Below are 136,345 nucleotides of genomic sequence, written 5' to 3'. Positions count from 1 at the left end.
GTCTACAAAAGTAACCTTCATATTATTCATTTGGTTAAACATTCGCCATTGTCATCTACAATATCATGAACATCATTGATTAACCTTATGTCTTTCGTGTACCAAGATCTGTAAAAATGAATACTCGTTCTGTCAATTTTGATAAAAGGATTAAACAAAATAAATTGTTCTCTCACATGAAATGTATCTTGATAACGGATTTACAATACAATTGTGGTGACATAATCAAGTGAAAACTTACAATTGGTGCTTAATGACTTTTTTTTTATTATTGTAAACAAATAAAAATGAAAATAAATGTGCTGAAAACAAAAGTATTGATATTTTCAAAAGGTGGAATGTCAAGGAATTTGAAATTTTATATTGAAAAATTTGAAATCGAGATAGTTATTAAATATCTTGGGATAAGAAGAAAAATGCTACAAAAAATGTATTGGTGTTTACAAAAATGTAGAAAAAAAAGTTTCATTTATTGAATGTCTGTAATATATTTTCCGACAAAACCCTTTTACCAATAGTCTTGTATGAATGTGAACTTTTGGGTTTTTAAAACTTGGAGTTTCTCAAAAGATTTCATTTGCTTTGAAGTCTGGCTACATTTATCAATTTGTCCCTCAGTTTTGTCATTTACGTAGAGCTGAGTAGATACTCCATTTCAATTCATGCAAGAGTTCATGTGGTAAAATTTCGGTGTAACATATCACTTGAAAAATAAGAGAAATTCTCCTCTCTTTAATATAAGTTATTATTTATGGATTCGAAAAATTGTGGTTTAGAGAGTAAAATGGCTGTGTTTTATAAAAATCACAATAGCTAGACAATTGTGGAATGTCAAATATTTGGAATCAACATGGAACGTTTACTGCCTTGTGGATTTCTAAATTTGTAGAACAAAATCTGACAGACAAATTTATACAGAAATTGGATAAAAGTAATAATTGTAACAGCGGAAAACCATATCAAACAAAATTATTTGGCAATCGTTATAAAAACACGTTTTATGTATACAAAGAACATAAAGAAGTAATAATAAGAAGTTAAAACATTCACTGAGGATCGACAGTAGATGCATAGAAGTAATCTTTGATGTAGCTATTTTCTTGTCAACTATTATTGGGGACAGTCACTTTTGCAACATTGTAAATAACAGTCTTGCAAACGAAAACATTTACTTTTATGGAAAGGATTTGACATGTTTAGTTTGAAGTATTAGCCTAGTATGTATAACGCACGTATTTTCGGAGACCTTCTAGGAATAGCATTCGTAACAAAAAAAAAATTTTACTAGTATGATTTGTCAGTGATGCCTTTTTAATTTTCCGAAAAATGTTTTGAAGAAGATCAATTGCATATTAAGAAGTCAGCAATATTCTAACAGGAAACCGATTAGTCGAGTATTGTTTTGTAATTCGATACTCGGTACTACCGAGCGATACTCGAATAATCGCGTACTTTTTTATATTCATAATATAAATATATGTTGTTATTACATTGGTTGCAATGAATTACATTGATTTCCCAGTTAAATAAAAACCGATAATTTCACATGTGAAATAAACGTGGTTATTTCACTCTCTGACGTCATACAACAATAGGCGTTGTCAAGACGTTGATAACGGCGGATCAGAAAAAAAGATATAGTTCCTTACATGTTTTACATTAATTTCTTTTAAAAAGCCATTTGCCAATGTAATTAAAAAGAATAACTAATTAAAGAATTCAAATATCGAAAGATATTCAACTCGTGACCGAACAACACTGATAATTAACTCATGCGCTAGGCGCATTCGTAAATGAATGTGTTGTTCGGTCACTCATTAAATATTTTTCTCTATTTTAATTCTGCGATTAGTTATTCTATAATTCTCCTCGAGTAACCTAGATATATTAGATAAAACAAAAAAACAAAAAAATGCTTGTAGCATTTCTTAGATTTGTGATCTATCTTTAGGCTTAAAATAGTCTTTAAACAACATTTACCATACCGTCATAGCTCGGATTATGCTTGTTAACACCTAGCATAGTCTTCGTTTATTTTTTGTCTTCTATTAGGCATATTTAACCATCGATGGGCTAAATACACAAGAATGTACCTTTGACTCTTAATTTCGCCTTGAAGCGAAGGCTATTTTGAATATCAAACTCAATCGTATCTGTTGATATTAGCTGTTATAAACAGATATGAACTGGTCAGAATGGGTATTAGTTTGTTAAAAAAAAATATTCTCCTAAGGAAACTTTCTTCACCTAACGGCTCAAATTTTGATATCTGGGGTTGTTTTTTTTTATCATATCTCGCTGTTTCATTTAAATTAGTTGATTTAATACACATTGGGATATACTAATTCAACAATAAAAGCTGTCACTGAATTATTATATAGCATGTAGCACAACGACAACACAATAGGAGAGACGAAAACGTCATCAAAGAGCTGCTTGGTACATCAGTCGCTTTTTCAAAGAATAAAGTTTCACAAGTCCTCAATGTCAATTCAAAAATTCATTGAGAAAAAGCTTAAGGGATGTAGTTTTAACACATATAAACCAGTCACCAAAATTTCAAGAAACTGCTCAAAGCACATTTGAGTTATTGTACGAAAACTGGGAAGTCCCCCTTTTTTATTAATTAAACCCCATTTATTGTAACTCCGAAATGTTATATCTTACATTTATAAAGATTGAAAGGAGGTGCACGTCAATAGATAAAAAAACAATTCACAAAAGTTTCATTAAAAATGCTCAAAGCATGTTGGAGGTATTGTCTAAAAACTGGAAAATCCACATTTTGTTATAAATGAAACCTCATAACTCGAATACGTAAAAACTAAAATTTATAAAATTTCAAAAGAAGCTTATATCAATAGATATAAACAATTCACCATATTTTAATGAAAACTGCTCAAAGCAGTTTTAAGTTTTTGTCTGAAAAGTTTGCATTTTGAATTATCAAAACAAACGACGCTTGGAAATGTAAAAACTAGAATTTATAAAACTTGGAAAGGAGCTTAAGTCTATAGATAAAAACAATTCACTACAGTTTCATGCAAATTGGAAAAGGCGTTTTTGAAACATCTGGATATTGTACGACATGTCGACGACAGACAAACGGACAGACGGACAGACAGACGAAGGGACAGACAGATGAAATGACGAACAACGGTTTACAATATTACGTCCCGTAAACAGACGTAAAGTATCTGTATATAAGAAATTGAGTTGTCAGGTCTTTCATTTTGTGTATACAAATTGTAAACGCTGTCGCTTATGTTGTTGGCACCTCAACTATTTCATGCATCATTTTAATGTATGCTATAAGTCTTTAATCAATGTTTTCACGATAATGCATGCCAGTTCTTACCTTTTGAAAGGGGTGAATTTAGTGATGCCATTAAAGCACCCCACCTTCTACTAATTTTCTTGGGAAGTGTTATCTCTATGATAGATGGAGTTAACTTGTACCTGCATTTTTCTGGTACAATATCGTGCCTACAAAAAATATGTAAATAACATGGCATTATACAATCTGTTAATTACACTGTATTAGGTAACGTCTAACAAATAAATGAAACGAAAGGTGTTACTTTCATAAATCAATAAAATATTCAAAAATAACCTTGTAGGTTTAGAGAAGATTTTTGGAATTAGACAATTCGAACTTAAAAGATATCATCTTGCGACCATGTGCTCAATTCGATTTCAATCACCTCTCAAGGTCTATTAGAGTACCCTGTCATTTGTAATGTCAAGGAAAATTGATCTGCCTTTAACGATATGAAAATTTACTTCTTTCTTTGAAAGCAAAACAGCGTATCACTACAGAAATGGAAATATTTTGTAAAGATATTAAATCTATGTTTGTTAATTATAGTAGAATATATATAATTAACAATTCAGAGTTTCAGAGTAGAAGCATGAAATTTTTAACGTGTTGTTTTCATTTTTTTATGTACAGATTATTGAAAGTGAGCAGCAAAACATTATATTAAGAATATTTAAATGATTAGCTAGGTGGACTTCGTAGCCCAAAACTACTGTAACCCCTTCATATCTAGATAAACTCAAATAAAGACAACGCAAAACAAAAAAATGAAATTTTATCACAAATAAGAATACTCATATGTATGATTGATGAATCTAAATCAAGTTCACAGTTTTCAAAAAATGTAAAAAGGAATGATACGAAGGGTTGTGGCATGAACATACGTCATTCCAAACAAAAAGAAAATTCTATTAAGCCTTTTAGATTTCTTGATGTGGCGGTTCAGAATATATATGATTTAGAAGTTGGGATTTGGACAGGGCCAATAATAAAATATTGTTTGTTTCCCCTCCCACCACCGACCCGGTAAAATCGCCGCGACTCGAAAAATTGTATTGGCCATTCTTGTCCAAAATTTTTTTTGTTGCTATGTTGGGTTTTGGTGATATCTATCTGATGCTGTAGTAAACGTGCGTTGGTTTTTTGTCATACCTTTCCGATGCTGTAGTCAATAAGCGTTTTAAATCAAGGCATTTTTGTATTGAAGCGTCTATATGATACGGAATCAAGGAAAACAAACATGCATTGGCACACATGATTTGTGTTGTGTGCAAGGGTGATTATTTGAAAATAAAAAATCTGAACAATCTTTCAACCCACTGAGTGCACCTTGATTGGCTTTGTCTTTTACCTCTGTTCCTGTTTAAGGGATAAAATCTCTGAGTAAAAATGGTCTGAATCATGATTTGAAAATCAAATCAATCTACTTTGTCTTCACTTCGAGCAGGTTGGGCACAAGACAGAAAATGTTGGATACGTCCTGCTTTCATGAACCTCCCTGATTTCTGGTGTAAACAAGACCAGTTTAAATGTGTTTTTATTTTTCAATTTATGGCATGAAATTTACAAAAGGGCACGTTTTACGTTAGAACTGCATCAGTTGAATTTGTCAATACTCAACAAATATGAATAAGTGAAGCCTTGTTTTTTTTCTAGAACTCGAAAAAGATACAAATCTTTTGTTTAGGAATTAATTGACAAAGCTGCATGATCCAGGTGTAACTGAACGTAACTGAATTATGTTCACTTCTATTGAAAAATTTTATTCATTGAATTTTAATTCTCAAGTCATTAACATATCTTTTTGTCATCTCATAATTGATGATCAAGGTATGAATTGGTGAACACATGAATTGTTTTGTTGTGAGTTATGCATCAAATTAGACTTGAAAAAAGCTTGATTTTTAACTAATTAAACACTTGCTTTCATTAAACATTGGGCATATGTATGTAATCAGAATCTTCCATAGATTTTATATCCAGTATATAAAATGGTAAAATATAATTTCTTTTTGGTGTATCCATGGCAACAATCTGCATTTATTTGTTATAAAATATTGCAAAAGGGGGGGGGGGGGAAGATGTCACATATTTCCCCAAAATTTGGCTAAAAGTAGAATTTCAATCGCTTGAAGTAATACCTTTTCTGAAACTGTGTACATATATCATTCAGCAAATCCAATGAAAATCATATGTCTTTCATCTCATTTTTTTGTAAAATTGCGTCAAAAACTTCGTGTAGAAAAAGAGTGTTTGTAAACAGTACATTAATTTCTGGACCGATGCCCAGTCTAGCTATGAAAATACGGATTGTCAAACAGAAAACAGCCCACAAAACATATAAAAAATAATCTTGATGCACTTATAAACCATCTTTGAAGGCTAAATTAGCACTCATCTGTCTAAAAATGAATTTTATTACACAATAACTTTCCTATTTGAAAAATCCACAGGGGCCAAAATGCGAAACTAAACTCCTAACTGTGTATTGCTACCTTATGTGATAAAAAATCCGGTAAATAGTCTAATTCGGTAGGTCACATTCATGAAAGGTAAGGGGTTGTAGTAACGACGTTAGGAACATACCCGATATCATTTGTGAAACGGTTATTCAATAACGGTCAACCAACTCGTGATGACGTCCGTAAAATTTACGAAGGGATGATTTCAACTTCACCATTTGAAACTCGTGGTTTAATAGCTTCCTTGTGCGCAGCAACCATCTATCAAGAAAATCATTATAGGAAATGCAAGCATGGGAATATCGTATCAGTTGGGGGATATATACCCCGTATGCAGGTGCTGCTGGAATGTGGCTACTTAGAAATGCAAGTTCACAATTAGAAAGCTGAAATGATCTCTTTTGTCGTAAAGTTTTGTTTTCAACCGACCCTCATTATCAATTTCTATATGTAAGTCAAGATATGAGGCCGACTTAACTGTATCTGTAGTATCTTTATCTCTAGTTCGATGGGATAGATGCGTTCCACATAGTCACCAAATTTTGAATTATTCAGTGAAAGAACATCATCTATATAGCGGAAAGTAGAGTTAAAGGATATCGCTAACTTCTTATCTTTCTTCCTAAGAAGTTCCTGCATGAAGTCAGCCTCATAATGATAAAGAAACAAGTCGGCAAGTAGAGGGGCACAATTTGTTCCCATTGGAATGCCAACAGTCTGTTGAAAAACACGTTCTCCGAACGTAACAAAGATGTTGTCAATCAAGAAATCAAGCATCTTGATAATATCAGTTTCAGAGAATTTTTTGTTTGAATCAGGGTGATCCTTTACAAAGTAGGATTTATCCCTCCCTAAGACAAGATTGGCCATTCTTTTTTATGAAGCAAAGCAATACCACCTCTTTCAATTTGTCTTTTAGTTTGAAATGTGGGATACTTGTATAAAGAGTAGAAAAGTCAAATGTTTTAATACTGTTACAAGATGAAAGAGAGTTAGATTGTATGAACTCTAAAAGATCTTTGGAATTTTTAAGTTTAATTTTTAAATTAATATCACATAGACAATAAATTGATAAAACAATCATTATTTACGGACAATAACTCGTAAGAATAGTTACAATGTCAGTTATTCTGATTTCAATTGATTTTAAAAGGGAAGGGAGGGACTACGAAATTTTAATTACAATACAGCCTTAAAAAGTTTGTCGCACTAAAAATGAATAATCTTACACAATACAGAATGAAAATGAACATTTTGAATCACTGAATGCAGAAATTACATTATACCACTGTATACTGCCTAGAACAATTCGTAAGGATTCCGCGGACTCCATTTTCTCGCTTACTTTTGCTGTTGTCTATGTTTTCAATGTTTTCAACTTTTGCTGTTGTCTATGTTTTCAATGATTTTCAATTCAGTGGAATGCATATTGACACTTAACAAAATTTGGGAGAAAATTATTTAAAAAAATCCTCTATAAACTATCTTTGGATTGTACGAAGCTTCTGTCCAGGTTTGGTAAAAATCCAGGATGGTTTAAAATAAGTATTTAAAAAACTGCGGACTGTATGTAAGGGTAACTGGAAGAACAAGAGTGCACACACTGAAATGTCTCGCCTTCTATACTAATCATTGATATTATGCTGATAGTCCTAAGTATAAAGCTTAGTTTTATTTCAACTGTCTCATAAACTTAACATTAACCAAGATAACTAAACAAAGACCAATGAACCTTGAAAATGAGATCAAGGTCAGATGAACCATGCCAGGCAGACATGTACAGCTAAAAATGCTTCTATACAACATATATAGTTGATCCATTACTTAAAGTTTAAGAAACATAGACCAAAACACAAAAACCTAACACTGTGCAATGAACTGTGAAAATGAGGTCACCGTCAAATAAAACCTGCGCGACTGACATAAAGATCATAAAATATTTCCATACACCAAATATAGTTGACCTATGGCATACAGTATTAGATTAAAAAGACCAAAACTCAAAAACTTAACTTTGACCACTGAACCATGAAAATGAGGTCAATGTCACATGACATCTGCCCGCTAGACATGTACACCTTACCATCATTCCATACAACAAATATAGTAGACCTATTGCATATAGTATGAGAAAAACAGACCAAAACACAAAAATTTAACTATAACCACTGAACCATGAAAATGAGGTCAAGGTCAGATGACACCTGCCAATTGGTCATGTACACCTTACAGTCCTTCCATACACCGAATATACTAGCCCTATTGCTTATAGTATCTGAGATATGGACTTGACCACCAAAACTTAACCTTGATCACTGATCCATGTAATGAGGTCGAGGTCAAGTGAAAACTGTCTGACAGACATGAGGACCTTGCAAGGTACGCACTTACCAAATATAGTTATCCCATTACTTATAATAAGAGAGAATTCAACATTACAAAAAATTTGAACTTTTTTTTCAAGTGGTCACTGAACCATGAAAATGAGGTCAAAGACATTGGACATAGGACTGACGGAAACTTCGTAACATTAAGCATCTATATACAAATTATGAAGCATCCAGGTCCTTCACCTTCTGAAATATAAAGCTTTTAAGAAGTGAGCTAACACCGCCGCCGCCGCCGTAGCCGCCGCCGGATCACTATCCCTTGTCGAGCTTTCTGCAACAAAAGTTGCAGGCTCGACAAAAACTATGTCCATTTATAAGTAATATACGGAAACTGGAAATATTTCTTTTTACAAAATTTCCTTCTAGATACTAGCACTTGATCCTAAATAAGGCAACAGTAGTATACCGCTGTTCAAACAAATGCAGGAAGTTTAAGAAATTTAAGTTATTAAAATTTTAAAACTTCAACCACAGAGGCAGAAAAACTAAGTCGATTTATAAGTAAAATAAGGATAAGCATATTTTTTTTTATATAAAATTAACTTCTGTATACCATTTAACATGTCTTGCGATCACAAACAAGCTTCTGTCCAAGGGTGGTAGAAATCCAGTATATTTGACGACAGTTATTCAAAAATTTTAAAAACTTTCACCACGGAGTGTTATGTTAACTGGTAGAAAAACTAAGTGACTAGTCTATTTATAAGTAAAATACGGATAAACAGGATTTTTTTACAAAATTTAATTCTGGACACTATCTTGTAATCATAAACAAGCTTCTGACCAAGATTGGTAGAAATCCAGGATAGTTTACGAAAGTTATTAAAATTTCAAAAACTTTAACGACAGAGTGAATATTTGTGGAAGCCGCCACCGACGACGACAAAGGAATGTAGGATCGATTTGTCTCCCTTTTGCTATTCCGTCAGAGAATAAATCTTACGCTCACCCCCAGAAGTTCAAAAGTCGTCTCTTTATTATTTGATAGATACTTGGCGAAACTACAATTATTTATTATTTTTGTCATCATTTATTGGCAACAATTTTTTTACGGTGTTGACTGATAATTTTGGTAGAAATAGAAAGTATAAAGTAAATCTAAACTTGATTTTTATATCCATTTTGTCATGTTTTTTATACAATGTAAAATTAAAGATACTAAAAATTGGTACCCTAGAGAACTAACTGTTCACTATGTGTATACTTTGATTGAACTTTCTGGCAGAAACTATCAACGAAGTCCCATAACATTTGAAAAATTAATGAAACCCACGATACAAGTTAATCATGTAAATTACATATTTAATTACATAATATTTTTTTTTAAACACTATGCAACCGAGTCACATTATCGGCAAAACTTTGAAAGCAGTAAAAGCGCTAGTAAATGTGATGAATTGAAACCGTTATTGTCTTTTATTAATATCTCATACAGATATATATACATGCTTCATACATGAAAGTTATTGAAAATAAACTTACATTAGATTCACCTTCCAACTAAATAATGTATCACTGGTGGAATTCTGATGTGAGTCCAAAAACTGAGCATTCCTGCAAAAAATCATTTATTGCAGATATTCAATTAAATGCTTCACTGATCGCAGATCGATACAACCGCAGAGGTCAAACCCCGAACAGTTGGGGCAAAAAAGGACACAATATTCACGCTAGATACATGTCTGAATTTGGATTGTAATTGAATATTTGACACACAATAGGTTTTAGACACATTATTACTGTAGTCAAAGAACTTAAAACTGGCTATATGATTTGATATATATTCATTTGTTTTGCTTTTGTGCGATACACTATGCTGTTGCGTATTGACCCTCCCCCTCCCAAATTTTTTTTGCCCCCCTCTTTTTTTGGCCAAAAAAAATAATATTTGAAGAAATTTTCTTTTTAATTTCTGAAATCTGAAATGAGAAAAAAATTTGCCCCCCTCCCCCCCCCCCCCCCCCCCCATCCACGTTTCTTTTTAACCTCCACCTCCAGCCCCAAAAAATACACCTCTCCTTTTTCCAAAAAAAATTCTTTTCCTCAAGATATGGTCATAACTTTTATTCAAATTTCCAATGTAGTGTGCAACCCTAATTACCAATTTAGATACATCATAAAAGTATTGAAATAGAAAATGATATACATTATCATGGCTATAATAAATATTCCTTAAATAGTAACTTACAAAAATAAATTGATAGCTAATCACCTCAAGACAATACAACATTTCTTTATACATAATTTAAAAGCAGTGTTAGGGAGGTAAATCCAAACATACTCAACATTGTACTTTAAATGTGTTTGGATTACCTCCCTTACACTGCTTCTTAATTGTCAATTAACCAGGAAACCCTTGTTTTTCCCCTTTTTTGCCCTAAATTCCTAAACGGTTTGAACCATATCCCCAAAGTCAATCCTAACCATCTCTTTGTGGTATTGAAACTTGTGGCATAATTTCAGAGAGATTCATACACCGATCCCCAAGTTATAGTCTGGAAACTAGAAAAATGCTTATTTGGGCCCTTTTTCTTTTTGCTCCTATTCCTAAACTATTAGGACCATAACCCCCAAAATCAATCCCAACCTTCCTTTTGTGATTATAAATTGTTTATTAAATTTCATTGATTTCTATGTACTTAAACTAAAGTTATTGTCCGGAAACCAAATGTCTGCGGACGCAGCAGACGACGACGACCAGATACCAATATACGACCGCAAAACAGTCAAATGTTTTGCGGTCGTATAAAAACAATTCTCAGATAACACATTATCAATAGAAGATTGATATACAATTGAAAGTGTTGAGAACTAGAGAACCTCAAATGAACAAGCTCACATAACTCTCCCCCAAGAAAAATATGTTTTATACATTGTCCCTTTTTAATGATTTCTTTCTTTTCCGTATCATGTTTCTGGTGTTAATTCTAATTTTGTTGAGTTAAAAAAGGTACCAACTGTTATCATGGTTATTGCGTTCGGCTGATACTTTTCACTTATTAATTTTTTTTAAAGTTACCTTTCTAATTTTTTTTTTTTTGTTTTTTTGTTATTTTCTTTTCCCGGTGTTCTTTTTTTTCTTTTTTGTTTTGGGAGGGGGGGTGGCTCGTATATCTCTGTCTTCGAACTAGCCTTTTACTTTTTTGCATTACAATTTCAAAAATTAAATAAGGAACGAACTAGTATATATCAGGGTATCAGTAGATTGCACCAACTGGTACATTTGCGCTAAGATGAATATTTCTGCTCCAAGAACCCAAAACTAACACAAGAGACACGAAAAAAATAATTAAAAGGGACAACTTATAATAAGCAAATAAGGAACGAATAATTAAGTGACGGGGTATCAATCGAGCGCGGGGACCAGGACATATGAGCCAACTATGAAATTCAACCTCACAGAACCTGAACATAACATTAGAAACAAGAAAATAAAACTAGATTTGCAATTGCTAGCAATATCGGATGTCATCTTTCCCAAATTGCCACTAAGCAATTTCAAAACAAAAAATGCACATGCATGGCTATACATCTTTCTGTATATTTTCAGATCATTTCGACCATTTTGAAACCAATATGGTTCAATTTTGTCATATTTAAATTTATGCTTATGTTTATATCGGGTATATGACATTCGGCAGTCTCTGGTGGTCATCTCGAAAATTGATTAGATGGCGTCAAGACTAAAATACACACAAAATTCTTATAGATACTATCGAGTAAATGCAGTGTTAACTGAAATATTGTAATTTGAATATACGTTTTAGTGTGTTATGTATCAAATATGAGAATTTGAGTCAAATCGGTTAACACGAATTTGACATCTAGTGTCCCTTTGAAAGAAGAAATGCGAAGTTGTTTTTGTTTTGCATTTTGACCTTTTTTGCATTGTTTGCATAGTTACGGTAGCCATTGTGGAAATTCAAGGCCAAATTCCATATCTGCACATGCCAGTCAACAATACTATGAGGTTTCATCAAGTTTTGAACATCTGTAAATTTTAGAAATGTTTGTTCCAGATTTCATGGCAACATAGTAGTTATATAGTCTATAGCTTTGTCGAAGCATTCATCATCAATCAATCTATATTTTTGTATTAGTTGTTAAGGTAGCACTACAGTTTGATGATGATTTTTAGTAAATTTGTTGTTATCACATTATTTTAAAGTATTTATCCCTTTGAACATTTTGTAAAATGTAAAACAAATCAAAGTCATGATGATGTCATTACCGGGAGTCAATTAATAATAAGGCCACACCAATTTGATTCCTTGTTCGCGGGACCCGCCCGCATCTATTTTTTTCAAAACAGATTTTTTTTTTTTTTTTTATATTCCCGCTTTCCGCATCCGGAAATGTAATCATGTCTATTTCCCGTACCGTTTTTTTTGTAAATATTATAAAAAGATATCAACATTTGTTTTTAAAATCACAGTCTATCCTGTATATAACGATTTTAAACATAAAAGCACCCCACCACACTTTGTAAATATCTGTGAGAATATTTGTTTCAACATGAAACCTATTTATCCAAAGCGGGAGTGCTTCGATATAAATTTATAACAGCGGGAATACATGTAAAGAACAAAAAATTGGCTACTTCCCCCTTACTTATATTCCCTATCAAAAAATGTTCGTTGTTAGAATAAAGTACAAAGAACTTCTGAATGATTTGCCTTCAACTGCAATTATATTGTTTGCTGGCGAAACAAAACTATCCATAGCCGCTGCATGTTTATGCACCTGTCCTGATTGATTGAGGGGCCTGTCGTTCAGCAGTTATCGTTTGTTGATGTTGTTCATTGGTATTTTCCCGTTTGGATATACATGATATATACATTAGATCGTTGGTTTTCCTGTTCGAATTGTGCACGCTAATAATTTTGGGGTCCTTTATAGCCTGCTGTTTGGTCTGTATCAAAGCCCTGTGTAAAAGGCCGTACTTTGACCTGTGTTTGTCATTATCAGGTTGAGAACAACCCTCCACGGGGGGGTTACTTCCTATTATTGGGTATACGGGGATGTGCCAAAAATATGGGTCATAATTTTGCGAGATTTTATATAAAAATGACCCTCCTTTTTAATGACATCCTATATTAAAATGCCTTTATGTTTGATAACTGTATATTGATTTGGGGTATGATCTACATATCATATATAAATATGCACCAAACGATGTCAATTCATATATAAAAACTTAAGGGTGGCTGGTATATTTATGGGTCATATTTTAAATATTGTATATAAGTATAGGTCATTCTTTCTTAAATATTTATATAACTATAGGTACTGAATTTCAGTGAATGTTATATTAATATGGGTACGTTTTTTAAGGAAAAAATGGCACACCCCTATCAAAAAAATATCGAAGTTACCCCCCCCCCCCCCCCCCGTGCAACCCTCCCTCAGACAAGGGGTCATTTTACTGATGTAGAAAAGAAAATAGAAATACTAAAGATTTGTATAGTTCTTCTATACAAAACCTTTGAAACAGTTACCTTAGAATTTTGTACTCAAAATGAGGAGAGTTACATCATATTTTAAACAACTTTTTCTAAAAGAGGGGTCCACTTATTTTGAATAATATTAAAAATGTGTTAACATGGTTAAAGTCCAGGAATATTACAAAATTCTTGGACATGTTTTGACCATTTAATACCAGATAGATATATAGTTCTTTGAGAAAATATGAGCCCTTTTGTACAAACAAATATATTATAACTTATATTGATCCCTCATAAAACATGTAAAAGGGATATTTATAACATTAAGGGGTTGTCCCCAAACTGATTATGACTTGGATGGAGAATTGTCTCGTTGTCAGTCACACATACATAGACCAGATTTAATTATTTCTTGGTGAACAGGGAAAAAATACTTCAGAAATTAAAGAAATGTCAAAGTACACGTGATTAATCAAGCTTTAATGTTGTCAAAACCTACTATTTTATGTTTACAAAAAAAATTATAATCGCTCACCTTTACTTTTCAAGCTTCGCCTCAAAAATTTGCAAATTAAATATTTTTTTTATTAAAATTTTCAAATCGCTCGCTCGCCCCAACATTTTGGAGTCCAAAAATTCGTAGAACAAGAAATTAAATTGGTGTGGCCTAACATTATGTAGATAAAAGCTCATGGTAGATATTTTTATAAATAAGAGCATACGGGAGGAGCTAACCTTTCAGTCATCTTTTAATGTCCAGCTGTCCAAAAAAACAATAATGGTCTTATCTTATGTTACAATTAAACTTAATAATGGAGGAGAACAAATGGGGTGTAAAAGAGAAAAAATGTAGAGGGAATACAATCTGAAGTGAAGACAAATATAGATAGATATAAATGTGTAACAATAGCTAACACAAAACTTTGAAAGCCTTTGACACATGTTCTTACAAAGGCAAAATAATCTGTATCTGAATCTGACATCAGCCACAATCCTTATTCTAAAAAAATCACCAGGATTAAAATATTTTTTTAACTTGTTTTATAAGAAGTTTCAGTTCTATTATCAACAGGACAGTAGGTAGAATGAATATATTTGTATTTTATAGTTTTAAGATTCTAGTTTATTTCACAGTGTAATGTATTTCTTTTTAAATATGAATAATAATAATTATTTCATAGTGAGAATTATGTTAAATATGCATCTGGTCAGTATAAAATATTATCACATACAGTCTAGACAGGGGAGGAGCTTTGACCATATATTTAATTACTACATTACAGATGTTGTTCAAATCTGTGACGTCAAACTCCTGCATATGCTTAATTGTTGCTGAGGAATGGACAGTGCACAACTAATGCAAAATTTACAGTCTAGGTATATAAAAGACACAAACTGTGTGGTTCTTATGATAAAATATTGGCGTCAGAACACTCCTGTGGGTTCCCAGAGGAATATTTATATTTATGTTGCATTTATAGGGATTAAAAGGGGGATATTCAGTTTTAGGTTGATTTTTTCATGGGAATTCCCATCAAAAAATGTAAAGAGAATCTCTATGGGTGTCCCATATGATATGGCTTTGATATATGTGATTAAATTGAGTCCCAGTTTTTGGATAATTTGTTTCTCCAAAGATGAAAAGTGAAATGAGGTTTGGCACCCAGCAGTTTAATCTTCTTATATATAGGCTTATAGCAAAAATCTGAGACACGGTTTTATAACTTTTGCATAGTCAATCAAAAGTATGAAAACGAATTTTTACCACAATTTGAAATGAATGTGCAATTTTCATCCAAGTTTGGAGAGAACTTTGTTTGACAGTTTAATGAGCTATATATCTTAATTGATCATAACCACAAAACTATATCATCAAAATGAATGATACTTAAGCTTGAAATTGAGTTAAAGATTATAAAAATCCTTTGAGTGGTTTTGGAGAAATTAATCTTTATAGACTGTTTGTTGGAGTCAGAAAAGTCTATAAACGATATCCAGAAAAAAAATGAAAAAGAAATATTAAACGAGCTTCTACTTCACTTGCACTCTGGTGGATATTTGTCTAATTGAGGATCATACCCTTTCTTTTTTCTTTTTACATTTTATTGATCAGAACTCCGTTTCAATATGTTAAACATAAAAAAGAATAATCGTTTAAAAAGAAATTGTTCTGACATACATTGTTGAAAAGATTATAGATATGGACTGCTCTGTTAAATTGATTTCAGTTGAAGCTTTATTAATTTCCTCCACATACAGCTGTACGGTCATGGTATGATCCTGAAAATATAAACATAATATGCTATAATTTAAACTGGGCTTCTTCGGTTTAACTCAAAGTAAGCATGACATATATTCGCGAAAGAAGCATAAGATAAAGTGTGGTCAGGATTATCTTAGGTGAACAAAAACATTATATACAATTGTAGTATTCTGTCTGTGTTTATGTATTTGATATCACTGGAGAGTTATTATCAGCTCATATGTTTTTGTTTTACATAAATTTACAAAACGCTCCACAGCCTTGGCTTTACACTTTAACAATTTTAATAACAAAATGTCCAAGAGAAACAAAGAAAATAAAGTTAAACGTATATAATATAAATCAAAACGGTTCAAATATATGAGAAATACCTCAAGTACTGAGTTATTGATACACTTTCTATTATATTTGTATTTTCACAGTGAGGAAAAAACTCTAACCTAATCGCAAGTTAAGAACTAAGCTCGTCTTACAGTATGTATTTTACCAAAATAGAAGCTTCACTGCTACCATGACTACAGGACACAAATAGAGTGATTTGCACATAATTAAAAAATTCCAAACGATAATACATTCAGTGGTCTATGTATATGCTGCATAAGTATCATACTAAGCTTATGGCCTTTAAGTATTTCTAGAACTTATCATTATAACTTTTGTCATAATACTATGACGACCTAGTTCAAAACTGTTATTAAAATGCTATCGATTTGCCTTAGTCGCAAGTGTCAATCATAACTTAAATCTTCACAGAAATATCAGTCATATTTACTTTCAGGCAATTAGTTCAAGCTTTGACATGTTTCTTCAATGAGTCTCAGTATTGAATATTATGTATTGTAATACATATTTATTAGCACGGTCTAATTAAGCTACCGTTACCTTTTCTAAAAAGCTGTGTCTTATATGATCTAGTTTGTAAAATTCCTCTGGAAAAAAAGAAATGCCAGTTGTATTTTAAGTTAAACAATTGCTTCAATCCAAACTCTCAAAAAGTAGGCTTCAAAAGTTTAATCACATCTTTTTTTAATCACTTACATTACTTCATATATATATAACAGCTTCAAACAGATCACATGACACGCTTGTCCGTCCAAAAATTTATATCATGTATTGTGTGTTGATTTTACATGTTAGTGAACGATTATGACTGTATGGTAAGTTTATTAAAATTCCCGAAAGCATGTATACATTAATCGTGCGACGAAGGTAACATGGATTTATTTATTGTTGTTGTATGATAAAAGACCAGTATCTCTTGAACAATACAAAACATCTGAAAATGTAGGGAATTGAAAGTGATTTGATCTCTATCAGTTTTGACATTGTCAAATTTGCTTGTGATTCGGCGATAAGAAGTTATACAAAAAGTACTACAATTTACTATGTTCTAAAAATTAAACAATTAATGTAACTTATCTCTTGAGTGGGATCCTCACAATCGATAGGCAGTTACACGTCCTTATGAAACATTGATTGCTTGGTGTAAATAATTTATATGAAAGCAGACTTGGGTTATAATACGAAATATTATCATGTAGAATGAGTAAGTCTTAATTCACATGTATTAGTTATGTCAAATGTATTCGTAAACAATGTTCATGATGAGGTCATGGAGGTGATGAATGCGGTTTTGATCGGACTTCATGATTACAAGCATTAGAAAACATTCATACAACGCATAACATCTATGCTTTTGTCGACAGTGGTAGATATGACGAAATCAAATCAACCAAATGTGCATAAAATGTAAACTGGTCGAGCAGATAAACAATATTACATTTTTATCTTTCCTTTCTTAAGAACTGTAAATAAGAAAAAGCAAGTTAAAAAATTCAAGATATTTATTTAAACAGTTAAAAACATCTGTCAAAAGATAAAAAAAAAAAACACTTGTACTGGAACCGATGCTCAACGAGGCTGGGAAAACAAAACCATCTGAAAGTGACAATCTTAATTATCTTCTTATTTGACTTCCCCAACATAAACAGTGCTTAAATCAAACGATCAACATAAATCATCAATGGAAAGCATCTAATAATAATAGATAAATAAATGGTTTAAATCTTGACTCGGTGATCCTAATTCACAAGCGCTTGGGTATATATTTTTCATTATTTGTGTACAACTTACTTACCGCCACTATGTTTGTCCAAATAAATTTTGGTGAATTTATCAAATCTGATATAATCCTGTATTTTTCTATCAAAAATATAAAAAAGACGGCATTTATTGGCTCGTTCCTAAGCAAAACGGATTTATTGAACTTCATTCGTGCGTAAGTTGGCATCGTCGTCATTTTTGTCCCTATGATGAGCATGTTGAGCGAATGGTTAAAAAAGAAATGGTGCTATATTGCACGAAATATTCGTCAATATTTTTTAAGGTTCATCATTATCTTTTGGCTTATATGACCGCATTAACACCACAAATTTTACTCTGAGTACAGACAAACCTGTGCTCCTGCAAAAGATTTAAGGCATGGCAGGACCTAAATAATTAAATTTTAAATGTATTTTATGATTCAGAAAATTATTGACTTTTCTGGATTTGCTTTTTTTTTATTCCCGCAGAAAGTGCAAAAATAAACTTTTTCTTTTATTTTTTCATGTAAATAAGGACATTAGTTTTCTCGTTTGAATTGTTTTACATTGTCTTAACGGGGCCTATTTATAGCTGACTATGCGGTATGGGCTTTGCTCATTGTTGAAGGCCGTACGGTGACCTATAGTTGTTAATGTCTGTGTCATTTTGGTCTTTTGTGGATAGTTGTCTCATTGGCAATCATATCACATCTTCTTTTTTATAATTTGGAAAAACGTTTGAGAAGCTCTCCTCTTATAATAAATGTTGTGAGTAGTATTTATTTGAATTAACAATAGATGGACAATAGACACCTGTAATCAATAGGGTGTCTTCAACCTATGCCAACATTTGATAAAAATATATTCAACCTATGCCTACAAACAAAATACAATAGGTGGTGTTATAACAATTTCTAATTAATGAAAGGTAAAATACAGTCAGTATATTTAAGCATTAAATATTACTCTTTAGAAATTCAGAAACAAAAATGAAGTATTTGCAAAATTGAGTTGAAGTAAAAATTGAATTATTAAAAAATTCTAAAAAGCCAAAAAAATAGAACCCTGAATACTACATGTAGCAAAATTAAGTTGAAATAAATATTGAATTATTAGAAGAAAAAAAAATAAGACTAAATTTCGAAAAAATTAAAGACATAAATATAACAATACTTGAGAAAAAAAGAAACAAAATGCTATTTCAAATATAAAAAAAAAAAAATTTGGTTCATTTATAGGCAGTAACTCCAGTGGGATAGTGCACCAATTTTATGCCCCATTTATGGGCATTATGTTTTCTAGTCTGTGCATCCTTTCGTTCATTCGTCCGTCCGTTCTTTCCGCTTCAGGTTAAAGCTTTTGGTCGAGGTAGTTGTTGATGAAGTTAAAGTCCAATTGTCTTAGAACTTAGTACACATGTTCCCTATGATATGATCTTTTGAATTGTAATGCCAAATTAGAGATTTCCCCCCATTTTCACGGTCCACTAATCATAGAAAATGATAGTGCGGATGGGGCATCCGTGTACTGGGGACACATTCTTGTTTAATTTTGTTTTAGTTTAGAAAATTCGAGCACTCCATGTTTGTTTTTATTCATTATATTGACTTGAAAGATTAATGGTTAAATTTTGTGTCTCTAATTTAGAACTCCATCATTCGAATTGATAATTAGATAAAAATAAGATAATTTGCAAAATTGATATAAAAAATCAGTGAAATTTTATTTATATAAACAAACTGTTGTGTAGTCATTTCTTTGTGACCATCTTTAAAAAATGTTCAAATTTAGGACCACTTTGTGAAACCCATTAAGGACAACAATATGCCGTTAAACCGTCCTAAGTAAAGACATGTCTTACTCCTGATATATTTTTGTGAAACCTGCCCCAGAGACTCAAGGATAACAACATGACACCATTTGATTATGCAGATGCAGCACCATATCTTATAGTATGACTTCTGAGACAGACATATCATATATAGTGAAAATAATGAGATCATATAATGTCTCTGATTATATTAATTTAAATAAATTCTAAACTTATTCCTTTATGAAATACAGATCCTCAACACACACAAGAATACATTTCACAAGTACTTATAAAAGAAATTGTATATTTAGTATACTCCAAAGCTAGGTTTAAACTGGTTGTATATTGATTAGGCCCTAATTGATTTATGTTTGTATAACATTTAATCTGTAACAAATAATTCAACATATGCCAACATTTTTTTCACACAATTTCATACCTAAATATCAAAATGTTGGCATAGGTTGAATGAACCATCAATAGGTGATTTAAATTGTGTAACTGAGTGGACCGTATCAAATTAAAGTCGTGTGTTTGTTTATTTTGCTTTCTTCTGCAGACTGGGGAAAAATGCATACAAAATCCAGGTATGTCATTTATTTTCTGAAAAGCAGACTTTATACAACTTTTATAAACTTTCCTAGATGCATTACTTTGTCTGTACTTATAGTTCATTTTTGGTTGTAAATAGCCATATTTTCAGAATGAACCTTAATCAGCACTGCAGTCGTAACGGAATTTTGAATACGTACTTTCGGGAAAAAAAGTATATTTAGATTATCCTGCATGTCTGCGATCCCCAAGTTGATAAATTTATGAATTTTGATATTGCAGAAAAATAGGAAAGGTATACTTCTTAATCTGACGTTATAAAGGTTAGCATAATTCACGACTTTTTCCAGTGATGGAAATCATCAGAAAGATCCTTTATCATTTATATGCCTCAAACATTTCAAGTCATACGTTGCCTTCCGTAGAAATCGAATTTGTCATGTTTGAAAATAACCTTGGAGAAATCCAAACATTTAAAGTATAGTTCGTATTGTTTAGCATTGATTTTATCTGTGATATATAATATCTATCTTTATACTGCACTCGTTCTATTTGAGCAGTCAAAATGCGTTAACCGTATATTTCTATGTCATATACAGTCACTGACCTGATATCACTTTTCCTCATGAATATTTAAATAGAAGTTGTCAAAATTATATTTAATTATTCATACGACCTTTTCAACCTGTTCTTGTTTCCAATGTAAACAACGATGCGTTTAACGACTCAAACTTGTTTCTTTTACAAATTTTGGGAAAACATATTTCACTTAATAATATTTTTTGTTTGCAACCTATAAATCGTTATGTTTTATGTTTATTGTTGATATTTTAGTCTGTAAACAAACGAATTCGTTCACCATTGATTGCGGTTTTCAAAAGGTAAAGATGTACATTTCATCGTGTTGTATATTTCTCCGCCTGTGTGATATGAGGCCTTTTTAAAGGGGGATTTCCCCCAATATTTAAATCAAATAAATACCATGAACACACTAAACAACAATTGAAAATGTTTTTTTTAGATTGCAGTATAAAGACAATAATAGTGCATTGACTTGACATATTGACATTGAAGACCTGTTGGTGACCCTCTGCTGTTGTTTTTTATTTGGTCGGGTTGTTGTCTCTATGACACATTCCCCATTTCCATTCTCAATTTTATATCAACGATATTAGGATTCGGCCCGAAACGGGGAAAATGCTCGGCATAGCCTCGCATTTCCCCGTTTCTAAGCCTCATCCTTATATCGTTGATATGTCAAGTCAATGCACTATTATTGTCTATGTATAAAAATGTACCTTCAACTGGTTTTTGTCCTTCGCCTAATTTGAAGTCAGCCATTTTAACTCCGTCTATCATCCTATTTACAATTTTTACCTGTATGTAATCACCTAATTATATACAATAACTACGGCATGCCAATTGTGAAACAAAATTTAAAAATCAACTGCACAATTACCTTTAAAATAAAGCAAAGTGCTCTCAACCATAAAAAAAAATGTAGGATTTGATATCTCTTAATTGTGAAGAATTACTGTAAATCATGTTTTTAGTTAGAGATTCTCCTAGTGTTTGGGTCTAATTTCAGTTTAAAACAAAGAGAAACTGACAATACGAAAAATGCTAGACTTGGACAACTACGTGAACATCTAGTTGTTCGGGGATACAATAACAACATCATTGATTGCGCTTTCGAAAGAGCAAACAGAACTAGTCACCAAGAACTTCTAGAGTACAAAGATAAGAATAAAGCAGCTAACAGAACACCCCTTGTACTCACTAACCATCCTGATTTTAAAAATGTGTCATCCATTGTTCAGAAGCATTGGAAAATTATAGAAAATGATTCAAATCTACAAAAAAAGTATTTTCATCACCATAGGCTACAGTACATGATATATCAGCCATGGAGATGTTTTTTTTTTACAGTTCAGCTAAATTATCTATAGCAAATGATCCTACAAATTAATGTAAGATAATAAAGGGATAATTCCTAACTGTATTAAATATTGCATGATTTATGTTCATACTGTCTTCGTATGTAAATAGTTATCAAAGGTACCAGGATTATAATTTAGTACGCCAGACGCGCGTTTCGTCTACATAAGACTCATCAGTGACGCTCATATCAAAATATTTATAAAGCCAAAGAATAACAAAGTTGAAGAGCATTGAGGATCCAAAATTCCAAAAAGTTGTGCCAAATACGGCTAAGGAAATCTATGCCTGGAATAAGAAAATCCTTAGTTTTTCGAAAAATTTAAACTTTTTTTAACAGGAAGTTTATAAAAAAATGACCACATTATTGATATTCATGTCAACACCGAAGTGTTGACTACTGGGTTGGTGATACCCTCGGGGACGAAACGTCCACCAGCAGTGGCATCGACTCAGTGGTGTAAATAGTTATCAAAGGTACCAGGATTATAATTTAGTACGCCAGACGCGCGTTTCGTCTACATAAGACTCATCAGTGACGCTCATGTCAAAATATTTATAAAGCCAAAGAATAACAAAGTTAAAGAGCATTGAGGATCCAAAATTCTAAAAAGTTGTGCCAAATACGGCTAAGGAAATCTATGCCTGGAATAAGAAAATCCTTAGTTTTTCGAAAAATTTAAACTTTTTTTAACAGGAAGTTTATAAAAAAAATGACCACATTATTGATATTCATGTCAACACTGAAGTGTTGACTACTGGGCTGGTGATACCCTCGGGGACGAAACGTCCACCAGCAGTGGCATCGACCCAGTGGTGTAAATAGTTATCAAAGGTACCAGGATTATAATTTAGTACGCCAGACGCGCGTTTCGTCTACATAAGACTCATCGGTGTCGCTCATATCAAAATATTTATAAAGCCAAAGAATAACAAAGTTGAAGAGCATTGAGGATCCAAAATTCTAAAAAGTTGTGCCAAATACGGTTAAGGAAATCTATGCCTGGAATAAGAAAATCCTTAGTTTTTCGAAAAATGTAAACTTTTTTTAAACAGGAAGTTTATAAAAAAAATGACCACATTATTGATATTCATGTCAACACCGAAGTGTTGACTACTGGGCTGGTGATACCCTCGGGGACGAAACGTCCACCAGCAGTGGCATGGACCCAGTGGTGTAAATAAAAACATTGATTTGCAATGTCTCACAAAAGAGCTTGGAATAAGCAACACAACTGGTAATCCAATGTATTCTTTAACAGCATTTACCATGTTTACAAAGGATGAAATTTTACCAAATCACAAATCTGTCCTTTCTTTTTTTAATTTGTTTAAATGTTTTAGATAAATTGAGATATATTCAATCATTGGTGCTAAACAGATGTGGATTCTCAAAATTTCTAAAGATTTACTGTTAAATCTTAAATCACAATCTCTGCAATTTTGCAGCAAAGGAGTAGGTTCAGTAAGACCCCTTTTTGGCCCCAAAATATAGCAGTTTTACAAAATTGTTAAAATGTAAACCTTTAGTTATTTATTGGACAGTAGAATGCTTCTGCTACATAAATATGGGCTGTTTTTGACAATACAATGCACATATATCCGGTACTAGCACCATTAAGTCATGCTAAATTACTGAAATCCTCATAATTCTAGCATTTTAGTTAAATTTTAGACGGTTTTCGTGTAAAACGAAAGTGGCCGCATTCGTGTTCATCCTTAATATTGAATTGTAAGTTGTATTTTATGATAATATATAAAGGTTGAGGATGAACACGGATGCGGCCACTTTCATTTTTACCGAAAACCATCTGAAAAGTGACATTTTTCGGCATATTAGGTCGATTTTTCATATTTGAGCTTGAATTGGATCGTTTTTAATGACTAAATCTGTTAAAATCTTTCACATAAACGAATTAATTCAAATAAAATAGACACTTAAGTGTTTAAAAAGTGGTCAAAATCTTTCGTCAGATGAACCTGAAATTTGAGGCCAAAATCGGTCCTTACCGGACCTACTCCTTTAAGACAATATATTTTTCTATGCTCAATTGAGAGATCGACTTCACAATCTCACTAAACAGAGCTTTTTTCTATCAACATGGAAATCGTAGATATAAATTTCTTGTTTTGGGTTATAATAATTCTTATTTAGCGAAGAACCACACTGATTCTACCAGAAAATATATTGAAGATGATATTATCAAAATGCTGGACTTATCACGTGACAATATATTTGTTGAGTTTGGAGGATTGATATTTCAACAGACAGTCAGTTTTCCAATGGGTACTAATTTATCACCCTTAATGGCATAAATTTTGTGTGTACTCGTATGAAGCAGAATTCATTCAGAACCTTCTAAAAGACAAATAGAAAAGGCACCCTGCGAAATTCTTTAATTTTATTTTCAGATATATTCCCAGCCGGCATTTCAACGTTGAAACAACGTTGAACCAACATTGATCTGTAAAGTTGAAAAGACGTTGAATTATGTTCCGGTTGAAAGGCGAAACAACGTTGAATATCTGACGTTTAAACAAAGTTATTTTTTCAACACTGTATCAACATTGATTTTTAATTGAACATAGGTTGAAACTTAACATTGAAACAACGGTCACCCAAATATTGCAACAACATTGTACCGTGTTTAAAATAAGCAATTCGTTGCTTGTAGTTGGTTCATCTGTTTTATGTGTTTGTCCTTACTAATCTAGACTGGTATATCTCGTTATAATTGTTTATACAAATTGTGTCCGGGTCTTCTATCACGGACTTCATGGTGTGGTATTTGCTTATTTTTGTAGGCCGTTAAGGGATATCTGCGTCAATTGGACTCTGTTGGATACTTGTCTCATTGGCAATCATACCACATCTCCTTATATCTCTAATCGTTAGTAACCACAACATATATTGAAGCAACATGACTCTACAGAGGATATCAGCAAGATATGAAACAAAACAGTACAACGGATGTCAAGTTATCAATAAAGCTCATATAGCCAAAAGGTGATCTGGAAAATGAATACAAATTATCTCTTAATCATTTTGATATTTTCGTGAATATGAATAGTAGTCTTCGAACTCCTCCAACCAAGTCTGGTTCATAGTCCTTCTTCAATTCAGCGGGTTTTTTTTTGTAGGCATCCATTACTCTTCCTGAAAAAAAAAAAAAACATAAATATTATTCTGTAAACATAATTACGTAGAACGTCAAAGGCAGGGAATAAAATGTAAAAGAAGGACGTTTTTTTTTATTAATACACCATGGTCTATTGTAACAATGCCACCCATCTCGAGCACCAGGATCTATTGTAACAATGCCACCTATCTCAAATACCTGAATCTATTGTACAACTGCCACCTATTTTGAGCACCATGCAGGATCTATTGTAACAATGTCAACCGTCTCGAGGATCTAGATCTATTGTAACAATGATCCATTGTTAAATTGACATCCATATCGAGCACCAGGATCTATTGTAAAAATGCCTTCCGTCTTATTGATTGCAGACGGTTATGTTAAAAATTTGAAAAGCATTAAAAAATTATAAATACAAATCCAATGCCTTTATTCCTAATTAAAGGGCCCATATAGAGCACATGCAATCTAACATGTACATACAGATAATTGATAATAAAAAAATGTAAACACAACATTAAAAAATATTTGACAGGTTTCACTTCTATCAGTAAATCTTTTTTCCTTAAAATCTAAGTTACTGTTCTGTCCCTAATACCTGTGCAAAAAATAAGAATAACATCGACCATCATCGCCAAGCAATATTTTGAATTTATAAAATTCGTTTGAACCGTAAAAAGAAGTCATCAATAATTTTAGAGCATAGTAGACGATAGCTAAAAAATGTGATTATGGATGACGGGTTAACATTTTAGATAAAAAAAAAATGGCGGAGATGATAATCTTATTTCGAAAAAGTTGCATTTCTTTAACAAATCAGCAGTAAAGAAATTAAATAAACTGTATGTAGACTGAGTATATATACTGTTATATTATAATATATTGCATATTTATATAGAAGAGCAGGCATTACATTCTTGTAATTGTTATAAAATACAACAAATAACACCATTACAAACTTAGTCCTGATTTTATATTCAATTTTTAGAAATTTACCTGTGGTGTCGATTTTTGTGGCGTTGATACATTTGTATGACGCACAGTTCATAATTCTGTTTTGCTGTATTTGTGTACTGTCGTAAATTAATTTTAGGTGTTCGTTGTCATTCTGTGGTTTACATGTCGAAATGTACTATTTTACTTTTTATTTATGTATATCTCTGTCCCTGAGTGTTCTTGCATTTGTTTGTATTGTATTCCTGTCAAGTAATGTTGTAATTTTAACGGTATTTTTAACATTGTCATATAAGCGGGAGGTTCGACTAGCTTTAAAACCAGGTTCAACCCACCATTTTTTCTGAAGATTAATAACACCATGTACTTCCCCCTATTAATCTTTGTTAAATTTGCACTTTTCGAAAAATTGTGCTGAATTTATCTTGGTTTCAACAAAAGACATACCTGGCATGAGTTCAGTTTTATCCTGTCCAGTACTATACACAAAATTTCACCGAATTTTTTAATGCATATAAGAAAACAACCATCACCGGAATTTAACCAATAAGATGTTCACCCTTTTTCTTCCTGTGTACAAGTTTTAGTAACCATTTAACCTGAGGTTTCCAAGATATTCTATAGAAACAACAAATAAAACAAAATAATGGTGCTTTGAAACACCCAAGATATATGTTTATGACACAGAAATTTTTTACTGCAATAAAATATATGATTAATTTCCTACAACTGTCAAATTCAAGGGAATATATTTCTCCGACCCCTTTTCGTATGCAACCTAATGTGACGTACTGAGATTTGATGGTATTAAACCTTAAATTTGTCCTGTACTAAGTCAGGAATATGGCAGTTGTTTTCAAATAGCCCGTTTCTATGTATGTTTGGTGGGTTTTTTTTGTTGCACTTCAGTGTTTTCTCTCAATCGATTTATGACTTTAAAACAGCGGTATACTACTGTTGCCCTAATTTTATGAAACAGTCTAGTAGTCCGAAATATATTTCATCATGAAACCTTTGACACCCTTCCGATGTTACAATGTAATAGTCGTATTGAATAGACTTTTTACTTGTTTAATTAAATTCAATACATGGAACACAACTGCATGTGCTAGGATCTTTTATGATTTTTTTAATTTAAAAAAATAAAATTTACAAATGTAATGTGTAATTCAATACATTACTGTGCAAAAGTAATCGTAATTTAATGCACTACTTTGATAAATGCATTCATTTATAATTTTAATTTAATGCATGTTTTTGTCAAAGTAATTGTATTTAATGCATTACATAGCAATGTTATTCGCTCAATGCCTGGTCTTAATAGACTGATATGATAATAACCATCAAATTGAATGACAACGGATATGGTATTACTTAATTTCTTGTCGCATTAAAGAGTGTAGTGATGCCCTTTCAGGCAAAGAAAGTGTAAATTTTATCGTCATACACCACAAATTACCTTTAACGTCATTTAGCAAGAACTTTTACCGTTATTCGTAATGAAGGTACCCCCATTACGACCCTCATTAAATATGAATCTGAAAGGAATATATATCTCAATCGCTTGCTCTTTTTACAAGTATGCGGTTAAATCACAATCTTCATAGGTAGTAAAAAAACACAAGTAACCAATCTACCTTTTATCGCTAAAATCAACCAGTGGAAGTTTTATCATTGAATCGGAAAAGTAAATATTCCTTTATAAGTACATGTAGTATGTAACTGCAGTCTGGTGCTGAACTGTTAAAACAGGGTATGTACATGTATGTACATCAGAAACATGTAGTCCGGCCGATTGGTGCAGATATAGAACAGAATTGCTCACTTGATGAGGAAAAGCATGAAACTTTGCATAGTAGTTCTTGGTTATATACCCTTTGATTTCAGCTATGGACCCACTTTGAAAAATCCAATATGGCTGCTATTTTCAAGATGGCGGAGAAAAAGTATCAATATCAAGATTGTCCTAAAGGTATTCTATATAATTTCGGAAATTAAAGTAATGATTCTTTAAAAATGGACTTCATGTTCTTGAATTTTTTATCAATTAATTTTAAAATATAAATAAAATAATTTGGATATTTCCATAACACATACATTTCCAAATATAGCTGCATATACAAAAACAAATAGTGAAATTAAAAATGTTAATCAATATGTTACATGTGACTGTGATTGTTCTTTAAACGCTTTCAGTTTTAATGGTTATAAAGAAATAGGTTGAAACGAGTCGATTGAACGTTAATATAGGTCGGTTAAATGTGGTGGAATAGAAGGTAACTCATCTGAACTTTGAGGCAGTGCCGAGGGCACCTTGTCTCGTGTCTCTTCAATGCCACGACTTACGTCACTTATCTGTTTGTCTTTTTCATTTTTAGCCATGGCGTTGTCAGTTTATTTTCGATTTATGAGTTTTACTGTCCCTCTGGGTTCTTTCGTCCCTCTTTTATCGTGTTTTTATCTGCCGTACCCACTACATCGTCAAATTCTTCTATGTAATCAATAGGTGTACCTTTCTTCGGTCGGATTAGACGATTGCCATCATTTAAAATGGTATGGGGCAACTATTTCCCTTTCCAACTACGTGCGAAACCAATTCACAACTATTCAGCGAGAATTGTCCTAAAATGCACTCCTGGTCAGCACTTTTATTAGTTTTAATGGTAACAGTCATTTTTGAGTTTAGCGGGACTGTGATAGTTCGTTTTATGCAAACTTGCTGAATTGAAATCTCGTTTCCACTGTTAACAAATGCCGCATTTATCCCTTTATTGTTGATGGTAATTGTGGGAGTACTCAGGTTTATCACTGCGCTCGGTGTGTCCAAAATATCTAGCCTAAGTATAACATCGTCTGTTAACGGCTCTTTGCACACGTCCCATTGTATGTTTATTCTATTAATATCGAGAGTAGTTCTTTATAATCTTCCCAATAACAAGCTGTTAACCCAAACCACATAGCGTAACGTTCTCTAAATCTCCATTTTCTGCCGGCATCAATTTCTCATTTACTAAATAAATGTTATTATAGCAGCAGTGTCCACAATCATGCTCACATTCTGGTCATGTATAGTACCTCGTACTGCTGAGCTCTTTCAAATGGTTCGTCTGATGACAATATCGGACGAGGCCGTGGGCCTCTGTTCGATTTTATAATGAGGTCATGTTTCATGGCCATTAGACTTTGGAATCGTGCGTTGGCCTACTGGCCCGACCCTTTGCTGTTTAAAAAATCCATTGTTGGGGTTGCACTTTGATTTGCTCCGTATTTGGTGAAGGTGACCGTTGTCTGAAATAACCGGAATTTCTGGAGTTTGTCCGTGGAGATGCTAACCGTTTAGGGTTAATCTTTAGGGACTATATGATCTTTAACTTAGTGGGGGTGTTGCTGATCGATAGGCATTAAGCTTGGCGATCTACCGCGATTGTATTGCTCAGGAGATCTTCCACGTGTATATTAATCAGGTGATCTTCCATTGAATTGGAGATCTTCCATGATTATTTAATCGAAAGAACCGAGGTTATATTGATCGGCCAATCCACGGTTATGCTGATTAGTTGAAAGCATAACATCAGCTAGTTTTGTGACACTTTGTGTGAGGTTAATATGCACCTCATTATCTAAAGGACTGCTAATATTTCCTTTATCGATCGGTGATACTGCGCCATCAGCTAAGTAGACTTGTAAATGGTCATAATTTGCACTTTTTGATCCATATATCGCGATCTGGTTTTCTATTGAGGGTTTCGATTGTTTTAACGCCTTGTTGAATGTTTCAGAGTTCCTCTCTATTACATGCCTTGAAGAATCTTTGTCTTTACATCCTCGGCGGAATGCTTCGGTTCCAATCTGGTTTGCTCGTCTTTCTTGCTGAAGCGCTGCTCCACATGAATGTTATTTTAAGGCCTTTGAATCATCATCTGTATTTACCTTGCGATCGTACTCAAAGCCAACATCGGGCTGGCAAGCTGGGGCCTACACACATTTTTTCCTGTTTTCCCATTGTCATCTACTGGCAGTTAGTTCAAATTGGTAAATGAACGCCTCCCAAGTCAAAGATCCTCTTCAATTGAGTTTTTGCATTTTTGGGAGTTGTGGGCTTCGGCTCCGGTCCCTTGCACCAAGATTTTCTTGCCATCGGGTATATTCTCTCTCCACAGAGGAGTCTGAAGAAGAGGTTTTGCCACACTTTTTTGGTTTTCCTCTGACCTTTCCTGGATCGGTCAGTGGAGTTAGCTTGCTGTTAGAGCTCCAGTAGCTGACTAGGTTGTCATAATTGGAGTGATAAATGTGGGATTTGACATTGACTCGACGGGAATGATACTGTAAGTAGGCACTGCATTCAGCATTGGAGAAACTTGATAGAATCCACTTGCAGCCAATTGTTTCTGTAATGGTGTGCTCTAAACCAAATATTATTGACTCATAGTAGATGATAAGTGTGTGTAGCAGACACATAAGCCTTTTGCTGGTATCCTTGATTAGTACTAGAGGTTTATATTATGTTCTTAAATGGAGATTGTTGTTGAATAATTTGAACTGTCTCATGCAGGGCCAAGGGCCCTGACATAGGACTTTTGACTTAAGATGAAGACACCTTCAACAGAGTTGGTCTGGTTGATGGTTCATGCGAAGTACAATTGGGGAAAGACCCAAGGCATGGATTGTGATGTGTACTTTTGGTAAACTTGTGTTTTACTGGCTAAGGTCGAATTTTGGCTTAAATGATGTGTCCATAGCAGGAATTTTAACTTCTTTATTTCGATTGTCCAGTAATTCATTTACAACAGATGCCAGATGTTGGAAGGTACCCTGCTGATCAAATGCACTTTTAAATTGAACTGTGTCTCCTTCCTCAGTTTTTGTCAGCTTGTCCATTCGTCTCACCACAACATTGAAAGTCTTATTGGTCTGACCATCAATTCTGCCAAGCAATTATTACTAGCCTTGTGGTCTATCCTGTCTTCAGACTGCAGAAGTTGCTGAGATATTGCTCTCATCTGTTCGTTATTATATATTGCCTCTTTCTGTTCAGCTTGAAAGGTAATGAGACCAACACATATTTTATCAATTCGCGCTTCGCTCTGTTTTATATTGCGGTAAATCTCAGCTGTTCTTTGAGCATTATATTTTCTATCTTAGTACAATTGTTTAATAGTCATTTTTGAGCTGCCCTCTATTAAAGCGTCTTCAGCTGTGGGTTTCTCCATATCCCCAAGTGATTCAGTTTCTGCTACAATGTTCTTGTCCTTGTTGTCCTCAATTCCTGCCATTTCACTGATATGTGTTTAAATGATTCTCAATTCACAGTTTAATATCTCAAATGGCAAAATATTGCGACCCAAGAAATATGATCGTCACTGAATTATATCTTAAGGCAGATAAATCCCAAATCACAGCTTTTATGTGTGACCCAAGACAACAAATAGTGCAGCTTTTAATGAAAGCTATTACTGCAGCTTTTTATGAAAGCTACTACTTTGTGTCTGAAATGACAAGCAAGGCAAAATCAACTAGTATCTCAATTGTTTGTAAAACAATTGAAAGGTCTTTCCTGTAAAAGTGATGTTTTCGTAATGTACTTTATACGACCTTTCGTTTGATATACGATAAGCATACCTTCTGAAACTTTTCGCTTTTAACACTTAATTAGTGGCGGATCCAGATTTTTTCATAAGTGGGGGCCCACTGACTGACCTAAGAGGTGGCCCGCGCCCGTCACGCTTCAGTGATTTCCTATATAACCAACCAAATTTTTTCCCAAAAAGGGAGGCCCGGGCCCCCTGCCCCCCCCCCCTAAATCCGCCTCTGTTAATGACCTCATCCGCCTACATTTTTAGGATCGGAATTATGATATATGTAACATAGAGTATATGAACTTTCATTTGATATGCGACAACGCCATGTTCTAGAAAGTTTATGGTAGGTTGATATCTGTTACCTTCAAAAAGATATACACACAATACTATACTTTTAAGAATCATCCCGTTGTAACTTTTAAACAGACGGTTGGACATTTTTGGGCTTATTGTATAAAATGTAGAGCTCGTCCAGAGGCACAATTTATACGCTGTATGTATGCAGCAAAGTCTTATCGTTTTCCTAATATGTAAGGTTGAAATTGCAGCGTAATTTCTTTTGCACTCGGTGACCTTTGACCTTGGGTGCATATCAAAGGTCACATGAATTAAAGATTATTGGTGAAGGTTCCAAGTCTCTTTGACTTCTGGTTCTGGAAATAGAACTTTTTAAAAATTATTTATATTTTTTAAAGGGAAATAACTCCTTATAAGGCTTAGTAACAAAGTAATTGTTTATGTTTATAAACATTGCCATCTGTTCTTGTACATGCTGCCATTTTCAAATCGATTCTATCTCTAATACTTTTAAAGAAAAATGCAAATAAAGGAAATTGCTTCAAGGGGGACACAACTCTCAATGATATCTACCGATGGTCCATATTTGATCTTGATAACTCCAATAGAAACACGGGGTGGCCATGTCAAAAAAATGCTGGAATTAAAAAAAAAGAAAAAAAAAAGAAACAAACAAAAATTAAAAAGGACAGAACTGGGACAGATATTGAATGACACTATACATCAATAAAATGCTTATATTTAGGTCAATTCTCAATAATGAATACTTGCTTATTTTTCAAGGCGGCCATTTTGTAAAAATTGCCACCATTTTGTATTTCATATTAGATAGATTAAAACAAAATCTTGCTAAGAACACCACGTCATTCAAATATGTTTTTTTAAATTTTTATTATTTTTAACTTCCAATTTACAACATAATATACACAAATATAATAGCAATATATAATATATAAATCTATAGATATTATCTAATCAATACATCTTTCTATTAGGAAGCAATTTTTTTTTTTTTTTAAATATACAAATATAAGATAAAGAGTAAAAAAATTTGAACACCGGAGAGAGAGAGATAGAAAGAGAAAGAGAGTGAGAGAGAATAGTGTGGTTGGTTTTCAATATAATTCATCTAGAAATTGAATTCTATTTTAGTATAGTAAATACAGCATTTTCATTTATAACATGTATAATATTAAATGTAAAGTATATACATTTTTGTACTTAACTAAGTAATACATCAAAAGCATTCCATTCTTTAAGAAACTGATGTTCACATTTGTTTTTCATAGCAATATTTTTGTCCATTGCGTACACATATTTCATCTTTTCTTTTACTGAGTTTATTGTCAGTTTTTTTTTAAAAACATCTGTAATTATAAATATATTGCTTTATGGTAAGAAAAAGAGTATTTTCTGCATTGCCTTTTGATATTTTTGCAGTGTTACCAAACAAAAAAACTTCTTTTGTAAAAAGTACACTAATTCCATTGGTTAGAAACCAATTTTCAATCTGTTCTAATAATAACTGTGTATGTTCACATTCCCAAAATAAATGTTCTAATGTTTCAATTTCTCTATTACAAAATGTACAATTTGGATTATCATAAATCTTAATTTTATGAAGAAATTTGTTTGTAGCTAAGATTGGATGATTGAATCTATACTGTAGCCACTGTAACTTAGTATTATTTGTGACAACAAATGGCAGTTTATAAAAAAAATTCCAATGATTTTGATCAAAGCCAAAAATTTCAGTCCATCTTAACTGACTAGTGGGAACACTTCCATTTTTATTCCAAACAATATACATATCTTTAGATCCTTTTGAACTTTTAACAAGTCTTTTAATAGCAGATGGAATTAAAGGTAGTTCTAATTTGTGCTTTTTTTTCCCACAAATGATTTTGATGCTTGATGTATAGCAGATATAATACTATTATATCTCATGAAATTCACATTTATCTGATACATTTCTTCTTTCTTTTGATGGGAGAAAAAGGTCCCATCTTCATTTACAATATCATTTATAAATCTTATACCATTTTCAAACCAATCTTTATAAAAAATAGGTTTATTTGCTACCTTTATATTATTGTTAAGCCAGATTGGACTAGCAAGAAAGCATTCCCAACTGTCATATTCATCTTTTTCTCTAAGAAGTTGCCATGCTTTCAGAACATCTTGCCAAAATTTATTTTTGATATGTTGTTGTAATTTTTGGATATAAACACTTCCACAACCATAAAATTTTTCAAGTTCTACATGAACATTTGACAAAAAACATTCTGCCATTTGTTGTCTGTTTTAAATAATCTCCTTATCCATGTACCCTTCAGTGCTAAAATAAATGCACTAAGATTTATCATTTTGAGTCCACCATCTTCAATATCATTTTGTAAAACATCTCTCTTAATTCTATCAATTGGTGAACTCCATATAAAATTGTACATAAGTTGAATAACATTTTTTAAAATATCATCACTTGGATTTGGTAAGGATATAAACAAATGATTTAAAATAGGCAATATCAATGTCTTCACTACAGTAATTCTACCAATAACAGTAAGATTTCGTTTTGACCATTGTCTAATTACACATTTTATTTGTACAATTTTTTCATCATAATTAATTTTTACAATTCTATCAAGATTAACATCAAAGCTTATACCTAATACCTTAAAACATGTTTCTCCCCATGTAAGGTTTCTATTTTGGCATAATACCTCATTACTATACTTTTTATTTCCTATCCAAATAACTTGTGTTTTAGAAAAATTAATATTTAAACCAGATATATTTCCAAACCAATCTAATTCATTTAATGCTTCATTCAAAGATTCTTCTTTACCATCTAAAATAAGAGATGTGTCATCAGCAAATTGTGAAAGTTTGTGCTCAACTTGCGTAATTGTAATACCATTTATTTTATCATTATTTCGTATTTTTCGTGCTAATATCTCAGCACAGAGAATAAAAATATAAGGCGACAAGGGATCACCTTGTCTACAGCCTCGTTCTATAGAAAAAAAATTCTGATAGATGTCCTCCCTGGTTTACAGCTGATTTGATATTGTTATAAAAAACTTTAACCCAATTAATTATTGATTCTCCAAAATTGAACAACTTCAAGACACTAGTTAAAAATTCCCAAGAAATCGAATCAAATGCCTTTTCAAAATCTATGAGCAGCAAAAGTCCTGGAATATCTTTTTCCTCAGTAAATTGCATAATATCATAAATTAAACGAAGAGTTTCTCCAATATATCTCCCACTAATAAATCCAGTTTGATCGAAATCTATCAGTTTATCTAAAACTGTTTAAAAGCGTTTTGCTATAACTCCAGAGCCAATTTTATATACTGTATTTAATAAAGATATAGGTCGCCAATTTTTTAAGAAATGTCTAGGCTTATTTCCTTTCGGCAGACATGTAATGATTCCTTGTTTTTGCGTAACAGATAGTTCACCAATCTCAGTACTGTAGTTCAAGGAGTTTACAACAAAAATTTTCAAATCTTTCCAAAAAAATTTAAAGAACTCTGTTGAGAAACCATCAGATCCTGGTGTTTTATAATTTTTCATATTTTTCAATATCAAACCAGCTTCTTCAATTGTTATTTCACCTTCAAGATTTTTTTTCTCATCATCAGTTAGTTTTTTAAATTTTATATCTTTCAATCCTTCTTTAAGTTTACTGAATTTATCTCCCTTTGACTTGTCTTTATTCTTGTACAAATTTTCATAAAAAGATTTTACTTCTTTTAAAATATCTTTTTGTTTTGAAATTACATCTCCATTTTCTTTTTCTACTTTTGGTATTATCTTATTTGTAAAATTTTTTGATTCTAGCCCGCAAAAATAGCTAGTAGGTTTTTCACCCTCTTCTACCCATTGTATTCTTGATCGAATTATCTTCCCTTTAATTTTTTTTTTCTTATATTTACTAATTCACATTTTTTATTTTCCAAAATCTGTATTGAACCTTCATCTACCTTTTCTTCCAAAATAAGAATTTCATTTCTAAGATCTTTCTCTTGTTTTTCTTTTACCTTTTTCTTATAACTTGAATAAGATATAGTTTTACCTCTAATTTCCATCAACATTGTCTCAAGAAATAAGTGACTGTTAATATTAAAATGGAGATCTTCATTATTCATGTCTTCAATTCTATCTATATATCATAAACAGGTGTTACATATTGTTTTTTAATTTCTACTATTTTTTCTTTAACAATCTTTATATATTCTGGATCATACAATAATGAATTATTAAATTTCCACAATCCTCTACCTCGATCAAAAGGATTAAATTCTAGATTTAATACAACCATAGAATGATCAGAGCGATAGCTAGGCTCAATATTACAATTTTTCAAACAGCATAGTAAATCTTCAGATAAAAGAAAAAAATCTAGCCTTGCTTGTTTAAAGGGGGTTCTTTTTCTCCATGTGAAACGCTTCAAATCTGGGTAAAATTCACGGAAAGGGTCAATGAGACACCTTTCCTGAATGATTTCTAAAACTTTCTACCGAGCATTTGGGTTATTTACATGTAAATAGTTAAAATAGTCTATATCAGGGTTGAGAACAAGATTAAAATCACCACATATCATATAGCTATCATTACCAAAATCATCTATAATTGACATAATTTGATCATAAAAAATTGGAGTATCTATATTTGGTCCATAAATAGTTACAAATGTAAAATGTAAAGTATCAACAACTAAGTCTAATACTAAATAATTGCCAAAAACATCTTTTTTTTCTTTTAGGACCTTAAACTCAAAGTTGTTATTAAACATGACTGCTACACCTCTTGAATTTGAGCTATAAGATGAAAAATAACTGTCATATCCCCACATAGCTCTTATATTATTTTCATTTTCATATAAGAAATGAGTATCTTGTAAACAGTAAATATTGTAATTCTTTGTTCTTAAATAGTTAAAAACATCTCTTCTTTTAACACTATCTCCTAAACCTTGGCAGTTAACAGTTAATACCTTCAGGGCACACATGATATGATGTCAGTAAATACACTATCACATAACATGACCTTAAAAAAATCTAACAGTAATATCTGGTTATTCTCCATGTGTGTAAAAATACTAGAGAAAAACATTTCACCAACATAAAGATGCATAAAAATGATAAACAGGATAACTCACCATAAACTAGACCAAAACAAAATGTAATGGAATGATATTGCAGAAATGCAATAATTAATAAAAAGAATAAAGGACTGGAAAGAAAAAGAAAGAGATAAAAACAAAAATTAAGAATCAAAATGGCAGACATTTTTGATTGAATTAATGTAAAAAAAAACTAAATTATAGTTTTTTGCAGTATAACTGTTCTTTCAATTTTATATATCCTGTATATGATTTATCAGTTATGAAATAGTCAACTATTTTAAAAAGTGGAGACAACTTTTATAGTATTAAGATTTGTCCCAAGAAAATAAGAATAGCACTTTTAACAAGTTTAAAAAAAATAAATCAAAGTTCATCAAGACATAATGTACATGTAACAATGAAAGTCTAGTTCTAAGTTAACTATTTATTTCCTTTGTCTCAATCTAAAAAAAATGTCATCAAATATATTGAATTTCAGCTGTAGACCATCAGATATCCTTCCATGTACACCACAGTTGAAGTACCATACATCGCTGAACCATTCAGTCTCATTTAGTCTTTTCATCAGTTCAAGGTTTCTTTTGGAAATGTCATCATAAAATCTTACATGGTCTTGTAAATTCTTTTTTTCTCGCATCACTCTCCGTTTGACATCACTACTAAAAAATCTCACAATAAGAGGTTTTGGTCCTAATTTGTCAGATGGAATTCTATGAATGGCGACAACATCTCTTTCCTCAAGTTCTACATTCATGTCCCTTTTCACTTTACTAATAAAGTCCGCACGCAGATCTTGTCGCTCTCGCCATGAAAAGTTTATAACTCTTATGTTATTTTTACGAGAATATTGTTCATTGAAGTTGCTGCTGGTAATAGCTTCTCTTGTCAGTCATTCATTTTGGTGTAGTTCTTTCTTTGTTGCAGATAGGCTTTTCATAGCTACCTTTGCTTTCTCCCTCAAGTTCTCATTTTCTATTGATAATGCATCTATTTCTCTTGCATTTCCTCTATTACTTCTGATACTTTTTTATCAATTTTTGTCTCTATGGATGAAGTAAATTCTTTAAATAAATTCTTCACTATAGTAGTTACAATGACTTCCAGATCACTTGACTTAACAAGGTCTTTTGTTGCATTTTCAAGGTCTATCTTTTTTAATCCACCCTCCAGGTTTTGTTTAATTTCTTCTATGTCCCTTTGTATACTAATTATACCAGTCAGATCAACACTTGTATTTGATTCATTTGACACTTCAGAGTGAGTCCTTTTTGGTTGTTTATTAGGTTTTTCAGTTTTTTCTTTGTCAACTTTATCTAATTTGGCAGCTAGTAAAGTCTGAACAGTGTTTCCACATTTTACACTTTTATTCACAGATTTGTTACTTGTAAGGCTGTTGCCTCCAGGCATGTTGTATTAAATCCTTTGTGATCAAGTAAATATAATCGATAATAGGTGAACACTTAAATCCAAAAAATGTTTTTCTGTAAATATTACATAAGTTCCACCAAATTTTTCTCATAAGTTGGCATCCAATGATTCAGCAAAATGTTATCTATCAGTCTATCAACTTTTCATCATGCAACAATTCATATAAAACACAAAAAACTGCAAAAAACTGGGAGCTGACTTTTTACAGTGTTTTCAGCTCGGCGGCCATCTTGATGTATCATTCAAATATGTTGATTTTTGTGCTTCCAGCATCAAATCCACTGTGGTTTGTGCACTACTGGAAAATATTTAAGAACGGACGGCAGCCACCTTGAAATAAGCCGCCATATTCAATTTTGAGGGTGGGTCCATAGCTAATATTGCTCAGTACACAAAAATGTACCATCATGCAAAAATTGGTGCTTTCCTCATTATTTGAGCAATTTTTTCACCGATCGGCCGGACTAATGGAAAATATGCGAAAAGAGTAAAAAGAAGCGTAATTAGACCGAGAAAAAATATCGGGGGAAATCCATAATTATAAAATTTCCTTGTTTGATACATAAAATTAAAGTACTGTCACACTGTTCACTCGGATGGACATAAGTCGAGATCTGATAGTTGACGAATTAAGGGTAGAGATTTTCATTTCACCGTAGAGGTGGATTTTTTTCCTTATGTATAATTCCAAATGCTCAGTGCATATTTAGTCGATAAAAAAACATTTGTTCAATCGATAAGTTCTTTTGTCAGGGAGTTGAAAGGACTACTTAAATTCGCAATTGTTTTCTAAATGCATATCAAATGTAATGAAAAATAAGGTGTACATATTTAATTTGTTTAACATACTTTCTTTTATAAATCACACTTAATATTCGTTTTACAATTCGAAAGGTTTGAAAGAGAATAAAACAATATCCCCATGTTTGTAACATCAAGCCTATTTCACATACCGGTTTTAATTTTACACTAATGTATGCGTCCTACATTATACACTGACCTCGTTGCATTGCTGTTTAATGACACTGATATATGTGGTTACTAACCTTGACCTTTTGGTGCATGCTGTGTTTAATTTGCAGCATTTTGTTTTGTCAGCAACTTCATAAACATCTAATTTAGCAGAGAAAATTCAAGGCTTTTGGGTGTTGATAAATTTGATTTTCAAGATATTTTACATCCAATGGAGGAAGTTTAAAGACTTCATTAACAATCAGACAAAAATATAACCTTCTAACAATTCTATCTTTACCAAACTTATAACCATATTAGATATATTACCCTGAAAAGGCTATTATCTATTTCTGCATTTAAAGAGATGCGTAAGATACCTAAGGGATATTTAAACTCATACGATGTACACACAAAAGTGCACACGCTGAAATGTCTCGCCTTCTTTTCTAATCATTGATATTATGTTGATAGTCCCAAATGTAAAGTTTTATTACAACTGTTACATAAACTTAACATTAACCAAGAAAACTAAACAATGACCAATGAACCATGAAAATGAGGTCAAGGTACGATGAACCATGCTAGGCAGACATGTACAGCTAACAATTTGTCCATACATAAAATTAATTTAGTTGACCTATTGCTTATAGTTTAAGAAAAACAGACCAAAACACAAAAACTTAACACTGAGCAATGAATCGTGAAAATGAGTTCAAGGTCAAATAAAACCTAAGCAACTTACATATAGATCATAAAATATTTCTATACACTAAATATTGTTGACCTATTGCATATAGTATTAGAAAAAAAGACCAAAACTCAAATAATTAACTTTGACCACTGAACGATGAAAATGAGGTCAAGGTATTATGACACCTGCCAGTTGGACATGTACACCTTACAATCATTCCATACACCAAATAAAGTAGACCTATTGCATACAGTATAAGAAAAACAGACCAAAACACAAAAACTTAACTATAGCCACTGAACCCTGAAAATGAGGTCAAGGTCAGATGACACCTGCCAGTTGGACATGTACATCTTAAAGAGTCCTTCCATACACAGAATATACTAGACCTAATGCTTAAAGTATCTGAGATATGGACTTGACCACCAAAACTTAACCTTGTTCACTGATCCATGAAATGAGGTCGAGGTCAAGTGAAAACTGTCTGACGGGCATGAGGACCTTGCAAGGTATGCACATACCAAATATATAGTTATCATATTACTTATAATAAGAGAGAATTTAACATTACAAAAAATCTTAACATTTTTTTCAAGTAGTCACTGAACCATGAAAATGAGGTCAAGGACATTGGACATGTGACTGACGGAAACTTCGTAACATGAGGCATCTATATACAAAGTATGGAGCATCCAGGTCTTTCACCTTCTAAAATATAAAGCTTTTAAGAAGTTAGCTAACGCCGCCGCAGCCGCCAGATCACTTTCCCTATGTCGAGCTTTCTGTGACAAAAAGTCGCAGGCTCGACAAAATTGACATAGTCATGGAAAAAAACAACAAAAGACAAAAATCAGGAGCCTGCAGTTCGATGGTTTGAATAATGTGTTTTTCGTAAATTGTTTTGTCATACATTAGACCGTTAGTTTTTTCTATTGAAATGTTTCACATTCTTTATGTTGGGGCTATTTGTAGCCAAAAACACAGTTTGGGTTTTCTCAGTGTAGAAGGCTGTACGGTTGCCAATAATTGCTCACATTTATAGATAAAGGTGGATTAACTTCAACCGCCTTTGGATTGATTTTGTACTAATAATCATATCATCATTCACTTGATTCAGCAGAGATTTTTAAATTGTTCAGTTAATCTTAATATGCTTGGCTGTGAGAAAGCCTTTACAAGTATATATTGATGGAGAGTTGTTTCATTGTCACTCATACCATATCTTGTTGTAACTTATTTTAAAAAGAGAATGTAAAGAAAAGTAGCAAAAAATATTGCCCAATCATAAACTACAAGAAAAAACAGATAAAAATGCAAGTTTGTACAACACCTGTTTCATAAATAACCTTCATGTTAGCTCGATATAAAACATAAATGACTCAGAATATGTGATAGATAAATATGATTTATTATGGTGATATTGATTATAATGAAGGGTTTAATGGACATGATCATCAAACGTCTCACTCATTCGCAAACTGAAATTAAAAGTCTATTGCACTCAATTATGTGATGACGAGACAGAGCCTTTATTACGTATAGTTCAAAATCAAGTTCACATATCCAGAGATAAAAGATTTCATCAACACTAATTAAACTTTTCACCTGTGTGGGAATTCATACTTACAAAGTCGTAAAACAGATGTATATATGTATAACATGTTGGTAACCCAACACTTTTCAATGAAATAACCATATCAAACAACATTCAAATTATCAAAAATTAATCACATTTTTATACAACATATTTTAATATCCTTCATAACAATATCATGATAATAATTAAAAAATCAAAGCAGGTATAAAAACATGTGCAAATATCAGCATCCTCCAATATCTTTCTGTTTTTTCCTGAAGAATCTGGTCTCCACAGGATCAAAGCCTTGTTCCTTTGCTCCAAACACAGCCCATGGTGGAGTCTTAGCCATGTAATCTTCAGCAGACAATGTCTTTTGTGATTCATTAAAGCCCTAAATTAACTGATGAAATTTGGGGTAGTCTATCCACGTCCACCATTCACCATCCACTTTAAACTGTAATGAAAGAAAAAAATATATTTCTTACAGATGTAAAGATTTTAATTGGACATTAACAATCAATTTTGATGCAAACTTTGAAATTTCTTTTGAATTATATTAACAACTAGAAAAAACCAGCTCAAGGATCTCTTTACAAATGCTTTAAGACTAATTGAAATGTTTATGGTGATACACATCTGGTTTGTGTTTCTCAAACTGTTTTTATTCACTGATGCATTATGTTGATAGTTTTGATTATTTTGTCAGTTGTTTTTGCATAGGAGTTTGAATGTCCAATCAGTAGTTTCTGTCTCAGTGTTACACAGGTACTCCTGGAACTTAAGAAATAACTCAGAAAGGAGGACAACCTAGAACACTGATGATCGAAACATTTATCAGCGGTGATAGTTTGTAGTATTATCTTTTTTTTAAAGGTGTGAGTCAAGTTCTGTCTCTGAGATATATGGGTGCTCCAAGAATGGAGTAAATAACTAAATGTGATATTACTCTCTGCTGATTTAAACATTTCTTTAGCGGTGCGAGTTTTTTGAACTTTTTAAAGTGGTGATATGTTCTGTCTCTGTGTGACACAGGTGCTCTTGTAAAGGAGGGATTTACTTAGAGAAGAGTAAAGGAGGGATTAACTTAGAGAAGAGTAAAGGAGGGATTAACTTAGAGAAGAAGAAAACAATCTAATGATGAAACACATTTCTTCAAGTATGTTATATTTCTTTTTTTTGTCAGAGTGAAGTGAGTTAGATAAAGAGAAGCATGTTGTAATAATTAGTGAGAGTGTTTGAGTGATGTGAAGAAACCAGCCACATAACTTTATATGGGGTTAAATCAAGTAAGCTACGCTAATAAAAGCAAATGCTATATGAAGTTATACAGAACATTAAATGCATGACCTATTTATTAATATATAATACTTCAGACAATCATCAGCTTGGAGGCAAACCGCCTAAACATTGAAAAACCATCACTTTTATTTCAAATATTTTCTATTGTGACATGTGTGATGCAAACAATTTCACATGAAAATAAAGAATTAATTTTAAGTTGGAAAAACTTGAAATTTAGGATTCCTAAAATAAAACTCACCTTAGTATTAGCAATAAGTATACAGTTAGAATGTTCATGCTCAGAAGCTATCTCATATTCATCCAATCTATCAGTCAGTTGTTTGACGAAGTGTACTACTTCCTCATGCCATGGGACATTCTGCATGGTTAAGCTAGAGGCTTTGGATTCTCCACAGTAAGTTACACCCTATGAAAAAACAAAATCGTTTTTGGTTTAAATGTGGTGGTTCATGAAGCATCTTTTAACAGCTATTAACATTTAAAACAGTCTTTTTTATATTCTATATGAAAATATTTTTGTGCATATTCTATTGTACTGCATGAATAGATTTTTACCTCCTTTTATTCTAAATCTACCTGCAATCAGACTTATTATCAAAATAAAACTGGATAATCTGTACATGCAATCAAAACTAATCATATGTTTAGAGTAAATCATGAAAAGAATTCTTTTTTTAAAATGATTTACAAGGTTACAGGTTCAACCCAAAACCCATGTGACCCTTCTCATTTTTCTTGACATCTTATTTTTCGGTATCAATGATTGCTACTACTTTTTTACTACTTTATCATCTTTACTTGTCAGTTACCAATAATATCAAATTTTATTAAGTTAAAATTATTTTGAGAATTTTTGACATTTTTGCAGTTTCCATGGCAACCGTGGCCATTTTGGAAATTCCAACTTCAAAAGTCATATGTAGACACGACAGTTAACAATCATATCAAGTTTCATCAATTTTGAAGCATTCTGAAATTTTTGCTCCTGTATCCATGGTAACATAGTAGTTCCAATGATTGTCAAAATCATACAAAACCTGTATATAGTAGACAACTATATTGTATAAAAATTTGATGATTTTAAGTTCAAGCATATCAAAGTTATTCACCAAACCCGGAAGTTTTTAGAGCATTTTGACCTTTTTGCATTGTTTCCATGGAAACGGCAGACATTTTGGAAATTCTAACGCCAAATTCCACATCTAACAATGTTGCTCATCGTAACTGTGAAATTTTATGAAATTTGGAGCATTTTCATATTTTGGAAATTTTTGGTGTAGTATCCATGGCAACAAAGCAGTTCCAATGATTGCCAAAATCATCCCAAAGCAATATATAGTGGGCACCTACATTGTATCAAAATCTAAAGATTTTAAGCTTAATCATTCTCAAACAATTCACCTAACTCCAAAATTATATTTTTTTACCATTTTTCTGTTTCCATGGTGATGGCAGCCATTTTTTAGTTCCAAAGTCAAAAAGTCAAAAGGAAATTGAGGGTTCCTTTGTTAAAGTGCACCATCATTCAGATTGGTTCCTTTAGCTCTGAGAAAGCGGGCGGAGAAAATTAGGTGGAAGAAAAATAATAATAATAATAATAATACGGAAAAAGAAACAGAGGAAAAGCAATATGTCACCCGACATTGTCGATCGGGTGACATAATAATAAAATATAACTTTTCAAAAGTGATTTCACTAATATTATTGTAGTATTTTTCAGTTTAAAAACCAAACATCGTACAGAAATGGGGAAGACAGTGCGTATGTCACAAAGGCCCTCTAAAAGTCCGTACGCAGCGAAGAAAAGGTAACGGTCCTCAGCACAGCAGTCCGACGAGGTTAAATACCAAAGAGTACAGCCTAGGCATGTACCAGCACAGTTGGGAAATGGATCTAGTAATGTCACTGGATAGCATACTTCCACGCAAGTTTCAGCTCAGATGACTCCAGAACTTAGGAATCAAGTTATTCAGACTGTCAATGCCCTTATTCACTCACCAGCTACTGTTACATCTCCTGATTCAATCAATGAAGGTCAACAATCGAACACAGGTATAACACCTAATATTTTAACAGTATATAGTGTAAATGATAATCTACGTTTAAATGTTTCACAACAAATTTAGGACAAAATAATTAATGGTGAATATGTAGATTTAAGTATTTTGCTTACAAATTCAAGCACAGAGCAATCAAATTCGTTAACTTTAGATACAAATGGACAGCTGGTTATCCAAGCTTAACCAAGTAAAAAGATTACTGATATTAACACATGTATAGAATGGTGCTTTCCTAATTTACACAAGTATTTATGTTATTGTGCATTTAGAAAATACACAAAATATTTTAAAATATATGTATTCGGTTAAGTTGGGTGCAAGTCGTTCAATTGGGCTAGGTTGGAAGGACTATGATCAACAGTTTCGTCTAAAGAAAGCTAGAAATCCAGCTATGTCATGGGCTACAGCTGACCAAGAACTTTGGCTGTTATATATTCATACAGGGCAGTCATCAACTGCACCTAGTTCTGGGGTTAATATGGTTAACATCTACAGGAAGTGTTACGAGTTCAATAACAAATGTGCATGTATGTTACCACAATGTCGATACATTCACAAATGTTTGAAATGCAATGGTTCCCATCCTGCCATCAATTGTAGGGTCCCTCAAAATGGGACTGGTTCAAGAAGGGGTAATTTTCGTCCCTTCAGTAGAACAAATTTCAGACAAACCGGAAGTGGAACAGATACAGGTAGACATATACCCTTTATCCGAAATATATAGGCTGTCAAAAACTCCAATTAAGGTCGAAGTTCTATCAAAATTGGTTACAAATTATCCTAATCAGGTGGACAAACAGATTTTATCTGATGGTTTTTATATGGTTTTAAAGTGGGTTATGAAGGACCAAGGATGCCTACATATTGTCATAATTTAATTTCAGCATATCAAAACAAAAAAGAACTTGAAATTGAACTTTTTAAGGAGTTAGAGTCGGACCGAATTGCGGATCCATTGTCATGCAGGCCATTCAAAAATCTACGTTTATCTCCAGTAGATCTTGTTCCTAAAAAACCGTCTGGATGGCGTCTCATTCATCACTTGTCATATCCATTTGGTAAAAGTGTAAATTCTTTTATTGACCCTCAGAACTGTTCGGAACAATACACTTCTTTTGACAAGGTTCTTAATACTATAAGTGAAATAGGACCAAAATCGCTGATGGGAAGAATGGACGTGTCCTCGGCATTTAGATTTATACCATTACATCCCGATGATTTTGATTTATTTGGTTTTAAATTTGATGATAATTACTTTTTCCCAAAAGCGTTGCCAATGGGGTTAGCGGCTGCTTGTAATTTGTTTGAAAAAATTGCCACTTTTGTTGAATGGTTGGTAAGGTTAAGATCGAGACAGGAATCTGTGAAGCATTATCTGGATGATTTTTTCTTTGTCGGGAAAAATAGATTCAAACAATTGTTTAATACTTATGAACACTTTTCATGATGTTTGTACCGAAATGGGCATTCCCCTAGCGGAAGATAAAACTACTGGTCCTTCAAGTAAAATAGCTTTTCTGGGTTTAGAAATTGACAATATAAACACGGTTGTAAGAATTCCGCTTGATAAGTTGAGAGAAACAAAGAAAAAGTAAAAAGGTTACACTAAAAGCGTTACAATTACTAGTTGATGTATTGAATTTCTGCGCAAGAGCAATTCCTGCAGTGAGAGCTTTCAATAGACGCTTTTGTGACGCAATGTGGGGAGTAGTTAAACCAGAACATTTTATTCGAGTTTCTGTTAGCATGAAAGAGGATATGTGGTTAACATTTCTAGATTTATTCGATGGAAGTTGTAAATTTGGTAAAAAATATCTGGCTGACAAAGGAACAGTTAAATTTGTACACTGATAGTACAGGAAATTCAAAACTTGGATGTGGAGTATATTGTTTTGGAAAATGGGCATACTTTGATTGGCCCGTTAAACATGTCAAATGGAACGAATCAGAAATAATGAAAAATATGACATTTTTAGAACTTGTACCAATACTATTGGCCATATATCTATTTACGTTCGAATTGAGGGACAAACAAATTAGGTTTCACACAGATAACTGTTCTTTGGTTACTATTTTGAATAAAAAAATCATCAAAATCGAAACGAGTTATGCAGTTGCTTCGACCGCTCGTATTGCAAACAATGGTGTATAGTATGCAATTTAAAGCATGCTTTCTCGAAGGACGGCTCAACTGCATAGCAGATGCAATTTCTCGTAAACAGGTGGAAAAATTCTGAAGCATAGATCCAGCGGCAGATCCATTACCAACACCAATACCACGAGATTTTCTGAGGCTGATATCGATGTTGAAATTAACAGACTAGTGGATTCTTCAGTATCAGTGAACACTAAAGAGACATATCGTACAGGTTTAGTGGTTTTCGAAGCGTTCCGTAAATTGTATAATTATGATATTATTTGGTCACCACTTTTATCGCATGTAACTACATTTATTGCTTATATGTCACTCAACAAAAGGGCTTATAGGACAGTTAATTGTTATCTGTCTGCAATAAATTTTGGTGTAAGTCAATGAAACATTCTGGGTTTTCAAAAAATTTCCTGGTTCAAAAAATGCTTGAGGGTTGAAAACGTATAAACAAATCTACAGATACAAGATTGCCAATTACAAAGGAACTATTAATACGTATCATTGATAAATTACCAAATGTTTGTTCTTCAAAATTTGAAGCAAGCTTGTTTTCATCTGCGTTTCCTTTGGCTTATCTTGGTTTTTTTTTAGGATAGGTGAAATAGTAAGCAATAAAAAGTGGCAGGCGCACCAAGTAATAGCAATTGAGAACGTTACACTGTCAAAGAAAGATTACATTGAAATTGCTGAAATTGTTATCCCATTCTCAAAAACTGATCAATATGGTCATGGTACAGTTATAGAAATAACAGAAACTAAACTAAAAGATTGTCCAATGTATTGGTTGAAGAATTATTAATGCAAAGACCAAAGGTTAAAGGCCCCTTATTTTGTCAATTCGGAGGATGTCCAGTGACAAGGTACCAGTTTTCATGTGTTCTAAGTAAGTTTTTATTACATGTAGGGATAACCGATTCGGTTTCATTTCTAACAAATTATTTCCGTATCGGTGCTGCTTCAAGCTACTTTGAAAAGGGAACCTTTGAAGAAGAGATAAAGAGACTAGGTCGCTGGAAGTCAAATGCATTTAAGGGGTACATTCTTTAACTAGTTGCAAAGTATGATAACAGCTGATATTCATTTTCTTTCAAAAAAACTTTCAAATTGAATTAATACAAAATTTATGTACACCAGCTTGTTAAATATCCAATTAACAAATTAACAATTCATACTTTTTTATTAGATGAATCTTCAAGTCAACAAGATTACAATTCAATTTGGGTTGTTGGGTCTTCAATTGTAAAACATGCGTTTATAGAAGCTAAAAGATCATTTGATGGCTGTAGCTTAGGACTACATAGAAAAAGTTACAGGGTATGGTGGCAAGGTAAAGGTGGCATGAAATGGGGGGAGCTTGTACCAAGAATAAAATTTCTTCTATAAATTGAATCCCCTCCTACAATTTTGGTTATCCATTTTGGTGGTAACAGTATAGGGGCTATATCACTCTTTGATTTTAGAGAAACCTTGAGGTCTGATATTTTGAAATTACACGAAATGCTTCCACAAGCAAAAATTGTGTGGTCACAAATTCTCCCGCGTTTTAATTGGAGATATGGTAAAAACCAACAAGCAATGAATATAGCAGCTACAAGAATTGGCTATGTATACAATTGGGAGGGTGTTACATAAAATACCCGGAAATATCATATAACAATCCCGGAATGTTCACATCTGACGGCGTTCATTTATCTGATTTGGGTAATTGTTTTTTTTTTTCTTATTTCATTTACAGGCTTGTTTATTGAATATGGTCAATTAAAAGTACGGTCACGGCGGTTGTGTTATGTCGCTACCGCATAGCCACTGAATTCGACCATATGGCGAAAATTGCGACACAACATCTACAAATATATCAGGCTTCTTATAATGGAATTATATATCCGCTGAGCTTCTGTTTCCCAGGGCCAGCATCCGATATATTTTGGATAATGTTAATAAGGATATTATGTTAATATATAAGGAAATGACATTATAAGGAATAACAATAAGGTGGAAATAGGCAATAAGGAATGGACAATAATGTGGAAATAAGGAATAAGGAATGGACAATAAGGTTTAAATATATCATATACATGTACTAGGGACTTGCCAATTATGTTTCTCGGCAGTCCCATTCTTTGTCAAGCCGTGGCCGTACAATTTTGTACTTTTGCCAAATAAAATATTTCTTACTTTATATTGATTTTTGTATGTCATTTGGTCCAACGTTGTCTCAGATAACATGCTTAATAAACACGATAATGGTGAGCATATTCGACGAACTTTTCCGGTGAAAGAAATAATTCAGAAATCCTAATTTGCAAAAATGCGCATCAAATGTTACAAGTCAGAAGTTGATTTCCGTAAAATTCGAACTTTTATCGTTTTAAAAACACCTTGGCGAAATGGAAATATATAACCTGAACAGGTCTTACTTTTATGTATTATTTGAACTTTTCTTGTATTATTTGTATACAAATATACCTTCTTCTAAAGTTTGTCCTGTGTCTAATTTAAACTCTACGGTTTTTTTTCTGGACAATCTATTTTTTTCGCGACAAGTCGAAAACAATTTTTTTCTTTCATGTTTAGCATTACATATAGTGGCAGATGGGGGTGAAACAAACAATTTTTTTTCTTAGAATCAAAAACAAATTATTTTTTTCTTCAAAAACTGGAAACAAACTTTTTTTCCAAAAAAAAACATAGCCCCCCCCCCCCCCCCCCCCGAAAATCAAATGGTTGCTGCCTAACTATAACTGTTTATTTGAGATAAACATGATAAAGAAGTCTCTGAGAAAGAATTACTTAAAGCTGTGAGATAGATGTAAAGATAATATATTAGTAGTTTACTTACAATCTACAATAAACTTGAAGCAGTTTATATTTATAAAGAAATGTCAATTATAACTCAATGTATAGAACTACTTTATAAATTAGAGATGCAACCTATTTACGTGTGTATAGGACGGACGACTAAGGTAGATGATCTATATCAACAGCTTTAGAAAGACCAACTTTAACTATTAGAGATACTATCTATTTCGGTGTGTGTATTGGGGACGGACGGACGCCAAAAGAAATAGATATCTTTATTCTCACAAACAAAATTATCAAGATATATATATATATATATATGATTAAACAAATTGTGTACGAAATTAAAAACTGGCATTTACTATTGGTCATCCAGAAAAGTTCCATTTGTTATTGATCTCCTTAATACGTTCATTCAGTTCTGTAAATGTTTTAGATTCATTAAGTCATGAAACTTCGACTTGTTAGGTCTATTCCTATTATGAAATGCAATACATTGTTTATTGCAGTTATCAAAAAAGGTATTCTGTTCCACATTCTATGTTTATTTCTTGTTTTCATTTTATCCGGAACAAATTGAACTGGACCGATTTCTTAAATCACCGTATTTATCGACCACTTTTAATTTCTGTGACACCGTCCGCATCAATATTTCAACACATGGAAAATGGACGACATTTCTACTTTCTGAGGAAATCGTGACATACCACTGTCAAGTACGTTTGATTCATTCATAAACTGTGATAATTAATCTGTTTAACTCCTATATTTTTTGATAAGTGATTTATAAATACATACGAACTGTAAGTTATTTATTTCCGAGAAATGAACTGTAAATTCTACTTTCGTTTTTGACTCGATTAATACTCTTGTATTTAACTTTCATATTTAATTCATACACATTGTAAAATATTGTATTTTTATTTCTTTCAGTTTACCAATCTACTGACTATTATGTAACCCTTTCTGGTGGAAGTTATAATTACAATTTCAAACAAGTTGTGTTCGTTATATCTTCATCGAGATTGCGATTGCAGTCACCTGGTTAAGCTAGTTGAGTCCGGCTCAGCATAGTAAATTGACAACAACTTGTCTACACATCTCCTGATCAGGAAATACAACGGAGCATCGTTCGTAGCTGTTACATAGGCACTACGCAACACAGCTTGTGCGTCCTAGGCAGCAAACCAACAACGTTGAACAAACATTGCCGATTTACATCATGGATCCCAGTCACGCGGAACAGCAAGAAGAGGTTCAGCCCCCAGAGGGAGATGTCACTGAAGAACCTATAGAGAATCCGTCTATAACCACACATGTAGATGAAAATCCCGAGACGAGGCGAGTACGCGACCTCACAGAAAAAGGTAAAGGCGTTTACACAGAAAAACGTAACAAGTTCTGTGAGGAACTAGAGGCCCTTTGGTCAGATATAACAACCCAGTTATTGGAAATCACCACACCTCCCAATGAACTTCAGCAAGTCTTAACAACTCAGGACAATCTTGTAAAAGCCTGTACAAATTATCGTAGGCTCACAGACGAGTATCTGGACTTCCTTAAAAGGACCAGAACGTTGGACAGTCAAAAAGACATTGACGCATGTAACCTCACATTGGATCTTCGTCTGTCCAAAGTGGAACTGGCCATGGAATCTCTACACGAGCATCGCCTTGCCCTCACTAAGGCTAAATCAACTAAAACAAGGACCTCAGGCTCAAAGGGTAAGAAAACCTCACACAGTGGTAGCTCTAACGTATCGGATATGTCAAGCCTAGCACGGAGGAAGCGTGCCAAAGCAGAGGCCGCTAAATCAAAAATAGCCTTTGTTGAACAACATTCACTTATCCTACAACAAGAGGCAATGTTAGAGGAACAAGCCCTGTTCAGACAATCTGAAATGGAACAGGAAGCAGCGCGCAAAAAGGCTGAAATGGAACAGGAAGCCACACTTAAAAAGGCTGAAATGGAACAGGAAGCCACACTTAAAAAGGCTGAAATGGAACGGGAAGCCACACTTAAAAAGGCCAATATGGAACATGAGGCAGAACAAGAGGCCATACGCAGAAAAGCGCAAATCAAACAAGAGGCTGCACGTGTTAGCCGAGAAAAAGCCGAGCTGAAGGCCCAGTTAAACCTTCTAGAAGCACGCAGAGAGGCTGCAGCCGCAGAAGCCGAGGCTCGTATCCTGGAATACGACGACAGCCAAGCGTTTAGCGATCTCCCTAACGAAAAGGAAGACCCGCTCCAGCGTGTGCAAGATTTCGTAAATAAACTTCCTGTATCAACTGCTGTAAAGGAAGTAACAGGATCTCAAAAGAAAAAACAAATTCCTGTTCATATCGAGCTGAGTCACGAAGCACCAGCGTTCGTGCCATCCGTGGCACCGAACTTACTGTCACAGACATCTGCTGTCTTGCCTTCCGATACTAATTCACCGGAAGTTACCTCTATCCCAGATCTGGGATTAGTAACTGGCATGCAAAAACTAGGCCTTTCAGATGAGATCCCTGCTGAACACCAAAAACAGGGTGTTAAAGAAGCGATCCCTGTCTTACGCACAAAACAAGACGTTATAGAAGAGATCCCTGTTTCACACCAAAAACAAGGCGTAATAGAAGAGATCCCTGTTGCACACCAGCAACAAATCAACCCAACATCGGAGATTACTAGATTTCTCTTGCGTAAGGACCTGCTTTTCTCCCGATTAACAAGCTTTAACGATCGGGCAGAATCCTTCCATACATGGAAAGCAAGCTTTAAAAACGTGACAGACGAGTTACAAGTATCTGACTCGGAACAGATTGATTTATTGATCAAGTGGCTCGGTCCTGAGTCTGCTAAACATGCCATAAGCATAAGAGCGTCGAACGCCAATAATCCTACAATAGGTATACAAAGATTATGGAAGAGGCTTGACGAGCGGTATGGTGCTCCAGAAATGTTGGAAGCCTCTCTCAGGAGTAAACTTGACAAATTCCCAACCTTGACGAATAAGGACAACGCACGTCTTTATGAACTGTCTGACATTCTATCAGAAATAGAATACCACAAGGAAAATCCCAAGCTGGGATGTCTGCTAGCTTATTTTGATTCACCGACCGGAATAAACCCTGTCATTGAAAAACTACCATATGGACTTCAGGAAAAGTGGATTACAAGGGCGTCTAGATACAAATCTAACCATGGCGCTGCCTTTCCTCCTTTTACAGAGTTATCTGCATTTATCAGTGAAATCAGTAGAATTAAAAACGATCCTGGATTCATCTTTGGTTCAAAGGTCACATCAAATACAAAAGGTGCTGCGCCAAGGTTCACGTCTTACCCCAAGACTAAAGTTGGTACTCATAAAACAGCGGTTGAGCAGCAATCCGGAGACGCCAGCAAACAAGGTCTTTGTATTCTGCACAATACAAAGCATTCCTTAAATGAATGTCGAGCGTTCCGAGCCAAATCAATAGAGGAACGCAAAGGTCTTTTGAAAGAAAACAATGTCTGTTACAAGTGTTGCGATTCTACCAAACACAGAAGCCGGGAGTGCAATGCACGCATAAGTTGTAAAGAATGTGGAAGTAAACAACACACTACCGCACTACACATCACTAGACCACAGCAACCTGTAAGTTCTCAGTCTAGCTCACCTAAGCAAGCCTACGGCGGGGAGCCTACAGAATCGGCTGAAACTAAGTCAACCTCAGTTAACTCTATCTGTACTGAGATCTGCAAAGATACATATAGCGGGAAATCGTGTGCTAAAATACTTCCTGTGAATGTTTATCACAAAGATAACCAGTACAAAGTTATTCGAATGTACGCCATCATTGATGACCAAAGCAACCGGTCACTAGCATCGCCCGAATTCTTTAATCTTTTCGACGTCAAAGATAAACCGGAGAACTATACTCTATCAACATGCTCCGGCAAAGTAGTCACTTCCGGGAAAAGAGGAAGAGGTTTCGTCATGGAATCAATCAACGGTAATGACAAGTTTGATCTTCCTGTACTGATTGAATGTGATCATGTTCCCAATAATAGGGACGAAATACCTACTCCTGAAGTTACAATGCATCACCCTCATTTGAGAGAACTTAGGGCTAGCATTCCACCAATAGAGGAAAATTGCCAAATTCTTCTCTTAATTGGCAGAGACCTTATAGAGGCACACCATGTCCTTGACCAGCGCATAGGACCACCCAGAACTCCATATGCACAACAATTGAAACTGGGTTGGGTAGTGATAGGAGAAACTTGCAATAACAAGCAGCATGTGCCTCTTGAGTTAAATGTCAAAATAACTAACATTTTACCTACGGGACAACCTTCAACATTTCAACCATGCACAAGCAAATTTGACATTCGGGAAAACTACACAGACCCCGTTAAGAAAGATTTACAATCACCACTCTTTGAAAAAACAAAGGACGATGATAAGCCTGGAATGTCATATGAAGACAAAATGTTCATGAAACAGATGGACAACGAATTTGTCAGAGACTCGGAAGGAAGTTGGGTAGCACCGTTACCGTTCCGAGTGCCGAGACAGCCATTGCCAAGCAACAAACCACAGGCTCTTCATCGTGCTAACATGTTAGACGCCAGTCTGAATAGAAACCCAGTAAAGCGGGAACATTTTCTTACATTTATGAGTAAAATCTTAGATAATAATCATGCAGAGCTCGCACCACCGTTGGGCGAACATGAAGAGTGCTGGTATTTACCATTGTTTGGTGTTTATCACCCGAAGAAACCCGATCAGATTAGGGGTGTGTTTGATTCTTCCGCCAAATGTAATGGAGTTTCACTCAACAGCGTTCTGCTAACAGGTCCAGACTTGACCAATGATCTCTTGGGAGTACTGCTGCGTTTCCGGAAAGAAATGGTCGCAGTAACTGCAGACGTTCAACACATGTTTCACTGCTTTGTAGTGAGAAAAGACCACCGAAATTATCTGAGATTTTTATGGCAGAAAAACAACGACCTACAAGAGAACCTTGTCGAATTCCGCATGAGAGTTCATGTTTTTGGAAATAGTCCGTCACCTGCCGTTGCTACGCTTGGACTCAGAAAAGCAGCTCAGGCATCAGAACAAGAGTTCGGCAGTCACGTGACTAGCTTTGTTACAAGAGACTTCTACGTTGACGACGGTCTTACGTCATGTCCTACCAAAGAGGAAGCTGTTAAGCTCATGAAGGACACACAGCAAGCATTAGCAAAATATGGAAACTTACGCCTTCACAAGTTTGCCTCTAATTGTGCGGAAGTTATGTCTGCATTTCATGCCAGTGATTTGGCTTCAAATCTGAAAGATCTAGACTTAGAATGCGACAGCAAACCCTTACAACGTAGCCTTGGACTCAGTTGGGATGTAAACACTGACAATTTCTTATTTCAATTATCATCTGAAAACAAACCAATAACTCGGAGAGGAATTTTATCGACGATAAACAGTCTCTACGATCCTCTTGGATTTTTGGCTCCTGTGATTATAAAAGGGAAACTACTATTAAGGAAAATAGTATCAGAAACCGTCGACTGGGACCAACCTCTCTCTGATGACACAGCAGCTGAGTGGAAATCTTGGAGAGATACTTTAAATGCTATCGAAACATTGCGCATTCCACGTACTTACGTGCCGTATCTCAGCAAAACAGCCACAAAGGAGTTGCATGTCTTCTCTGATGCATCAGAAAAAGCCATAGCAGCTGTTGCATATCTACGCACGACCGACAGTAGTGGTGAACCTAACATAGGGTTCATTCTTGGGAAAGCTAAAGTTGCACCAACGAGTGGTCACACTATTCCACGACTTGAATTATCTGCTGCTGTATTAGCAGTTGAGAGTACACAAACCATTGTGGATAATTTAGATTTACATATAGACACCGTGAAATTCTACACAGACAGTAAAGTTGTCTTAGGTTACATCAGTAATGAGACAAGAAGGTTCTTTATCTACGTCGCCAATAGAGTAGAGAAAATAAGGAAATTTAGCTCTCCAAGTCAATGGAATTACGTACCAACTAACCGTAATCCCGCAGATTCGGGAACAAGGTCCGTACCAGCCAACGAAATTCATAGCAGTGAATGGTTATTGGGACCAAGACAACTTCTTTCCTCAGAACAGAAGAATTCTGAGAACATATATCAGCTAATAGATCCAGAGGAAGATGGAGAAATTCGTGCAACTGTTAATGTTGCAAAAACATTTGCCACACTTGAACATAAAGGTATCGGAACTGAAAGATTCAACAGATTCTCAAACTGGACATCACTTGTGCGAGCGATTGCCTTTTTAGAGCGTTTCTCCCGTTTACACGGGTCAAAACAGGCAGCACCAGTGACCTCTCTGGAAGGCTTTTCGAATGCCGAAAATTTCATCTTAATATCTGCTCAATATGAAGTTTACAGCGATGAAATAGATTGCATTAAACGTCGGGAACAAATTCATAAGCGGAGCCCGATAGCTAACCTCAATCCGTTTGTGGACGAACGAGGACTATTACGAGTAGGAGGCCGTATTGCCAAATCTGACTTAAACCTCCGTGAAAAGAAACCATTGATCGTCCCTGGACGCCATCATATAGCGACATTATTAGTTCGACACTACCACGACACGATAAAACATCAAGGTCGCCATTTTACAGATGGAGCGATTCGTTCTGCAGGATTCTGGATCGTCGGAGCTAAACGCTTGATCTCTTCTATCATTCACAAATGTGTGACATGCCGCAAACTAAGAGGAAAAACTGAGTTTCAAATCATGTCTGATTTGCCAGAGGACCGTCTTGAACCGTCACCTCCGTTTACCAACGTTGGAATAGACACATTTGGACCCTGGACAATTGTTTCACGTAAAACACGCGGTGGATACGCAAACTCAAAACGTTGGGCAATTCTTTTCACATGCTTAGTGACTAGAGCTGTTCACATCGAACTAATCGAGGAAATGAGCTCTTCAGCCTTCATAAACGCCGTCAGAAGATTCGCCGCTATAAGAGGTCAAGTTAAGATTTTCCGATCCGACCGTGGAACAAACTTTATTGGCGCAATCGACGATTTAAAGATTGACTCAATCAACGTTGAAGATGGACCCTTCAAGAACTTTCTGTACAATTCTGGTACAACTTGGATCTTCAATTCGCCGCATTCGTCCCACATGGGTGGAGCCTGGGAGAGAATGATTGGTATCACCAGGAGAATTCTTGATTCTATGCTTCTAAATGCAGCCGGAAGAAGCCTTACGCATGACGTGCTCAACACACTAATGGCAGAAGTTTCAGCAATAGTGAACTCTAGACCTCTGGTACCGGTTTCAACAGATCCAGAGAATCCGTTAATATTAACTCCAGCTATGTTATTGACACAGAAAACCGACTACATATTCACCTCAGATCATCTTGGAGAATTCGATAAACGAGATCTATGTCTTGCCGAATGGAGACGAGTACAGGCTCTTGCCAGTGTTTTCTGGTCCCGTTGGAGGAAAGAGTACCTGCCGTTACTACAACAAAGACGAAAATGGACCGAAGATCGCCGTGATCTCATCGAAGGAGACGTCATTCTTCTAAAGGACAAAAACCTTTGCCGTACCCAATGGCCCGTTGGAATTATAGTGAACTCATTTAAAAGTTCAGACGAACATGTCCGAAAAGCAGAAGTGCGAGTAATCGTTAATGGAAAAGCCACAACCTACACACGCCCTATCGTGGACATGATTCTTCTCATCGAGAATGACTGTGTATAATTAATATTATAGTGATACTTTGGATTTATATAATCAGATATTTTAGTGTGTGACATATTTGAAATAGTGATATCAGTTAGACATCAGACGGGGAGTATTCTGTTCCACATTCTATGTTTATTTCTTGTTTTCATTTTATCCGGAACAAATTGAACTGGACCGATTTCTTAAATCACCGTATTTATCGACCACTTTTAATTTCTGTGACACCGTCCGCATCAATATTTCAACACATGGAAAATGGACGACATTTCTACTTTCTGAGGAAATCGTGACATACCACTGTCAAGTACGTTTGATTCATTCATAAACTGTGATAATTAATCTGTTTAACTCCTATATTTTTTGATAAGTGATTTATAAATACATACGAACTGTAAGTTATTTATTTCCGAGAAATGAACTGTAAATTCTACTTTCGTTTTTGACTCGATTAATACTCTTGTATTTAACTTTCATATTTAATTCATACACATTGTAAAATATTGTATTTTTATTTCTTTCAGTTTACCAATCTACTGACTATTATGTAACCCTTTCTGGTGGAAGTTATAATTACAATTTCAAACAAGTTGTGTTCGTTATATCTTCATCGAGATTGCGATTGCAGTCACCTGGTTAAGCTAGTTGAGTCCGGCTCAGCATAAAAGGAGTATCCATATAATACGACTTTAGAAATAAATTAAATTTGCGATAAATATTTTTTGTCAATCTTTATCTGATTTTTTTTATGTACTCTTTGGGATCATTATTACGCTTAAAAAATATCACCGATAAGGTATATGAATAGCACTCGAGCTATATCAACTACCTAATTATGGCTTGACCTAGTAGATTTATTGTACCGTACTCATGTATTAAAAATCTCATCCTATATAATCAAAAGAATTCATCCAAAGAGCTATAATAAACTTGCCAAAACCTCTTTGTCATATCAATTAAGCGGCATTCGTTATCACTTTTTATAAAACTTGCACAAATTTGTTTAACCGAGACTATCAAGGATCTAGTCTACCTACATGTATCTCCGCAAAAATCGTCTGAAAGCAAAATAACATTCAGATATAACTAAAGACAGCCACTGAAGAGATTCTTGTTTTGTCAAAGGTATAGCATGTTGAACAGGATCTGCTGACCTTTCAAGAGTACCTTAGAACGACCCTTGTTTTTAGTTGGTTTGTGTTGCTCAATCTTTATTTTGTTCTTTGCTGTGTATATTGTAAACTGTTGTTGTCTTTTTGACGGTTTGTTCGTGTTTTGTAAAGGCATTGTCACTTTGACTGAAGAGTTTGATTATCACGTGGGGATTTTTAGCTCCTCTATTGTTACGAAGAGTGTTTATTTTGGCACATTTTTTTAAAAATTTTAGGTCATTAATGCTCTTCAACTTTGTTCTATTTGGCTTTCTAGCTATTGTTATCTAAGCGTCGCTGAAAAGTCTTATGTAGACGAAACGCGCGTCTTGCGTATTAATTTATAAGCTTGGTACCATTGATAACTATTTAAGATATTTTCAGATTATGGTTGAATTTCTGTTTAGTGTAACCCTGTAACATTTGCACGTGTGTGAATCAGGTCAGTGAACCAAGCTAGTAATTGCTTTATGTATTGTCTCAACGTTCTTTTGTCTTTTCAGGAAACTAATGTTGCTTTCATTAACCTAAACTCAAAGCTTGACATATTTCTTAAACTATTATTGAGTGTTGTTAAAGATCCCTTGTTAGCTTATAAATGTCTGGTAATTTTTATTTGGTTTTGAGTATTTCGTGCATTGATGTACATGTACGTCATCTTATTTCTTCAATCAATTAAAATTCAAAATTGTTGGATGACATTCATTATCAACTTACGTAATATTTAAATAAGCAGAGAATCTTATGCATGCCACACATATGATGGTGTAGTATGTTCTCTTATTATATTATTACGAGATGTGCAACAGATGTGTTAATTATATTAGATGAAAATGTAAAAAGACTTGGAATGATTAAACATCTATGTTAATATAACTTTGTTGATAATCAAACGTGTTGATTGATCTTACTTAATCTCCTTAAATGTTGATATGGTATATTTAAAACTCCTAATGTGCAACAGATGTGTCAATCATATCAAGTTGAATTGTTATGAAAAGAACAAGCGATCAACTATAACATATCAGTGTGAAAAAGAGGTCAACTAAAAAGTCAAGCTTAACCAGCAACGAATCAGTATGAACAAGTAAACGAAGGGTATTGGATTATGACGGAATAATTTGTTAAAAATAGTTCACATCAGCTACTTTTATACAAGATCTTGATAAACGGGTTTTGATTACAACTTAGCAATGACCACTGATAGAAAAAATATTGACAAACAAACATGTACGCCAAACAATGATTATTTTAGTCAAATATGTTTGATGTCTTGCATTTAACGTATTAGAAACTCTCCTTGTTTATGGTGATGACATATGGTTAGACAAGAGTCAAATGCTTATATGTTATTATGTGATCGCTGATGTAAATTACATCTAACAATATATAGTAGCAGTATAAGAGAAACGGTATCACTACTGGAGCATGAACTGCTTACTCTTTTTGAACAACTCACTAAAGTAATGTTAAACATATCAGACGTAACCACAAAATACTTGAAACTGGAGCCTACCACCATCTACTAAATTTTTTCGCTGTGTTGAAGACCAATTGCTGGCCTTTGGCGGGTTTATTGCTCTTCTGTTGAGTTGTTTCTTTGACACATTTCCCATTTCCATTCTCATTTTTATGACATATTACATACAGTGCTTTCCTAATAAACCGAAATTGTTTTAACCGCTTAACTATGCAAATTAAATACAGGTGAGATGGAGTCGAACTGATTGAACTCGGAATTGATCTGAACCTGTCAATCAGATATTTGGTAAATAAAACATATGTATGAGAATGATGTCAAGGGTATTTAAACTTTATCCACTAAAATTTAAAAAAAAATAAGTTCAAGCAAATTGTATTTGAAGATCTTGCATACCTTATGATTACTCTATAAACCGAATACAATTTGAATATATTTTGTAGCAAACTGAACATGGTCGACTGTACAATAAGGTCGTACGGTGACTTATAATTGCTTATACCTACCTGTCGTCTGTCTTTTATTTTCCTTTTATTATTTCAAGGGAAAAGACATAAAATTCAGGTTGATCATGAACTATGAAATATAAGTGATCATGAATTAGTCCTGGTTGCATTTTATTTTTCGTATCGAAACAGTGAAACATTTTGAAAAAAACAGTTGTTGACAAGGGTCATTTGTTTATACAATTATTTTGTATGTTGGTGAAATGCAGTACTTAATCTGGGACAAGATACTTCTGTTTCAATTTGTTTCAAACTGGATAATTGAAATCAAATGACTTGGTAAATGTGATTGTTAATGGAAATATCAAATAAGAATTAAAAGGAAGAAATTGATATTCAATTTATTATTATTTTAATCTCGGAAGTCTGTAGTTGTATGTTATATTTCTTCAATTTGTTCTTCAGATCCATCATCACACTATTTATCACAACAACCTGAAGAATATCAAACAGTTTAAATAAGCACTATAGTACTGAAAACATGCTAAGAAGTAGGGCTATGTAAGTTTCTTCTCCCTTGTTGAATATACAACTCAAAATATTTTATTTACCCAAGTTGCTACTATCAAGTGAATATAAAAGGATTTGACATAAAAACAAAGTTTGAACATTTACAATTTATGGTTTGGCAGTACGGTTAACATAGTTTCGAGAATAATAGGTTTCACAAGGCATTCAATAATTGTAATCAGAAATTTATTTTTTATTCACCCATCATCTTAGTTTCTTGCACAGATTTCGTATTAATTTTGAGATATTTAAGAAAATCAAGAAATTGTATTACTATTTATCTTTTGTATACCGTTTTCGACATTTCTATTTGTTAAGTAACTTTGATCTCAGGTCATCTGTAAAGTACTTTCAAGATAAGCCAACGTCTTATGAGTTTTGATCATTTCCCTTTTTGTTATGTTATAACTGTTTCCATAATTTATAGCTACGGACAAGTTTAAAAAACATATACTATTTTTAACATCTTGCTAGGTATTGTACTCTTGTTATCTTATTGTTGTCTCATTTACTACGATGTTAAAAGTTTTCCTCTTGTACTTTAACTCCTTGTGAATGATGGAAATATTTGGGAATTGTTTTAAATGGTTAAGAATTCTATACTAACCCTTTACAGGATTGAAACATGTATGTCCACATCCGTTAAAACATAGTAGTTGTCCATTCGGACAACCACCAAGTTCTACACATGAACCAATGCCGGGTGGAGGACAAACATCACAATCCATTGCGCCTGAAAAATGTCAAGTGAGTTACATTTGCATCCATAGCATAAAGTATATGTTCTGTGTGATATCTGTGTGATAATGGTTCTGTACATTGTGAAAAGATAAGTATGAAAAGTAAGTAAGATGATAAGTGGAAATATCTGTAAAGTAATACATGTAGAGTATATATCAACACAACAACAGCAAAGAAGTATTTAACAATACACATGGAGCTATATAGTATATCAACATCGAAATAATCCCGAGTTTTCGATGTTTAAATTTAACAGACACAAACCAAGATCTTCCAACAGCTCACAATTCTCAAAATAGAAAATGAAAATGTAAGGTATTGGACGCGCAACATCCTGAACATCCTACACCATATACACTTAGACAAACGAGGCGTTTAATAAAAGACAATGACAGTCTTTTCTAAATACCTCCAGAAAAATATTTTGAGAATTGTGAGCTGTTGGCAGATCTTTGTTTGTGTCTGTTAAATTTAAACATCGAAAACTCGGGATTATTTTGGGGTTAATATACTATATAGCTCAATGTGTATTGTTAAATACTTCTTTGCTGTTGTTGTGTTGATGTATACTCTACATGTATTACTTCATTTTTCCTTGCATATACAGAACAACAGAAATTTGAAAAAAGGTTAGAAAATCATACATATGTGATTCTTCAATTGTTAAATTGAATACAAAATTACATGAACAAATTGTTCGCATGCGCACATCTTGACAAAATATCTGCAAAAAAAATGAACCAGGATATCTTAATACTTCGTTTCACATCAAAAAGTTTCGTGACAGATATACAAAAAAAAAATAACAGTCATATTTCTATATTGATTGTTTACATAGATATTCTACATGTTCAAAAATATATCTCAATTATAAAAATTCTTTATATTTGTTTTTACGGTGTGTGTATTAATATGGATCGAAAATACAATGACAAAATTGGATTTTTGATTTTCGTCGAGATCAATTATCAATACTTATTAGTTTGAAACAGGCTTTCTGAAAATAATGTACTCACTTAACAAAAATAGGATTTTTAAAGTCATAATAAACGAGTGACCGGTGAAAAATAATGTTATCCAATTCTTGAACCAATGCATACAAACATCATAAACTTAGTCTTCTTTGCACGATTTTATAATTTTTTTCGCATAAATTACGTATAATCGTCAACTTTTTTTTCAATCGGTCAGTGTTGTTGTGAAAATATGGCAGGTAAAGTTCGTGTTTTGAAGCCGAAGTTTAACGATTGTCATCTGTTTGTCAACAATTAACAAAAAGCATGGCTATTGAGTACGTGTTTAACATGCATGTACAATCAGTTAATAGTTTATTTTAAGGACATTCATGCGTATTGCGATAACCGGATTTTTACGAGATGGGTCATGCTGAGGTCACTTTGCATACGTAAAAAAATTTAGGAAGATTGCTTCCTGGAAGGAAGGAAGCAATCAAAATAAATTAAACGTCTTCTAAATATGAACAAACAAAAGAATTTTCTTCAGAAAAAAGTATATGTAAATAAGTTTTATAATGAAAACTATCCATTGTGTCATAAAAAACATATACATTATTTTTTTTAATTTGAGGTTTCTTATGATTAACAATCGAGAAAAATGAAAATTGTTAACATAGGGTTTTAATTGACTTTAAAGTACTTTAATGAGATAAAAAGGGGGGCGAAAGATACCAGAATTACATTCAAACTCACGTATCGAAATAAACCGCCATGGCTTAAAAAAAGACAAAACAAATGATAGTACACACAACATAAAAAACTAAGGACTAAGCGACACGAACCCCGCTAAACTATACCAACTAGACACAAACTAGTTAACTAAAAGTTTCCTCTGAGTCAAGCTCGTTGCGGTTTTTTTTAAATTAAATTCAGAAGACCGATTTTTTTAATTAATGTACCAGGATAATTCTATATTTTGTTAAATATCAAAAGGTTTAAAAAATAAACTCATCAGATATACCAGGATTGAAGTTTTATATTTTCGCCAGACACGCGGTTCGTATACAACAGACTCATCAGTCAGGCTTGAATGAAAAAATGCTAAATAGCCAAACAAAATATGAAGTTGAAGGGCATTGAGGATTAAAATTTTCTAAAAGTTTTCACAAAAACAGCTGATTTAATCTATTCCCGGGGTACACAAGCCTTAGTATTTCAAAAATTCAAAGTGTTGTTAACAGTTAATTTATAATTATGAACATATCAATGATAACTCAAGTCAACACAGAATTGCTTATGATAGGAATTTAAATGTCATATTGCTATAGTGATCGTTTTAGGTATAATTCCCGTCGATCAATTTATTTTAAGATGTAACAAATACAAAACTTGGCTGTATTATATTTTGGACTTATCCTGTGTATTATACATATTGACTTTTAACAAGGATGCAACGAAATAGTTGGACTTGATATTTAATGACATAGCGGTATTTATTCTAAAATTTGATTTATTTAGAAAAAATAAAAAACTATCTTTCTGTCACATAAGGCATGAAGGATTTATCGTTCTTGGGAAAAGTTCCAAATCATTGTCCGTCTTTGGCTATAATTTTGTCCCTTTTTGTTCATAATTAGCTTTTCATGATAAGAATGAGAAGAATTGTGTTTTTTTGGGTTTTTTTTCTTTACATTTTGGCCTTGAGCATCACTGACATATTGTCAAAATGCACAACTGGAGTTGTAAATTGTTATTGTTGAATGAATGTTATTATTTTTACTGGGTCGAAAGTCTTTACTGGTTGACAGTTAGTCCTCGAGATTATCACCATTAAAGTATCCTGTGCTTTGAAATTGGCATGATATGAATATATTGGTATATCATCAGTAATATCCCGCTAATGTAAAGCTCAGACAGCTTGACCAAATGTGTTAACCGTTCTACTCTTTGGTTTAAAATAAGCTTTTGTTTTTCACATATTTTTGCCCAGAACATCACTGAATAAACAATATCCGCGTATGGTTCAATTGTTCCGTCAATTTTATTACTAACATCGGGTCGGGACACAGTGAATTTATCAATTCATTAATGTTATACATTGATAATCTAACAATTAAGACACGCAAGCAAATTTGTCAATACAAGAGGATTTCGCGTGAACTTTCTTAATCAATGTGCGCAATTCAATGAAAAGTCGGTCAACAAGAAAAAATCTCATTATCTTACAATGATGTATTGAAATCAGCTCCAGATCATCAAGCATAAGATAAAGTTCACTAAAAGTACAAAGTTAAAAGAGTTGATACCATTAATTCATTATTTTGCTTAAAATTTTTTTTTTTTTTAACTGCGATAATTCTTGAGGGCCATAATTCTGCATAGGAATCAGAATTCGATGAGAAAGCATAAGTCATACTTTAAATCTTTGACGTATGTTTATGTACCAAAATAAGACTCATTTCTGTAGGCATAACGATGAAGTTCGAAGATCACCTTTATTGTGGATGGAAATACAGATTGACGGGACTAGGATAATTTTTTACATCTCTATGCTTCGGTCATTTCGTGACCTTGGTAATGGTATCTGTCGGAATCTGGTAGGTAGAGATATGTTAATCATAAATGAGAAAAAACGCCAATGCACAATGCTTAATAAAACGTGTAAAACTTTCTTTGTTGAATTATTATGTGGTTTCTGCTATTTCAATTTAAAACTTAAACAATGATGTTGGTAAGTATTAAAACCAATTTTTGTCATGCAATTTTAAACTAATGAAATAACAGATGTTAAAAAATGATCCTACCTTTGCATTTCACAGGCCATCCAATATTGGCACTGTGTGATTGTTGTATTGAATACAAAATCAGAACAGCGATTATTTTGCATGTGTTCATCTTGACAAAATTCTTGTTAATAAATTTACAAGGAAGACTTTATACTTCGTTGCATGTCAAAAGCAACAGATGTGGAAAAAACTAAACGTCAAATTGCTTTATTGATTGCTTCAGCAAGTGATTTTACAGTACAATCTCTATCACAAATACTAGGTCAATTATTCTTATTCTATTTTAGATTTTAAAAGAATGTTTGAGTTAGTGACATTGTTATAAAATCCAATAGAAAATGTCTACTTCGTTCAACATTTAATATGTTTTAATTCATTGTTATCTCTTTATACCCATTAAATATTTATCAAAGGTACCAGGCTTATAATTTAATACGCCAGACCGGCTTTTCGTCTACATAAGACTCATCAGTGACGCTTTGATAAAAAAAAAAGTCTGAAATGCAAGACAAGTACAAAGTTTAAGAGCATGGAGGACCAAACGCAATCTCCATACAGCGCTCGTTTACTTTCCGTATACTTAGTACACTACAATACATATTTAGTGTAGTGATACGAAGTAAGTACTGCGCCGGAGATTGGACCAAACATTCCAAAAATTTGTGCCAATTACGGTTAAGGTAATTTATGCATAGGATTAGAAAATCTTTAGTATTTCGGATAATTTATATTTTTTCAAACAGTAAATGTATAAAAGTGACCATATAATTGATATTCATTTGTACACCGAAGTGCTGACTACTGAGCTTGTGATACCCTCGGGGTCGAAATGTCCGCCAGCAGTGGCATCAACCCAGTGATGTAAATAAAGCAACGACAATTAGTGTCAATAAATGTACCAGGTAGACTTTACACTTCGTTTAACGTCAAAAGAAAAAGTAACAGATGTAGAAAAAACTAAAAGTCATATTGCTTTAGCTATTGATTTTACACTTCAATCTCTATGACAAATTCCGATCAAATAACCAAATTATCCTTATTCTATTCTAATGTTTTTGAAGAGATATTGGCAATGGAGTTCATGATATTCGCAAAGTTTATTAAAACCTTATAGAAAAATTCTACTTCGTTTAACTGTTACCACGACAGGAATCAAAATATGTAACGATGAAATCACAGTACAGTCAATTAAGAAATTATTTCGTTTATTTATTTATATGTTTGAAGAAATAGACATCAATATGATCAAGCGCCCCCGGATTCTGTGGTACTGTGGATTCATTTATTTTCGTGGGTATCAATTTTTGTGGAATGCTGAAAACTTGCATATTCGTGGATATTTGATTTCGTGGTTTTGGCAATCTCTGTATAAAAGGCGCATTGGAAATATGTTATTCGTTGAGCCTTTGAATTCACCGGAACCCACGAAAATTGATATCTAACGAATAATGATGAATCCACAGTATTATGTATTTTGTGTATTGATTGTATTAATGAATGACACAGCAACTAACTTCCTAACACTAGGAAAGGGTTGAATGGTTGATTGTTTGTGTCAGGTTAAATGTTCACTTGAATATATTTATAAGTTCTATGTTTTCTTTAAACAAGAACAAAAAGACAATTGAAAATTGTTTAAGCCAACAAAATAGAAAATCTTCTCTCTTTGTTTGATGGTGTGTTGATTTTTAAATGATTTGTATGTTAGGCTATTGATATCAGAAGTTTAATCAATGTTAGCTTATTAATCCGTATTCGATCAGCATTATTAAACTAGAGGCTCAAAAGAGCCTGTGTTGCTCACTTTGGTCTATTTACATGTCAACCAAGGACACAAATAGATTCATGACAAAATTGTGTTTCGGTGATGGTGATGTGTATGTAGATCTTTCTTTACTGAACATTCTTGCTGCCTACAATTATATCCATCTTAAATGAACATAGCCAAGTAGTTACAGTGGAAAATATTTTGTGAAAATTTACAATAATTCACAAAATTTATGTAAATTGTTAACAATTGACTATAAGGGACTATTACTCCTTAAGGGGTCAATTGGCCATCTTGATCATTTGACTTATTTGCAGTTCTTACTTTGCTGAACATTATTGCTGTTTACAGTTTATCTTTATCTATAATACTATTCAAGATAATAACCAAAAGCTGCAAAATGTTCTTAAAATTACCAATTCAGGGGCAGCAATCCAACAACAGGTTGCCTGATTGGTCTGAAAATTTCAGGGCAGATAGATCTTGAAGTAATGAACAATTTAATTCTGTCAGATTTGCTCTTAATGCTTTAGTCACAGAGATATGAGCAATTATACTTTAAATTAAATTATATTTTACCCTATTTCCTATTTTTAGCCATGTCGGCCATCTTGGTTCCCAAGCAGGGTCATATAACACATATTTTAAACTAAATACCCTAATGATGATTATGGACAAGTTTGGTTAGATTTGTCTTAGTAGTTTCAGAATAGAAGATTTTTGTAAAAGATTACAAACATTTATGAAAAATTGTTAAAAAATAATCATAAAGGGCAATAATTCCTTAATGAGTCAACTGAACATTTTGGTCATGTTGACTTATTTGTAGATCTTACTTCGTTAAACATTATAAATGTTCACAGTTTATCTCTATCTATAAGAATATTCAAGATAATAACAAAAAACGGCAACATTACCTTAGAATTACCAATTCAGAAGCTAACAACGGGCTGTCAGACTCATCTGAAAATTTAAGGACAGATAGATCTTCACCTGAAAAACAATTTTACCCCATGTCAGATTTGCTCGAAAGGCTTTGATTTCAGAGATATAAGCAACAACTTACATTTTACCCCCTATGTTCTATTTAAGACATGGTAGCAATCTTTGTTGGTCATCGAACAACTTTTTTAAACTAGACACCCCAATGATGATTGTGGAAAATTTCGGTTGAATTTGGCTCAGTAGTTTCAGAGTAGAAGATTTTTTTAATAGTTTACAGACTACAGACGACGGACGACGGACGCCAAGTAATGAGAAAAGTTCACCTGGTCCTTCGCCCTTCTGGCCAGGTGAGCTTAAAATCAATATCTGAATCACAATTCAGTCAATTGCGATAAGAACAAATATACAACTAGTCTTCCGAAAGTTTCATCTGTGTTTTCTGCAAAATTTCTTAACCAAAAATGTCATGTGCGTAATTTTATGGCATGCAAAAATTGTTAACCAAAAATGTCCTGTTGTTTCTTTTTCTTTTAAATTCATCATTGAGAGGGAAGGGTTTGATGCATCATCTGCCAAAACCTTGTTGATATTCATCATTTTGTGTCTGTAGTATATAGATAATTACCAATTTTTGAGTACCAAAAAAACGTCAAAAACACTAATATACATGTATGCATATAGTATTGTGTGTATATAAGACTTGTTCCCATTCGGAATATTTATGAATGTCAACATTTGAAGTATAAACATACATGTCTAAAAAGTAAATTTGAAATGTCATGCTAATATTTGTAGTCTGAAGGTATATAAATGGTTGAAAGTATCGTGTAATTCCTGCAGAAAAACTGCCAAAGCTATTATAGTTTATTGACCATGAAAATAACAAACGTTGTCGAATTTGAACATGTTGAACATCTGAATTTAACATGATTAACGAAATTTTCAAATATTTTGGTTTTCTGACACAAGAATATCAAAAGAAAATATGTCGAAAAAAATCAGTTTTTTATACCAAACTTTCTACCGTAAATTTGGTTTTAATGAAAGCTATTAAAAAAAATGTTTGTCTTGTAAAAACCATAGCAACTACTGTCCCTTTTCCCCCGCCCCCTTCACGCATACCCCCTTCCAAAATAAACTTATATATGTTAATAACCACCTCATTGAATGACAACAATGTGGTATTGCTTAATTTCTAATTGCAATAAATATGAATCTGAAAGGAATACATATTACCATCGTTTAATCTTTTTTAAAATAATAATGCGGTTAAATGTAGTAAACAAACACAAGTTATCTACCTTTTATCGTTCGACTCATGTCCAAGTCAACCAGTGGAAGTTTTGTTATTGCATCGGAAAGGTAAATATTCCTTTAAAATTATATAAATGTATAACTGCAGTATGGTGTGAAAATTAGTAAAGGTAAGCATAAATATCAGAAACATAGACAAATGAGGCGTAAATGACAATATAAAAAATCAGGTAAATACATTATAAATCATACTTCCTTGTATAGTACGATAAAATCAAGGTACTGTAATACGGTCAACTCCGATAATCTAATTACTATCTGATTGTTTACGAATTAAAGATAGAGATGTTCATCTCACCGTAGACAAATAATAGAACTGGTATTATTTCAACTTTCAGTGAATGTTTCGCCTATAAAAGTATAAGATTTGTTCAATTCGATAAGTTCTGTTGTCTTGTCTTGTCTTCGGAATCAATAGAGACTGTTTCATAATTACATACTATTATAATTTTTTATAAATCACGCTTAATATTCGTAGCACAATTGAGAAGGTTTTAAAAAGAATTAAACAATATCCAAATATTTCACACAGTCAAATGATAGTACACATACATATAATTTTATTGTTTGTCCTATATTACACCAAATGCATTGTATTGTTGATTAATGAAACTGATAGGTGGTAACTAACCTTTACTTTTTGTTTGCAGTATTTTGTTCTGTCAACAACTTCGTAAAAATCCAAATTTTTAAGATCGATTTAAAGGCTTTTAAGTTAAAATATCAAACATTTCCAAGATTTCTTCATCTTTTTGAATTACAAAAATATATAGCTGCGGAACCGTAGCGCGTAGATACTGATGTTATTTTTGTTACTATTTGCGAACCATACAAATAAGATAAGGACCTAAGAGCTACGGTTCTGTAGCTAAAAAAGTTTATGAAAACTTGGAAAATATGAAATGATCAGAATTTAATACACTATCAATAAATACGTCAGATAATCGACATCATTCATAAACTGACCCCTTTAAAGTAAATATTTCCAAGTATATCACATTGAAACTATGGTTTTGAAAATTTTATACCACGGACTAAAAGATGATAGAATCAATTATGTACTACTTGTGTATGAACCCTCATAAACCATGAAATTCGAATAAATTTACACCGTATAAATACCTTTAAATATGTTCCATTATCATGATTATAGATCACTAAATTAAATGATATTTTAAGATATTTATAACAATGCTAGCTAAGACGTTTGCCAAATACACAAATGTGAAATTATTTTTTTAATACTAATTACAAATCTATTACCAGGGAATCCATGTCAACAAAACAAAAACAAAACAAATGCTATGAATAAACAAAACATGACATGGAAAAACATACAGTCACATCCTGGCTTATTAAGGTGGGATGACACATTAGCAGTCTAGAGCAGCAACTATTGTAGACAGACTAATAAGAACAAATCATGGGTAACTAATCAATTTACATAAATCGCCTTTAGTGACAGTTTATATATGTAAGTTTCCAAATATTCAGTTTCAAATATAAGTCTGAAGGCAAACAGATATTCCAAATCAAATATATTCAGTTTCACATATAGGTCTATACACAGAATAATTTATCAAATTTAATGACACCACAAAAAAAATAATAAGTGTTTCCTTTTATTTTCAGGAAATGGCGTCAAAATCCCCAAACATGTTCTGTGGAACCTGTGGCAGACGAAGTAAATCCACCAAAGCTGTAAAATATTGTACAGACTGCAAGGACGGACTATGTTCAGACTGCGTAGATTTTCACGGAAGCATTAAAATATGTGCATCCCATCATGTTATAGATGTCAACGTGATTGACGGAAATCCAGTCATTGTCAATAAATCATGCGATGTTCATCCGGATATGGTTTTAGAATACTTTTGCTCTGACCATGATACATTGTGTTGTCGGTTATGCATTGCCAGTGATCATCGCTCTTGTGACAAACTACTGCCAATTGAAGTAGCTGCCAAAGGAGTCAAAAGTTCAACCATGTATGAAGAAATTAACACAGATGTCCGTATTCTCATTAATGCTGTTAACGAACTCGAAGATAAAAAGAGAAAGGGCATGGTCAGTCTTAATAATAGTAAGGCGTATGTTCAGCAAGAAGTTAAAACCTTGAAGAAACAATTGCAGAAGCGCATTCAAGAAATGGAAGAAGCTGTCATGTCTGAAATTGACGAAATGCATACAAACGTGTCAAAAGAATCAAGTGACGACCTTGAAAAAATATGCGATCGACGAAAAAAGATACAAAATATTTCTGAACAGTTTGAATCCTTCACAACACAAGGATCAGACAGTCAAATATTCATGTTCATTTATGATATAAAAAAAGAACTGAACTGTAATGCAAATGATTTTCAAGAACTGCTATCGTCCCAAAATGATGTTTCTCTTTCGCTTAAAGAGTCTGATTTGTTGTCCGTTATGAAGTCATTTGGTTCCATTGAAATAAAGAAGTCTTGTCTTGATATCAAATACCAACCGTTTAATGTCAAGCAAGCACAATACCTGCATCTGCAGAGAAAGATGCTTACACAATTCAAAGTTGATGTTAAATTCAAAGTATCTGGTGCAGGTATTGCCGGCATAGGTGTGACAAAAGAAAATAGATTGTTTCTGTGTAATCAATCTGGTATCGACCTATTTGTTATGTCAGACAAAGGTCAACAGTTGGCAATCATTCAAATGGACGGAGTACAGTGGGGGATAGCTATGGAAGAAGATAAAAATTTAGCAGGGATTACACTACCAGGAATAAACTCTATTCAACCAGTAGATATAGTTACAATGAAGAAAGGACAACTGATCAAAGTACCCGAACGATGTAATGGTATTGCTCTTATTGACGATCAAATTGCTGTTGGTTGTACCAGCAAAATATATATTATAAGTAAAACAGGTGAAATAAAGAAGACACTTGATGTTGGAATCAACAGTATATACTCAATATCAGTTGGACTCAAACATCAACTTTACTATGCTCAGGCTTATACAGGAAAGTCTACATTGAAAAGTGTAGGATTAGATGGAACAGTTACGTCTGTTTCTTCTGAAAATACTTACCACGTAATTGATGTTAAAACCGACAGAACAGGGAATACATATTTACTGGAATACAAAGCAGCAAATTTTAAATTGTTTTCATTTGAAGATAAATCTATTAAAACTATTTTGACACAAAAGGATGGACTGAATATGCCATATGGCTTTGCTTTCAGTAATGATTTTTCTAAACTGTTTATTTCAAATTTCGCTACCAAAGAGATATTGGTATTTCTGTGCACATAAAAAAAAAACAAAGAATAATCGGTTCAAAAGTAAATCAACATGTATTTTTGCATCTGTTTGAATAAAGAAGTTAGTTTTTATTTTTTTTTTATAACTATAGCATTTTAAAAAAGTAGTTTGGTTTTAATATAAAGACATTTGTATGGGAGGAAACTATACGAATCTTATTACTGGTGATTTCCAATGAAATACTATGAATTATTGTAAAACAATTCTTGCGAACAGTGCTTTCTTATTTCTTGTTGTAATCACTTAAGTTGTTACATGGGTTCATCGAGTAACATTGATAACTGGCTGACATAATATTGTCTTTGTGTATATATTTACCGAATCAAAAACGATCAACAGGTGAGTTTTGTATTGACTATTTAGCTCGTATGGCATTACTATATGTCCTAAGGCTCATACAGATGAGAACAGTAAAACGTGATAAGTTTGACTTTTAAGAAATAAAGCCACTAATTCATCCTGCTCATAGCCACATTCCATGTGTTTAATTCTGCAACTTCAAGCATGAATAGCTACTCTTTCTTAGGTTAAGACACAATACTATATCATGACTAGTACTGAAAAATTTATAAAATTGAGAATAGAAATGGGGAATGTGTCAAAGAGACAACAATCCGACCAATGAGCAAACAACAGCCAAAGGCCACCAATGGGTCTTCTATACAGCGAGAAACTCCCACACCTGAAGGCGTGCTTTAGCTGTCCCCATAACAAAAATATATACTAGTGATAATATACATCATACTTAACTCCGAAATATACACATAAAACTACAATTTAAAATCATACAAGACTAACAAAGGCCAGATGCTACTGCTTTGGAACAGGCGCAATAATGCAACAGGGTTAAACATGTTTTCGGAGATCTCAATATTTTAACGATGGCGGTGTCAGCAATACTCGAACCTAAACAATTGAAACCGAAGTATGCATAAGCACTTGAAAAGGTGAAAGATACATGTATAAAGCCCTGATGGGACTTTTGTCAAATCCATGCATCTTCAAACAGCATGTTTTGAATTCGAAGCATTTGAAGCACTTACTTTTAGTTTTCCTTCATCAAGAAATCTTAAAAAACATAAATACAAATAGGAATTATCATAAATAGGGAACATTCTTCACAATATTCTAGAGGACACAGTTTACAAAATCTGTATTCTAAAACTACAATCATAATTACATAAAACTCTTAAAGTCTAGCTGCGGTATAAATTGTTGAGTGTCTACGGGTCTAATTTCAGCTGTTCGTCGGAAGATGTGAAAAGGACGCAACAAATTCTTCTTTAGCGGTGCTTAGGGAATAACATATTATTTAAACAGTCTAGTCTTTTTGTACTTTATACTGGCACGAAAGTTTAAATTTTTTTTTTATCTTCTTTGTTGTTTTCTAAATCTAAGAAAATTATTTTCGGTGAACGAAAAGTTCCCTCCTCATGCTTAGCTCTGAATCCTTGTCCGCATGATTGAATATATTGACTGCCAGTGGTCATTTGCGATAATATTGATCTTGCAAATTTAGATTAGATCCCGTATTTTTAATACATTCATATCAAGCATCATTGATATACTCATCTTATAGATAAAATAGAGGCGCGAAAAAATATCGAAACGTTGAACTTTTATGGTTTTAATCTTTATTCGATTGTCTAAAGTACACATATGTTTCACTGACAATCATACTATATCTTCTGGTAGTAATATTGAAATTTATTGCTAAAAGGTGCAAATTAAAAAATCATTTATTAAATTAACATATATGTCGATTATTAAGCAGTAAAAGATCAAATACACATCCTTGTTTTGTCTGTCTTGTGTTTGTCTATTTGTGTTTCTTTTTGAAGAGGTCCTATATGTTGTTCTTAATTATCATTATCTGTTTTTACAATTTGATTGCATTGAAACTATTCATTAGATTTCAAAGCATTAATAACAGACAGTTTGTAAACAAGGATACATAATTTTTTGAGACAAACTGTACAAAAGAATCGTATACCTAAGCTTATGTTGATCTATTATGTATTACATTTTCAAGTTGAATCGAGCATGTCCTAGTTTAGTACGTATAATGCGTCGCTTATTGATTGTATTAATGAATGACACAACAACTAACTTCCTTAGAGATATTGGAGCAAACTTGAAAAGTGTCAGGTAAAATATTCACATGAATATATCCGTTCTATGTTTTCTCTCAACTAAAACAAAAAGAAGAAATTGTTTAAGCCAGCAAAATAATAAATTTTCTCTCTAATTGCTTGACTACGGTGTGTTGATTTTCAAATGATTTGTATGGAAGGCTATTAATATCAGAAATTAAACAATGTTAGCTTATATCATCATCGACATGTTAAAAAAAACAATATCTGAATCACACTTTAGCCACTTGCGACAACAACAAATACAACCAGTCGTCTGAAAGTTTCCACTGTGTTTGTCGTATGAGGGTGTTTATTTTTAAGACATACAATAAAATGTTTACCGAAAATGTTCTCTCGTTTATTTATTTTTTTAAAATTCATCTTGAAAGTGAAGGGGTTGATGCACCATCCGTCGAAATTCTGTTGAAATTCACCATTTTATGTCTACAAAAGTAAATTTAAAATGTCATGCTTATATTTGTAATCGTGGTTGAAAGTATCTTAAAATTGCCATAGCTATTATTATTTGTTGACAATGAAACTTTGCCGAATTTCACCATTCGAAATTTACGATTTTTTTAAAACAATTTGGCGAATTGTTCTTTAATGAACAAGAAAACAAAATATATCGAAAAATTTCTACCTTCTTCATGTTCTACTGTTAAATTCGTTTTGATGAAAGCTAGAACAAAACAAAATGCTTGTCTTGTAAAAATCATAGCAGCTAACGTCCCTCTTCCCCGCCCCGTTCACGCATACCCCCATACAAAGTAAATGGCGAAATAAACTTATATGTTAATATCCACCTCATTTAATTTAAATATAAATCTGAAAAATACATATCTCCATCGTTAAATGATTTACAATATTAATACGGTTAAACACAGGTAGTAAACAAACACAAGTTATCTACCTTTTATCGGTCGACTCAAGTCCAAGTCAACAAGTGGAAGTTTTACTATTGCATCGGAAAGGTAAATATTCCTTTGAAATTATATAAATATATAACTGTAGTATGGCGTTGAAGTGTAAAAATTAGTAAAGGTAAATATTCCTTATAAATATAAATTCAAGTAAATCCATACTTCCTTGAATAGTTCGATAAAATAAAAGTACTGTCGACGGGTTTACTCCGATGATCTTAATACCTGATTGTTTACGAATTAAAGAAAGAGATATTCATCTCACCGTAGACAACTGGTAGAATTAGTGTTTACATTTTTAGTGCATGTTTGGCATATAAAAATAAAGCATTTGTTTAATTCGATAAGTTCCTTTGTCTTGTCTTGTCCTGTATTCGGGGCAAACAGGGACATATTCACAATTATATATATAAATGCATATCAAATGTTAAGACAAATACAGGAACATAATGAAAGGTGTGAATATTTAATTTGTTATCGTAGCACAATTGGGAAGGTTTTAAAGAGAATCTAACAATATCCGAATTTTTAAAGATATTCCACATAGTACACATACAAGCTTATAAATTTTACATTATTTTGTTCGTCCTATATTACATGTATTATTCACTTCATTGAAATGCTGATTGATGAAACTGATAGGTGGTTACTTACATAACATTTTTATTCATGCTGTTTTATTTGCAGTATTTTGTTATGTCAACTTTATGAAAATAAAAATTTAAAAGAACAATTTCAAAGCTCTTTATTTTAATATCAAACTTTTTCAAGATTGCTCTATCTTTTTGAATTAATATGTTTGTGTTTAATATAATATAACTATCTATACTTAAGTACCTCTATATCAATAACTTGACGCTTCCTCGAGTAAATGTAATGTTAAAACTACCATAAGCATATTTCAGTTTAATATGATTACACCAAATTCTGAATTGTGTCCAAGAAAAAAAGCACACAATTTTGCATTTTATGTTTGATCACATCTGGTCCAGATTTTTTGTTAAAATCTAAAAGTATATATATGACTAAGTATTAGGGGTCTTCTCATCTCCTGTTCTTATATGTAATTTCAATGTCTATGTAATCATATTTTGGGTAAACCAATATAATCTGGTAGCCATGGTGTAGCAAGAATCACTCAAAGTGGCATTCCACACCACTAAAAAAGAAAGAAACGTTGTAGGGTATAAATTAGCAATGTTATAACACTTACATACCAGAATTATTTTTTTTTTGGCATTTTTATCTTGAGATGAAATCTCTGTTCTGTACTGTTTTACGTTTTCATTTTCGTGTCTATTTCTGTGTGTTATCCAGAATTATAATGCCATCGATCTGAATTTCTATTTTTGTTTACATACAGATGACGAGTTTATATCTACATATATAAGAGTTAATCCTTGTAATGATAATGTTTTATGAATTATAACAATGTTTCCTTTTATCTTGAGGTCTGCAAAAGATATAGCTGCAGTACCGTAGCTCTTAGGTCCTGATGTTATTGTCTTACTATTTGCGGACCATAATAAAAATAAAATAAGGATCTTAGAGCTACGATTCTGCAACTATAAAAAGTGTATAAAAACTTCACATATCTGAAATGATCAGAATTAAATACACTAGCAATAAATACGTCAAATAATTGACATCATTCATAAACTGACCCCTTTAAAGTAAATGTGTCCAAAAATATCAAATTGAAACTAGTATGTTTTTGAAATCTTGATACCACTGACTTAAAGATAATACAGTAAGTTATGTATTACTAGTATATTAACCCTCATAAACCATAAAATTCGCTTGAATTTACATCGTATAATTATCTATAAATATTTTTTTCTCCAATTATAGATTACTTAATTCAGTGATATTTTAAGATAATTATCACAATGTTAGCTAAGATACAAATACAAATGTGAACTATTTTTTTTAATAATAATTACAAATCTATTACGTGGAAATCCGTGTCAACAAAACAAAAACAAAACAAATACTATTAAAAACAAAATATGGCATGGGAAAACATACACTCACATATTTAGGTGTGATGACACATAGGCAGTCTTGAGCAGCAGCTATGGTAGACAGACTAAGAGTAAGAAATAATAGGTAACTGATCAATTTACATACATCGCAACTTGTTTGTGTAAGTTTTCGAATATTCAGTTTCAAATATAAGTTTACAGGCAGACAGATATTCCGCATCAAATATATTCAGTTTCAAATATATGTTTGAACGCAGACAAATTGATCAATTTAATAACACCAAACTGATAAAAAATAAAAGTGTTATATTTTATTTTAAGGAAATGGCGTCAAAATCCCCAAACATGTTTTGTGGAACCTGTTCAAGACGAAGTAAATCCACCAAAGCTATAAAGTACTGTACAGACTGTGAGGATGCACTGTGTTCAGAATGTTTAGATGTCCACGGAACAATTAAAGCATGTGCGTCCCATCATGTTATAGATGTCAACGTGATTGACGGAAATCCAGTCATTGTCAATAAATTATGCGATGCTCATCCGGGTATGGTTTTAGAATACTTTTGCTCTGACCATGATACATTGTGCTGTCGGTCATGCATGGCTAGTGACCATCGGTCATGTGACAAACTGCTGCCAATTGAAGTAGCTGCAAAAGGAGTCAAACGTTCAACCATGTATGAAGAAATTAACAATGATGTCCGTATTCTCAATACTGCTGTAAACGAGCTGGAGGATAAAAAGAGAAAATCCATGCTCAGTCTTAATGACAGTAAGGAGATTGTTCAGCAAGAAGTTACAAACTTGAAGAAACAATTGCAGAAGCGCATTCAAGAATTGGAAGCAGATCTCATGTCTGTAATTGACAAAATGCATACAAACCTGTCAAAAGAATCAGGTGACGACCTTGAAAAAATATGCGATTGACAAAAAAAGATGCAAAATATTTCAGAACAATTTAAATCCGTCACAACACATGGATCAGAAAGTCAAATATTTATGTTCATTCATAATATGAAAAATGAATTGAACTGTCAGGCCAATGATTTCGAAGATCTGTTATTGTCACAAAAAGGTGTATCTCTTTCGTTTATAGAATCCGATTCGTTGTCTTTTATCAAATCATTTGGTTCAGTGGAAATGAAAGAGGCTTCCTTTGATATCAAATACAAGCCGTTTAAGGGTCAGCAAGCACAAAACCTGCAGCAGAAGAGAAAGATACCAACACAATTTAAACTTGATGTCAAATTCAAAGCAGCTGGTGCAATTATTGCCGGTATAGGTGTGACAAAAGATAATAGATTGTTCCTATGTAATACTGCCAGTAGCAATTTATATGTTATGTCAGACAAAGGTCAACAGTTGGCAACGATACAAATGGACGGACCTCAGTGGGGGATAGCTATGGAAGAAGAAGCGAATTCAGCATGGGTCACACTACTAGATAAACATTCCGTCCAGGCAGTAGATGTCGTTACAATGAGGAAGAAAGGACAACTGATTAAATCACCCGGACGATGTCATGGTATTGCACTTATTGACGATCAAATTGCTGTAGGTAGTTACGGTAGAATATACATTATGTGCAAAACCGGTGAGATAAAGAAGACACTTGATGTTGGAGGCAGCGAGGTACACTCCATATCAGTTGGACAAAAAAATCAACTTTATTATGCTCAGGGTAATATAGGAAAATCCACACTGAAAAGCGTAGGATTAGATGGATTAGTTACTTCTATCTCTGCTGAAAATGTAAACTACCTGATTGGTGTTAAACTCGACAGAATAGGAAATGCATATTTACTAGAATGCGCAGCAGCACATTTTAAAATTTATTCATTTGAAGATAAATCTATTAAAACTTTTTTGACAAAAAATGAAGGACTGAATAATCCATATGGCTTTGCTTTCAGTAATGATTTTTCTAAACTGTGTATTTCAAATTGCAATACCAAAGAGATATTGGTATTTCAGTGCACATAAAAAACAAAGAATAATCGGTAGAAAAGTAAATGAACATGTTCATTTGCATGTTTGAATAAAGACGTTACTTTTCAATTTTTTATGACTATATCATTGAGTTTTTTTCTTTTATTAGAAAGACATTTCGTATGAAAGAAAATAATACGAATTTCCCATGCAATACTACGAAATATCTTAAAACAATTCATGCGAACAGTGCTTTCTTATTACTTGTCGTCATCACTTAAATTGTTACATTGGGTTCATCACGTAACATTGATAACTGACCCAAAAAAGTATTGTCTCTGCGTAGATATGTACATAATCTAAAACGATAAACATGTGAGTTTTGTATAGAATATTTAGCTTGTAAGGCATTACTATCTGTCCAAAGGGTCATATAGATGAGGACAGTAAAAAGTGATACGTACCCTATTAAGAAATAAAGCCGATCATTCATCCTGTTCATAGCCCCATTGCTTCTGTTTTTAATTCTGCATTTTCAAGCATTAATAGCTACTTTGTTTTGAGTTAAGAAAGAGCACTGGCTATGGTTACATGGAAATGTAACAATAATTAAAAAAAATATTGTTACATTGGAGACTAATTACCGGAATATAGCGTGGGGTAAGGAACCGATTAATTACTGATGCGACAATAATATTTGTGTCTACAGTTACATTATGTTATTGTTACATTAAGTACTGCTAGTAGGCTAGATTTTTTAAACTTAAACCTTCTATAGTTTTGTTGCTTAATTCTTTGGTATGTAGTGAATAATTTGAGTAATAATGATAATAATAATAATAATACTATTTAACAAATAGTGTTCAAATTGTTTTAAGTGTAAATTGTTTTGATGTTCATAAAGATACTAAACTGATTGAGAATGGCAATATGGAGTGTGTCAAAGAAACATCAATCTGACCAAAGAGCAGTTGAGTAGTGTCAAAGGCAAAACAAACAGTTCAATGGTTCGTTGTTAAGAACTTAATCTGAGAAAAGTGTTAATTTCAATGTATTTATTGGTTTGTGATGGCTGTTTGGAGTTGTTTCACATAAAATGCGTCGGACTATAACATGCTCAAAAACAACATACTGTGGATATGTGGAAAATGTCTTTGTCAATAAAAAAAATTAAAAAAAATGTATGCAATATTGCGCGTTTCGTCTACATAAGACTCATCAGTGACGCTCAGATTAAAATAATTATAAATCCAAACAGAGCATATAATTAATATTAATGTTAACACACATGTGCTGACTACTGGGCTGGTAATACCCTCTGGGACGAAACGTCCACCAGCAGTGGTATCGACCGTATGGTAAATATTTGTCAAAGGTACCAGGCTTATAAATTAATACGCCAGACGCGCGTTTTATCTTTATAAGACTCAGTGACGCTCAGATCAAAATGGTTAGAAACCCACACAAGTATAAAGTTGAAGAGCATTGAGAACCAAAACAAATACAAAAAGTTGTGCCAAATACCGCTGTGGAAAATCCATAGTTTTTCGAATAATTCATACTTTTGCAGTAAACAGTAAATTTTCAAAAAATGACCATATAATTGATATTCATGTCAATACTGAAGTGCTGACTACTTGGCTGGTGATACGAAATGTCCACCAGCAGTGGCATTGACCCAGTGGTGTAAATAGTTATCAAAAGTTCCAGGCTGATTATTTCAATAGCCAGACACACGTTTCGTCTACATAAGACTCATCAGTGTTTCGTCTTCTAACTATAGAAGGTCTAAGTAACGCTTTTATCGAAACGGTTAGAAACCTTTAGAAGTATAAAGTTAAAGAGCATAGAGGACCCAAAATTCCAAAAAGTTCTGCAAAATACGGCTATGGTAATATATGCCTGGTTTAAGAAAACCCGTAGTATTCCGAATAATTCATACTTTTGCAAACAGTAAATTTAAATAAAATGGCCATATAATTGATATTCATGTAAACAGAGAAGTGCTTACTACTGGTCTGTTGATACCCTCGGGAACGAAACGTTCACTAGCAGTGGCATCGACCCAGTGCTGTAAATTATTATCAAGACTTATAATTTTTATACGTTAGACGTGTGTTTCGTCTACATAAGACTCATCAGTGAGCCACAGATCAAAATGGTTAAAAACCTAAACAATTATAAAGTTGAAGAGCATTGAGAACCCAGAATTCGAAAAAAAAATGTGCCAAATACTGCTATGGTACTCTATAGTCAAAACTATACCATATCCCGACTAGTGCTGAAAAAATTAAAATACTTTTAATTACATACTCAAGCCCACTGGTTGTCGGAAGATTGGTAGTACAGAACCAGGTAATTTTGATCTGAACAAAAAAAACGAAATGTGCAAACCTATTTTACATTTTATTTATGTATATATTATTCCAATCAAGTCGAATTAGTTTTTTTTAACCTTAAATGCATTATCTACAGTATTTTTTTTCATCATTTTCAACTCTTTTAATTTGAAACCTCAAATCTAATGCTGTTTATGATTCTTGGAACTTGCTATGAGAACATTATGCCACAACAATCTGTTGCGTTTTACATCTTCAAAGTTTTTTTAACTTACAATGTATCTGGATTGCAGTTATTGGTTATTAACTGCAACCCTTAAATGGTAACCATGAAAATTAGGTCAAGGTCAAATGACACCTGTTGGTTGGACATGTAAACCATACAATCATTTGATACACCAAACATAGTAAACCTATAACCTATAGTACTTTAGACATGGACTTGACCACGGAAATTTCATCTGGTTCACTGATGCATGAAATAAGGTTGAGCTTAAGTGAAAACAAGTATTATGACCTTGAAAGGTAACTACATACCAAATATGGTTATCCTATACCTCATAATACGAACCGTGCATGAAAACGAGGTCAAGGACAATCAACATATGACAGACAGAAAGTTTGTAACATAAGGCATCTAAATACAAAGTATGAAGGATCTAGGTCTTTTATCTTATGAAATATAAAGCGTCTAAGAAGTTTGTTAATGTTACCGCCGGATCACTATCCCCATGTTGAGCTTTTTGCAACAGAAGTTGCAGGCTTGACAAAAATGTAAAAATGCAATGAGAAATTAACAATACAATGAACAAATAGAAAAGACATCTTTGTATTGAATCTGTACAAATTCTATCATATTCATTAAACAGAGCTTTTTTATAATTCAGTTTACCGTAATATGCTTATAAAGAAAATAGGATAAATGAAGCAAAAATATTGCCCAACCATAAAACGAGTAGAAAAACATAAAAATGGAACTTTGTAGAACACCTGTTTCATAAATAACCTTCGTGTTAGCTCGATATAAAACATAAATGACTAAGAATATGTGATGGATAAATATGATTTATTATGGTGATATAGGTTATAATGAACATGATGAAGGGGTTAATGGACATGTTCATCAAACTTCTCACTCATTCGCAAACTGAAATTAAAAGTCTATTGCACACAATTATGTGATAACGAGACAGAGTCTTTATAACATATTATTCAAAATCAAGTTCACATATCCAGAGATAAAAGATTTTAACAACACTTAAAAAAACATCTCACCTGATAACAATTCGTACTTTTGAGTTCATAAAACACATGTAAACATGTTTTAATCTTTTGGTTACCCAACACTCTCCAATTAAATAACCATAACAAACAACATTAGAATTATCAAGAATTCTTGACATGTTTATGCTACATATTTTAATATCCTTCATAACAATATCATGACAACAATTAAAAATTCACAGCAGGTATAAAACATATGCAAATATTAGCATCCTCCAATATCTTTCTGTTTTTTTCCTGAAGAATCTGGTCTCCACAGGGTCAAAGCCTTGTTCCTTTGCTCCAAACACAGCCCATGGTGGAGTCTTAGCCATGTAATCTTCAGCAGAGAATGCCTTTTGTGATTCATTAAAGCCCTTAACTAACTGATGAAATTTGGGGTAGTCTATCCACGTCCACCATTCACCATCCACTTTAAACTGTAATGAAAGAAAAATACATTTCTTACAGCTGTAAAGATTTAATAGACTATTTTCATATGATTGACTTTTGACTCCAGTTAATATTATTTTTTGACAGGTTACCTAGGACATCAATTAAAAGCAGTCATAACAAGTAGAATCAAACATTTAATCAGTGTAACTTGAGGGGAAATTTTACTAATTTCTGATGAGTTTGTCGTGTTAAGAAAATATGAAGAGGTTTCTTTTCCCCAAAAATTGTAAAGATTAAAAGCTTGATTTTACTCCTTTACGTTGCTCTAACTTGACTTGGTACCAGGATGTCGTAGGTAACCTGTCCAAATAATTAAAATTTCGAAGTCAAATGTTTGTAATATGAAAATAATCTATTGGACTTTGATATACTTAACATGGTAATAAGAAAATAGTCTATTGGACTTTGATATACTTAACATGGTAATATGAAAATAGTCTATGTGCTAAACAATTAATTTTGATGCAAACTTTGAAATTATTTTTTAATTATATGAACATCTAAAAAGAAAAAAACGCTCATAGGTGGCTTGAACACTACTTGAAATGTTTAAGGTTCATGTTTCTTGAACTGTTTATATGCACTGATCTATTTTGTTGATAGTTTTGATTAGTTTATTAGTTTGTCTCCCATAGCCGTTTGAAAGCCCTATTAGAAGATTCGGTGTAGGTGTTATACAGGTGCTCCTAGAACTGAGGATATAACTCAAAGAAGAAGACAACCTAGAACACTGATGATCAATTCGCAGTGATGATAGTTTGTAGTATTATCTGTTTTAAAAGGTGAGAGTCAAATTCTGTCTCTGTGATATGGGTGCTCCAATTTTGTATTGAATTCCATTTCTGTCTAACAAAACTGAATTTTGTCTACACAAAAAAGAAGGATACGAATTAAATGAACATGTAAATTGCGAACAAATTCAGTTTTATCTCCCTAATTTGACTTTTATATTTTAATGTCCATTTCAGGTAACAAAATTCAATTTTGTATGCAAATGAGTTTACAAAATGGAAGTTTTCATACAACAAGTATGCATCACATAGTTTTGTAAGGCTTGAATGATACTGTTACGAAAGAATTGAATTTTGTGTTCACAAAATGGATTTTATTTTACAACACGATCAAGTCCCTTTCAGTACTCCGTATGCCAAGGTACATTTGTTTATACAACTGTTTGTACGTTGTTAAAATACAGTCCGAGAACAGGTATAATAGTTTAAGAGACTTCTGTTTCAATTTGTTTTGAACTGAGAAATCGGAAACAAGGAACATGGTAAATTTGTATGTTAATACAATAAGAATCAAAATGAAGAAATTATAATTTAATTGATAATTTCTTTCTAATCTCTGGTATCTGTAGTCCTGTGTCATATGTCTACAGTTTGTTCTTCACATCGACCTTGAAAGCTATGTATCACAACAACCTGAAAAATGCAAACTGTTTAAGTAAATTCTATAATTCTGAAACAAAATGAAGGCTGTCTGAATTTCTTCCTAGATGTCAATTTTCAACAGATAATATTTTATCTAAAAAATGTTGCTACTACCAAGTGAATATCAAATGAATCGTATTCAAAATAATTTTCTTCCTAGTAATTTTAAAAACAAAAGATACATTCACAAATCCTTTTTTCGAACGGATTAAATAAGGATTAACACATTAATAGAATACAAAAATCTAAATTCTAAATAAAATATTACAATTTTAATACTTCCACATAATCCCCTAATTATTTTGCTTGTAAGATGGTTGGTGCTTTGTTGATATTTAATTGACAACTTTTTAAAATAAAATAAAAAAGTAAATAATTTATACTTCATTGTTTTGGGATTCTTTTTTCACTCGTGTTATACAATGCACATTGATTCGGTCTATTTTTAATTCAACCAAGCTCATAGTTTGGTGCTTAATTCTCGTATCAATGTTACGACATAGTCTTAAAAAAAGTAAAAAAATGTGTATCCATTTTTTTAATATATCGTCTGCTATTCTTTTCTAGTAGTTACTTTGATTCTCCGACAATCTATAAATTACTCTCATACTGATCATACCCCCTTTCTCATGCTAGAATCGCTTCCGTTTTTAATATGCTATGGACAATTTACAAAAACATAAACTTATATTTTTAACTTTTTTTTAGGTACTGTACTCTAGTTAATGTATTGTTGTCTAATTCATTTCGATGTTAAGTTTTCCTATTGTACTTTCATACCTTGCGAATGATGGAAATATTTGGGAATTGTTTTCAATGGTTAAGAATTCACCACTTATGTCCACACCCGTTAACACATAATAGTTGTCCAGTCGGACAACCACCGAGTTCTACACATAAACTAATTTTGGGTGGAGGACAAACATCACAATCCATTGCGCCTGAAAAATGTCAAGGTACATTTGCAGTCACAGCATAAAGTATATGTTCCGTGTTTATAGCATACTCACCCAGATCAAAACTAACAACAAAACAATAACAACTATAGAAGTCAATAAGGACATATACTATCGATTAAAAGAACTCGCAGTCACTAAAAGCTAACCCAAAGCTCAAATATAACTATTGTATAAACCACGTTTTCCTAAAATTAAATATAAATTAGTAAACCTCCAACGGAACAAGTGTTAAGATACCAAAAACATTCTGCAAACAGCATGACGCTCTGCATTGTTAAAAGGTAAGACTGAACGCAATTAGAGGATAAGTTGTGATACCTAGACAGTGATTAGCAAGAAATGAGATGTGGAGTATACATCAGCAAAACAACAACAAAGGAGTATTTAACAATACACATAGAGCTATATAGTATATTAACCTCAAAATAATCCCAAGTTTTAGATTTTTAAATTTAACAGACACAAACAAAGATCTGCCAACAGCTCACAATTCTCAAAAAAAAGGATATAAATTATATTTTCGATACATTTTTGTATTTGGTTTGTCCCGAAAAGGTATTGGACGCGCAACATTCTGAACTTCTTACACCATATCAACTTAGACAAACGAGGCGTTTAATAAAAGACAATGACAGTCGAAGTATACAACAAGTCTTTTGAAAGTTTCCACTTTCGTCTGAGGTTGTATATCTTTTATATGGCATGCAAAAATTGTTTACCAAAAATGTCCGCTCGTTTCCTTTTCTTTAAAATTCATTATTGACAGGGAAGGGGTTGATGCATCTTCTGCCAAAACCTTGTTCAAATTCAACATTTTATGTCTGTCTATATCTATATAGATAATAACCAATTTTAGAGTATCCAATTATAATGCGGTTTAAACACAGGTAGTAAACAAACACAAGTTATCTACCTTTTATCGGTCGACTCAAGTCCAAGTCACCCAGTGGAAGTTTTATTATTGCATCGGAAAGGTAAATATTCCTTTAAAATAATATAAATATATAACTGCAGTATTGTGCTGAACTGTCAAAAAACAGTAAAGGTAAGCATAAATTTCAGAAACATGGGAAAATACTTAAAATGGGGTGTAAATAGAACGGTATAAAAATCAGGTAAATCCATTATAATCATACTTCCTTGTATAGTACGATAAAATCAAAGTACTGTCGTACGGTTTACTCCGATGATCTTAATATCTGATTGTTTACGAATTAAAGACAGAGATGTTCATCTCACCTTAAACAACTGCTAGATTTAGTATTTACTTCCACATTTTCAATGCATGTTTTGCATATATAAATAAAGCATTTGTTTAATTCGATAAGTTCCTTTGTCTTATCTTGTCTTGTCTTCGGGGTCAACAGGGACTGATCCATATATAATTATCTATATAAATGCATATCAAATGTAAAGACAAATAGGGTGTGAATATTTAATTTGTTTTGTATAAAACACAAAATAGTTATAAATCACACTTAATATTCCTTGCACGATTTTAATGGTCTTAAAGAGAATTAAACAATATACGAAATTTGTAAGATAGTACACATACAAGTTTATAAATTTTACATTATTTTGTTCGTCCTATATTATTCACTGACTTCATTGAAATGCTGATTGATGACACTGATAGGTGGTTACTTACATTACATTTTTATTCATGCTGTTTTGATTTGCAGTTTTTCGTTGTGTCAACTTTATAAAAATTTAAATTTAAAAGAACGATTTTAAAGCTTTTTATGTTAATATCATTTTTATGTTAATATAATTTTTTTCAAGATTGCTTTATCTTTTTGAAGTACTATTATTTTCAACTAGATATAACCATTTATACTTCAGTACATCTATGTCAATAACTAGACGCTTCCCAAAATAATGTGATGTTAAAACTACCAAAAGTAATCAGCTATGCGCTATGGATTTTGCTGGGGGTAACTTTAATGCATTTATTATACCAGTCATACTGTATGGATATGTTTAGTATTTAGGTCTGAAATTCCAATATTTGGAAAAGGATATCATTTTATCTTACCTCCTATACATTTCTAGGAATATGATTGGTTAAAAGCGTCCTTGTGGAAACTGTGTATATTTGATATTAGGTTAGTAGGGAGGCGGGGCTTATTTAATACACGGTTAGTAGTGGAGTATACGTCCCTTTATATTCCATATAAGGTAGTAGGGAGGCGGGGCTTATTTGATACACAGTTAGTAGTGGCGTTACGTCCCTTTAGAAAAACAAAACAGTACTGAGAAAAAATCTCAGTAAAGGTTTCAACAGACGAAGAAATTGATGATTAAGATTGAAATAAATTCATAAAACACTAAAAATCTAACAAGTTGTCATTGTTGGCATCTGTTTTTGTAGGATCAATGGAGTAGTTTCTTAATCATGTTAAGGCTAACTGTAATGAAAACTTGCTTATTTTGATAGGTCACTGGTCTAAATTTTACACGTTAAGATAGTCGGTAAGATAAATTCGTTACATAGTGTGCCAGTGACGTAATACGGTATATATGGGGTCAGTAAATTCCATATGGGGATTCGAGCTTCGCTCTCACTCACTGTGGAATTTACTGACCCCATATAACCGTATTAGGTCACTAGCACACTATGTAACTAATAATATCAGTTTAATAGAATTAATGCAAATTCTGAATTGTGTCCAGGAAGGAAGCAAACAATTTATCATTTTATGCCTGATCACATCTGATTCCATTTTTGTTGTTCAATCAAAAAAATATATTTATCCTATTTTTTGCTTCTAGTTTAGTGAGTTAAAAATGTTTTCCCAAAATTATACTCAAATTAGTTTTAGGAGTTTTCTCATCTCCTGCTCTTTTATGTTATTTCAATTAGTCAATGTTACCATATTTTGGGTAAACCAATATGAACTTGTCGCGCTGATAATAGCATTTCACACTTTTTTTTAACTAAACAAACGTAGCAGAGTGTACATTAGCAATGTTATTAGACTAACATACCAGAAGATTGTTTGGCATTTTCATCTTTAGATAACATCTCTGCTGTGAACTGCTTTACGTTTTCATAGATCTGTGTGATTTCCACATGCAATCATAATGCCATCGATCTGCATTTTTATTCTTGTTTTCAAACATTACAAATAACGAGTTTATCTGTACATATATAAGAGTAAATCCTTATAGGTATTATATATAGAAACTTTTAATGTCTGAAATAACCAGCCTTAAATACACTACCAATAAATACATACGTCAAATAATAGTCATCATTCATAAATTGACCCCTTAAATTCAAATTTGCCAAAACATATCATATTGAAACTATGTTTTTGAAAACTTTATACCACTGACTTAAATATGACATAATCATTATGTATTACTAGTATATGAACCCACAAAAACATGAAATTTAGAATAATATACACCGTATATATGCCTAAATATTTATTTTGAATTCTCTAATTATAGATCACTTTATCATGTTTATGTAGTGGTCTTTAAAGATAATTATCACAACGCTAAGAGGTTTACCAAATGTGAAATTAATTTCTTGATAATAATTACAAACTTATGATCAGGGAATCCGTGTCAACAAAACAACAAAAAACAAAAAATGCTACTAATAAACAAAACATGGCATGGGAACACATTCAGTCACATACAAACTAATATAGGAGTGATGACACATAAGTAGTCTTAAGCAACAACTATTGTAGACGACTAATAATAAGAAATAATAGGTAACAAATCAAATAACATACGTTGACTTTAGTTACAGTTTGTATATGTAAGTTTTCGAATATATAGTTTCAAATATAAGTATGAAGACAGTCAGATATTCCGCATCAAATATATTCAAATTTCATCTATATTCTACGCATAAAAATACAAAATTAAAGTGTTTAATTTTTTTTTCAGGAAATGGCGTCAAAATCCCCAAACATGTTTTGTGGAACCTGTTCAAGACGAAGTAAATCCACCAAAGCTATAAAGTATTGCACAGACTGCGAGGATGCACTGTGTTCCGAATGTTTAGATGTTCACGGAAGCATTAAATCATGTGCATCCCATCATGTTATTGATGTCAACGTAATTGACGGAAATCCAGTCGTTGTCAATAAATCATGCGATGTTCATCCGAATATGCTTTTAGAATACTTTTGCTGTGACCACGATACATTGTGCTGTCAGTCATGCATGGCTAATGATCATCGATCTTGTGAAAAGTTACTGCCAATTGAAGTAGCTGCCAAAGGAGTCAAACGTTCAACCATGTATGAAGAAATTAACACGGATGTCCATATTCTTAATACCGCTGTTAACGAGCTGGAAGATAAAAAGAGAAAAGGCATGATCAGTCTTAATGACAGTAAAGAGAATGTTCAGCAAGAAGTTAAAACCTTGGAGAAACAATTGAAGAAGCGTATTCAAGAAATGGAAGCAGCTATCATGTCTGAAATTGACAAAATACATACAAACCTGTCAAAACAATCTAGTGACGATCTTGAAAAAATATGCGATCGCAGAACAAAGATACAAAATATATCCGAACAGTTTGAATCTGTCACAAAATATGGCTCAGAAAGTCAAATATTTATGTTACTACATAATATCAAAGCAGAATTAAAAGGTCAAGCCAAGGATTTTCAACAACTTCTGTCTTGCCAAAAAGATGTTTCTCTTTCGCTTAAAGAATCCTATTTGTTGTCCGTTATAAAATCATTTGGTTCCATTGAAATAAAGAAGTCTTCGTTTGATATCAAATACCAACCATTTAATGTTCAACAAGCACAAGCCCTACAGCAGCAGAGAAAGATGCCAACACAATTTAAACTTGATGTCAAATTCAAAGCAGCTGGTGCACTTATTGCCGGTATAGGTGTGACAAAAGACAATAGATTATTTCTGTGTAATTATACCGGTAGCAATTTATATGTTATGTCAGACAAAGGTCAACAGTTGGCAACAATTCAAATGGACGGAATTCAGTGGGGGATAGCTATGGAAGAAGAAAAGAATTTAGCATGGATTACACTTCCAACAATAAACTCTATTCAACCAGTAGATATAGTTACAATGAAGAAAGGAAAAACGATCAAATCACCAGGACGATGTCATGGTATTACACTTATTGACGATCAAATTGCTGTAGGTAGTTCCGGCAAAATATACATTGTAAGCAAAACCGGTGACTTAAAGAGAACACTTGATGTTGGAGGCAGCTTAGTACACTCCCTATCAATTGGACCAAAAACTCAACTTTATTATGCTCAAGCTAATGTTGTAAAATCGAAATTAAATTGTGTTAAATTAGACGGAACCATTGTATCAATGTCCTCAGATGATACTAGTCGAGTGATGGCTGTTAAAACCGACAGCTCAAACAATGCATATTTAATGGAATATGGACCAGCAAAGTTTAAGCTGTTTTCGTTTGAAGATAAATCTATCAAAACTATTTTGACAAAAAGTGAGGAATTTAAATGTCCATATGGCTTTGAATTCAGTAACGACTTTTCTAAACTGTTTATTTCAAATGTCACTACAAGAGAGATATTGGTATTTTTGTGCAAATAAAAAACAAAGAATAATCGGTTGAAAAGTAAACGAACATTTACCTTTGCATCTGTTTGAATAAAGAAGATACTTTAAAAAAAAATATGACTATATAATTGAGTATATCTTTTTTATCATAAAAAGACATTTTGTATGGAAGAAAACTATACAAATCTTCATACTGGTGATTTCCCATGAAATAGTACGAAATATCTTTAAAAAATTCAAGGGAACAGTGCTTTCTTATTACTTTCCGTCATCACTTTTAAAGTTGTTACATTGGGTTCATCGAGAATTATTGATAACCGTCCGAAATAATATTGTCTCTGTGTAGATATTTACCGAATAAAAAACGATAAACGGTAGAGTTTTGTAATGCATATTAACCTTGTAAGGCAGTACTATCTGTCCTAAGGGTCATACAGATGAGAACAGTAAAAAATAAACTCATCATAGATACCAGGACTAAATTTTGTATATATGCCAGACGCGCGTTTCGTTTACAAAAGACTCATCAGTGACGCACGAATAAAAAAAAGTTAAAAAGGTGATATGTTCACCTATTAAGATATGAAGCCACTAATTCATCCTGTTCATAGCCGCATTGCTTCTGTGTTTAACACTGCAATTTTAAGAATAAAAAGCTACTTTTTTTTAAGTTAAGACAAGAGGCTGTCAGAGAGATAGCAAATCTGATTTTCCTGCAGAGGTCAAACCCTGAACAGTTGAGCAAGTATGGACACAATATTTAAGCTTAACAGCTCTGAATTGGGATTGTGATTGAATATTTGATACAGCATGTGTTTGTGACACAAAATAAATGTGTTCAAAGAACTGAAAAATTTGAAGTTAAACATTTACCTATTATGATCCAATATCCAATCTAAGGACATTGCTAGAATCAGCATATCCAGGAACCCCCATATTTCAAGTTTTGATGATATACTGAGTAAACCATTTCTGTTCAAATGGAAACAAAACAACCTTTATATCCATGATTCAATAATGTAAATCTAAAATTAAATATGAGTTCACCATAGACTACACAATTAGATATGACTTAAAGAGATATCAAAGGTACCAGGATTATAAAAGAGATGTGATGTTATAATCATTTTTAAATCACAATCTAATATAAATAATAGTTTTCTAATAAATCTGTCACTTCAATTATAATTGGTCGATTGCATTGAAAATTAACAGATGTGTGTTATCTTATCACTTAGTGTTGAAATCAAAATCAAACTTTATGTATATAGTTGATGGTTCCCAATATTACTCTTTCATTTGTAACATACTTATATAGATCTGCAACTTATCTTATCTTAATTTTAACTTTTTAACTTATAAATAATAGATTATTATCTGATGCATTTTCATATCTGGAACCCCAAACAGGATCAAGTAAAAATTAAAATTAACAGACACAAAAAAAAAACATTTATAAAACTAGCTATCACTCAGAAAATTAGTTTTTACAGAAAAACATACACACCATAAAATTATTAGTAGTGTAATTAACTTCAAAATGTTTAATACTATATATAGCTTATAATTATCACCATTTACGAAATAGAAAATTTTCAAATAAATCTGTCACTCCAATTATAATTGTGGGATAAGACATTTACCATATACTTTACCACAGTCATAATATGACAAGATAAAATATTAAAAAATACCACTTTTGGATATCAAAAATGGTGATCACTCAAAAAGAGAAAGATGAAAATCTTGAAAATTGAACAAGACCTTTATTTAGTCACAGTAAACAACATATTCAAATTTGAAAAAAAAATTGTCAAAGTGTTTTCATGTTATGGTGCAGACACTGTTTGGCAGACACCTGCCTGCCCAACCGTCCGCCGTACATCCCCAAATTAATAATCGATATTTAATTCGAAAATCCGGTTAAAAAATTGGCAGTCGTTGTGTGTCAAACAATGTACCAAAACTATACTATATCCTTACAAGTGCTGAAAAATTAAACATACTTTCAGTTGCATATTCGAGCGCACTAGTTCCCAGAAGATTGGTAGTACAGAAACAAGTACTTCTGATCTGGACAACAAGACAAAATGTGCAAACCCTATTTATGTATATATTATTTAAGGTAGCACAAGACAAAGATTTTATACCTCCAATTCCCCAGTTTTAAAATGCTGTAACCTTCTTAATAATGCTTGAAAATTTATAATAGTGGTATCTATGGATAGCTAAAAGATCACTCTTTCAATTTAATGCAATGTTTGTATCATACAAGAATTATGTTATCAACCATAATGATAACTTTTTCTACGAGAGGGTTGATTTTATTATATGTTGTTCCTAGATCCATTATCTACCAAAGGGTGTCTCAGTTTTCGAAAAAAAATGTATAGATCAAATTTTACACCTAATCAAACATTATCTACTTTTATGTGGCAAGGATGTTTACACTAATTACAAATTTATGAGAGAATGGAATACGATAGCAATAATTTGAGACACCCTTTAGTAGCTCCTGATGTGTTGATTAAGATAACGTTGAAATTTCTTGTGTAGACCAATTTTTTATGGAAATATTCTTTATAAAGCACAAAGGTGTCAGTATTCACCTCAAAAACTAACAAAACCTTTGAATAGACTTATATATATAGATATATCAAATCAAATCAAATATTTTTTTATTGTCATATAAACTTTACAGTTTGTGACCAACATATATTAACACAATAAACACAATAAACATACATGTTAAACATACACAATAACAACAGCATCAATTTTTTTTTTAACAACAAACAAGTTGTTAAGAGTCCCCTGCCCTAAGTTCTAATGACTTTTTCAAGAAGGATCCTAACACATGCCTAACTTATTTGTTTGTAAAGGCGATGATGGATTTAGTAAATATTGAATTTTTTCTTCTTCATTTAAATTATTAAAGTTATTATTTTCAGTACATATGTGAGGAAAAAAATCATTTCTTAGAGTTTTATTATACTCACAATAGAGTAAAAAATGTTTCTCATCCTCTAGTATTTTACATTTATGGCAACGTCGTTCCTCTCTTGGGATTTTAAAATATCTCCCCTTTTCAATCAAAAGGGAGTGATCACTTATTCTAAATTTAGTGATTAATCTCCTTATCTGAAAATTAGATGTATTAAGATAAGATTCTAGTTTGTAATCTTTTTTGATTTTTTTATAAAGAAAAAATTTACTTTTATCATAAATGTTTTGAAATTTATTTTGAATTAAATCTTCATATCTATTTTTCATTTTTAACTTTATATCGTTTTTTATTTTATTTACATCTTTTATGTCCTTACAATTAGAAAGAATATTAAGGTCAACATTAGTCTCTTTAACAATATTTTTTGCATATGTATACCATGAGTAAGTTCCTGTCAAATCTAGAGACTGTGCTAGAGAAAAAGCTTCCTTTATCAATGGATTAATATTATTATTATATAGTCTAGCTAAATATAAAAGGGTTTGTGTTTTAATAAAACATTCGATAGGCAATCTCCCTAATTCAGCTCTTGCTCCTAAATTGGATGCATTTTTTCTTATTCCTAGAGTAGATTTACAAAATTTAAGATGCATATTTTCAATGGGGGTTTTGTCTATAAAATCGAGTTGATTAATTTCTTTTCCTGAAGATAAGGCTCGATGAAAAGAAATATATGTATCCAAATATGTTACTTCTGAATTATAGGTCATAATTGGTTTTACTAAAGAATCAAAAAGATTATTTGCTACTTTTATAGGTAGATTATTCAATGATTTAGTATAGGATTTTATTGCAAAACATACTTTTTTTGCCTTTTTTGTCAACTCTAAAGTTCTTTGTGATAAATTTCCATTACATTTTATCAACATTCCCAAAAATGAATATTCTGTTACACTCTCTATGGCTTTATTCTCATAGTAAATATGTGATGTTTCACTATTATGTTTTGACTGACTAAAAATCATGGATTTAGTTTTGTTTGTATTCAAAGAGAGTTGCCATTTGTTCCAATATAATTTAACATTATTTAAACTGTTTTGAAGACCCTCTTTTGATTCTGACAGGATTAAAAGATCATCTGCAAAAAGGAGGCATCCCACCTTACTATTTATAAGCTTAAGGGGACTTGAATCATTTCTCTCAAAAATGTTTACGATATCATTTATAAAGACATTAAATAAAGTGGGGCTTAGTGTGTCTCCTTGTTTAACCCCTTTAGCAATATTAAAATATTCTGATAGTCATACATAATCTTTATATTTTAAAGATGATTTAGTATTTAAGTATTGTTGTTTTAAAACTCTATAAAAAGACCTGCCAACTCCCATTTTACATAATTTATAAAGTAAAGCAGTTCTCCATACTGAATCAAAAGCCTTTTTCAGATCTATGAAGCAGGCATAAATCTTTTTTTTCTCTTTATGTAAATATTTATTTATCAAGGACTTTAATAAAAAGATGCTATCAGCTGTTCTGTGATTTTCTCTAAAACCAAACTGACAATCACTTAATTGTTTGTCAACAATCTTGATTAGTCTATTATTCAATATGGCATTAAAATTTTTTGGTAGATTACTTATAAGAGAAATTCCTCTATAATTATTAGGGTCTAACTTTTCACCTTTTTTATGTAAAGGGATCATGAAAGATAATTTCCAAGAATCTGGATAATTACCTGTCTTTAAAATCAAATTAAAAACTTTTACAATAGAATTAATTATCACAGGTTGTGATTGTTTGAGTATTTCATTCACAATTCTATCTGGGCCTGCTGATTTGTTTACTTTAAGGTTTGAAATGACCAATTTTACCTCAGCAAATGTAATTGGTGCATCAGTTTCCATATTCAATTCAATATTATCTTCTAGAATGTTTAGTTCACATTCCAGTTTATTTACAAAGGATTTATCATATGAGGCTGGTGTACCCTGATCCTGAAAATGTTTTATGATTTTATTTTCATGAATATCTTCTTCAATATTTGGTTTCTTTTTTATTGCCTTTAGAATATTCCAGTATTCTTTTGGATTATTTTTAAAATTATCTGAAAGTGATTTATAAAGTTTTTGGTGATATTCAAATTTTTTCTGTTTAATCATTTTTTTTTAGTTTTTTACATAACATGCATAATTCAAAATATTTAGGTTTTAAACTTTTGTCATTTAAGTTATTCTTGATTTTATTTCCTAAAAAGTTTATTTGTCTTTTTGTTTCATATACTACATTATCTGACCATACTTGTTTAATTTTTATCTTTTTCTTTTTTGTTGGTTTAGCTATGGCTTTACATGTGTTTTCTGCAATAGTTTGTATAATTTTGGTAAGTTTTTCAGTTGCACCATCAACGCCTAGTTTATTGCTATCAAAATGTTGCATCTCTAAATCTAAAATTTCCTTTTTAACATCTTCTGTTGATAGAACATCAATTAATTTTGAAGATGACAATTCTGTCCATTTGTATGATTTTATCAAATGCCATCTCTTTTCATCTAAACATTTCTTCATACATGTATCTGATATAATAGAACAATTCATATATAAGTTTATTTGAACATGATCTGATAAATATGTAAAGTCATTTGTTTTAAAGTATTTTACCTCAGGCAGGAGACTCTCACTTGCAATAGCATAATCAACTATACTGAACCCAGTATTACACATATAAGTAAAATATCCCAGGGAATCTCCCAATAAACGACCATTGAGTATACGTAGCCTTGAGGACGAACATAATTCAAGTAATTTATTCCCCAATGTATTCAAAGTGCTATCTTGGTTTACTCCTCTGATTTCAATATCAGTTATATAGCTCTCTGGAAGAAGGTCAATACCATCAAAGTTATTTATTTCATCTGAGTCATTTTCTATATAGTCTGCTTTCATTGCAGTTCTAGAATCAAAATCCCCTATTAAAATAATTTGTCCTTCAATATAGAAAATGAACTAATTTCATTTTCAAGATTTTCCAAGTCATATCATAGTGTGCTGATGAAAAAGGGGGGATATAAACAGCACAAAGATATAAATCTTGTTTAAGTCCAAAGAAATACTTATCAAGCTTTAACCATAATCTATTCTGGGATGACGTAGCATAGTTACGATACTGTTGTCAGGTCATTAAAGATTGCATATTTTGGCGTCAATATTGATTCATTTATAGGGTCTTTGCATCGAAACTAAACACATTTATTCAAAACCAGTTGTTGGCATGACACGGGTTATGTTCTTCTCATATATGTTATGATGGTATGATACTAAACCCCTAACGGGAAGGATTGTGCCTGATGTTCATATGATGAAATCATAATCTTAGTCAGTTTAATTGAAGTCTGGAGCTGGCATGTCAGTTAACTGCTAGTAGTCTGTTGTTATTTATGCATTATTGTCATTTTGTTTATTTTCTTTGGTTAAATCTTCTGACATCAGACTCGGAATTCTCTTGAACTGAATTTTAATGTGCGTATTGTTATGTGTTTACTTTTCTACATTAGAGGTATAGGGGGAGGGTTGAGATCTCACAAACATGTTTAACCCCGCCGCATGTTTGCGCCTGTCCCAAGTTAGGAGCATCTGGCCTTTGTTAGTCTTGTATTATTTTAATTTTAGTTTCTTGTGTACAATTTGGAAATTAGTATGGCGTTCATTATCACTGAACTAGTATATATTTGTTTAGGGGCCAGAAGGACGCCTCCGGGTGCGTGAATTTCTCGCTACATTAAAGACCTGTTGGTGACCTACTGCTGTTGTTTTTTTCTATGGTCGGGTTGTTGTCTCTTTGGCACATTCCCCATTTCCATTCTCAATTTTATAGAGATGAAAGAGCTAAATTCATTCAAGTGAACTGGCCAAGATTTTGCAATTAATTGCATAATAATTGATTACATAATGATTTCATAACAAAAATATTTCATTCATTTAAACGATTAATCTTTTATCTATCTATATATACCTCTTTCATTAATTTATATGCAGTTTTAAGAAAGTAACAGCATTTTAAAGGTTGGAGATTGGAAGTAAAAAAATCTTTGTATTGTCCTACCTTAAATCAAGTCAAATTAGTTGTTATATAGCTTAAATGCATTATCTACAGTAATTTCTTTTGTTTTCAAATAAAGCAACTTTTAAATTTGCAACCTAAAATTTTAATGCTGTTTAAGATTCTTGGAACTTGAAATGATAAAATAATGCCACAAAAATGTTGCTGTTTTTTATCTTCAAAGTTATTTTACTTACAATGTAGTGAATATAGAGTCTTCTCTATACTTTATGTTCCTAACATAGCAACACTTCTACCAATAAACAACTAAAACACAAACGTATGTTTGTCGACTAGCTTGCTGCTTGTGTATTTTCTGAGCTGCCGGTTTTATCAAACAAATATGTACAAACATGTCACATCAATACACATTAAAAGTTCTGGCAATCATAATACCTTCTAATACCTTCTACTAATATCTAATTGTTTCGTGGCCGTCCAGGAAAATCTACTTTTAGAAACCTGTGTCCTTTTGCCAATGCCAAGTGAAACCCCAAGTGTTGGACCGCACTTGATATAAGAATGTTAAAAAAACATTCAAGAAAACATTTAAAATGTAAAATGCAAATAATCTGCTATCAGTCAAAAGACTGCGGCTAAATGAAAATAATTTGAAGACAGAAATGAGTCTGAAATAACCAAATCCGATTACGTTTGTATAGCCCTACCACCTATATATATAAAAAAGTTTGAACTTTTAATGCTAATTTGAACATACTTATATACTTAATATTTAAAAAACGTTTCTTAACGTGAAAGTGAAAAAATTTGATGTTCACTCAAGTAAGGCAGAGCTAGAAATGACCACATATACACCTATCATCTAACACAATATTTTTCCCGCCCAAAAAAATCATACGCCTTGAAACTACTACGTGAGAAGACAATTAATTCCCGCTACACTACGTGCCACGGAAATTAGCGAGTCTTCTTTATACTTTATGTTCATAACATAGCAACACTTCTACCAATAAACAACTAAAACACAAACGTATGTTTGTCGACTAGCTTGCTGCTTATGTATATAGAAAACAACAAAGATAGCTAGACTGTATAAACAAATAATTTCAAATTAAACAAAAACTTCTAAACACCAAACTTGCTATTCATAAATCATAAACCTAATTGATTCGACACTTTTAGTCTGTTTTCAATAGAATCAGCCACATAACCATCTTTACTAGAATCGCTTTTCCATCTACCCTGGCGCTTCCAGCACCTTTCGTTAACGTCCGAATTAGCCGCCGCAGTGTCACCACCAGACCTCAAAGAGTGCAAACCAAGATTCAACTCTGGAGCAACTAATTTCAAACGCTTCAGTGTGCATTCTCTAGCTGTGCTATAGCTGATCAGTTTATTAACCTGAATTAAACCAGACTTATTCTTAGATTTGTACAATGGACGAAATAAATACTTGTCTGAAAAAAATATCTAAATGCGCCATACCAACATTCTTTAAAAATAATGTCGTTACACTTCAGATTACTCAACTCACTAAATCCAAGAAAGGCGCTATAACTCAGTAAAATCATAGCCAGATCCCTAACAACGTTTAAATCATTCGACCCTTGAAACATAGAACATAAACTTATCAAATTATCATTGGAGACAGGATCTTTCTTTACAACTGGAGCATTAGCAGTACGTTTAGCCGACTCAACTATATGTTTTACAAAGCATTCTCTGTAGGATCTAACTGACCTGACATGTCATGAGCCCATTTAATGGAATAAAAAAACACTATTGATTGTACTGTATGCAGCACATGAATCAAGCAATGCAAATGAACTAAATATAAAGAAACATGAATAGGTGATGCTGGCAAATAAGTCAAATTATGTTCATGCGAGAATGTTTTCCATTATTTAAAAGCATAATTATATTTTCTAACAGCACTGTCACTTCTGGCATCAAGCAGTCTCGACGAAAAACTATCCACCAAATCATGTAAAGGATGATCCTCTCCGATACCACTATCCTCCACGGCTTCTGTTACAAAAGTCCAAGCGTTAACTCTGTACAAAAATACAAAATAAAATCAATCAAATCTGATCTTAAATGCAATCAAGGAAAATTTCATATATTTCCCAAATACACTATTATTTCTCCTTCCGGGAGCAACAGGGCTATTGGTCATTATATGATGCTTGTCTGTTATGAAATGTTTCAAATTGTATCATGTAACATCAACCAATAAGGTGAAGAATACCACAATGGAACCACCAATGTACAAATTGCCTAATCATTGCAAAGTTTTCTTATAACCTTACAAACAACATTTGGTGGTGGTACTAAACAATTGTTTTCACCAAACCAGTTTTGTGAGAACGCATCAATTGCTTCTGTATTCTTACACCAACATTTAAAATTAAATCTCGAACATTTAGCCTTGTAATCTGTAGCAAATCTGTTTAATGCATGTCTACCCCATAACTTATCTAACATTTGAAATACAGAATTCTTTAATACCCCAGTCGTCGCAATCTGAATATCTACTCAGACCATCAGTAATTTTATTTTATTCTCTTGGAATCCAATGTGGATTAATTTTTATATTGTTCTCTGAACATAAATAATTTAGCTCACAAGCAATATTTTGCAGTTACGGTTTTTGTTACCATTTTTAACTATACTAGTTACATTCTTATTGTCTGTATTCTAATTTAAACAATGGTTTTCTAAACATCTTAACAAACTTTGCACTGTTCTGCTTACTACTTCAAGCTCACGCCATGTTGAACTTTTACCACTTTCCAATACTGTCCAACTTCCTACTACAGTATTCAAACTGTTACCTGGTAATTCTAGATCACAGTCAGTCAGAATTTCTTACGAGTCACAGACCGACTCGTCACATATGCCATCATCTGCTGGCACAATATAGCCCCCAAAACCTACTTCTGAGGCATCAGTGAACGCCACCAAATCACATACATCTGACTCATGCTGATCATTACCTTGCTCATTTAACTGCGTCACTGAATTTAACCAGTATCTGAGCTCCTCGACAACCGGAGCTGTCAGAGCAACAAGTGACTTCCAACTTGCCCTTAAAAGTATACAGTTATACAATTCTCTAGTTCTAACTCTAACTAAATCACCTATTAAACACAGCCTGCATTGATATAATCTGACCAACAATTCCGGCAACAAACTTTGTACTGTGCAAAATTTTTCCTTTTCCACAACAGAAAAGTATTTTACTGATAACATCAACTAATCTGTCTATACGTTCACCGGAAACTCTAAGTTTCCCGAACTCCATATCCCATACCAAACCTATCCAGGTAAGATTTTACTGTGGATACCAAACACATTTTGCTTCAGCTATTGAAAAAACAAATTCAGACAAACTAGATCTTAAGTACGAGCTAGTTCTTTCAGCTGATTGAAAATCACTTGCACCTCCAAGCTCATCATCAAGATACATTATTATCTTCAACCCCTGATTTCTTCAGTATCACTTCCTTAAGAACTTTGGTAAAAATATGACCCGCACTGGCCAGACCAAAAGAAAAGAACATTAAATACAAAGTACTTTGTTATACCATTGAAATCCCGACTGAAACTCAATAAGTTCTATGTTCCTCTAATATTTCCAAATGATGATATGCACTTTTAAGGTCATATCTAAATAAAAAATTGCCTTTTTCAAACAATTCTCTTGCAACTATACCATCTTCAAATTTAAACCTAAACTAGTGTATACATTCGTTGATATACCTACAGTCCAAAACTAAACGGGGCTTCTTATATCTACTAAAAGCTACTGTTAAAGGATTAACCACAAAAGGTATCTCTTTAACTTCTGAAATGCAACCTTTTTCTGTCAATTTTAAAATCTCGCCAATAACGAAATCCCCGTTATCCCTAGCAGATTTATTATTTCTCAATATAATATTTTCTGGTAGCACTTTGAATGAAATACCGTATCCCTTTTCTATAACACTTAAAATATACATGCTTGTGCCTATATCTCTCCACTTGTGTATTGATTTTTCAATTTAACTACAGGTGTGAGTGAACTTGAATTTACCGTTAACTGGCTAGACACCTGTTCGATACGTTCACGCTCGAGTAAACAAATACTATCATCATTCATGAAATATTTTAAAGACTTATCAGTTAGGTGATTCGTATTCACCTGTAAACTATTATCATATAGTAAATCTGAGCAAATGCTACTTAATTTATGAACATTAAATAAATTAGTACTTAACTTTCGTTTTTTCTCTGGACATTCAAATTTCCAGTGACCAGGCTTGTAGCAGATATAGCAAACTCCGGGCCTCCCACTTGCTTTTCCATTTGTATCACTAGAAGTAGCAGTTGAAGTTGGCCTGCTATACGGCGTTGGTGTTTTCTTCTTAGCTTTCTCTGCTTTTGTTTTCCTTTCCGCTCGTGTCTGCGCTCTCAGAAATTTACGATCGTCCTCGGAATCATAAGCGAGGGGATTCGCTGTATATTCCTGTACCACTTTCCATTTCACACGACTTTCTTTGAATTTTATAGACATCGTTCACCGAAAGTTCATTTGTAACCTGTTCATTTGTAATTCGGATCTCTCCTTCTGTTGATGATCGAATTCTTGTTAGTTTTATTGAAAACATCCCTTCCATTTGTAACAATAAATCATTCTGTGATATTCGACTTTTCTCCCCGACAATCCGCTACTCTATTCCTGATGTCCGGATCCATCATGGCCCTCAGAGAAAAATTTGATGTTCACTCAAGTAAGTCAGAGCTAGAAATGACCATATATACACCTGTCATTAACACAATAATTTTGCCCGCCCAAAAAATTCATACGCCTTCGAACTACTACGAGAGAAGACAATTAATTCCAGTTACACTACGTGCCACGGAAATTAGGAATTGCAGATATTGGTCATGAACTACAACCCTTAAATGGTAACCATGAAAATCAAGTCAAGGTCAAATGACACCTGTTAGACGGACATGTACAACTTACAATCATTTGATACACCAATTATAGTAAACCTATTACTTATATAATTATAGTACCTTAGACATGGACTTGACCACGAAAACTTAATCTGATTCACTGATCCATTAAATGAGGTTGAGGTCAAGTGAAAACAAGTATGAGGACCTTGAAAGGTACTGACATACCAAATATGGTTATCCTTTACTTTAAAAGTACTTTTATTCGTGGGGAACCAATTTTCGTGGTTTTCGTGGATGACTTTATCCAAAATGAAATAACTGTTGTCCAAATCAAGACATCGAAAAATCCCAATGTAAGTTTAACTACTGATATGATCTAGATAATACATTGAATATCGCCAAATTTGAGAATACTATAACTGTAGTCACAGGGCAAACGCACTATGAACTACAACTGCAAGCAGAATTATACCTATTTAATCTTTAACCAGGTGCTCCGCAGGGCGCAGCTTTATACGACCGCAGAGGTCGAACCCTGAACAGTTGGGGCAAGTATGGACAAAACATTCAAGCGTGATACAGCACTGAATTTGGATTGTGATCAAATTTTTGACATTACATGGTTTTTTTTACACAAAACAAATGTCAAGATTTTACAAATCAATTAAAGATTTCTTCTTCAAACTTATTTAAATCTAAAATTAAATAGTTGACACAGCATAGGTTTCTGACACAGAATGAATGTGGTCTAATGAACTTAAAACATTTTTTTGCCTTTGAGCAATTCACTATGCTGGTGAATATTAATCCTCTAAAAAAAATGTTTGAAGAAATTTTCTTTTTATTTATGAAATCTGAAATGAAAAAAATTTACCCCCCCCCCATTTTTTTTCACATCCCCGTTTCCCCCCATTTTTTTTCACATCCCCGTTTCCCTTTTTCCAAAACTGATATCAATTCAAATTTCTAATGGAGTTTGCAACAATAACTACTCTTTTAAATACATCATAAAATATTAAAATGTAAAATAAAGTGCTTGTTATCACTGAATGGTAAAGATTGGTTGGTAGTAAAAGAGAATATACATTGTTTATTGTATAAAACAATAAAAAAAACTTCATCAGCAACATTTAATATTGGCAAATTTCCAATGAAGTTATTTACATAAAGTTATTGGCAAATAAAAATAGAAAATGACATCATAGTCATGTCTGGCAAATGTCCAACATACATTATCTAAAAACATTTTAGATAAGATAAGGAAAAAAAGCTTCATCAGCAACATTTTATATTGGCAAATTTCCAATGAAGTTATTTACATAAAGTTATTGGCAAATAAAAATAGAAAATGACATCATAGTCATGTCTGGCAAATTTCCAACATATATTATCAACTACTATTCTATACAAAGAAAGATAACTCCAATTGAAAATTAATTGCTATTGCACAATATTGTGCAATTAGATATTTCTTGCTATTGTGCAATACTGTGCAATTGAAAATTTCTTGCTATTGCACAATACTTGATATGGAATCCTGATTTGGACCAACTTGAAAACTGGGCCCATATTCAAAAATCAAAGTACATGTTAAGATAAAGCATATCAAATAAGCCCAAGAATTTAATTTTTGTTAAAATCAAACTTGGTTTAATTTTGGACCCTTTGGACCTTAATGTAGACCAATTTGAAAACTGGACCAAAAATTAAGAATCTACATACACAGTTAGATTTGGCATATCAAAGAACCCGGGGCCATTTATTCAATTTTTGATGAAATCAAACAAAGTTTAATTTTGGACCCCCATTTGGACCAACTTGAAAACTAGGCCAATAATTAAAAATCTAAGTACATTTTTAAATTCAGCATATCAAAGAACCCCAAAGATTCAATTTTTGTTAAAATCAAACTAAGTTTAATTTTGGACCCTTTGGACCTTAATGTAGACCAATTTGAAAACGGAACCAAAAATTAAGAATATACATACATAGTTAGATTCGGCATATCAAAGAACTCCAATTATTCAATTTTTGATGAAATCACACAAAGTTCAATTTTGGACCCTTTGGGCCCCTTTTTCCTAAACTGTTGGGACCAAAACTCCCAAAATCAAACCCAACCTTCCTTTTATGGTCATAAACCTTGTGTTTAAATTTCATAGATTTCTATTTACTTATACTAAAGTTATGGTGCAAAAACCAAAAATAATGCTTATTTTGGGCCCCTTTTTGGCCCCTAATTCATAAACTGTTGTGACCTCAACTCCAAAAATCAATCCCAACCTTCCTTTTGTGGTCATAAACCTTGTGTTTAAATTTCATTGATTTCTATTCACTTATACTAAAGTTATTGTGCGAAAACCAAGAATAATGCTTATTTGGGCCCTTTTTTGGCCCGTAATTCCTAAACTGTTGGAACCAAAACTCCCAAAATCAATCCCAACCGTCTTTTTGTGGTCATAAACCTTGTGTCAAAATTTCATAGATTTCTATTCACTTAAACTAAAGTTATAGTGCGAAAACCAAGAAAATGCTTATTTGGGCCCTTTTTGGCCCCTAATTCCTAAAATATTGGGACCAAAACTCCCAAAATCAATCCCAACCTTCCTTTTGTGGTTATAAACCTTGTGTTAAAATTTCATTGATTTCTATTCACTTTCACTAAAGTTAGAGTGCGAAAACTAAAAGTATTCGGACGACGACGACGACGACGACGACGACGACGACGACGCAGACGACGACGACGCAGACGACGACGCCAACGTGATAGCAATATACGACCAAAAAATTAAAATTTTTGCGGTCGTATAAAAACCTAAACTGGACAACCTTTGATCTTTAATTCTCAGTCATAAAAAAGATATTTTTGATCGTTGAAAGTCAGATTTTTTTGTTTTACAATTCAAGATACGTTTACAGCAATTGTTTATGTAAATATGTTCTTTGGGTAACATGTTTATGGCTTAATTAACACCTTTGATGATCTTTAATCTGTTGATCACTCTTCTCGGGTTAGTGTGATCGATACGATTTACACAGGTCAATGTTCTCTTTGCAATTTCCTTCATTTCATTTTTTTTTTTGGAAAACTAAAATCCATGAATTAAAAAACCCACGAACGTGCTCAAACCGAAAATTGATACCCACGAATTAAAGTACTATCATAGTACCTCATAATATGAGAGAAATTAAGATTACTAAAATTTTAACTTTTTTTCAAGTAGTCACTGAACCGTGCATGAAAATGAGGTGAAGGACAATGGACATATGACAGACAGAAACTTTGCATCATAAGGCATCTAAATACAAAGGATTCAGGTCTTCTACCTTATGAAATATAAAGCTTCTAAGAAGTTTGTTAATGTTGCCACCGGATCACTATCCCTATGTCGAGCGTTTTGCAACAGAAGTTGCAGGCTTGACAAAAACGTGCAATTAAAAATTAACAATGAACAAATAGAAAAGAAACCTTTGCATTGAATCTGTAAAAAAATCTCTCATATTCATTAAGAAGAGCTTTTATTCATTCAGTTTATCTTAATATGCTGTAATAAAGAGAATAGGATTAATGAAGCAAAAATATTGCCCAACCATAAAACAAGTAGAAAAAACAGATAAAAATGTCAGTTGGTGCAACACCTGTTTCATAAATAACCTTTATATAAGTTCAAAATAAAACATAAATGACGAAGAACATGTGATGGATAAATATGATTTATTATGGTGATATAGGATATAATGAAGGGGCTAATGGACATGTTCATTGAACTTCTCATTCATTCTCACTTATTCCAAACTGAAATAAAAAGTTTATTGCACTCTACTATGTGATGACTAGACCGAGCCTTTATTATGTACAGTTCAAAATCAGGTTCACATATTCAGAGATAAAAGATTTCATCAACACTAATTAAACTTTACACCCTTACACCTTTTTTCATAAAACAGATGTATATATGAATAATATTTTGGTTACCCAACACTCTCCAATGAAATAATCATAACAAACAACATTAGAATTATCAAAAACTCTTGACATGTTTATACTAAATATTTTAATATCCTTCATAACAATATCATGATAATAATTAAAAAATCACAGCAGGTAAAAACATGTGCAAATATCAGCATCCTCCAATATCTTTCTGTTTTTTCCTGAAGAATCTGGTCTCCACAGGATCAAAGCCTTGTTCCTTTGCTCCAAACACAGCCCATGATGGAGTCTTAGCCATGTAATCTTCAGCTGAAAATGTCTTTTGTGATTCATTAAAACCCTTAATTAACTGATGAAATTTGGGGTAGTCAATCCACGTCCACCATTCACCATCCACTTTAAACTGTAATGAAAAAAAATATATATTCCTTACAGATGTAAAGATTTTAATTGGACTTTGATATACTTAACAATCAATTTTGATGCAAACTTTGAAATTCCTTTTGAATTATATTAACAACTAGAAAAAAAAATCAGCTCAAGGGTCTCTTTGAGACTACTTGAAATGGTTATGGTGATACACATCTTTGGTTTGGGTTTCTCAAACTGTTTTTATGCACTGGTGCATTATGTTGATAGTTTTGATTATTTTGTCAGTTGTTTTTGCATAGAAGTTTGAATGTTTAATCAGTAGTTTCTGTCTCAGTGTTACACAGGTACTCCTGGAACTGAAGAAATAACTCAGAAAAGAGGACAACCTAAAACACTGATGATCAAAACATTTATCAGCGGTGATAGTTTGTAGTATTATCTTATTTTGAAAGGTCTGAGTCAAGATCTGTCTCTGAGATATATGGGTGCTCCAAGAATGGAGTAAATAACTAAATGTGATATTACTCTCTGCTGATTTAAACATTTCTTTAGTGGTGCGAGATTTTAGTACTTTTTTTTGAGTGGTGATATGTTCTGTCTCTGTGTGACACAGGTGCTCTTGGAAAGGAGGGATTTACTTAGAGAAGAAAACAATATAATGATTAAAACACATTTCTTCAAGTATGTTATATTTACTTTTTTTGGGGTGAAGTGAGTTTGATAAAGTGAAGCATGTTGTAATAGTTAGTGAGAGTGTTTGAGTGGTGCAAGGGACACAGCTATGGAACTTTATTTGAGGTTAAATCTAGTACGCTTTGCTCATTAATGCAACTGCTATATGAAGTTATAAAGTACACAACCTATCTATTAATAAATAAAACTTCAGACAACCGTCAGCTTGGAGACAAACCGCCTAAACACCGAAAAACAATCACTTTTCTTTCAAATATTTTCTATTGTAATGCAAACAAATCCACATGAAAAAAAGGATTCATTTTAAGATGGAAAAACATGAAATTTAGGATTCCTATAATAAAACTCACCTTAGTATTAGCAATAAGTATACAGTTAGAATGTTCATGCTCAGAAGCTATCTCGTATTCATCCAATCTATCAGTCAGCTGTTTGACGAAGTGTACTACTTCCTCATGCCATGGGACATTCTGCATGGTTAAGCTAGAGGCTTTGGATTCTCCACAGTAAGTTACACCCTATGAAAAAACAAAATCGTTTTTGGTTTAAATGTGGTGGTTCATGAAGCAGTTTTTAACAGCTATTAACATTTAAAACAGTCTTTTTTATATTCTATATGAAAATATGTGTGTGCATATTCTATTGTACTGCATGAATAGATTTTTATCTCCTTTTATTCTAAATCTACCTGCAATCAGACTTATTATCAAAATAGAACTGGATAATCTATACATGCAATCAAAACAATTTAAAACTAATCATACTTTTCAAGTAAATCATGAAAAGAATTCTTTTTTTTTAAATGATTAACAAGGTTACAGGTTCAACCCAAAACAAATGTGACCCATCTTATTTTTCTGTATCAATGATTGCAACTACTTTTTTTCAGAATACTTGTATCACATTTACTCTCTTTATCTAGAATTTGAACATGACACATAATATATGATTAGTGTTTAACACCACTTTCCGTACTAATGGCTAAATATTTCATGGCAGTCAGTTTATACCAGTGGTAGAAGCTGGAGTGCCTAAATAGCACCACAACCATCGGCAGGAAAACTGATAATCATTGTCCATTAAGATTGAAGATGAGGACGCCAGCCAAGGCACATGTGTGGTTCGAACTCATAACCTCACTATTATCAGGCTAGTGATGTTGTAGTTAGAACAAACCGCCACCCACTGAGGCCTCATCATGACACTTCATTATTTTGCTTATTTTCTTTCATTTGAAAAACAACAACACCCTATTGACCTAAGTTTTAGAAATAAGTTTTGAGTGTCTATAGTTTTCCTTGTCATAAAGTATTACACCTAACACTATTATTTACCTTAATTTCTATAAAATCAGGTTTTCCGAGTGACACTAAATCAGCATAATTATCAAGTTCATCAGTATTCCATGCTTTTACTAATGTTAATCTATACACAGTTCTTTGACGTTTAGCACTAAGAGCTTTTAAACTCTCTATAAATCTTTCCCAGAAGTCTTTGAATAATGGACGATCTATTTTCTTTAGACTTTCTTTCGTACTGGCATCAATACTGACATATAACTGAGTGACGGGAACCAGATTGCTGAAATAATATGTATCAAGTTAGAAGGTAAAATAGCAATAATATCAAACTCAGAGGGATATTCTAATTGGAAAGTCCCTATTAAGCAAATGGCAATATAAAAAGCTCAAACACATCAAACGAACGGATAACAAATGTCATTTTCCTGACTTAGGACAGACATTTTTTCTTGGATAGAAAATAGTGGATTTAACCCTGGTTTTATAGCTAGTTAAACCTCTCACTGGTATGACCATAAATTTTTCGCCTGCTTTCAGGTGAAAATTAACACACGCAAAGCATCACGAATTGAAGATAGCAAGAATAAAACTTATATAAATGCTGACTTATTCCATACCTAATTGCATCAGGAAATTGTGCATTAGTAACTAAGAAAGATGAGATGCCTTTTCCATGCAGTAGTTCTATAAATTTGTTGATTTCTGGGTACATGATTGGTTCTCCTACTAAGGACAAGGCACAGTGTTGAGGTTCTAAACCTTCTGCAAATCTTTCTGCTTTGACTCCAGGGACACCTGTATATATACAATGGATAACAAATGATTAAGAAGTATTCAAAATATTACAACATGTCTGTTCTAGATTCCACTACATCTTAGACGATTTGTGGTCAATCAGTGAACCAGGGTGTAATATATACCGTATAGAGGGTTACTTTCACGGAGTGTAAATTTTTGCTTTTTTTCGCAGATAGAACAAAATCGCGAAATTTTATTCCCGTGAAAATTACCGGCTACGGTAGTATACAACTGTTTCCCTTAAAGTAGCTATATATAGGGAAATATGAATATTTGTTTACCAAAGAACATTTGTAATTCCCGCAGGAATCTTCCAAGAAAAATATATTTTACATTCTAATTGAAGCATTGTTGATGTAGAATGTTATGTTTAAAGAATTTATTGATTCTATTGTCCAACAAGCAATGACAAAACAAAACATAATGATCATTTAATGTCTTGTTGAAAGATAAAATGAATCCTAATATCTTTATAACTCTGAAAAATTAAATTGTAAAAAGACATGTCATGCACTGACCTTTGAACTGTTTGATTAAGCCCACATGGTTATCTAGAGCTCCCTGGAAAACAGTATTTGCATCGTCCATCTTCCATCTCCATTCTGTACCAACAGGATTAGTATGATGTCTGAAAAAGGGGGGAACACCATGAGATCAATATGCATTCCTTCATGGTTTGAAAAAATTCAAAAACAATAAATTTTAATCTTCAAAACTGATTTACTTGTTTCATACACAAGTGTTATCCAATGTGAAAGACAAGAAAGAATTCTCTGTTTAAGCAAGTATCATATGATTGAAATAAAAAAAGTTTAACTGAGAATTATTGCTTGAAATAATAATTTTAGTAAACAGGAAGTTGACAAGCAATGGACGTGAAAATGCATCACAAGATAGATGTTGATACATGAACAGACATATGTTTAAAATGCTACATCAGACATTATTGACATTATCGAGAGGGGGCAGGACCTTTTTCGGGACGTTGGGATCAGGTGTTTTTAAGTCTGGATTTTGTGATTGACCCTTTCAGGATCTGGGATTTCTTTTATTGAACTTCAGGATGTCAGGATTTGATATTTTAAAATTCGGGACCTCAGGATTTCATGTTTTTAAGCCCGTGATTTCGGGATCAGGACCCCTCCTATCCCTTCTCATTATTAAGTATCACTCTTCCAAAAATATCTTAGCCAAGTGGCCATCCTTTTTTATGCAGCACCTACCTCCAACAAAAGACACATTTATTTGCACAAGCCAGACTGGGTGTAGTTTCCATACATCTGTGACTCTCTATACCATAAAACGCATGCTTGTAACAACCTCCTCTTCCTCTTAACATTGACTGAAATTAAAAGCATTGAGATCATATAAGTGAGGAACCTGATGTTCATTTGTTGTCTTTTGTTGATTTGGTTCATAAGTGTTTTTCATTTCCCGTTTATATATAGATAAGATCATTGTTTTTCCTGTTTGAATTGTTTCTTACTAGTCATTTTGAGACCCTTTATAGGATGCTGTTCTGTGTGAGCCAAGGCTTTGTGTTGAAGGCCTATAATTGTTTACATTTTGGATGAAGAGTTGTCTCAATGGAACTCATACCACATCTTCATTTTCTATTAAAATTTAGTACATTTAATACTAAATATTTTTCTTGCAGTAAATAAAATGTTAAAAACATTATTTCATATAATGTCAATCATTTTATAAATAAGAACTAAAACATCCAAGGTCATATAGTGATGTATAATATATTGTTGCTAACTTCTTCTCTGGTTGACAGTTGTCTCATTGGCAATTATGCCACATCCTTCTTATTTTTATATAAGCAATGTCTGTAATTCTAAATTTATTACCTTTGTCCATCTACATAGCTTGACCCCTGAGTGTGACCCTATCAGCCTGTATCCCTGTTTCTCTAATGCCTTCTTTAGCATAGGTGTAACCATTTCTCTAGGTTCACCAGTTGACTGTGCTGATTCTTCTTTCTTTCTTCTTACCTTCAAACAAATTGGTCATTTTTTAAAAGGGCGTTGGTCATTTGGATAAAACTTAAAAGGGCATTGGTCAATTGGCTAAAACCTTTATTAGTTACATGAAATATACATAGGTGATTGACTGATTTCTAAGTGATTATAATATATACATGAAATACAATAATTGACTTTTGATTAAGTTGATACAATTTGTTATCAACCCCAGAGATATTATATTCATTGAGACTTTTATATTTCAAAGCCTGGATTGGTTTGATCAGGAACATGGAATTCACTAAACACTATAGTCAATGGAACATAATATCATTATCTTGCCAGTCACTTAAGGAGGTAGACCTAGGTTAAGGGAAATAACTCTTAAATCATCAGTACATTTGTGTCAACCATTTTCAAAAATATATTCTAAGCTTCTAGGTTACATAGATTATTTCCAATCTGTTTCAGGTAAATGCTTAAAAACATTGATGAAACTTGACTTTAACAAACACATAAGTGATTTAAAGAGTTATCTCCCTGAACCAAGGTCTACCACCTTAAAAGCAGAAAACTACAACTATTTCACAGCTGGAGCAAGATGCTGTTTGATGTTGGCACTTAAAATATAATTCATGATCTTTACAATCCCCATAAGGAACTGGACTACTGCTATTCCCCACCTTAAGGCACAGGAGAGGACAGTGTTCTTTGAGCTTGACTAAGTGAAAATCAAGGACTTAAATATGCCATTAAAAGCCTAAAATCACTATTTCCCAAATACAGTCGACTCTCATTATGTCGAAGTCAGCCGGACCAGAGAAATATTTCGAGATACACGTAGTTCGACTCAAACGAACACCGGAAGTTCGACAATCTAAGGGACACAACTCTTGTTTAGCTTGGTAAAGCTAAAATAAATCCGGGTGAATATGACAAGGGGATCGATATTCTAGTATCAGATCGATGTATTTGTATGTCACAGTCTTTTATTATTACAATGACTGTTATTTTTATTTATTCAAATGTTTCAATTAAAAAAAAAATCCTATGGCTTTTCCAAGAGAGTAATTTCCAATCGACAGTTTCGTAATTCAGGTCGCTAATAGCTGACAAAATTGTTTATTCTCGGATACAAGAGATTTAAGAAAATTTTGATTTCCATTTTGTTTTATCTCACTCTTTGTTTTCAAAAGAACATATAATAAGATTAAAGACGCCGTTTGAGTAGTTTTTAGGTGATCATCAATGGAAGCCATAATCCTCACTTTATACACACCAAAGCTCATTAGTGTAAATCACAAATTAATTGTTTTGTAAACAATTAAAATACTTTTTCATGAACATTAACAATTTATCACTAATTATTTATAAAAATTCTATAAAAGATAATCTTTGGAAAACACTCATGGAAATAGCATGTCATAAATCAATACAGTGGTCAGTGACCGGAAATTTAATTTACACGTGTATTGTCAGATTAACTCTTCAATCCATTTAAATCCCGGAGGTCATGTTTTGACATATGTGTATTAGTTCGAGATAAAAAATGATTTTTGAATGCTTTTGTTAACCTTGGGACCGTAAATTTAGTTCGACTCAACCGAAATTTCGATTCATCAGGAGTCGAATTACATACTTTTGTATGGAATAAAGTTCGGGACCACGTGAAAACTTCGACTCATCCGAAATTTCGAGACAACGAGAGTTAACTGTAACTATTTAATAATATCTAACATGTCCAGTATTAAACATACTTTTGCTTTTTTCATAGTTTGCATGACTTTGCCAAGATCCTCTAGATCTACGACCCCATTGGTTGTCTGTAATGACGAACCATCTCCATCCTCATTTAACAATTCCTCAGCATTGTCTTCCTCTTCTGTAGTTGTCTCATACAGATCCTAGATGGAGAAAAAAAATTGATATGATAAGTGGCACAATAATCCAAAAACCAATCCCAACCTTCATTTTGTGGTATGGTACCTTGTGTTACAATTTCATAGAGATTCATTCACTTTTTCTCAAGTTATGTTTGGAACCAGATGTATTGGTCCTCAACAATGATGTAGACGATGAAGACAACAATGTCATACCATAATATGATCCGATATTGACATATATCATCATCCTAACACCATAAATTTGTGAAATTAGTTATCAAAAATACCAGGATTATAATTTAGTTCGCCAGACGCGCGTTTCGTCTACATAAGACTCATCAGTGACGCTCATATCAAAATAGTTATAAAGCCAAACAATACAAAGTTAAAGAGCATAGAGGATCCAAAATTCCAAAAAGTTGTGCCAAATACGGCTAAGGTAATCTATTCCTGGGACAAGAAAATCCTTAGTTTTTCGAAAAATTCAAATTTTGTATCAGAAAATTTATAAAAATGATCACATTATTGATATTCATGTCAAAATAAGCTTTTTCCTTTTTAAAACAGTCAATAGAGATGAGGATAAGGAATTCTTGAAGCATCTACTGAAATTTGTATATTGATGTTGTTTTTGCTTTGTAGTTTGTTTTTGTTTTTAAGTTTTTGTTGTTTTTTTCTACTTCATATAGACACAAAGAAAATTGTACTCAAAAGAAAAATCTTAAGCTTGACAATTTCATTGAGACTTCCATGTAATAGACTATTAGCAATAACTAACATTAGTTTGGGAAGTTTTATCAATATCGTGATCAATTATAATTATATGAATTACCTCCCCTTCTTCCTCTTCCTCCTCCTCACTACTACACTTTCCCCCATCTTCTTTACATTTACACTTCCCATCACATGTTTTCTTGCCTGTCCCACAGGTATCTGTCACAGCTGTATCATCATCTTTTACTTTCTTTGATTTCTTCCAAAACTCTTTCTTCCATGCCGTGAAATCCTTCTCCATTCCTGAAATAAATATGGCATTAAAAGTGATAACTTTTTTTTCAATTTGGAGATTCATTCATTTTGTTGATTTGATTGCAATTAATATTGTATTGACATTACATATTGACAGTGAATCAATGTACCTTTTTTGATCGAGTTAAGCCTGCCAATTGATATTTTATCGTGTGTTTTTCTATGTTGTGATGTTATGCTATTGTTTCAGAAAAGGGAGAAGGTTTGGATCCATTAAAACGTTTAATCCAGCTGCAAATGTTTGCACCTGTCCTAAGTCAGGAATCTGATGTACAGTAGTTGTCGTTTGTTTATGTAATTTATACGTGTTTCTCGTTTCTCTTTTTTTTATTTTATATAGATTTGACTGTTGGTTTTTTCGTTTGAATGGTTTTACACTAGCAGTTTTGGGGCCCTTTATAGCTTGTTGTTCGGTGTGAGCCAAGGCTCCGTGTTGAAGGCAGTACATTGACTTATAATGGTTTACTTTTTTTTAAATTGTCATTTGGATGGAGAGTTGTCTCATTGGCACTCACACCACATCTTCCTATATCTATATAAATTATATTCAGAAATGTTTTCTTAATTTGGTGCCTGTAACCCAGTGGTTGTTATTGATTGCTATCTGTCATAACTGTTTTTCATTTATTGTATGAGTATAAATCAGTCTACAGGTTTTGATTTTTTGACTTTTTTCACATTTTCTCATTCTGGTATTCTATACAGTATGTTGTAGGTTGTACTATTAACAATTCATATTCAACTTCTTGCCTCTGGTATTTGTTGGAGTTCATCATATCTAAAGGAAAGTGGTGGATATTTGTTTCCGTGCAATCACACCACCTCCCCCTATTCATCTATCAATAAATGAGATTCTAATTCAGTTTGCATTTCTGTGTCGAAAGGATAAATCGGAAGTAAACTAAAAGCAGTGTATTACATAATTGTAAACATTTTCCTGCTTACCTCCCTTCAAACTTTCTGCTACATTTTCATCACCTAAACCAACAGGAAGAATTGGTTTTGCTGATAATTCTCTGAAAAAGCGATCAACCTTCTTTCCAACCTGTAAAAAAGTCATAAATAAAATTTGAACTTGTTACTAATATTTCACAGCAAAAATCAGTTTATGAATTCGCTTTAAGAATTTATTCAAGGGCTGTTACAAAATTAGATAATACTAGGGGCATGGTTTGCATCTTTTGATAATCCTACAACATTATTATATATTTATTATAGAAAATAGATATCATTATGTTAATGTTTGTAAATTAAAATCAAAGCACCAAAGGGTGCTATAGGCAGTTAATCAAAAACACAAAGGAAAACTTGGCCACCTTCAGATGAATAGTGTAAAGAATTAGTCAAAATATTTATCTCGGGCATTGTTCTCAGCTATTTCTAAAGTATCAAATAATGCTTGTACAGTAATGTTTATGTTATGCAATCCTACCACTTTCAAAAGTTATATCCAATTTATATTGATAAAGATTCAATGTCTGAGATTATACATATACACTGTCCTATGTTAGGGGGGGAGTTTTGTGCCAGTTAAGATGTTTAAGCCGCCACATTCTGTATGTACCTGTCCATAGTGAGGACCCACTAATGCGGTGATTGTTGCTGTTTATCATATTTATTTTTCATAATTGTTTTGTACATTTTTTTAAATTTTATTAATTTCTTGTGTATACTTCTGATTTTAGTATGATGTCCAAGTTATTGTAAATGCTCTTTTGTTCCGACGTTGGAAAGTTCCAGGCGGAAAGAACTAACTAGTCGAAAAGTTCTCCAGAACTTATTAAATACATTGTAGTTACTTTGTTCTTCCTCTGGTTTAAAAGTTCCACCTGAACAAGTGACAAGTTGAAATAGTTTACATTTTTGTTATCATGGTTATTGTGTTAAGGGGCCAGCAAAAGCAATCCTTTGGGTGTAGGAGTTTCTCCCTGCATTAAAGATCCATTAAATTAAAAAAAAACCAACAACACATTTTAAACATAACTCTTTAACATACAAGAAACCTTTTACATCATTGGCTCAGAAATTTTTATGATGATGATTAATCAAGAAAAAAGGTTTTGAGTAACTGAAACAAAGTGTTATGTAGCGTGCCCACTATGTTCATATTGATTGAAAAAAAATATCTAATTGACCGTGACATTATTTAATAAAGCAAATGACATCTATTGCTTAACCCGTTCACCGATAGCTGCCCAGACAGAATCTACTCTGAGACGATGGCTTCCCTGACTACTATTACTCAAGTGCGAGATCTTCACAATAACTGTCAATAAAAAATTGTCTGTAGTTATTTGTGTCTCTATTTCATTCACTTACACCATGTTCACAGTTTTGTTCATGTTTTGATAATTTTTTCTTAATAAAATATTCAAATTTTCGGCATTATCTGGGTGAAATTCTCAAAATTCTGCTCTTTGACCCAAAATTGTAATTTTTTAACCCAAAAGGGTAAAATTTTAAATTTTTTAATGAGGCTGTACAAATTCCTAACGATATCCATGCCAAGTGTTTTGTACATAAAACGTCATTTTATGTAAAAAGGGTTTACTAGTTTAGCTTCAATTCTTCCATATTCTTAGAAAAAAAATGTTCCTTCAATTCAAATTCTTGTAAATTCGGTAAATTTCCTCTAATTTTGACACGGTTTTCAACAAACAGAAGGGCCATGTTTACACTTTCATCCGGGTATTCAACAAAGAAAGATAACTCATGTTTGCACTGTTTTGAGCGGGAAATATAAAAGAGGTATTCCGATCCAGGTAAAACGGGACTCATTGTCATACCTGCCAACTTTTGAAAATGGCCATGGGGGTTTTTGTGCGCGGCACCATTTTTGAGGGTAGAAATTTTCGCGGCATTTTTCCGTGTGATGATTTGGCTCCTAAAAGTGTCTGACATACTTCTTTTTTGGGGGTGATAGTTGAAGATGCTATTATAAACCTATCTTTTTTTAAATTGTTTGATTGTTGTATTCTTTTTGTTGAGATAAACACCAGTAAGATGACTTTATGTTTGTCTGATACATTGTCAAGAAATAAAAAAAAAGTAATAATTTTAATAATTTAATAACAAAAAAACCAACAATATATGAGGGTCTGGAAATGGGGGGGGTCTGTTGTTCTGTAAACATTTAATTTTCACCCCTTTTTTCTCAAATCTTCAAAAAATTAACCTCTTTTTTTTCTAATCTTCAAAAAATTTGACCACGCATTTCTCCAATTTTCATTTTTTTTGCCCGTTATTCCCTTTTCATTTTTTAAGGGCATTATATTCTTTAATCATTTAACCCCATCCAAACCCTCATATATTATATAGATCAATATCACAAGCAGTACTAGAATGTTTGGAGACATCATTAAGGCCACCGTGGTCAACTTTAAAGTCTCTGTTGCAAACTTTACAAAAGGCATGTGACAATCCTAACGTTGATTTAGACAACCAGCCCCTGTACTTGACATCATTCTCCCATTTCTCTAAGTATTTGCACGAAGCAGCACGCTTTTTTTTCTTAGGCGGTGACAGAACTATTTTGCAAGTGATAACTCGCCCATCATGATTCCAATTTTTATAAATTTAACACCCAAGCTAAAAAAAAAACAACTCAAAATTTCGATTCTTTGATTGTTTACTATGCCGACATTAATCAACTGGTGAATGCGTGATCACTAAATTTTGATTGGATGAAATTTGTCAGACACGATTTGTCTCCCTTGGGAAAACTTTCAAAAGTTCAAAATCGGGAACAAAAATATTTTTCGTGTAAAACGATCACGATCGTGTAATCGGGACAGAGGGTCAAAATCGTGTAGTACACGCCTAAATCGTGAAAGTTGGCAGGTATGCATTGTCAGCTGCCTGAAGCGTGAATCCCAGTAAACCAGGACTCATTGGCGAAATCAATTCAGTCTTAATTTTCTATAAAAAATTTTAAATGAATATTATCAATAGAATAATATTTCAGCATAAAAAAATTTATGATACAAAAATCTATAACAAAGGAGTATGTTCGATATTAAAGGCCCTCAAGCATTGTCAAGATGGGTAATAAGCTTACTGCATTGTAATTTTCTGTGTACAATGAGTTCCCTAGTCCAAAGACAGCATAATGAAGCTCTTTCAGCAGTGCCTTGGGGATTCTGAAATCAGTTGAGCTTTCCTCTAACCATTTACAAAACCATTCAGAGCCCTCTGGTGGTGTGCCATCGGTGTAAGTGGAGATGAATAAGACAACCCACACACCATTTTCACCCTGTAATGTAAAACATGTAATATTGACTATTAATATTGAGGAGCATACCTGTAAAGGTTTACTTTTATAAATTGTGAATTGGATGGAGAGTTGTCTAATTGGCACTCATACCACAATTTTCTATATCTAGTCACATATTTCTATCAGATATGACTTTTATATAATATATAAGCTGTTTTTCTGTGATAGATCAGTTTTAAAATGTAAATCATCCAGATGGGTACAGTTGAGAACACTGAAATCTAAAGTCTCATGAACAATCACAATTGCTGTGTGTATATCACACAAGGCAGCCTACGGTTACCAATAAGTTTCTTTGGGTATCAATTGTTTTGATATCTAATTATATATAATGTTCAACTTGAGTAAGAGAGGTTGTGGGTTCAAACCCAAGCTGGAGCATACTTTAGACTTAAATTAACATGTTCTTGTCCTGAGTATGCTAATTAATTTGCCTTTGAATGTTAAGCAGCCAATTATCATCACCAACATCAAACTAACAAATAATGATGTTTATTTTCTATCACATACCTCTGTAACCAGATTATCCTCTGGATCATACGTCTTTAAGTCTATCACCTCTGCCTCATGACCTCGTTCTGTAGCTTCACGACAAAGATTATCTGCAAGGATCTGAGAAAAAAACATTGCATATGAATGTAAAAATCAATAAATCAGGATAATTCATATAATGTGGATTCTTTCATTTTCATGGGCAACCTATTTCATTTTCATGGGCAACCTAATTCATTTTCATGGGCAACCTATTTCATTTTCATGGGCAACCTATTTCATATTCATGGGCAACCTATTTCATTTTCATGGGCAACCTAATTCATTTTCATGGGCAACCTATTTCATTTTCATGGGCAACCTATTTCATATTCATGGGCAACCTATTTCATTTTCATGGGCAACCTATTTCATTTTCATGGGCAACCTAATTCATTTTCATGGGCAACCTCTTTCATTTTCATGGGCAACCTCTTTCATTTTCATGGGCAACCTATTTCATTTTCATGGGCAACCTATTTCATATTCATGGGCAACCTATTTCATTTTCATGGGCAACCTTTTTCATTTTTGTGGATTGAGGAATTATAAGGATTTGTAATGTTTGGCTTGAGAATTGGCACAACTTGAATAATAATGAACCCACAGTTTTACTTACATTGTGATTCAACACACACTCAAAACTTCTTTTTTTCTTCAAAATTTTAGCACAAACAGGAATCTTTTATTATTTGTTCTGTACCATCAGTATTGATTATTGTTTACGTTCCAAACCATATGAGTATTTGGACCATACTCGTATGATCATGACCATATGCCTATACTCATATGGTCCAACCGTATGTGTATGTTCAGACCATATGAGTATAATACAGTCGAACCTTGTTGTGTCGAACTCGGTTGTGTCGAAAACTTGGATAAGTCGAAGAAATTTCTCGGTCCCGGTAAATTCCCATTTGATCAATTCATAATTACCTCTGATGAGTCGAACTCAGTTGATTCGAATACTCCGTTAAGTCAAGTAAATTTTATAGTCCCGTCGAAGTAAAATAATGTAAATTGACCCCGATGTCTCGAACTTTGAAAGTAAAAATTTTCGAAAGATGCAAACCTAATCATAAAATTCAAATTGGATGTATTTTTTATGTCAACTAATCATTTCTAAAAGAGATTAAAGCTGAGTAAACATACTTGTTTGTATAACAGTTAAAATGACATGTTTATGGTGACCGCTAATTAACACCTTTGTTGATCGTTCAAGCGGGATGTTAGTATGTTGAACATTTTTCACCTGAGATAAAACGAAACGAATTTAATTGACCCAAGCCGAGATAAAATAAACCATTAGATTTTAAACTCATTAATTACCATAGATAAAAGGATTAGGACAATTATAATAAATTCATGATAATTTAATGTTGAGCAGACGAACTCATCAGAGACCGTTCAGAACTTATTTCGTGCCGCGAGTGATTTCATAATTTATAGCGGCTGACCTTTGTAAATATTTGTGTAGACTATTGATTTTATTTGTGCATGATTTGTACCTGTACTTGTGTTTTTAATTATTAGGAAGGACCAAAAATGTAGATTGAATACACAATCATACAGTGTCTTATTGAGAATAAAAAAGGCACACTGTTCATTGTATCTAGTTTACACAAATCTCATACCGTATTTCATGCATTCAAAATTTCTGACAACACACTCGACCTCGGATGAGTCCAACCTCGGATGAGTCGAATACTTTGGTCCGGTCCCTTCGACTTTGACACAACAAGGTTCGACTGTACTTGATTGGTTATTAACGGGCCGGATCATACTCACCATATAGGTATATCTTTTGAAATTACATTATAAAAGTTTCAATAATACAAAAACTTTGTTACATGACAATGTATTATTTTTATAATTCAAACACTATGTAAAAATAAAAAAAATGATGCCATAGTTAGTTTTCATTGCTATTTACATTCTTGCATTTAGGCTTAGTGTGACATTTACTTCCACATGGTATCATAGCTTTATTGCATTTACAAGTCTTGGTGTGCACAATCCTTTTCATTTCCATCTTTTGTTTGCGAGTGAAAAGCTAGCCTTTTTAAGTCGACATATTGGCATTCACTCGTAATAACAAATCGGTAATGACCATCGGCATAAAATGTGCTTATTATAGTTTTGACATTAAGTAAGGGCTATTCCAGAAAAAATTGTATGGGGGGTTTGGAAGGCAGTTTTTGTCAGAACCCGCCACCCAGACAATTGTAATTTAGAATTATAGTGCATTATACTGTGAAAAGTTGCTCTGATACCCATCACCCATGTATTATTAATACAATGTGCCTTTCAACACCCCCATACATTTTTTTCTGGAATAGCCCTAAGCAAAATTAACTATGTGAAACTTCTAATTTTTATTTTAGCTAATCTTTTTATTATAATATAATAATAAAATTACCTATAGGATAGCATCTTTTTAATGAATGGTCATACCATATGAAGTGTTTAGAAGTATTAAAAGTTGCAGGCATTAAAAGTAAACTGTAACAGAGTGTTAATTACCCCGACCATAAACATATGGTCGGACCATATGAGTATATACCCATATATAGTCATGACCATAGGTGTATGGTCAAAATACTCATATGGTCCAGAACAGTTACACTGATTAATATTTAGAAATACATACATTCTAACATAGATAGAATATAACGTACAATAATTGTTGTTCACAGTTTGTGAAATTTCTTATTTTACTGTACACAAATCACAGGCTCAAATGCTCAAGATTATTGTTTTCAAAATTGAAATGAAGTAACATTAAGGGTCTTGCATAACTTAACCTGCCCCTCATATTACAATGTATTAGCCACAAATTTATTTAATTTTGGAAAACCTATCAAATAATCCAAACCTTTGCATTTCCAGTTTGTGTTCCATAGAATATTTTTATTTTCCTTTTTTTTGTTATCTTCTGTCTGCTGATAGAGTTAAGTTCTACCACTTTCTCATTTGTTATTGGTAATTCTGTAATTTTCTGATCTTTAACTTTCTGAAATATCAAAAAACAATCATTTACATAATAAAAGGTATACAATTTTTGTACATGTAGGTAAGGTATTACTGAAAATGCATAATTAACAGCGCCTGGTGATGATTCCTAGCCTGATATGTTTTAGTCTTTCTTGGACCTTCTTCAGAAGCAGAATGATGGATTGATAGTGACAATCTGTTTATATACATGTAGTCACAACACTAGTGTCTAAAATTTATCTGCTACCAGAGATAAGCTTTCTAAATGGACAACAAAAACAGTTGGAAACACCTGAACATATTTTACAAACAGTTAATTAGTGAGACAGAATAGCTTTAGAGAGGTGGTATAAACTGTAATAAACATGTTAAAAGACATAAAAAGGCATTTCATGGTATATACAAATATAGTGTTCTTATTTTTCTCTGAGTCTCCGTAGATATAGGCTCTATGCTTCTAGAATAAAACATAATACATTTTACATCAGTAAGGCTTGTACATGTAGCTGAATGGAGAATCATTTATTAAATATTTCACCTTTATTCATGTCATGCATGTTTGAAACATGAAAAAATTCTTCTTTTTTTTATTTAGATTGGAGCCAAATGCTCCTTTAGAAATTTCTCAAATCATACATTCAGCATCAGGTATAGAACAATAACACAAACCTCTGAACTGTTTTCATTTTTTCTTCCAGAATTCCACATCCAGATCAAACAAATGGTTGCTAGCAGTAAGGTCCATACAGGAATCTGAAAGCTCTCAAAGATATAAGAACTAAGTAATTTTTCAAGCATGATGAGTTTTCTGAAAGAAAAAAAATTACTATGAAAATGTGTTATAACTTTTCATTTGCGACATGTGAGATGTGACACTTACATTTAAATCAAATAGCAATAGAATAATACTATCTTAAATGCTAAAATCTAGCTTATGCCGTGGTATTTTCAAAAACAATATAAAAAGTATGGTTCACAGAGCTTTTTCAAGCTATTATGCCAAGATTGTCAGAATTTGTAAAGATTATACAAATAAAGACCATGTGCCATGTTATTACAGCTACATATGTAGGTTTATCCCTCAATATGTTTTAAAAAGCCTTGTCTCATTGATAAACCATGGTTGATGAAAAATGTATTAATTAAATCTAAAATTAGTTGTCAAGGTTATGTATTTTCATGTAGTTTCTGCTCGGCACAAATAACCTAAGTTCCCACTAAGAATAAAAATATTAATGATTAATTTAACAAATAACCGAAATCTGTTACTACAGATATCAAATCAAATCAAATCAAATATTTTATTGGACAAAGCACATATGATACAATGCGTATTCCAAGATACAAACACATTAAACATGACAATTTATGCAAATACAACATAAAGAAAACATTTCAAGTACTAATTATATATATAATATCACAGTACATGTATTACAGAGTATTATACTTATGGTAGACCAACTGACATTAGATTTTTATTACGAAGTTCAAAAGCTTGACTTAAATAATTACATATTTGTCTGGTATCAACCAGATTTACTGGGTTAAGTAAATAAATCGTTGATTTAATATCATCATCATTATTAAGGTTTTTGAAAATATCACACTTCTCTCGAAGGTCTTTATATAGAGGACAATATAAAAGAAAATGAACTTCATCTTCCACTTTATCTTTACAAAGTTTGCAGTATCTTTCGCTTGCTAAAATTTTTGGTTTGCTATACCTCCCAGTTTCAATTGCAAGTGAATGTGCACTTATTCTAATTTTTGTAAGCAGTGATCTGTCATATTTCTTAATATCGAATCTTAAGTAAGTTTTTAATTCAAATGATGAGCACATTTTACTATAAAATCTTAGTTTTCCTGTGTTATTAGATTTGATATGCTCAAGTTGACCTAAAATTTTGCATTGATAAAAGTTTTTTTAGTGAATCCTCAAACACATTATGTGATATTTGAAGTGAATCAAAGTTGATTAACTTTTTTAGTTTATGTAATGATTGTACCCAGCAAAAGCTCTTCTGTGTATACAATTTTTTATCTTCAATGAATGCAGATTTTAATAAATCAAATTTTGGGTTGTTTCCAACTTCAATGTCAGTATATAGAAAATTTAAGGAATAAAGAGTAGACAACTCATGAAAGTATCTGTAATAACACCTGTAAGTTATTTTCTGTAAATCTATACATTTATTTCACATGTACGGTGCAGTCCGGTGTATCCGCACACCTAAGACTTATGACTTCACTTCATTCAACTGATAAAACCAATAATTGGATAAGATTGTGTGAACACATTCATAACATACTTTTATTTCATAAAATATTCTACGAAATATAGATGAGTTTGAACCAAGCACACTGCCAAGGATGCAGAGCAAAAATTATTTCAATCTGATACAAATTTGACTTAAATAAAACAAATTTTTTCTGATGATGTAATTTTTTTTAATGTAAATTGGCCAAATATGGTAAATCACTGGATTGCAGTAATAAATTAACTCTTGAACTTATCAATTTTATTCTTTTTCATCCCTTTGGAAGGCTAAAACAATTATAAGATCGATTTTATTTGTGTTACTGTGTTGATATGACGAAATCAGGTAATGCGCGATATCACAGGCCGCACGGACATCGGGGACTCCACTGTACATGTATATAGAGTTAATACATGTAATATATCCAAGGGCAAGACTGACATACATTTGTAGTTAGAGTTAAAGTTTTACCTTGAGGTCAATGTTTCAGTTCATTCAAAATATATGTAAAATTGATTGGATATCAAAATAGTTCTGAGTACTTCTTATAGGTAAGATGAATATGATATTCTCTAATTTTTGTGCTATTTTCACATTTCCTGACTGGTGTGAGAAAAATATTTCTCCTCACTAGTGAAAAATCTGTTCTCGGCAAATGATTAGTCGAAATTTGATTATGACGTCTAAATGTTTTGTTTTCTTCTGAATTTTCCTATTGTGACGTCATGAAAAAAGGCGACCATGCCTGATGACGTCGCATATAAAGAACACAAGTTTCTGAAAATCTTTGAAAAAGAAGGATAAAAATCATTAGAGAAACAGATTCCTACACTATAACTCGTGTATTACGATATTTCTCCACCCTCGACAGTTAAATTTTAGTTATTTAAAGAGCTCGGCAAGCCTCGCACTTTAAATAATAAAATTTAGCTGTCTCGAGTGGAGAAATATCGTAATACACTTGTTGCAGTGTAGGAATCTATATTTCTCCCGAATGTCTGTAACAATCAATAATCACATCCAAGTTGCTTACGTGACTGAGGTGGTTTAGAGATATTCGAGTCTAAGCTCAATGACCATCTGATTCAATTCCTGATATTTTATGTAGATTAAGACATTTTACTTCTAATTAGATTCCTGACATTAGACATGCATCATGTTCAGAAAACTATGTATATTTTATTGTTCGTATTTTCGTTTTCTTCGAAAACGAAAAACACGTTTGTGCAACTTCCGGTTTATTAGCGATTATACTATTGGACTCGTCATCGAAAGTCTTATTCCGGAATGAGTTGTCTGGGGAGTTCAAGCCCTTGTCCGTCTGTATGTCTGTACATCCCAAAGTTAATTTCTGCAAAATAGATCAAGTTTGAATTGTGGTGGCATCTCTTTGACTGTTCTTGGGTTATATCCCTTTAGAAATTGAAAGACTGGCAAATTTGCAGTTTCTGTAATCTAACTTAATTTTGCCTCAATCAGATGATTTGAAACTTATACACGATGTTTTTACCATTTTACTCAGATTGTCTTTAAATTTAAGTGGTGTCACTTTCACTATTCTCAAGTTCTGTCTTATTATAAATGGGAAAAGAATTGACATACTGTACTCTAACTTTAAACCAAATGTTATGAAACATATACACAATGCTTATTACCACCAAAGGGACACCAAACACAGATCAAGCTAGAATTTGATTGGCATCACTTTCGCTGTTCTTGAGTAATGTCCTTTTGTAAATTGAAAAAAAGAGCAGAATTTTCTTTACATTTACATGCATGATATGTGTCAGTAGAAATATTTTTCATTTATTGAAATTTACAGTTAAGACGAGTTACAGTGGTCTTGTGTGGATTGGAAAATGGCACTTAATTTACATTGTTTTGGTGCAACAACTTATGAAACATTCAACGGTTAACTAACTAATATGTTGATAACAAAATGTTGGTAGAGTTCTATTTTGGGCCGTTCTCACCTACCAGTATGTTGTCCTTCAGTGTTTTTGTTTCTTGATCATGTTGATGGATTGGAAAATGACTATTTGTACCTTTTCTGTGGAAAAACTTCTCAACTAGTTCTCCCAACATGCCCAATGCTTCTTCGATTATGATATGTTGTTACTGCATGACGACAAAATGATGTCAAGTTTGTATTATCTTTTTTCACTTGTACTGGTCAAGACATGTAATCCTTGAAAGATTAAAAAATGCACAGAAAATGCTAGGTCAAACAAGCCTGATATCACTATAAGTAAATATACATCAATGTCATTCCCAATGTCTGCCATGTTAAGTTACCTTAAAAAGAAAACGAAAACTTGGTTTGCTGTATATTTGACAGATCAATTTCTTTTATTATTGTTTCTGTATAAAAATGCAACTATATATCCATGTTTCATCATCGCTCAAAGCTAATAACTCCTCTAAGAGGTATATTAAATATTTCGGTCCTACAAGAATATCTTGAAACGTTTTTTGATCGGTGGTACAATATTTTGTCTATCCTGTTACCATTTTCGAAAGAAATTTTGGGTTATCAAGAAAAGGTTTAGATAAGATGTTAGACTTGTTTTACGTAGCCAATTAGATGGTTTTCAAGAGAATAAACTTCTTTATATACATGTATATTCATTCTGTAAAATAATAGATTATTTGACAATTTTCCAGGTTGTATACTGAAAAATGCCTCTAAAATTGGTTTTCAAAGGTTGTAAAAATTACCACCAGTAATGCAAGTCTAAGATAGCAATTTGTATTGTTCGGCATTTTTTTACCCTTTCAAATAAACCTAACATCAAGTAAATCCCTCATAAGTTAGTTTACTTTTCTCTTTATTTCATTGGTAACAGGAACGCACGTTTCTGATATATCACTATATAAAAGTCTATCCTGTTACCTTTTTGTCTATCCCGCTGTTACCGATATCACTATTGCACCTGCAAATGCTAAATTGGAAAGATTAAGACGTTATAACCTTAAGATGAGTTCATACAACGAAATATTTCATTCGTTTTGCATCTTTATGTTAAGATAAAAAATTTAACGACGTTTTTGTCTACAATTGTCTATCCTGTTACTGTAACCATGGCAACCATAGTAACAGGATAGACATAACAGGATAGACAAATTTCTTCGTTTTTGATTGCAGTTGTGAAATAACTACTCCCTTTGGTGAAGTGATTATGGTTTCCAACACGTTATTGCACTTTTTACAAGCATACTGTTGGTGTAATTAATCAAAATTGTTGATAACAGCATAGACATGAAAAAAAGTACACTCTATTTTTTCACTAAATGTCTTGAAATTTCTTTTCTCTACACTGTCGTTCAAGAAACTAGGCGTTTTAAATGTAAAGATTACCAGTGGCGGATCCAGAGGGGGGGTTCCGGGGGTCCGCACCCCCCTTTATTTTGGCCGATCAATGCATTTGAATCGGGACATATGTTTGCACCCCCCTGCACCCCCCCTTTGCCCTGGGCTAGCACCCCCCCCTTTCGAAAATTCCTGCATCCGCCACTGATTACTTTGCACTTTTGACATCAACACTGACTGATTCAATATTCAAAGGGAGAATACTTTAACGGCTGATTCAAGTAGCGGTAACAGGATGGACATGAACCTCCCGTACGCTGATTGAATTTAGTTTTTAGATAATATGTTAAGAAGCTACAATTTCTCGTTACAGTAATAACTAACTTTCTTAAAAAGTCCCTTTTGCAGATATCAAGGCGATCAGAAAATCGGTAAAAAAATTAGTTGAAATGTGTTTTTCTGAAACTGTACGCACACAAATACCCCCCAAATCGGACTTAAATGCAGTTTAATCTTATCAAAATAGATGTAATGTGTGTTTATTATTAATGTTCTGAATCACAAATCCGACAAGCTTTCATTTAAACCATTACAACTGAAATTTCCATTAGAAATACAAATTTTAGCATGGGTGTACTGAAAATTCGACATTTCTTTAAAATGATTTTGATATCAGTAGCAACATATTAAAATTTAAAAGCTTTGGTTGCATGTTTCATAAGTTAAAAGTTAATGCGCAAAAACACTGTAAAGTGCCATTTTTCAATCCACACAAGACCACTTCGTCTTAACTTTAAATTTCAATAAATTAAAAATATTTCTACCGACACATATCCTGCAGAAAATTCTGCTCTTTTTTCAATTAACAAAAGGACATTACTCAAGAACAGCGAAAGTGATGCCAATCAAATTTTAGCTTGATCTGTGTTCGGTGGTAATAAGCATTGTGTATAAGTTTCATAAAATTTGGTTTAGGATAACTAAAGTAAGAGTACGTATACATTCGGCAATCCTCGGTAGAATCCGCTACTCTCCTTACGGAATCGGCCGAGTTGAGACGAATGAGTACGTATATATATGTCAATTCTTTCCCATTTAAATAAGACAGAACTTGAGAATAGTGAAAGTGACACCACTTAAATTTTAAGACAATTAAAGTTAAATGGTCATATGCATTGTGATAACTTTTGATTTTTCAACCTTGTATACCACCATTCCCCATCATGGCATGTGAAATTGCAAAACCGTCTAAAAGAAATAATCCACAATGCTTTTCATATAATGCATATTTTGTTTATAGTGAACAATGGGTATAACATGCTACACAGAGGAACAAGTGATCAGTATGCTGGAGTTTCTTATTGACAACATATTTGTTGAATTTGGAGGTAGACTTTTTCAACAAATTGTCGGCATTCCTATGGGATCGAACTGTGCGCCTCTCATTGCCGACCTCTTCTTATTTTCATATGAATCGGAGTTCCTTCGGACACTTGTCAAAAACAAGAACTTTTCTGATCAAAGAAACCAGGTTATTTAATTTCACTTTCAGATATATTGATGATGTTCTTTCCATTAACAATCCGAACTTTTCTGATTGGGTTCCATTAATATATCCACCAGAACTGGAAATTAAAGAGACAACAGACACGACTTCCTCCGCCTCATTTTTAGACTTATACCTCGAATTTGACATACACAGTCATCTCAGTACCAGAATCTATGACAAACGAGACGATTTTAATTTTGAAATTATCAATGTCCCCCACCTTAGTGGCAATATAACAACTTCACCTGCATATGGAATATACATTTCCCAACTTATTCGGTATTCAAGAGCTTGCAGCTCCTACTCAGACTTTGTAAAACGTCACCAGTGTCTGAGCAGAAAGTTGATGAACCAGGGGTATGTCAAAGAACGTCTTGTCCTTTTTCTAAAAAAAGTTCATCGGAAGGTACCAAGAACTCTTTGATAAATATTCCGTATCAACTTCACAAATAATACACGATGGTCTCTAGGTATAGATTTTGCGTACTGACGTTGTTTATCATCTTAATAACGTGTTATAGTATTCTTTTATTTGTCTTTATAAATATTACTTTTACTGTTAAGTCTGTTTTTTTACGTGACTCTGTGCTTATGTTTACCATCATACTTTGAACGACAAAATTATTTTATTTATCAATATTACTTTTACTGATGTATCTTGTCATACTTTGAATGACAAAACTATTTTATTTATTAATACTACTTTTACTGTTAAGTCTTTTTTTTGTGATATACATTTGATGTGACTCTGTACTTATTTATCCCGTCATCATGGTCATACTTTGAACCACACAATTATATATTATTTATTATTATTACATTTACTGCTAAGTCTGTTTTTGTTATATCTACTTTACGTGACTCTGTATTTATGTATCCCCCCGTCATACTTTGAACGACAAAATAATTTGATGTCTACCTGTGCGAATTTCAAACGCGCAATTTTACACCAGTATACTTAAAACCTTCCATCCTTTATCATGTTTATGGGTGGATTTTACATAGATAAATAAAATCGTATAATATAAGCAAAATGAGGATGTTAAATTTGATGTATGCCTTTTTGTGCTTCTTCATTAATTTGTTGTTTTTATAGTGATTAAGATGATAACACAATGTTGACGGCTGTACCCCTATTTTTGACATTTTTACATATTGTGTCTGTTTGTTTTGTTCACGCATCGTTGACAATATATTGGAATTTGATGCGACTGTCATACAAGTGAGAGGTTTAGCTAGCTATAAAACCAGGTTCAATCCACCATTTTCTACATAAGAAAATGCCTGTACCAAGTCAGGAATATGACAGTTGTTATCCATTCTTTTAATGTGTTTGAACTTTTGATTTTGCCATTTGATTTGGGATTTTTCTTTTTGAATTTTCCTCGGAGTTCAGTATTTTTGTGTTTTTACTTTTTCATATCATTTGAATGAGGCAAAGTTATTAAGTTAGATTGCAGAAACTGCAAATTTGCCAGTCTTACTATTCTTAAGACCGTTGGTTTTCCCGTTTGAATGGTTTTACACTAGTAATTTTGGGGCCCTTTATAGCTTGTTGTTTGGTGTGAGCCAAGGCTCCGTGTTGAATACCGTACATTGACCTATAATGGTTTACTTTTATAAATTGTTATTTGGATGGAGAGTTGTCTAATTGGCACTCACACCATATCTTCCTATATCTATTAAGGGACATAAACCAAAAACTGGAAAAGAGTGTCACCAAAATTCAAACTCGATTTATTTTCCAGAAATTCACTTTTGGATGTACAGACATACAGAAGAACAAGGGTAAAACATTATGCCCCCTCAGTAGGAACAGGGCAGAAAAAAGGAATATAGTCAATACTAAATGTGGACTCCATTTTGTTTTTAGTGACAATCATCAGCAAACTGTTGACAGCTATATAAAAACATGAAGCATCAACATTTTCTACTTAAAAACAAAGATTTACATAAAAAGTTTACCACATTGCTCTGCTGGTTTACTATCCATATGTCTTACATTCTGCCACTTTTGTTGCAGGCCAGACAAATCAAAGTGCTGGATAGCACCTCTGGAAAGTTTGCAACTGTAGCTGTGTATTATTCCAAAAAGGTTATAGACGTGTATTATTTTAAATATGTATTTGCACATCACAGCTTTGGTGTTTTAAACTAAACCATTGTCTCGTCAGTAATTATCAAAAATCACTTTTTTCATGTTAATCATAAAAGTTTTGATATTTCTATTGCAACCTAAAACTGTAGGTCTAAAATAATGAAATATACAGAAAGCTCTGTTAATTTCTTTAAGTACCCATGCCATGTCAACTTCAAGGGACTGTGAAATAGTATTTTTCTAGTGGTTTAGGTCCTTCATATTTGTTTTTTATCAATGTTTTGTTACTGATTAACACGTAAGTTTTCTTGTTTGAATTGTTCCACATGTTTCACATAGTAGCCTTTTATAGCTTTCTACACGTATATGGTCCAAATATTTCTCATTATTGACGACCATATGGTGGCCTATAGTTATTAAATATTTACATAAAGAGAAAAAAAAGATTTATGCCTGCTTCATAAATCTGAAAAAGGCTTTTGATTCAGTATGGAGAACTGCTTTACTTTATAAATTATGTAAAATGGGAGTTGGCAAGTCTTTTTATAGAGTTATAAAACAACAATACTTAAATACTAAATCATCTTTAAAATATAAAGATTATGTATCAGAATATTTTAATATTGCTAGAGGGGTTAAACAGGGAGACACACTAAGTCCCACTTTATTTAATGTCTTTATAAATGATATTGTAAAAAATTTTGAGGAAAATGATTCAAGTCCCCTTAAACTTATAAATAGTAAGGTAGGATGCCTTCTTTTTGCGGATGATCTTTTAATCCTGTCAGAATCAAAAGAGGGTCTACAAAACAGTTTAAATAACGTTAAATTATATTGTAACAAATGGCAACTCTCTTTGAATACAAACAAAACTAAATCCATGATTTTTAGTCAGTCAAAACATAAAAGTGAAACATCACATATTTACTATGAGAATAAAGCCATAGAGAGTGTAACAGAATATTCATTTTTGGGAATGTTGATAAAATGTAATGGAAATTTATCACAAAGTACTTTAGAGCTGACAAAAAAAGCAAAAAAAGTATTTTTTGCAATAAAATCATATACTAAATCATTGAATAATCTACCTATAAAAGTAGAAAACAATCTTTTTGATTCTTTGGTAAAACCAATTATGACCTATAATTCAGAAGTAACATATTTGGATACATATATTTCTTTTCATCGAGCCAAAAGCAGAGCCTTAACTTCAGGAAAAGAAATTAATCAACTTGATTTTATAGACAAAACCCCCATAGAAAATATGCATCTTAAATTTTGTAAATCTACTCTAGGGATAAGAAAAAATGCATCCAATTTAGGAGCAAGAGTTGAATTAGGAAGATTGCCTATAGAATGTTTTATTAAAACACAAATCCTTTTATATTTAGCTAGACTATATAATAATAATATTAATCCATTGTTAAAGGAAGCTTTTTCTCTAGCACAGTCTCTAGATTTGACAGGAACTTACTCATGGTATACATATGCTAAAAATATTGTTAAAGAGACTAACGTTGACCTTAGTATTCTTTCTACTTGTAAGGACATAAAAGATGTAAATAAAATAAAAAACGATATAAAGTTAAAAATGAAAAATAGATATGAAGATTTAATTCAAAATAAATTTCAAAACATCGATGATAAAAGTAAATTTTTTCTCTATAAAAAACTTAAAAAAGATTACAAACTAGAATATTATCTAAATACATCTAATTTTCAGATAAGGAGATTAATCACTAAATTTAGAATAAGTGATCACTCCCTCTTGATTGAAAAGGGGAGATATTTTAAAATCCCAAGAGAGGAACGTCTTTGCCATAAATGTAAAATACTAGAGGATGAGAAACATTTTTTACTATATTGTGAGTATAATAAAACTCTAAGAAATGAATTTTTTCATCACATATGTACAGAAAATAATAACTTTAATAATTTAAATGAAGAAGAAAAAATTCATTATTTACTAAATCCATCATCGCCTTTACAAACAAATAAGTTAGGATCCTTCTTGAAAAAGTCATTAGAACTGAGGGCAGGGGACTCTTAACAACTTGTTTGTTGTTATAAATTTTAATGCTGTTGATATTTTGTATGTTTAATATGTATGTATATATGTTTATTGTGTTTATTGTATTAATATATGTTGGTCACAAACTGTAAAGTTTATATGACAATAAAATATTTGATTTGATTTGATTTGATTAATACATTTTCCTCCTTTAAACTCTTTTGGATAGCATTGGTTTTTTGCAAAAAATACTGCATCCTTTTTTTTTACGAATAAGACAGTTACACAGTAATGAAAGTGAATTTATTTGATCAAAAATAGGGAATGTGTCCATGGGACACAAATGATGCACCCGCTTGCACTAACGTTATAAAGGGTTACACAACTCAAGAGCTGTAAATGTGGCGCAACCAAAATTTGTACTTGATCTGAGTTATGGGGTAATAAGTATTCTGTACACATTCTAATTACCAACTGTTCAGGGTTTGACATCTGCGATCGTATAAAGATGTGCCCTGTGGAGCATCTCGTTCCATTTGTAACGAGGCACAACCCTAGAGCAGTAAAAATTAATTCACCAATATTCAAATTTGATCTTGGTTTTATGGTTAAAAGTATTGTTTATAAGTTTCATAACATTTGGTTGAGCCAACTTAAGTTAGATAACTGACACGAAAATATTCGGCAATTTTTACATATGTAAAGGGGCATAAAACGCTATAATGGTAAAAGTGATGCAACAAAAATTCAAACTTGACTTGTGTATTGTGGTTATAAAGATTGCGTATAAATATCATACAATTTGGTTCAGGCAAACTAAAGTAAGAGAAAAGAAAGTTTGGGATGTATGTACGTACGTACAAGTAAGGGTAGGACGTACATACTTACAGAAGAACAAGGATAAAACTCAATACAG

At 32.6% G+C, this 136,345-nt stretch overlaps 6 protein-coding genes and 2 long non-coding RNA genes across 11 annotated transcripts; 5 read left to right on the top strand and 3 right to left on the bottom strand.

Annotated features, from left to right (window-relative positions):
* Nucleotides 1-42,177: 42,177 nt before the first annotated feature.
* LOC139527520 (uncharacterized) lies at nt 42,178-43,732 on the bottom strand. The gene is made up of 2 exons (XR_011665370.1): nt 43,565-43,732; nt 42,178-42,478 (listed from the first exon to the last, which is right to left on the bottom strand). It is a non-coding gene; the product is annotated as an uncharacterized lncRNA (long non-coding RNA).
* Nucleotides 43,733-50,865: 7,133 nt separating this feature from the next.
* LOC139527511 (uncharacterized) lies at nt 50,866-58,725 on the top strand. 2 transcript variants are annotated; one of them, XR_011665369.1, is made up of 3 exons: nt 50,866-51,053; nt 51,271-58,370; nt 58,588-58,725. XR_011665369.1 is itself a non-coding variant. In XM_071323009.1 (2 exons), the coding sequence occupies exon 2, from the start codon at nt 51,560-51,562 to the stop codon at nt 58,079-58,081; it is 6,522 nt and encodes a 2,173-aa protein (XP_071179110.1). In that variant the 5' UTR covers nt 50,866-51,053; nt 51,271-51,559; the 3' UTR covers nt 58,082-58,725. The 2 variants fall into 2 exon arrangements, 1 of the variants encoding a protein (XP_071179110.1); XM_071323009.1 differs by having other exon boundaries at nt 51,271-58,725.
* Nucleotides 58,726-61,525: 2,800 nt separating this feature from the next.
* On the bottom strand, nt 61,526-66,353 carry LOC139527510 (uncharacterized). The gene is made up of 3 exons (XR_011665368.1): nt 66,212-66,353; nt 62,318-62,443; nt 61,526-61,635 (listed from the first exon to the last, which is right to left on the bottom strand). It is a non-coding gene; the product is annotated as an uncharacterized lncRNA (long non-coding RNA).
* A 3,834-nt stretch (nt 66,354-70,187) lies between these two features.
* Nucleotides 70,188-73,589, top strand: LOC139527509 (uncharacterized). The gene is made up of 2 exons (XM_071323008.1): nt 70,188-70,268; nt 71,853-73,589. Exon 2 carries the CDS (start codon nt 71,856-71,858, stop codon nt 73,509-73,511), a length of 1,656 nt encoding a protein of 551 aa, XP_071179109.1. The 5' UTR covers nt 70,188-70,268; nt 71,853-71,855; the 3' UTR covers nt 73,512-73,589.
* A 2,944-nt stretch (nt 73,590-76,533) lies between these two features.
* LOC139527508 (uncharacterized) lies at nt 76,534-80,624 on the top strand. The gene is made up of 2 exons (XM_071323007.1): nt 76,534-76,629; nt 78,885-80,624. The coding sequence occupies exon 2, from the start codon at nt 79,500-79,502 to the stop codon at nt 80,544-80,546; it is 1,047 nt and encodes a 348-aa protein (XP_071179108.1). The 5' UTR covers nt 76,534-76,629; nt 78,885-79,499; the 3' UTR covers nt 80,547-80,624.
* LOC139526343 (tripartite motif-containing protein 42-like) lies at nt 78,888-79,490 on the top strand. Its single transcript, XM_071321477.1, has one exon. It carries the CDS (start codon nt 78,888-78,890, stop codon nt 79,488-79,490), a length of 603 nt encoding a protein of 200 aa, XP_071177578.1.
* Nucleotides 80,625-84,235: 3,611 nt separating the features above from the next.
* LOC139527517 (S-adenosyl-L-methionine-dependent tRNA 4-demethylwyosine synthase TYW1-like) lies at nt 84,236-127,714 on the bottom strand. Of its 3 annotated transcripts, none has more exons than XM_071323021.1 (15): nt 127,495-127,714; nt 124,870-125,008; nt 124,082-124,219; nt 121,186-121,287; nt 120,460-120,654; nt 117,348-117,447; nt 116,206-116,390; nt 115,248-115,394; nt 113,377-113,520; nt 112,747-112,865; nt 112,042-112,151; nt 111,343-111,520; nt 110,759-111,005; nt 109,775-109,942; nt 84,236-84,534 (listed from the first exon to the last, which is right to left on the bottom strand). In XM_071323021.1, the coding sequence occupies exons 2-15, from the start codon at nt 124,996-124,998 to the stop codon at nt 84,292-84,294; spliced, it is 2,205 nt and encodes a 734-aa protein (XP_071179122.1). In that variant the 5' UTR covers nt 124,999-125,008; nt 127,495-127,714; the 3' UTR covers nt 84,236-84,291. The 3 variants fall into 3 exon arrangements, with proteins under 3 accessions (XP_071179122.1, XP_071179123.1, XP_071179124.1); XM_071323022.1 differs by having other exon boundaries at nt 127,585-127,711; XM_071323023.1 differs by lacking the exon at nt 84,236-84,534 and adding an exon at nt 108,464-108,762.
* LOC139527507 (uncharacterized) lies at nt 87,829-92,917 on the top strand. The gene is made up of 2 exons (XM_071323005.1): nt 87,829-87,916; nt 90,849-92,917. The coding sequence occupies exon 2, from the start codon at nt 90,852-90,854 to the stop codon at nt 92,505-92,507; it is 1,656 nt and encodes a 551-aa protein (XP_071179106.1). The 5' UTR covers nt 87,829-87,916; nt 90,849-90,851; the 3' UTR covers nt 92,508-92,917.
* Nucleotides 127,715-136,345: the final 8,631 nt, after the last annotated feature.

The sequence above is a fragment of the Mytilus edulis genome, chromosome 6 (genome assembly GCF_963676685.1).
Source record: "Mytilus edulis chromosome 6, xbMytEdul2.2, whole genome shotgun sequence".
In the NCBI taxonomy this organism is placed as follows: domain Eukaryota; kingdom Metazoa; phylum Mollusca; class Bivalvia; order Mytilida; family Mytilidae; genus Mytilus; species Mytilus edulis.
Note: the sequence above shows the minus strand (reverse complement) of the source record. Positions and strands in the feature narration are given on the sequence as shown.

Bases quoted from the DNA above. Each gene is read 5' to 3' on its own strand.
- LOC139526343 (XM_071321477.1), top strand. From the start codon at position 78,888: ATGGCGTCAAAATCCCCAAACATGTTTTGTGGAACCTGTTCAAGACGA.
- LOC139527509 (XM_071323008.1), top strand. From the start codon at position 71,856: ATGGCGTCAAAATCCCCAAACATGTTCTGTGGAACCTGTGGCAGACGA.
- LOC139527507 (XM_071323005.1), top strand. From the start codon at position 90,852: ATGGCGTCAAAATCCCCAAACATGTTTTGTGGAACCTGTTCAAGACGA.
- LOC139527511 (XM_071323009.1), top strand. From the start codon at position 51,560: ATGGATCCCAGTCACGCGGAACAGCAAGAAGAGGTTCAGCCCCCAGAG.
- LOC139527508 (XM_071323007.1), top strand. From the start codon at position 79,500: ATGCAAAATATTTCAGAACAATTTAAATCCGTCACAACACATGGATCA.
- LOC139527517 (XM_071323021.1), bottom strand. From the start codon at position 124,998: ATGCTTGAAAAATTACTTAGTTCTTATATCTTTGAGAGCTTTCAGATT. The intron at 117,448-120,459 runs GTAAGCTTATTA...ACTTTTTTACAG, and splicing joins ACACAGAAAATTACAATGCA to GTTGGAAAGAAGGTTGATCG. The intron at 112,866-113,376 runs GTAATAAATTTA...TTTTAATTTCAG, and splicing joins AGCTATGTAGATGGACAAAG to TCAATGTTAAGAGGAAGAGG.